This window comes from Chelonia mydas, chromosome 24 (assembly GCF_015237465.2).
Source record: "Chelonia mydas isolate rCheMyd1 chromosome 24, rCheMyd1.pri.v2, whole genome shotgun sequence".
In the NCBI taxonomy this organism is placed as follows: Eukaryota; Metazoa; Chordata; order Testudines; family Cheloniidae; genus Chelonia; species Chelonia mydas.
Window position 1 is genome coordinate 6,249,511 of NC_051264.2, and position 102,730 is coordinate 6,352,240.

A 102,730-nucleotide genomic window follows, 5' to 3' on the forward strand; every position below is an offset into this window, starting at 1 on the left:
AAGTCTGCGGGGGGGTCTCCCCTCCCAGATAAGCTATCGGGAGAAAAAATGGGGGTTTCTTGCCCAGAAAGAAATGTGACTTTGTTAACAGAGTTGTCCCAGGTACCACCTCCAAAATCACATGCTCTCACTACCTAACCTGGCCTACCCATGACCCAGAAAATGAGTGGGGCACGGGGATCGTTATTTTAAAATAAAAATTACTTGGAGAATGATTGACTGTAAGTCGACCGAGTGCTATCTCATCAGCATGCAGCTCCAGCGCTGTGCCGTGAAAGGTAGAACGGAGTGGTGAGGGGGGGGAGGTTGCAAAATTAAAACTCCACAGAAACAGGAGACTAAAAGGAGAGAGTGAAAGAAACTGACGGATTCTCAACCAAACCAGGGAGGACGGCGAAGGCATGGCGGCGACATAAAGCCGCTCGGCTCTTTGTCTGCCAGAGCTGAGAACCTCCTTCCTACAAACTCTGTCTGCCGTGGTGCCTCTCCTTAAATAGAGTTCCTACATTCCAGATCACCCTGTGGCAAAGGAATGAACGAGCAGGGTCGCATCCTGATCCCTTTGCCACAGGTGCTGAATTGGTGCCATTCTCTGTGCGGCCCACTGTCTTGCTTTCAATAGATTTCTCTTCCCTCCCGTAAGAAAAGGGACTGCCATGAATGGTGAATTTAACTGGGGCACATACAGCTAGCTATAGGTAGCAATGCCCTCTTGAGGATATAGCATTGATCATACTCATCTTTTACCTTGTGCCCTCTTTGTTGGAGCTGCTTGTTGTCTCTTGCTTTGTATTGTTATGGCAGGCATCACCAGGTGGTGCTGTTACAAAGAGTCTTTGTTTTAGCATGCAAGCAACATACAGTCTTACAAGAAATGCCCCGTTGTTGTTAGTGTTGTGATGTAAATCTTGGCGGGGGAGCTTTGGCAAGCAACAAGAGAGTTTGCTCTGTCTCTCTTTCTCTCTCTCCCCTAATGTATTTAACTGGGGTTAATTCTTGAGACAGAATTGCTGCCTGGGAGCCTGGAGCTGCTAGTTGGACTGAGATTCCTATAAGGGGCTTGCTTTCATGCCATTTGTGACCATCTCTGTTCCAGGACTGGTGTAAATAAAACAAATCACACCAAGAAAATACCCAGACTTTACATCGCTAATTTCTAGTAAGAAACCAACCTGCCAGGCCCCAACATCTGCTTCCCTTTGATAGAAGGGGAAAAATATTTTAGATCAGAGCAGGGATGGCAAAACTCCCATTGACTTCACTGGGGCAGGATTTCACCCATAGATTTTTAAGGGCAGAAGGGGTCATCTAGCTCAGTGATACTCAGACCTCAGTAGTTCAGGAGCCAAATTAGCAACCAACAGTACCCAACAGAGCCACAGGAGTGTGAATTCATTGTTTAATTTACTATAGTCCTATATATTCATATTTAGTTGAGGGAGAGAGAGAGAGAGAGAGAGATTATTCTCACAGCAAAATGACTGACCAAGTATTATTATCAACTACAATTGGTTAATAACATAGTAAATACATTCTGATTGGTTAATGACTTAGACTGGTTAATAATTAAATTACCCAGTGTTTTAATATCGTGTGCTTCAAAGAGCCGCAGGAGACGGATTAAAGAGCAACTTGCAACTTGTGAGCCACTTGCAACTCAGTCTGAGTACCACTGATCTAGCCTGACCTCCTGCCTCACCTACAGGCCATTTCTTGCACCTTGCTTTGCAGCAACTGGTACTTGAGCTAGACGGTCTGATGCAGTTTAATTTGTATAATACTGATACCAGATGCCATGGTGATAGGCACATTAGAGTTTTTTGTTCTTATGGTCCAAAATGCTACAGTCCTCAGTAGTGTTGCCACAGTGTAACTTGTCGTATTATTTGATACACACACCCAGCTGAGGCTGTCTTTCTTACCAGATTGCTGTTAGGTTAGGGAAGAAGATGCAAACAGTTTACACTCTTGTAAGGAGGTATCCACTCTCTGTCACACCTGTTCACTGGATTCTTCCAATTCCACGCTGACCTTCATGAGACATCCCTTCCCTTTCCTGCCTGTCAGCAGAGGCTACCTGCAGGCTCCTCACCACTCAGGTGTCTTGGATGAACTAGTCAAACCGGCGTAGCCTGTGACACTGGGGCTTGGAGAATGCACCTCTGGGCCCGTGCTACAGAATGCAACATGCAGCTCAGAAACCACTGGCTGCAAATCCCTTGTGGAGCAAACCTTTGGTCTGAGGAGCTCAAAGCACTTGCATTAATCAGTGAAGATCCCCACTGCCCTTTGGAGTTTTACAGACTGGAAAACAGGCCTAGAAATAAAGTGACTTTCCCAAGGCCGTGTAGCGTGTGTGAGACCTGGGAATATGCCCTAGGAATTTCAGCTGCCAGCCTCTCGCTCACAGCCCACCCTCCCTCCCTAGCGGCAGGAATAGAACCCAAGAGTCCAGTCACTAGACCCGTGCTCTGTGCCAGAAACAGGGATAGAACCCAGGAGTCCTGACTCCCTGTCCACCCCGAGCTGTAATCATTAGTCCACACTCCCTGACCCATTCAGCATGATATGTTCTTTGTATTTTTCACCCCCACTTGCATGAAAATAGGGTCTTTGTTGCTTGGAGATTCAGCCTGCCTCTGCCTATTCCCCGTCTGAGGTCATAATCCTCTGACATCATTTCTGTCTTCATGGCAACCAAGTGATGCATCAGAGGGGAGGGAGGAGTAGCAGGAATGAGTGAAATTCCTAAAGCAATGAAGAAGAGGCCCTGCTTTCGTGTGTCTGTTAGGAAAAGCGGAGGAAAGACAAACCATTAAAGGGTCTGGTTGTCCACCTTATGCTGTCATTTACACTAGTGCAAAGTGGGTGCAAAATATTATCATCCCTAGACTGCAGTGGTGCAAATTACTACACAAAGGCAATGGAGAGTCAGGTCAAACCTGGGAGCCAATGGAAGCTTTGCTAAACCCAATTGCTCAAAAACCATGAGTCAGGCTCCAAAAAAATCCAGAGATTGGCTTAAAAATCAAGAGATTTTACCAAAATAATAATAAATGTTGGGTTCTTTTTTTTTGCCCCCCCCCCCCCCTTTTTAAAATTTAGTAATTGGAGTCATGCTCGCTACATGTTTTCTGGCTTCCCTTCACAATTGCGAGTGCTAGAAACTCACTTTAAAAAAAATGATTCCCATGTAATCACATGAATCCGGGAGCTGGGGCTTTAAGAAAAGCACAAAATATTGCAAGGCTTGTGAAAAGATCTTGAGAGTTGGCAGCACTGCAGCAGGATGGATTCTCAAGAGCATCATCCAGAGTTCTCTGTCAGCTCTTTTGACTAGTCTGGCCTTACTGAACTGGAAATGCTGTCACTTTAACTTAGAGCTGGAATGGAGCTCGCTTCTCACCTTACAGTTTTTGACTGTAAATCACCATCTGGGGCTCTAATTTTGGTTGAGCACCAGGATGCAATGCGCTTGTGCTCCCAGGTCACAGGAAATCTAAAGGGCTCCCCTGTTAAACTAGCCACATTCCATGTGGTGGGAAAAGGAACTCTGGTTTTGCAGTCCAGCAAACATATCTATATATCATACACATGTGTCTAAATAGATATATTTAGCTTTGCTCAGGATTGCTTCAATGTCTTGATTGCATCGTTAAGTGGCCAATAATTATACTTGTTGTGTCCATAGTTACCAGAAACTCTTTAAATCAAGACACTGAGAGCCTGATTCATCATTGCCTGGCACCTCGTGCAGTCATCGACACCCGTCTGCAGTGAGGGCAAATCAGAAAGGCAGCATTTTACACTTGCCTGGCGCTGGTGTAAATAACTGGGCAAGGGGCAGGACATTGGAGGATCAGGCCCAGGGGACTCAGTAGTGAGGTGTGTAACTCTGAGCTTTGTCTGCACTGCACCAGCATGTACACAGCGCTGATGAAATTCCCAAAGTCTGCCGCAGTTCAGTGTAAAAATGGAAACAATGGATTCTCTATGTGTCTTTGTGGGGTGGGGGTTCTGATTGTTTCAATGGTTTGGTTTGAAATCAAGAGGCAATATCCCCCTGACATGAACTTAGAACAATTAAATTCACAAACTGGTCAATTTCTTTCTTTCTTTCTTTCTTTCTTTCTTTTTCTTTCTTTCTTTCTTTCTTTCTTTCTTTCTTTCTTTCTTTCTTTCTTTCTTTCTTTTTCTTTTTGCTTCTGGTCAGTTTCACTTTCTGGGTTTCCTCACATGCTATCAAGATTCTGTTGAGCTTGGATTCCCAGGAAGGCACAAATCCAAGCTATGGTCCCAATCCTGTGATCAGATCTACGCCTTCCTTCACTTAAGAGGGGCTGTCTGTATGAATCCAAATGCAGGGTCGGACTCAGAACTGTTTCCAATCCCATTTTTTATCTTTTCCAAGAAAATGCCAGGAAACCACTTTCATTCCCATTTGTTTCTTTCAAAACTTAAAAACGAACAAACCTTCCATCTGAGGCTTAATCTTCTCGGGCCAGATCCTCATCTGGTGTAGATCAGCAAGGTTCTCCACTGATGGAGTTACACTGATTTACACGAGCTGAGGATCTGGCCTTGGAGTGCCCCTTTAAGAACATAAGGGACTCGTTCGAACTCAGCAGTCAGTGATGTCTTTAAGATACACACACATCTCCAGGATCCTTTTAAGCTATGTGGTTGGTCAAAGGAGACTGTAAATAAGCTGTTTCCTATAATTGCTCATAAAACCGTTCACTTGAAATTTCATTATTCATTCTCTGCAGGGCCAGAGGGCCATCGGCTCCATAAATTTGCTTGGGGTTCCCTTTTAGGAAAAATTCATTACCTTTTACCTCAAGATGGAGTGAAATCCTTGTATTGAGGTCAGAACTTCCAAGGGCCGTTGGCTGATTTATAAAGTCGAGGGGGGAGGGTGGTCTCAGCTTTCAGGGTGATTCACTCCCTCAGGTGTGACTTCAGCTTTGAATTAGGTTGGAGGAGGAGGAACTTACTTCAAGATTTAAAAAACCTGATTTTTCCAGCCAGCCTTTTAACTTCACTTGGTTATTTGTATTTCCCCCAACCCCTCCTTTGTAAGAACCAGATTTTCCAAAGAGCCCCGGGCTACATTTTCAAGTGTCCAGCACCCACAATTGGAGCTAGATATTCCCAAGAGCTAAACACCCCATGAGTTGAAAATCCAGTCACTTATTCTGATGCCTGAGCTCTTTAGAAAATCAAACCCCAATTCTGAGTGCTGATCCTGGTGGTAAATCTGACCTCCTAATGCCTTGATTTAGGACAGTGCTTAAGCATGTACTTAAACCTATCCCTGTTTAGGACAACAGTTAGTAGGCTTCCTTCTGTCTCGAGAGACCATGGGTATGCACCCCTGAGAGGTAAAGATTTACTCAGTTGGTTTTATGGCAGCCACGGCCCTGGCTGAAGAGACTCACTCGACAGAGACAGTCTCTGCAGCATCTGTCATATTTAAAGGTGATGTCTCGACCCTTTGGGCTCTGCCTTCTGTGAGCTCTTTTCTCCTCTGCTAAACTGGCCAGCTTCCGCTCGTAACTCCGGAGACCTTTGTTAAGCTCTTGGTTCCAAAGGCTGCGCTCAAAATGGGAAATGACTGCCTAGGAAGGAGTACTGCTGAAAAGGAATCTGGGGGTCGTAGTGGACCATAAGGTAAATATGAGTCAACAGGGTAACCCTGTTGCAAAAAAAGCGAACACCATTCTGGAATGTATTAGCAGGAATGTTGTAAGCAAGAAACGAGAAGTAATTCTTCGCTGTACTCCGCTCTGATTAGGCCTCAGCTGGAGTATTGTGTTCAGTTCTGGGCACCACATTTCAGGAAGGATGCAGACAAATTGGAGAAAGTCCAGAGAAGAGCAACAAAAATGATTAAAGGTCTAGAAAACATGACTTGTGAGGGAATATTGAAAAAATTGGGTTTGTTTAGTCTGGAGAAGAGAAGACTGAAAGGGGACATGAGAACAGTTTTCAAGTACATAAAAGGATGTTATGAGGAGGGAGAAAAATTGTTCTTCTTAACCTCTGAGGATAGGACAAGAAGCAATGGGCTTAAATTGCAGCAAGGGAGGTTTAGGTTGGACATTAGGAGAAACTTCCTGTCAGGGTGGTGAAGCACTGGAATAAATTGACTAGGGAGGTTGTGGAATCTCCGTCATTGGAGATTTTTAAGAGCAGGTTAAACAAACACCTGTCAGGGATGGTCTAGATAATACTTAGTCCTGCCATGAGTGCAGGGACTGGACTAGACGACCTCTCACGGTCCCTTCCAGTGCTATGATTCGATGATCTTCCCAGTTGTCCACATCCAGGTCCATTTCTTTGAGATCTCGCTTGCACGCATCCTTGAAATGCAATTGTGGGCATCCTTTGTGTCTTTGTCCAGATGGCAAGTCACCACAGAGGATGTTCTTTTGAATGTGCCCATCACTCATTCAGCACACATGCCCAAGTCTCCGTTTGAGGAGTGTTTGCATGCTGGGTATGCTGGCCTGCTTGCAGTCAAGCAAATGACTTCAATGGGAGGTCAGAATATACTTAAAGTTCAGCATGCCCTTAAATTTGTCCCAAAGACGGAGACTGTCCAGAATCCTAAATAAGGGCTCTGTTCTCAAAGCTCCCAGCACTTCTCTCTGAGACAGCAATGGGCAGACTTCCTCAAGAACACCACTCTTTGGAAAACCTCCCCACTTATTTAGGTGCCTAAAAGGGAGATGGGCTCTTGCAAAGCCTGGGCCTAACTGTGGGGGCTGAGCTTGTTGGAAAAATTGGCCTGATATTTTTGGAGCGATTCCTCCCCCGCGCGCACATGCAATATAATTTGCCAGGAGGCGAAAAAATAGAACTAAGGATTCCCTTTTCATTAGGGTTAGAGAAGGTAACGCAGTGAGCTCATCCCAGACTGGTTTAAGTCTCCAATCCTGCAAACGCTTGCATGCATAAGGAACTTGATGCACTTCACAAGCAGCCTCGGGGCCTTCTGTTGGACAGCGTCTTTCACCCCCAGGTGTCACAGGGTTAAACAATGCAGAGAGAGAGAAATTAAGAAGCAGGCTCCAGAAACTGTCTGTCAGTGGAGAATCCTGGAGGTAGAGACACACAGGTGGGCAGCTCCAGACAGCAACGGCTGCAGAGGAGAAGGCTCTCATTCCCTCGATGGTGAGATGGTGAAGGAGAATAGTGTTGAATGAGAAGACTAGAAGGTGACAAAGGCTATGTAGTGATAATCCAAGCCAGAGCAACAGGCCCAGTTCCTCAACTGTCTTTAGGCTCCCAACTTCCATGGAACCCGTAGTGAGTCTGTCTGATGATTGTTTGCTCATGCTTTTATAACTGACAAGCACTTACGGGCAGGCTTAACTTCATACACATGAATCCTCCTGTGCAAGTCAACGTGTGTAAAGTTCAGTGCATGTTTGCAGGCTCTGAGCCCAGGTGTCGCATGGAAAGAATATCCGGAGTCCTGGTTTGGTGAATTTGCAATGAGCTGTTGCCATGCAATTAGTAGTATTATGAGCCTACAGGCTCCAAATGAGACTGAGGACTCCATTGTGCTAGGTGCTGTACAGACATAAAATAATCGTCATCATAATAAATATCTAGCTCTTATAGAGTGATGTCCATTAGTCGATGGCAAAGCGGTCCCTGTCCTGAAGAGTTAACAGTCTAAACAGCCACAACAAAGAAAGAATTGTTATCCCCCTTTAACAGATGGGGAACTTGTACGTAGCGAGATTAAGTGACTTCCCCATGGTCACACAGCTGGTCAGTGGCAGAGTAGGGACGAGCATGCAGAACTCCTGAGTCTCAGTCCAGTGCACTATAAACACTGCTGCCTCAGTTGGTCCCCTGAATTTTTTAATCAAAAGGAAATGCTTCCTCCTTGCAGGTGGAAATCTGTTGTTTTCTCTCTATCACTAAGGCATCTGTCACTATGGTTTTAGGTGCCAAGAATCTCTGTATCTTTACCAAGAAAAGAGGATTTTACATTCTGCCTTCCTAAATTTCCTCCCACAGAATTTTCAAATGGACATGGTATGTTTCACTCTTATCCTAAGCTATTACTGTGCGCTGTTATAATTCTTCAGCGATCCACCCCAGAGGTGGCTGCGTTTCAGCAGCAGGTGAAAAGATCCCATGGCCCTGTTGCTGTATGCCATTAAACAGCTGCAACACTCCACCCTGCAGGGGGCTGCATTTCAGCGGCAGGCAAAAGGAATCCAGCACAGCATTGCTGTGTACAGTTATGCAGCTGCTGCGTCCCACCCCAGAGGTGTCTGCACCTCAGCAGCAGGCAAAGGCATCACAGTACAGCATTGCTTTGCGCTGTTAATCAGCTTCTGCTCTTCATTCTAGGGGAGGCTGCGTTTCCATAGTGGGGAAAGAGATCCCTGTATGCCTATGAAGTTAAAGATGCAAGATGTATTTTTGTTTTTTCAATTTTTCAAAGGAATGCATGAGATTTTACAGCCGCTCTGCTCACGGATTATACACGCATTTATCAAGAAGCCTGTGTATTTGCCACTGAGGCGGCACACACTAATCTCTTACCGCTCCCTTGCCAAGCAGAGGGAAAGTGTAGCAGTGTACAGGGTCGCTCCCTTTAAAAAGCAATTGTACCACTAATCTTGATCCATTATTCCTGACAGGGAATCGTCACCGTATCATATCTTAGAGAAACAGAGAACTATTCGCACATCTCATTCCGATAATGGATGGGGTGAGAAAGCGATTGCAAGGGCTGATAGGCGCGACGCGGGGCAGCCAAATGGGAAAATAAAACCTATGTAGGGCGCGAGGAAGATGGGGCGTTCGCTGCCCACAGAGGCTGTAGCCGAGCTGGGGAGAATAAATATTGCAGGTAGGACAGACGGACGAAGCAGCAGGGATGTGGGACTGGGGGGCTAGTCTGGGGGGGATGGTGCTGGCAGGGCGCTGCTGGTGGATTCGGAAGCAGTCCATCACAGGCATTTGAAATTGCAGTACATTCGTCCCAGTATTTCCTAGGCACTCGTCCCGGTGTCATCTGAGTAACTAAAGAGTCCATTCTGTCTGACAACTGCCTGCACGTGCTTTTCTAGCCCGGCATCCCAGGTCCCATCCCTGCAGACAGCCCCACCAGGGGTTGTTACAAATGAGGCCTGGTCTATGCTTAAAACTTACACCGGCGTAGCTGTGTCAGTCAGGGTCTGAAAAAACCCCACACTCCTATTGACGTAGCATTGCTGACAAACCCCGCAGGGGAGATGCAGGTGCTGTTATTCGGGGAAGTGATGGTCCTATGCCAGCAGACTGTCGATGGAGGCTGTGTCTACACTAGGGGGCTCTGCTGGCATAGAATCTGGAGTGCAAACACAGCCTGATGGTCCAGATGGAGATTTGCACAGGACCAGCTTCTAGGGTGACCAGACAGCAAGTGTGAAAAATCGGGACTTGGGGTTGGGGGCTAATAGGCGCCTACAGAAGACAAAGCCCCGAATATGGGGACTGTCCCTATAAAATCGGGACATCTGGTCACCCTACCAGCTTCTCTGGCCGGTGGGAGCATGTAACCTGCCCTTATACCATATGCCTCGTTGTCTCTCCCTAGGGTTAGACCAAAGGTTTCTGAGTGTCACTGTCTGGAGTGTTCCCGGAGCTCAAGCAGTGGCCGCTCATGCTCTTAGCTCTAGAGGGATTGGGTCCAAGCCCGCTAGCTGACCACCACTCCCCCCGCAGGGGGGTTCTTTGTTACTCTGAGTGGTATGAAAAGTGCATCACTATTTGTATTACCTGAGCCCACTTAGGGGCTGCTGCTCAGATCAGGGGCTTGTCGTACTAGAAACTGCCCCACTGAATAGCAAGACAGAGTCCCTGCCTGGAAGCGCTCATGGTCTGAGTAGACAAAGATGGAAAAGAAAATATTATTATTCCCATCTATAGATGGGGAAACTGAGGCACGGAACAATTAAGCTTGTAACACAGCAGGAAGTGAACCCAGGTCTCCACAGCCAAGAGTAGCATCCTAATAATTGACCCCACTGAAGCAGGCTACTGGGGGGGGCAGGTTACTGGGGGAGACAGGCTACTGAACTGGATGGACCATGGGTCCGATCCAGTCTGACGAGGCCTGTGAAAAATATCGCCGAGCTTTGTAAAATGGCAAGAGATCCTTTTCCTCCCCACCCCTCTTTGAAATGAGGGACCCCCAAATCCCTGGGTTTAAAGCAACCAGCACCTTGTTCTTTATGCACTTGGCGTCGCTTGGTGGTTTTCTACCCGGGCCTCCGATAAGATGTGCCGGGCTGGCACCCTGGCCGTTGTTACATCCCGCTGACCAGGCAAGCCTGGTACAAAGACTGGCAGATGCTGACGGCAGGGAACGGCAGGGTAAGCTAAGAAGGAGCAAGCCTGTCTTCTCTGCAGAGTCCTGCATTGAAATACGGGACAACAGCCGGATCCTTTTATCTGCGGCAGTTCATGGCTGGCATGTCACAGGAGATCACGTGATGTTTCCTTTAGCCACGGCCCCGTTTTGATCCCTGTTTGGGCGACCTAGTCCTCGTCAAAGTGCAGAAGGGGGGAAAATGCATGTAGGTAGCAACAGGGCTGGGGCGGGGGGGGGGGGAGACGCGATCACAGTTATATGCAGGCTCATTTGGATACAGGATACTTGAGCCCCAGGTTCAGTAGCTCCTCCCCTTCAGATGTGGGTGGGCGCACTCCCGGAACTCAATAGGTGGAGTCAGGATTCTGCTTCACTTCCTGTCCTAAAATCTTGCCTAGCACAGCTGTTCAGTCTGCCGCATTTGAGCTCAGAGGTGACTGCATTGCTGTGGTGGGTGAAGTGATCTCTCTATGCAGGGAAGCACGTGTTCTGCCCGCCTGGACTGTTGTCCAAGTGTAAGCTGGTTGGCCGACTCTCCTAGCCCAGGCATTAAATAACACTCCCAACGGTAACAGAATTTCAGCCTCTTTTCTTTAGGGTTGCATTTTATTTCTCCAAATCAGATCACTAGATAGGTATGGAGACATTGTGATTGGTTGGTTGGTTGGTTGATTGATTGATTGATTGATAAAGAGATCAACCTCTCTCACTGTATCTGAACTCAGGCTGCCCGTTATAACTGTTGGCGGGCCTGGTTCTGAGTCACATGCTCCCATCACACGACCCCCAAACTCATTCCCATCGCCTAGGGAGGTGGGCTATACCTGGCACAGGTGAGACTGAGCCCCAACTCTCAAAAAGGACCTGCGCACCCGGTGACACTGAGTCTGCAGGCCACCTGGAACAATGGCTCAGAGAGGGGTGGGCCACCATGTTTGTCTTTGTTTGGGCTACAGCGTCTCACGCCAGCTGGGCATCGGGTCCAGAAGGGCTGATTGGAATGCACATAACAAGAAAACCAATCATCCTCTTGCACGGGGCCCTGTGCGCACGTGTGTGCGGCGAGAGAGAACCCCTGCTCCATGGAGCTCACAACCCAAAGAGGCCCAGCAGACACCACGTGGGGAGTTGGGGTACCTTGCCCAAGCGGAGGAGTGGCCGAGAAGCAATGTCTCTTGCGTCCCAGTCTAACCTCCTAGCTGCCACACCATGTGATGTGCTTGAAAAGCTGCCTCCCCATCTGCTCCCGCCAACCTCATCTGGAGTTGAGGGCTCCCAGCTCCCTCCCAGGATAGGGTCCTCTGTCGTTTTTACAGCCTGGGCCCTCTGTGTATCCACAGAACGACGAGCTAGCTTCACCCCCCGCTGCTGACATGCTAACGTGGGCAGGCCTGCTCACTGCAATGGGTGATACGGAGGCCTGTCTCCCTTGGAGCTGGGCTGGGACCTCCCAATTCATATCACCCGGGGCCGTCTGATAGGAGCAGCTTACAGCCCCAGACCAACGCGGGCCTAGGGGTGACGGTGTCTGTACACCCGGAACCCGTCCCGTCCTCCCTGATCCTCACTCCAATTCCTCCCCCGCTCTCCACCGCCGCCTGACCGCGGCGCCTTCAGACACAAGACGCTTCCCAGCCTCCTGGTCCCGAACGGGCCTCTAGGGATGGACCCCATCCTCCTCCGGAACCAGCCATAAATAGAAACCCACACACCACATTCCCACCTGAACCGGGCTGTCGGACGCACAGCGTGATGGATGGTGGATTTCGTGCTGTGTTTTTAAAGGCCGGAAGAGCGTTGGTGGGGGGATCGGGGGTGGGGGCAGACCCGGTTTTCAACCGACCGCCCCGGGTGACCCGCAGAATGACCAAGCCCCCGATGGAATGAAAACAATCCCTTGGCTCTCTCCCGATAAAGGGGGCTGGTACATGACAGCAACAACTGCCTCAGCCCTGAGCAATGGAAGACAGGGTTGGTGTCACGGCTGGGTCAGGCCCAGGCAGAAGAATGGGATCCAGCTGTAATTTATGACCCGGGCTGACACCTCGAGTTAACACTTGGCCGGAGCTGAGGGAGGGAAGGAAAGTTTTCAGGGATCCCAAGGAGCCAGCTGAACTCAGAGGCACAGGGAGGGGGGGTTAAAGAGACAGGATCGTCTTCAATAGCGCCTGTTTAAGGAGCCCCCCAAAACTAAGATCCAGCCCCCCTAGGAGTTCAGGATGGTTCTGATTTGGGATTGTCGAGTCAGCCTGTTATAAGGAGCTGCAAGGTTTAGATGGAGGAAACTGAGGCACAGAGAGAAGTGGCATGCCCTGGACATCTGGTGAGTCAGTGGCAGAACTAAGAAGGAAACGCAGATCACTTCACTGCCAATCCTGTGTCATATCTACTCAACCATGTTGCCAATGGTAAAGCCCTTTAAAACACACTGTAGCAGTGTCTTAATGAGCGAGGATCGTCACAATCAGACAGGGTGGGGGACAGTCCACGGATGCTGCCTGTCCTGGGAACTGGAATGACGGTCCGCCTGGGACAGGAGCTGGTTAGTTAAAAAAAAAAAATCAACCACAAACAGGTTTCCACGCAGTTCAAGTCCCACCTTGGGTCTCTGTTGTTAACCAGGGACCACACCCGGCCTGGAACCCTGAACAGCCCACAGAGACATCTAGAGGCAGAAGAGCATCCTGCACATGATCAGGAAGCCAAGGAGCAGTTTGGGCTGGTGGTTTGCCCCATCAGTGGGGCTGTCCCTATGGAAAGGGAGTGGGTGGGATCCATACACCAAAGTTCCCCATGGGACAGGGAAAGGTTGTCATGGTAGCTGCTTCACAGCTGGTCCTGAGGAGCCCCTCACTGAGTCTGATTCCTTGGGCTGGCCTGGAAGACCAAGCATTTTGGAGAGGATGAGTGAGCCCGTACTGGTGGAGCAGTAGGGGAAGGTGGTGGAGAAGGTGCCCTGGCAGCCAGCCGGCCACGCTGCTCTATTTAGCACACAAGTGTGAGCCCAGCTAGTGCCAGCCTGTCTCCAGGCAGGTGGAAGCCTCGCTCCCAGCTGCAGTGTAGAATTACCCTCTGGGGACGTCCATGTTGCAAAAAAGACGCGTTGAAGGGCATCTCAGAGCCCGAGTCAGCTGACTTGGACTCCTGCTATGGGGCGAAAGGGGCGTGGACCTTTGGGCTCAGGCTGGAGCCCGGACTCTGAGACCCACCCAGACTCTGAGCTTCACTGATGCGGGGTGGGTTTTTTTGCAGTGTAGATATATCCTGTGCGTCTTGGTTCCTCACCTGTGAAATGGGGGGCGGGGAATGGAAATTCTTCGGGTATGTCTACACTGCAAGCCTGGGTGATGTAGCACAGGTGTGTGCTTTAATCCAGCTAGCATGGGTTCCAGGAGCAATGTAGACGTGGAAGCGCCGGCTAGTAGCCTGTGTGTGTACCCAAGATCCCTGGACTTGTTCTCCGGTGGCCAGCCCGTGCCGCCACGTCTACACTGCTCTTGTAACCTGCGCTAACTAGATTTAAAGCTACCCCCCAGGTACGCCTGCCCCTGCTACAATCACACCTTTTCTTGCAGAGCAGACAGACCCCGGGGGGAGCCACTGTCTCCTGCTCTGTGTCTGTGCAGCCCCTGGCACAAAGGGGCCCTGATCTCAGCCACTCTCATGCCAATGGTAGTATTTAGTGCTGTCCCTGGGACCCTGATGTTTAGGTAGATTCAAGCCCTGTTTAGCCTTAACTTCACCCCCACCCCGGTGGCCTCTCCCACTCTAGAGCCATCTGCCAAAGAGGCTGGCGCCCGGAGCAGGGCTGTGACTCAGACTTCCCAGGGCTCGGAGTCCCCGCTGGGCTAACCTTTCCAGACCCCTCTCCGCGGGAGCAGCAGGAGGGAGGGGCTGTTGATCCCAGAAAAGTGCCAAAACAAACAAGAGACGGAGAGGGGACTCTGGTGGCCGGGGAGCCAGGACGCAAGGTCAGCGCAGGAACAGATCAATCCCGCCCGGTGACGCCGGCCCTGGCAATATTTTTAAGCTCATAATTAACTCCCTGGCTGACAAGGAAACAGGAGGGTCGTGTGTCAGCGCCGGCTTAGCAAGCGGCGTTCACCCTTTCACGCTGCTGATGTGGTGACGGCGACGAGAAACTGTCCTTTCTCCCAGCCCCGGCCTTCCGGGCTCATTAGCAACAAGCCGTGCGGCGGGCAGGCAGAGTTGCAGGAAAGAGATCTTTGCTCAGCAAGCAGAGAGGCCGGTGTTACGGGCATAGAGGCCTGGGATGTTTGCCCGAGAGCAGTCCGGCCACTGGCTTCCATTCCTTACCACCCAACTAGACCCCCACTTCCTGGAGCTTTCATACTACACCCCGTGTATCCCCCAGTCCACAGGACCACGGCCGCATCAGACCCCTGCTCAGCTCTGCCATCTGCTTAGGACGCGGAGCACGTGGCCTGGGGGCTAATCCCAGCCTTTCCCGTTTCTCTCTCGAGGTGTGTCTACACTGCAAGCAGGAGGGTCCTGGGTGGGGCTGTACTAAGCCATGGAGGGTAGCCCATGCTGCCGTGGCTTCGCGGCTATCGTCGCTCGAGCTAGCTTTGATCTGAATCACACCTTTGAATCACACCTCCTGCTTGTGGCTATGGCACATCCTCACTTATTGCGGTGGCTAGTCCTGGCCTCTTCTCCGCCCTCAGGGGGCCTCTCTAATTCCCGGCCTGGCTACCCCCGTCGTGGAAGGGGCTGTTGGCTACCACACAGCTTGAACTGATTGGCTAGTGGAGTGGGCCAGGAACCAGATTTTCCATTTCACAGGATACGCCGCAATTTCGAACTGTTTCCAATTAAGAAATGGAACGGTTCAGGGATTAGGGAGCTAGTCATAGGTTAGATCTCAGGAAGCAGTTTCTAAGGATAGTTAAGCACTTGACGTCCTAGGGAGGTTGTGGCATGGGTGATTTTAAGGACCAAGTTAGACAAACACCTGTTAGGGATGGTCTAGGTATTCTTGGTCCGGCCTCAGCACAAGGAGGCGGAGTAAACATCCTGTTGAGGTTTCTTCGTGTCCATTTCTATGAAAATAACAAAATGTCAGAATTATCCATGACATGCACTTCCAAGAGAAAGTGGGTTTTGGTTCCAATTCTGGCCTTTGAAAACTTTCTAAAATGGGCGGTGGTTTTCTTTGTTTTTGTTTTTTTTTAGAATGGATGAATTTCATTTCAAAGGGAAAATCGAAAGGGTCCTTTCAGGCAAATGTCGAAACAGGAAGGTGGGATGTTATCAAAATGTTTCATTTCGGTGGGGTTTCAAGATGCAACTTTGCCGCCACCGACGCGTTTTCCAACAGTTTCAGTTTCTACAAAAACTGCGTTTGCCACTGAAAAAAATATCAACGAAAAATTTCTGACCAGCCGGGCAGTTTCTCAGATACTCTGGAAAGGGAGTGGGCCATCATCTGCCCAAATTATCCATCTAACCTCACAGCCCCTTTGTGCTATTGGAAACCACTGAATGGTCTCTAGACCCCTGCCCCTCCCCAGAACAGGTGAAGCCAGAGCCATGCTGAGCGACTGGACCTCAGGGTTGAGTTATTCAGCAACAGGTGGTTTGGTAATTGGCAGAGCTTGGGAAAATTCCCAGGGCCTCTCCCTGACCCCACCCCAGCCCCGTCGCTTAGATTTCTGTGCTGAGGGGACAAGGGAAGAGTGCCTGGCTGCAGCCCATTACCCACAAGGGGACAACAAAGGGTTAAGGATTGAATGAATGACAGGAAAATAGACCCTCAATGTTGGGCAAAACTTGCTGGTGGTGAGATGTGGGATCGACCCACATGCAGGCAGGGGTAGGATTTTTAAAACGGATCCCTGTGGACTGGACTGTAGGGAAACTGACTAGAGAGGTCTCAGTCCTCTGTGATGCTGTTATTTCCCTTTTAACTCAATGGGCCCTGACCCCATCTGGCGTCAATCAGTGTCACTGGGGGGTCCCCTCTTTCCTGTGCTCCAGACTGGATGCTTTTCCACGGGGGACGGAAGCTCCTGAAGGTTAATCTCCTCCAAGCTAGCAACCACCCCAACGGTGACCCAGCCTGACTGCTGCATGCACGTGTCCTGGGTTCGAGTCACTCCAACTCCCTGCTTCTCCGTTCGGATGGGATTTCTCAGCCCTGCAGCTAGGGAGGGCCTCCCAGCCCGAGTAGACAGACGTGCGCTAGTGCACTAAATACAGCCGTGTGGACGCGGGTCCAGACCCAGACCCAAGTACAGGCCTGTGCCACAACCTAAGGTGTGTCTACTCTGTAGTGTGTGTGGATACGGGCTCTGACACATGTCCCACAATCCACACACAAAGCCCTCTGAGACATGCCTGCACCCCGTCTGCCCATGGGCTGGCTGCTCGTCCAGGGGTACAGGTACGAGCCCAGCCAGCTCACTTTGCAGTGAGGACGTAGCTAAAGCTCATGTTTGGATAGTCCTCCAGTGCTGTCCCACAATTCCCGGGGCCTGTGTCTTCTGGCCCTTCTGCCTCCCAATGTCCCATTTGCCTCCCTGAATGCATCGGGTTCACAGCCGCCGGCGTGGGCGATTACTCCTGGTAGCTGCGCGTGCCGGGCTTCCTTGTGGCTCAGCCCCCCTTCCCCCTCCCCGGCCCGGCACATGATCCTGTCCTCCCACAGAATAACCCGCCTTGTTGTCAGAAACGAAACAAGGGGCTCCCTTGTCTTCCCCGCTCGCCTCCACTCCCTCCTCCCCCCGGTCCCGGCAAAGGTCGCAACCCCCGGTGCCCTTTGCATGACATGCTCGGTCATGCCTTCTGTGCATTCCACAGCCCTGCATTCCAGCTGCCCCAGGGAGGCAGAGCCCCCACGGCCTGCTCACCTCCCCCCTCGGCTGAGGGGTTTGTTTTTTTTCTCTGAGCTCAGCAACACCTGAAGATACCAGAGAAGGAGAAATACCGGCTCTGCCTCCCACATGGCAGCACATCCCGGCAGCATCAGTGTCCAGCCCCGTGAGCAGCCCTACCCACGCTGCACCAGGCTGCCAGAGCCTGATGGCTAGACAGGCTGTATAGAAAAAAAAACCCAGCTAAATTGAGAGGCAGTGTTGCCTAATGGGTAGTGCAGTCGCTTAGGAATTGGGACATTTGGGTTCCAGTCCCGTCTGTGCTGTGTCACCCAAGCAAGTTGCTTCTCCTCTTCTCCGTACATCTGTTTCTTCTCCCAATCTGCAGTGTGCAGGTTCGGGATGGCCTCTCTTCACATAGTTTGTGAGCCATCTAGTGGCACTTGCTGTGTTCTTGGCTTGGAGAAGCAGCCAGAAACCAGCCAGAGCAGCAGTACACATGTAGTTAAGGACCGCTCTGTTCACGTGTGTTTCGTAAGCACCCAACGCGTGGGTGTCTTTGTATTGTTTTGCTTGCATAAAGGGCAAAAGGCACAATGCATTCCTTGTCTGTTTTAGGCTGGCGATGCTCAAAGGAAACCCAAGGAGTTGGTTGCTGAAGGCTCTTTGAAAAGCCATGCATTAGATGGCAAGGGACTGTCTCTGACGATGCATGTGCAGCTCCGAGCGCGATGGGCTGTGGCCTCTCGGAATGACAGGAATAGAAATCAGGAATGATGGATTGCTGTGGATCTGCACGGTGCTAGCAGGACACCTTTCCCCAGCCAAGGCTGATTCTCGCTACATACAGAATTGGTGCTCACCAAAAAATAGGAACCACAAGAGATAAGGCGTAGAGCCTTAAATCAGTGGGATAAAGGAGATGGTGAAAGTGAGAGCAGCTTTCAAGAACACTGCACATGCTCTCCAGAATAATATTAAAAAAAAAGCGGGGGGACCACAAGTTTCTGCTCTCGGCCCCACTGGTGTAAATTTGGATTCTGCTCTCAGCCCCAGTAATGTAGTTATTTACCACTGGGGATGGGGTGTAAACTGAGGCACAAGTGCAGCGCAATGGAGAATCTGTATAATTTGGAGGGCAAGGAAAGAGACAGCAGAAAGAGGCAATGCTGCCAGGAGGAATGAAATAAACGACAGCAGCGTAAAAGGGATGATCGATTTCAGACTGGTTTTGCGGTTGTGGTGTATTGAGGACCACATTGGCATTACAAGCTACTGCTTTAATACCGGGAGGGCTTTGCTGCTTGGCTTGCAGGCTAGGGGGCTCCGTAGCAAAGTGTGAGAGCAGAGTCGGTTTGGAAAGAGCCAGCCTTAAATCAAGATGGGGTGAGATGAGTCTCTCTGTGTTAGAGAGCAGCCTGTTTTCTCTCTCTGTGTTTTGGGGTTCTTGTGTATTATCATTCTGAATTCGAAGAAATAATATTGTGTTATTCATTCCAGCAACAGAATCTGTGTTTTTATCCAACTTCTTTGTGTGTACGGCATGAACTTTACAGTAGTTTTGTCCTCTGTCATGATGTTATCACAGGTATTGAGATTTTGAAGGCCCCCAACTGCTGGAATCATGTTATTATGTGAGAATTTCAGCTTTCTTTCTTTTCTTTTCTTTTCTTTTCTTTTCTTTTCTAAGTATATTTCTAGCCCTTGTGGCTGCAGAGACATTAGAAAATGTGACCCATAAAACCTCTAGGAGCTGAAGACAAATATACAGGACCCTACATTTGCTCAATTTTAATGAGTTTTGGGGCAGCTTGTGACAGTTTTGAAAATATCCTGCAATATCCTGGACAAACCTTACTGAATTAAATTAAATCTTGTTGAATTACGTTCATTACCTTTGGAGTCCACTGTATTGATGATTTTGGAACATGTGGGGTTGGCAGATCAAGGCGCTGAGTCCATTTTGTCGTGAGTCGCAGGGTCGTATTCCGGCGGCTGCCAGGCACCTGTGAGAATGTCGAGGGCTCCTGAAGCCTTCATGAATATTAGCCACCTTGATGGCTTGTAGCACAGAAAGTGTCATTTGCTGCTCATTATTCCCCAATTTTAAAATACTTCAATTGTCCAATGAGGGAGCAGAAACAGCGCCATGTGATTTTGGTGACCAATTGCACATCAGGAATGAGCAAATAATGACTAGTCGGGGGAATGCTTTGGGAGCATCTGATAGGTTGAGAAAGATTGATTCAACCCAATCAGAAATACTTATGGATAACAAAATATCCTTTCTTTCTATTTATCTATCTATCTATCCATCCTCATATACCTTATCTCTCTCCTCTCTCTCTCTCTCTCTCTCCACCTCAGGGCTGCTCTATTTTACCCTCAGTGCCCATGGTCCCACATGGGCCCCTAGAAGCAGAGAGTAACCGCATTAGTGCGGCATATTCTGGCCCGCCCGACGCCCCTGATCCACCCCTTCTGCTGGTGGGAGCAAGGCCCTTATGCCGGCTCCACTCCAGCTAAGAAGGCATCTGCGTGGGGAGGTCGTTTCTGACCACTTTAAGGCCCCGTGGCGCTGCCAGAATGGCCTGGCAGGGCCCAAGTGTGACTGAGAACCGGGGCCAGGATTTTTAAGATTTTTAGTAGGGAAAGTTTGAGCAGCTGTTCTGGGCGGAGAGGTAACCAGGGGACAGCCTGTTGCAAAGGGCATGTGAGTATACGCAAATGACTGTGTGTGCATACGAGGTGTGTGTGTGTATATGTCTGTGCACACGTAGTGGGTATGTGTGTGCATACAAGTATGTGTATGTACATGCCTGTGTGCTTGTGTGTGTGTATATGCATGTATGTGTATGTACATACAAGCGTGTGTGTGCGTGCGCATGCACCTATATACTTGTATGTGTGTGTGTGTGTGTATACACCCATGTGTGTGTGTTCATGTTGTGACAAAGTTCCTCCTCTACCTTGGTGGGTCCTGCGCTTATTGGTGGATTTTGCTCACCTCAGAGATTCAGGGCAGCCCTCAGTTTGGCCACTTTCGTGAACAATCCCCGCAGTTTCTGCTGATCCACCATGTGGGTTGGGGACCAGCTCAGAGACCTTCACCTCTGGTGGAAGCTCCTGTGTTGGGTCAGGAGTTGGGAGGTTTGGGGGGAACCCGGGCCCGCCCGCTACCCCGGGTTCCAGCCCAGGGCCATGTGGAATGCAGCTGCGTAGAGTGCCTCCTGGAACAGCTGTGCGACAGCTACAACTCCCTGGGCTACTTCCCCTTGGCCTCCTTCCAACACCTTCTTTATCCTCACCACAGGACCTTCCTCCTGGTGTCTGCTAACGCTTGTACTCCTCAGTCCTCCAACAGCATGTCCTCTCACTCCCAGCTCCTTACGCACACACCTCACTAACTGGAGTGACAGCCTTTTTAAACCAGGTGTCCTGATTAGCCTTAATTAATTCTAGCAGCTTCCCAATTGGCTACAGGTGTCCTAATTAGCCTGCCTGCCTTAATTAGTTCTAGAAAGTTCCTGAGCACTCTGGAATAGTCTCTGTTATCTTACCCAGGGAAAAGGGACCTGCTTAACCTGGAACTAATGTATCTACCTTTGACCACTCTCTTGTAGCCATCTGGCCTGACCCTGTCACAACGTGTATGTGTGTGTCTATACAACCATGTGGGTATGTGCATATGCGTGTGAACACAAGTGTGTTGTGTGTACGTATGCATGCATAGGAGTGTATGTGTATGTGTATACAAGCCTGTGTGCGCACAGAGTATGTTATGTGTGTGCGCATACATGTGCGTGCAAAGTGTGTATGTGTGTGCATGCGTGTTTGTGCATGTCCTCACATATGTGTATGTGTGTGCACACGTGATCTCCCATCTGTCTCCCTGGCAATCCTGGCATCACGGGCTGGTGACCTATCCAGGACTTTTACTAAAAATATCCCTAACTAAATCTTAGGTGCTGGATCGGGGGCGCTTCTGGGGACGGTGCTGATCCTGGGGGGGGCACTCTGGGACCCGCCACGGCTTGGGGCAGGGGGTGGCTCGGGGCCCCGCCGCTGCTGCTGCGGGGGGCACAGCCTGGGGCACCCCTGCTGCTTCCGCACCGCTGCTCCAGGGCAGCACCCAGGTCCAGCTGCCTGGAGTCGCCCGAGCAGTGGCCAGTGTCGCTGGCCCCGGGGCTGCCGCAGCTGCTCCGGTGGCCCTGGGGTCAGCCGCACCAGCCGCTGCAGAAGTCACAGAGGTCCCAGAAAGTCACGGAATCCGTGACCTGTGTGAAAGGCTCGCAGCCTTATTTATCAATCATCCTGGTCAGGCAGCACTACAAAAATCCAGTCAAGCAGGTCAAGCATTAGGGGCCGGCTGGCGGGCGGATTCCTGGCTAATAGCCCATAGGTGCATTGCAAGGCGTGAGAGGTTGGGACCTGTTTGCTTGACACTCTCTACTCGGAGCAGGGATTGCTTCGCCACGGCCACCTGGCCGATCATCCCCAGGCCCTGCTAATTGCTGCCGGCATGTGCACTGACTGGAAACCTAACCCTCTCATCCCCCAGCCTGCATGAGGCTCAAACCTGCAGACACTAACCCGGATGGGGCTGTGGCGGGAGGGGAGAGCAACAGGGACCGGCCCTTCTCTATCACATCAGTGGTAGGGCACTGGATGGGACTGCAGGAGACCAGGGTTCTAATCCTAGCTTTGCCATTGGCCTGCTGGATGACCTCGTGCAAGTCACTTCCCCGCCCTGGGCCTCAGTTTCCCCATCCATACAATGGAGATAATGATAGTGCCCGTCTGGGTAAAGTGCTTGGAGATCTGCTGATGAACAGCACTAGATAAGAGCTAGGGATTATTCTTGTCTCCACTTTCAAGGCCCTCCCTGGCCTGTCCTCCCAGCTACCTCTCGTCTCCCACCGAGCCGGCGACGCCAGCCTCCATCGCCCACTTGTTACACTGCCAAAGAAAGCCCCTCTGCGCATTCTCCTGCGCTGCCCCTCACGCGTGGGAGGCACTCCCCATAAACCTCCACCAACCGAGAGCACCGCCTTTGCCGCAGTGCCTGCAAATACATTGACAAGGGTTAGCCGGTGTGCCGTGGCCACTGCCCGTCAGTATAATCTCCTAGTTTCCTGGCACTTCCCCATCTGTCTCCGCCTCCCCTGGCTGTCCTAGTTGTCTGCTCGTTGGGGCACGGTCTGTCACTGCCACTGTACAGCACCTAACACCATGGGCTCCTAGTCCGTGACGAAGGCTCCTAGGTGCGACGGTCATTAATATCGTAAGAAGAATTGACAAACAATTAACGAACGCAGTCTAGGTGAGTCAGTAGGGGGCGCTCTCCCCTCTGAGTCAGCGCTGCCCCAGTGCAGCACAACGGGGCGCTGGATTGCAGGGAGCGGGGTGGGTGGCCCAATGGGGGCACTTGCTCCTCTGAGTCACCCCCCCCTCCCAAAAACCAAAGTCCTGACAACTTGTGAGATCGCAAAAGATCCCTCGACTGATTTCACAGCAGCACCCCAGAGTCAATGGGACCCAGGGGTGCACGGCCCCTCTGCCAAGTCGGCCCTGGGTGTCTCAAGTTGGCTCTTCCCTCCCCCCCTCCAGCAAAAAAATGGAGACACTCTCTAAAAATCAGAAGCCTCTTTGGAAAAGTTTAGCCTTGAAGGATCAATTGGGGCTGGATCAGATACCTGGCTCCAACCCCCCGCCATGCTCTGGATGCTGTGACGTGGCTCAGGGCAGCCACTAACTGCTCTCACTACCCCTTGCCCCCAAGTACCACTGATGGGGGGGCGCTGGAAGATAATCTGCCCATTACTGGCTTTGGGATCAGGGGCGGGACAGGGAGAGGATTCAGGGCCAGAGCGCGTCACAGCCCCGCAGTGGCTGTTTGATGGGGATGCAAAAGGGGCGTGAGGGGTTCCTTTAACCCTCACACTTTGCCCCCCTCCCACTCCTCTGGAGACCCTATTCACTGGCGGATCAGCCAGCTAATGTGAGGCGGTGACTAAGTGCCCGACCTGATCCCTGCTTGAGAAAGGAACCTGCGTCTCCTCCAGTTGTTTAAGCACTTAATGAACATTTGTAGCCCATATGGCAAGACTATATTAACCCCGCGCAACCCGCCCCCGCCTCAGGAGAGCAAACACTGCCGCCATTCAGCAGCCCCGTGCCCCCCCACCCTGTCCCGCTCCCGGGGTCGCCCCGTCCCTGTCGCTTTGATACTTTCTGGCAGGCGAAAGGATTTCGGAGGACCGTTTTAGCAGCAGCTTCAGCCCTCTGACCTCTAGCTGTTCTCTCCTCCGCTGGCGGGAGGGGTTTCAAAAGAAGGGGTCAGCGAGTGGTCAGATGGTTCCTAAAAACCAGGCCGGGTTCTCCGGCCCTTGAAGAATTGAGGCAGCGGGGTCGGGAGGGGGAGATGGAAGAGGTGCCAGAAGAGGATTTGGAAGTATAAGAAGGGAATGGGCTTAGCTCAGCATTTGCCTCTCTTTGGAGGGTGTTAGCTGGGACTTGTGAACAATTAATGGACCAGGGAATTCTGCAATAATTGCTTCCCCCCACCCCCAAAGGAGAAGAGCATTGGTCGTTACAGGTTAAAGCCCCGGTATTGCATTCCACCCCAAGCCGCTGGGAGATGAAGCACCCGCTCCTATGCAAGGGTGCTTGTCCCAGGCAATGCCGCTCGCCAACATAACCAACGCTGGCTCTGGCAAGGAACAGACCCCGTCACCGCCCCCTGCCCTGCCAACACCTGACGCTACAACCCGCGACAAGTTAATGCACTTTCCAGAGCTGGGGTCTGTGAGGTCAGGCCACAGGGTCATCGGAAGCCCATCTCCCACACACGCACAAAGCCTGCCCTGGGTGGAGGTGGGGAAGAGACAGGGGGTGGGGAGAGCGACCATCACAGGGGGAGAGAGACCCAAAGGAGATTTAATCAGCAAATGAGGAGCTAGGGCCGGATTTTCAGACAGGCTCAACACCCGCTCTCAGGGGCTGCATTCGCAGAGAAGCCCAGCACTCTTTAGATTCCTAAATAAAGATTTTCCAATGGGCTCAGACACCCCGATGGGCAACATGTTCTGAATTTTTACCTGTGTGCTGAGCGCGTGTGAAAATCCGGGGGTCAATGGTTAAAGGTTTCGTGGCTGGAGCCTGGACAGAGGGGGATTAAACTGTCTAAGTAGCTTTCAACTCAAACCAGCCAACACACATGTACGTGTAGACGGGTGTGCACACAGTCATATGTACACAGGCACCCGCTCCTGCACATGTGCACATGCGGAGGCAGGCACATGTATGCAAACGTACGTTCACAGATCGGGGCACACACAGCTGCCCATGCGCGCACGCTTTTACCTGTGTGCACACGCATCACAGGACAGGCACATCTGTGCAAACGTACATGTATGCCCACACGTGTGCACGGCACAAATATATGTACATGCTCGTACCTGCATATACACCTACACACGAGCATATGCTCATATACAGAAACTCCCCGCCATGCACACGTGCACGGCTGAGACCACACATCACCCACTGGGGTAAAGGAGCTTCCTGTGCTCTGGGTGCGTTTGTTTAGATTTCATTTAGGGCTCTTTGAAGGCACGGCTGTCACTCCTCCCCCGGGATACAAGTCAGCTGTGCAAGGCCACAATACAAGCAGAAAGGGGGAGCGACAGGCCGGCGGAGGAGGAGAGAAATATTTGCTGCTTCCCTGGTTTCCTACCCGCGATGGATCCGGTTTCAGGACACGCATTGGCGAACGCAGACACCCAACTCCCGAGCTGCTTTGCCCCTTGCCGGAGGAGACAGATTTACTGCTCCGGGAAGGAAATGAGATGAGTTTCCCCCCACCAGCCCGAGTACAGTTACCGCCGTCATGGTCACAGCTGTACCTTGGCATCCCCTTGCCCAGCCGCGATGCTTTTAGCCGTGGTACCCCACGGGTGACTGCGCATGACAGCCCCGGCGCACACATGATCCGAGTCGGTTACAGCCCCAGCTAGGGTCCGCCGCGTTAATAACACGCTCAGGGCAGTGATGCGTTTACGGCAGAGACGAGCTAACGGGACATTTTCCGGGGCGGACTCTCATTTATAGCAGGGGAAGGGGCGTTCAAACAGGCGTCTACCTCCTCCAGCCCCTATCCTTCCCCTGACGCCTCCAGGATGGCCATGGCTGGGGGGTGGGAGATCGGACAGGGCTCTGCGGTGGTACTGTGCAGTCCCTCCCTCTCTCTCTGGTGCCTGGCTGAGTGGCTCTTGCTCACGGGCTCAGCACAGTTGCCAATTTTCACACGGTAAACAAGCACCCCGACTTTCACAATCAGCCAAAAAAACAGGCTAATCCCATTTCAAAACAAGGCCAAAACAAGCCAATCCCTAAGAACCCCAACACTCTGTGTGACTAGATCCCCCCGGCGTGCAGTCTCGGACTGTGGTGGGCCCGCTGTGCACCCCGACTCTGTCCCCCCCTTGCCCCTGCTTGCTGGGAGCTGATCAAAAAAAAGAAGCAACAAGCTACAACAAGCAACAAGCCAAAAAATCTACAAGCCAAAAACTAGCCAATGAGCCACTCACAAGCCAATTAAGCCAAAACCAAGCCCAGTTGCTGCGTTTTTGGCATGTCTGATGCTCAGGGTCTCACTGATCACCGTAGCTGGGATCAGGAAGGAATTTCTCCCAGGTCAGATTGGCAGGGACCTTGAGGGCGGGGGTTTACCTCCTTTACAGCGTAGGGTGCAAGTTTATCTGGGTGTATCTCACATAATTATTTCCTGGCCACTGCCGGGGCCTCGGGCCCTGGTGCGCCTCAGTCCCTCCTGTTCTCTGCCCATGGCACATAGAGGGCTAGTCTCCTGTGGTCTAATTTCAGCAGTTGGGTTTAGTGTGGAGATGCCGGAGGTCAGAATACACAATCTCGTGGCCGTAAGCGCCGTGACTCCCTTTTACAGGGCAGGGAGGTGATCCGCAGAGAGGCCACATAGTCAAGGCCACAGAGGGTGTCTGGAGCAGAGCCAGGAATTGAACCAGATCCCCTGTGTCCCACGTACGGGCTTGCCCCCACCGCAGCACCTAGTGGTTGCATGTCTGTGACACGCACTTTAAGGCAGGGTCAAGGCCAAAGCGGTGTGAAGGGGCCCTAGTGTGAATGAGCGTCAGCCCCACTGTCTCTGGGGAATAAGGGGACAGTGCTCTCTCCCTCCAGCGAGGGACGTGGGCCAGGACCCTGTGGTGCTAGGGGCTGGACAAACACAAAACCAAGAGACAGCTCAGGTCTTGGCTTCTCTCCTCCTTTCTTGGGCAGGAAGTTAAATGGGAAGGAAAACAGAGGCGAGAGGAGAAAACTGAGGAGGAATGAACTTCGTACAGCTCCAGGGTTCCCTGCAGAGAAGCACCTGAGAGCAGAGATGCTGATCCCAGTTATGTGCAGTGCTCTGGGTTGGGAGGGGGGCTCATTGGTTTGATCCAGTGCCATGGGTTGCGGGAGGGGTTCATTGGGCTGATCCAGTGCAGTGGGTTGGGGGGGGGAGGGACTCATTGGTCCGATCCAGTGCAGTGGGTTGGGAGAGGGGCTCATTGGGCTGATCCAGTGCAGTGGGTTGGGAGAGGGGCTCATTGGGCTGATCCAGTGCAGTGGGTTGGGAGAGGGGCTCATTGGGCTGATCCAGTGCAGTGGGTTGGGAGAGGGGCTCATTGGGCTGATCCAGTGCAGTGGGTTGGGAGAGGGGCTCATTGGGCTGATCCAGTGCAGTGGGTTGGGAGAGGGGCTCATTGGGCTGATCCAGTGCAGTGGGTTGGGGGAGGGGCTCATTGGGCTGATCCAGTGCAGTGGGTTGGGAGAGGGGCTCATTGGGCTGATCCAGTGCAGTGGGTTGGGGGGGGAGGGACTCATTGGTCCGATCCAGTGCAGTGGGTTGGGAGAGGGGCTCATTGGGCTGATCCAGTGCAGTGGGTTGAGGGGCATTCATTGGTCCACTCCAATACAGTGGGTGGGTGGGGGGACTCATTGCTATGATCCAATGCAGTGGATTGGGAGAGGTGTTCATGGGTCTGACCCCGTGCAGTGTGCTGGGGGAGGGGCTCATTAGCCTGATGAAGTGCAGTGGATTGCAGGGGCTGGTTGGTCCAATTCACTGCAGTGCGGGGGGGGGGGGGGGCTCTTTGGTCTGATCCAATGCAATAGATTGGGGGTGGGGGGTGCATTGGTCCAGTCCAGTGCAGTGAGTTGTGTGCAACAGGTTGGGGAGGGCTCAGGGGTCCAACATGGAGCATAGGGTTGAGGGCGGGGGAGGTGAGGCTCAGCGGTTCCATCAGTCACAGCAGGGAGAGAGGAGACCTGACTGGCCTGGTCCATGCCCCGATCCAGTGCGGGAAGCCCCCTGCCCTGCCAGACGCTCCCCGGGGCCCGTTGTTTGCCCACAGGGCAGCCTGGGCGGCTTTCTCCCTAAAGGGCCTTTTAACTCACCCCTTAATCCCAAAGTCACTTAGTAAAAGACCCGGCCCCTGCCCTGCTGGGGCTTTGTGCTCCCAGCCCGTGGCCACGCAGCCCAAACAAGAGCGGGGCGGGACGGGCTCACACGCCGCTGGCTGCTAATACTGGCCCTTAATCCAGGGGAAGAATGGGCCTGTTTGAGGCTGCCTGGACCCCTCCGGGGCTTTGAATGGCAGGTGCAGTAGGGAGCCCGGGCTACAATGCGAGTGTGGGAAAAGGCCTCTCCATTTAGGGGCCCGGATGAAAAGGCCCCGTTCCCAGCAGAGGTCGAGGGGCTTTCAAAGGTCCTGCTCCCCGCCCCCATCCCTGAGCTGGTCAGCCTGCTGCAAAGGCAACGGGGCTAGGGGGGGAAGCGGTGCCTGACTTACACACTCAGCGCACCCCCCTACCCCTCCCAAGCATGCTTGTGCAGATACCTACGTAGTCACCTCTGCTGTAACCTGCCCAGCCAGAGGGCCAACATGTACATGCTGACAAGCATGCCCAGTGCTTAGACACGTGCAAATACACAGGCATGTGCAAAGGGCACATTCACACACCCGGCGAGCTCAAGGATGGCCATGCTGTGTGCACACCCAGGTACACTCGCACACTCGCACATGCCTATGTACACTTATGCACACACTCATCCGGTACAGAAGACAGAGGTGGGCACACACGTGTGTGCATATGCGCTCATACACACACACCCTTTGTGCCAGGACCTGCCAAGTGACACTCATGCACAGACGCTGGCAACCCCACGCGCGCACATCCTCCCTTCCCTCTTCCTTTGCTCATCTTCTGTCACCTTGTCTTGACTCACTTGACCAGAACGTGCCCAACATCTGCTGACTGCAAGGCTGAGCTCTGGCTGTCAGGTGGACACATTCCTTCATGCAGGGGCTTCCAAGCCAACAGCCGTGAACACTCCCTGGACCCTCCTGCAGGAGTGGGGAGGCCAAAGCCTGCTGATCAGCCCATTCTCCCCTGCCCAACTCCATTGGTCAGCCCTCCTGGGGATCATTCACCCCTTGCTGAATGAGGCTGCTCCTGATGCCCACCGGAGTTCACTCTGTGCGGGAAGGACTGAAGAATCCACCCTGCCACCTGCTCAGACCTGGCCTAGGCGATAGCGCACTGGCCTGCGAGCCAGGAGACCCAGGGGCTCTTCCTGGCTCCGACACTGGCCTGCTGCGCGACCTTGGGCAAGTCACGTCACCGCCCTGTGCCTCAGTTTCCCAATTTGTAAAACAGAGATAACGACATGGCCCACCTTGGAAAAGCCCTTTGAGCTCTCCAGCTGGAAAGTCCTGTTAAAGAGGTGCTGTTATTATTTTGCTGCCCCACCAGGAGTGGGCCCCACAGAGGGGGTGAGAGAGTGGGAAGGAATTAAAATCAGACTGAAAAATGCACTGGAATACAGTATAGGGAAGGCTCCTGGGCTGGTACCTGATAGGGATGAGCTAGATTTGATCACAGGGAACATCCAACCCTAACCCAGCCGATTCCAGGAGCACGCCCGATTTCCCACTAATCTGTCAGTGCACCGTGGCCCAGTGACAGCCGCCTGTTTCTTCCTTGCCGGACAAGGCCCTTTTAGCCACGTGGGTGGGACGCGGGGGTTGGGGGGGAAAGCAGGGGAATGGCAGGGAGCAGCAGGCAATGAAAGAGGCCAGGCATCGCAAGGCTGCCAGCAAGCCAGCAACAGGCACGGCTCTCCCATTCGCTACGGGTCTGCACCTTGTCTCGTCTCTGCCGTGGCATAGCAGGGACTGAACTAGGGATCCCCAAAGCTAAAAGGACAAACGGCCAGAGTGCCCTAGCAGCGGCTGTAACAGGCTCACTTCAGCTGCCGGTTAGGCCCAGCGTGGGACCTGTAACATGCACTCGCCGGGGGTGAGAGAGGGTGAGTTGATTAATTCATCACAAGTAATGAAGAACAAGGGGAGGGAGAGGGAGCTCCGATGGGACCGGTCCTCGCCCCTCTGGCACACACCTGGTATCAGGCTCATGTTCCTTTCCCCTCCTGCCCCTGGGTCAAGGGACTGACCTGCCCACAAGGCCCTGTGAGGTATGCTAGAGGATGCCGACTGCCCTGGACCTGAGCTAGCTCATAATTAAAGGTGATTAGAGTCTTTCGCTGAGAGGCAGGGGAGGGAGGGTGTTGCATGCCTGGTCTTTGCTTCCCATCAATCAGTTCCCCTAGGACTGAGTCCAAAGGGGCCTGGCCAAGAACCATCAGGAGGGCCCGATCCAGGAGGCAGATGTCCCTCGTCAATTGCCACCCGGCCTGTGAGTTGTCAAGGGCTGGAGGTGGTGGTGGTTGGGGGTTGGTAGACAGGTGTGCGCAGAGAACTCTGTGTTAGGGAGGGCTCATTGCAAACGAGCACCCTCCCCAAATCTGGCCCCCATGCACCCGGCGCTGACGGTTCAATGCAGTTTGCATTCGCTTGCCTTGCTCTGAAATGAGCCTACGAGGCAGAGCTCGGATCCAGATTACAGGGAAACTGAGCCGTTTGCTTCACCCTCTTATCAAGATCGAGCTGCAGAAGTGGGAGCCGAACTGTAAGTTCCCTGGACTTTGTGGGTCGCTGGATCTGGATTGCCTGGGCTCAAGCCTCAGCTGGTGTAAACAGACACAGCATCATCTTCAGTTACACGTAGGCCCTTTCCCTTTGCGTTCGCCGAGAAGTCTAAAGAGGCCTGAGGCCCATTGATTTCAATGGGAGCGAGGCGCTTAAATACCTTTGAGGGACTGGACGGTAAATGAGAATCAGGCCCATTGGCTTTGATGCCTTCAGTGGAGCTAGTCGGAACTTTGCAGAAACCCGGCAGATCCTTTAGCAGCAAAAACTAAAATAGCCTTTAATTTCAGACAGATGCATCACCCAGTTTCTCCCGGGAGCAGGGTTGCAAAGCAGGAACGTGTCGCCTGATTCCGATCCATTTAGCTCAACCCTCCCTCGCTCTTAGGTGGGCCCGTGTCCTGCAGAGCACCTCTAAAGCTTGGGCGAGTTGTGACTTGAGGTAAAACGTGTGGGCTATGGCTCCTCCCAGTGGGGACATGTTAGACTACAGCTCAGACAAGAGAGCAGGACACGGGCACCTCTTAGGAACTCTTTGGCCATCGTCCCTCATGGGTATTTTTTATGCCCATGCAAAGTGTGTGTAATCTGCTACCAGATCGGAATGGCAGCATTCTTCCCCCAGCATCAGAGGGAGAGCTGTGCCCACCATGCATTGTTCAGGTCACTGGCAATTTCCGGAAAATCAGAGGCAAAAGAAAAGAAAAGAAAAGAAAAGAAAAGAAAAGAAAAGAAAAGAAATCAAATTTTTTGAAATTTTTCAGTGAATCAGAAAGTTTAAAAAAAAATCATTTGGGGTCAAAGAAAACGTTTCCTTTGACCCAAAACGAAAAATTTCAATTTTGAGCATTTTTAAATGTTTCTGATTGTTTCAAAAATACAGTTAAAGGAAAGTTCGAGACAAAAAGTTAAAAAACAAAACAAAAACCACAACGCTTTGTTCAGAAAACACCAAAATGAAACATTTTGATTTTTTTCAGGATTTTTTTAGGGCCCCCCAGCATCATAAACAATTCGGCAAAGCTGGCACTAATGCACGAAATGTTCCGGCGTTGACTAATCTGCATTTTTTTGCCCCCCGAAGTTTTATCGGAAAAATGTAACCCAACTCTAGACAGAGGGTGCAATTCATCCTGACACGGTGCCCTGGGGGAGGCTGAGGCCAAGGGGGGGAATCACTTGATGATCATCTGTTCTGTTCATTCCCTCTGGGGCACCTGGCGTTGGCCACTGTCGCAGATACTGGGCCCGATGGACCTTTGGTCTGACCCAGTATGGCTGTTCTTATGGGTCAGCAGCCAGGCCTGGCTCCATCCTTTCCCCAGGGACACCCAGGGTGCAGGGGGGTGAGCCAGGGCAGCCTGGGATGGATTGTAGGGCCAGCTTTGCTGCCTCACTGGGGTCAATGGAGCAGGGGGTGCCCTGGGCGGGTTGGGGAGAGAACTACAATTCCCAGCGTGCACCTGGGGAATAGATGGGGGGAGATATGCAGGCGGGCCGGTGAAAGGCCTCCTGGGAGCTGTAGTTCTCGCTCGCTCTCCCGCCCATGTTCTGGAGGGGAGGGAACTACATTTCCCAGGATGCAAAGTCCTGCCCGCAAGTGCACGGAGGCTGGGGCCGCGGGAAGGTGGCTGGAGGCCTGCGCACGGGAGCGGCTGCGGGTCCCTGCGGAGAAGCCCAGGTAGGGGCAGGCGGGGGCTGCTGAGGATGAGCCAAGCCTGGGAGCTGGGGTAGCCCCGCCCCATTACAACCCCCTCCCCCACCCCCACCAACCCAGGATCTCCCTACCATGTGGACTCAGGGTCATCTCCTCCAGCATGCAAATCACGCCCCCCAGTTGCAAACCCAGGCTCCCTCTCCCTCCAGGCAAACCGGGGATCTCCCCCGCCCTGCATGCAGGCTCCCCTTCTAGGTTCTCCCCCTGCCCTGCATGAAATATCCCCCTGCTCCCCCAAATCCAAATCCCAGGCTGTCGTCATGCTCGCCCTTCATGCCCCCCTGTGCTCCCCCTCCTGATAGCAGGCTCTGCCCTCCCCATGCACAGCTGCCCCTACCCTCCAAACCAGCAGGCAGCTGATGCTGTACCAGGGGATGTTGTCTCAGTCTGTCCCTCCCCCCCCCACACACTGTGTTGCAGCCTTGGGGCGCTGTCCCCCACTCCGGATGCTCCCCGCCCGCCTCCTTCGCCAAGCCCTCCCTCGGCCAGCCCCCAGCTTTGGGTACTCGACAGCTGGTCCCACCATGGAGGAGAAGCCAGTGGAGTCGTCCATTCGCGCCAAGCTCCTGCAGGCCCTGCAGCCGGTGCACCTGGAGGTGCTCAACGAGAGCTCCATGCACGCTGTGCCCCGGGGCTCCGAGACCCACTTCAAGGTGGTGATCGCCAGCCCGTGCTTCGCCGGCCTGCCCCTGCTCCAGCGCCACCGGCTGGTGAATGAGATCCTCCAGGCGGAACTGGCCGGGCCCGTCCATGCCCTCTCCATCCAAGCCAAGACCCCCCAGCAGTGGGAAGAGAACCAGAGCATGAGCCAGAGTCCAGGGTGCCTCGGGGGATCCAAGCACGACCCGCAGATGGCAACCAAACTGGGCAGTCAGGGGTGACCCTGAGGGACAGTGCTGGGGGGGGGGGGGGGGCGGGGTTGGGTTGGGTTGGGTTGGGTTGGCTCAGTCCCCGGGGTGACCCTGATGCTCACATTGTGACCACGTCCAGAGCCTTGCAAAGCTGCCTAGTGCTGGAAGTGGAGACATTCACAGTCTGGGCTTGCACCACCAAGAGTCCACCAGGGTCAGCCCCAGACTCTGCCTGCCCCTTGCTCTTGGCCGCGGGTTATCGGTTTCTCGGTTGGTCGTGTGAAATATCCCTGGCTCCTCTGCTTTCATGGTAGCAGGAGGGTCGGGCTGGCAGACCGGGCTCCCGACGGGCGCGAACGCATGTGTTCGTGGTAATTGTGTCTGGAAAGCTGGGGGAGATTTGGGAAGCCTTATTTTTAATGGAGACTGGGTGCCCGAAATCTCTCCAGTGGCTTTAAAAAGCTCAGTGTCGTGCATTTAAAGTGCGGGGGGGGGGGGTGTCCCTGTGTTGTTAATAAAGCTCTTGACTGAGCAAAGAACGGTTTCACACTGGAAAGCAATGACGTCGTGTCTCTGGATTTGGTTGACCCAGGTTGAGTTTGCAGCTGCAAAATCTTTATTTCACTCGGGAAACTGCGACATGCTGGTTTGGTTTTTTTTTCCCCGTGCGCATCGTCTGCAGCGACAGGAATTCTGCCGAGCAGACCCTGCCCCTCGTGACCGGGAATGCAGTTTGGGACGGTCATTGGAACACAGTTAATAGTTCTGTGGAGGATGTTGGAGCCAGAATAAACTCTCGCCTCCCCCCTCCTGTCTCCAGGCTGGCCCTGCAAGTCTCGTAGAAGCCCTTTGGCTTGGGCTGGCTCTGCTGGGCTACTGAAATATATGTAAAGCCAATGAGAGGGAAGTCGTTTCTGCCATCAGCTATGAACTCTGCATCCACACAGACAGCAGGTGAATAATGGTAATAATTAATCCCTAGCTGGGGTATAGCAGCTGCACAGAGGAAAACAGAAATTAGGGGTTGAAAGAATCTTCATCATTTCTGCTTCGTTTCAATGTTACTTTTCATCATTTCTGCTTTGTTTTGCAATGTGTTCAGCTTGGGGCAATGGAAAATAGACTGGTTGGTTTTGTGACCATGAGTGTGTCCATCCCCCCGCCAGTTGGAGGGTGTCACTTTTGCCCTCTACTTCTCCTGTGCTAGCATAAGGCTGGGATGTTGGGGTTAAAAACAACACAGGGAAACATTCAAAACACTGTTGGGGCCGGAAACTCCCCCACCCCACCCCAGACTTCATAGGGATGTTTGTTTGATCTCAAAGTTATCCTGATCTTTAGTCTTTTTGTTTTGTATTTTTTACACCCTCCCCACTAAAAACTCAGTTTGGAGCTAAAATCCAGGCAGAAAGCAGATCTGTAGCAGCCCACTTGGGTTTTCCCCATAACTCTTAGGGCAAGGCTTAGCGTAAGCAGGCACGCTGGTGACAAAATGAGCGAGGTCTGGACTGTGTGTTTGCGGTTTGGAATGTTCGCTCTTCGTCAATTGGCTCAGATACATGGCTGGAAGGCTCCCGGACGTTACAGGGCCTGGGAAGTTTTGAAGCTCTCGTTATCTTTCTCCTTTGGGACCATTGGAGGATGTTTTTCTTGGCCGGGTCGCTAGCTGAATCCGATTAGGAAATAAAAATGATTTGTCCATGACTGTGCAACTCTGAAGAACTGGGGAGATTCTGCTCTCAGTCCCACGAGTGGAAACACAGGCGGGGTGAATCATCTTGCATTATATTCCCTGCTGGCCATTGTCATAAGATCTGTCCCGCTCCCCCCAGTTCCGTACACCCCCTGTGTGCAAATGAAAAGGGGCACAAACCCGTTTATTTCCCAGCACCCCTAAAACCACCCCTCAGCCCAAACCAGACTCTGAGGCAGCTGGGGTTTTTTTAATCTTTTAATCTTTTTACATTGATTTTTGTAGAATAGTCGTTCATAGCGCTGGAAAAAATGGTCACTGAGCCAGCAGGGGGCACAATGGCCTTTACCAGCCAAACAAACCCGACACACGGCCTTCCCCCTCCCCATTCCCAGCACCTTATATATTTGTAGTTGATTTTTTTCCCAGCATGACATTTAAAATAACTGTCATATCTAATCACTCTGTTTTATACAAAATGGACAAACCAAAGACCACAGCTGAATTATTAGTTTGCTTGATTTTTGGAGGGGAGGGGGTTTTTTTTGTACATTTTTGTGGTTCTTTACAAACATCTACAAACTACACCACAGCACAGGGTTGCATACGGACAGTACTACGCATGTTCTCTTAGAAAGACCAGCTACACCGAAGAATGGAAAGAGCGAGAGAGACGGGTACGTAGAAAAACAGGATGGGTTGTGCTGTTTGATTGCTTCGGGCTGGCGCAGGTCGCGTGGAACCAGCTCTGGATCTGCTTGCTATCAGTGAAGGATCCTTTCTGCACGGGATTAGTTACGAGAGCCCAGGGTGTAAAGCTGATGGGGGAGGTTTTATTTTGGGGTGTAGGATTTTTTTTGGGGGGGGGGGGGAAGAGTTGCTGAATTCAAACCAGCACTGATGCACGTTGTGCGGACCCATTGCACTGGCTCGCACGCTCTTTACTGCCAAAAACAAGTAATTTGTTGCATCTCAATGCAAAACCCAAGAGGGGATGAGGCAGTTAGCAGGGAAATCCCCCAGGTGGAGGGTGTAGCACTGATCTTGATTAGCGACATCAGGGTAAAACAAACTACCTGTGGCTTCATCCACCAGGACTTCCCCCGGAGATGAGAAACCAGAGCAGTTTTTGCAGCGAAGGCAGCCTGTCCAACAGGGCAGATTGGGTGTCAAAACGCTACCCCATCCGAATGCTCTTGTGCGAGGGGCAATGTAAGACCTAGAATGCTCCCTTGCATGCTCTCTGCAGGCAGATCTTCCCCGTGGGCATTTTGCCTTAAAAATCGAGACAGGGCTATGGCAGAATACATCAGCACTGGATGTCTCGCCAAAAGATCTGACTCAGCTCAGCCGCAAGTCCTGGCGAATCCTTGACTGAGGGGTTTCTCTGCCCCATGCTTTGCAGGAAGTCAGATGAGACGATCAAATCTAGGATCACTCCGAGTGCTTGGTTTGGAACGGGTTTCCTGTGCGGCATCCTCCGTGTGAGGGCACTTCCGAAGACTGTGCACACGAAATGCTCGCCACAGCCTGGAGGCCAGAGGATTTGGAGCCTCCCAGCCTGTGGGGAGCATGGTGTAACTGCGTGGGGTAGGGGAGGATGCCTTGGCCAACTGCTGCGGCCTTAATCTGGCCTGTACCTGGGCACAGTCATGCACGTTAAGATGTGAGACCGCAGGGCTTTGCAGCGCCCTCTGCGGGGAATTTTGCGATGAATCATTTTTCGTCACTGCCCGCCGATTTGTCGAAGCTGAAAGGGGGTTGGGTTTGCCGACTCGCTCGACTCGGAACAGGGTGGAGGGAAATGTTTAAACACCATCGAAGCCCTTCGCTCGATGCTTGTAAGCCACACGTTCCCATTTGCCCTGCCTCTTGGGTTGGACATTTCAGCTCGTTAAACCGAAAACAAGGTTTGAAAAAGAAAAAGGAAAAAAAGGCCGAGGAGAAAGGACACGGACAGAAAGTAGCGCGACAAAAACATTTCAGTTGGCGAACGGCGTCAGGGCTTGGCTGTGCGAATCTGCCATTTTGACTTTTCGTCCCCACATGAGATGGAGTGGCAAAAACTTTAAACACTCGACCACATTCACGGGGCGGGAAGACCGTTTTCCATGCAGCTAAACGTCTGAATCGGTGGACGCCCAAGAATGGCAGGAGAGCCCCTAAACTAAGGGACTGTGGGAGGGAAGAAATGCTGTGTCTGCCCTTGTGACTGATCATTGCTGGGGGCAACAAGCCAGGCGGGGACACGCAGTCCCATCATGGGGCAGACCTCGGGCTGAAAGTCTGGCCTTCCCGCTACAGGAGTGCACATTGTGACTGCAGCTCTTTGCTTCCCACATGCTTTTGTCCTTCTAAGAAGCCCCCTGGGTGCTAGCCCAGCCACTGGGCTAGGCTGCATCCAAGCAGGGTTAAGAGGTGACGTATGATCATGGGCTTAAATTGCAGCAAGGGAAGTTTAGGTTGGACATTAGGAAAAACTTCCTAACTGTCTGGGTGGTGAAGCACTGGAATAAATTGCCCGGGGAAGTTGTGGAATCTCTGTCATTGGAGATTTTTGAGAGCAGGTTGGACAAACACCGGTCAGGGATGGTCTAGATAAATACTTAGGCCTGCCACGAGTGCAGGGGACTGGACTAGACGACCTCTCGAGGTCCCTTCCAGTCCCACGATTCTATGATTGTGCTTTTACCCAGTTCTAGCTCGGCTCTCATTATACAGAGCCCCCCCTCAAAAAACTGTCTTGTCCCTCTGCCAAGATGCATCAGTCTGGCCGAAGTGAGGATGCTGGTTGGCGTGGGGGTGGAGGCGTGTGGTTGAGACTCAGCAGCTGTTTCTTTCCAGGCATTCCCAAAGGCATATGAGGGGGGGATTTGGGCTCCAGTGTAAGGGGAAGCCTGGCTGGTTTGGGGTTAGTCTTGTCCCAGGTTGGTGCAGGTACCTTTGTGCTTTCCCAACAGCTGCTGGTTTTAAGACTTTAGCTGCTCGTTTAAAATGTGCTCTGGGAACCCCACGATCCGCTCCGCAGAGGGAAAGAGGGAAATCCAATTGTGGGCTCTGAAAAAACCCACCTTCCCTTCCCCCAAAGCACCGCTTGCAAACCCCTCCACCTGGACCAAACGCCTCCCCTCCCAAACACACCTGTGCTGCCCTAACCCTCCCACGTCCCGTCAGCTGGGACTGCTGCTTCGGTTTAGTTGACTGAGAAGAAATGAACAAATTTTTTAAAAAAAAGTGGAAAAATATTTGGCGGTTGGGGGTGTGTGCATCTGACCCGCCGAACGGTGTCATCGAACCGGATGTAAGGGTCAAGTAAGGGTTGCCCTGGGCGATCGGTACATTTCAGAGCTTTCTGTCGGCCCTGTTTGGCCTGTTCTATGTACCCACCCCTTCCCTCCGCCTTTCAAAACACACCATCAGTGACTGGACCAGCGTGGCTCGCATGGAGCAGGCACCAGCAGGGTCCACCCATTGCTGTTCCTCCAAGGGAGGAGCGTGGCTGCTGTTGCAATGAGCTACCTCCCAGAGCACGTCTGCTGGAGTTGTCACATTTCCATTGGCATAAGCGAGATCAGACTCCAGGCCTGGGTGATGCAGCTGCTGTTCCTGATACAGGCCTGATGCTCAGTTGAGCTAAGGCTCCTTTATGGTGCAAAGGTAACCTCAGTGGAAAGGAGAATCAGGCTCCTAATCTGTATCTTCTGGCTTCCTAGGGGCCCAGTTCTGCCCTGGGTTACTTCAGCTTTGCCTCGGTGTAGCTCTGGGGGTTAGCTGGGAACGAGGAACCGGGGGTCGGGGCCGAGGGGCAGCGTTGGCGGGTGAGAGGCGGAAGCGGCAGCTCTGAGTGGCAGCAGGGTGCAGGGGAGAATGTGTCCGGAGTTGTGCTTTTTCCTACATCATGTGTGGCTTGCGCTGTGCTCACCCAGGGGTGCCGCCGCTCCTGCTCCCAAACGCCGGCGAGGCGCCCGGCAGGCGGGCTTGTGCATGAGCCATCGCAGCAGGGTTTGTGGGGACGGCAGGGAGTTTCTGTTGACCTCAGAAGACTGGGGTGCTGGTGACTTATAGGGAGCCCAGGGCCAGCAGGCTGACCCTGCAGAAGAGCTGGGGCCAAGCTGGGGAGGGACCTAAGTTTGGTCCAGTTTTGGGGCGGGGGGAAGTGACCATTTTCAAAATGTTTGTGACATTTATCCCCTCCCCTCCCCTCTTTTCTTTTCAAGCAGCCAATTAACATTTTCCAAAATGATCCCTATTTTAAATCTTTTACGTTTCAAAATAATGTTTTTTAAAAGGGGGCAGGGGTGGGGCTGGCCTTCCCCAGCCTGGGACCAGTTTGCTCCAGTAAGATAAAAATCCCTCTTGCCTAGAACGTCACTCTCCTACTGACCTCTCGTCTTTGGCTCCAGTTTGCAACTAGATTTTTAAACTAAAAGCGTGATACGAGGAGGATTGTTTTTTTTAAAAGGAGACTCGGGGTAATATTTTCATAAGTGCCTAAGTTCCATTTCCAGAAGTGACTTAAACCCTTGGGAGCCTAAATCCTCTTGACTTTCAAAGAGATTTAGGAGACGTATTGTCAAAAGTGACGAGTAATTTTGGTCCCCGCCCCCCTTATGTTTTGCATACCCAAGTCGAGCCATCTTAGCGCGGCTCAGAAGGTGGGCGTGCAACGCTTTGTGCAAATCCGCTCGCTTACCCACGCCCAGCTGTGTGCACAGACCTCAGATGCTCTGACTCATGAGTCTCTTCTGACAATGGGACTTTGGAGCTGAGGGGGTAAAATTTTCAAAAGCAGCTGAGTGACTTAGGAGCCCAAATCCTATTGAAAGGCCATAAAACTCAGGCTCCAAAGTCACATTTGAAAATGCTCCCAAGTGACGCAGGTGCTTTTGAAAATTCCGGCCGGCGTTCAGTTAGTCTGGTGTAAATTACGGTACAAGACCAGCCACAACAGCTGTGCTATTCCCTCTGATCGCGGCCTCACGCTTTGGGCCCAGAGTGGTTTGTCTATACGGTGAGACACGTGTAACCCAGAATAGGAACAAGCTCAGCCCAGGGTCTCGAGTTAAATCTTTCTAAAAATCAGTCCCCTTCGTTGCTAAGGCAGCCATGAGTCAAGCGCGCCTGCCGATCCGCTGGAGGGAGGCAAACGCAGCCTGGCTAGGATAGGGAAACACTGATGATCAGCGGGGCCTTGCAGCCCTTCCTCACTGGAGCAGGTTGCATTGGTGGTCCTGATGCTGCAGCCTAACTGACAAGTTTTCTAATCTCCCATCTACACCAGCCCTTTAAAATGAGCTTGTGTGGGCAACACTCATGCTCCCTTCTGACTCAGGTTACAATGTGGTCATAATCCAGTCTGGCCCCATTCACAGCGGGGTGGAAAAGCCAACGTAATTGGGACCAGTAGATTGATCTGAGCCTCCTCCTAGGTGGGGCCTTTGTCCTACTATAGTGCTTGGCCTTTTGGTACCTTTATTAAAGGGACTGGCTACCCAGCAGTCACCTTGTGGTTAGCTGCTAAAATAACATCTATCAACTGTCATGCTTCAGAACTGGAGCTATGATTGCTGCATGGGTCAGGAAGGAAATTCTCTGTCCCATTACATGCAGGTGCTTGATGCATGTCCTTTCTCTGATCCCCCAGATAGCAGCCACCATGGGAGGCCTAGGGGCTGATTCACTCTTTCCTTTCACCTTGTGGAGCCACTTAGTGCAAATCACCACTTTTCTCACTAGGGAGTGGTACATACCCACTGCGCAAGTGACGAAATGGGCGTGCGGTGCCACCACATCAGAGCAGTGGCCCTATGCGTTCCTTTTACCCAGCTGTATATGATGATGCAAGGCACGAGGCACTGAAGAATTGGGCCCAGAGGCTCCTGGCCTTGTCTACACCCAGGATAATAACAATACCCAGCTCTTACATAGCAGCTGCACGGGTTTAACGTAAGTTCGTTCTTAAAGTGCTACAAACCCTTGTGTGGATACTGCTGGTTCAGTTTACGTTAACCCTGTTCTCAGTCAGCCTAAGCTAAACCCAAATAAGCCTAGTTTAAACTGAACTGTGTCCACGTAGCATTTTGCACGAAACAAAAAATCACTCTCAAACTGATGCCACCCTCCACCTGGCCAGCGGCCCTGATTCTCCAGGGCAAATCCTTAGCTTGTCATAAATGATGACACCTTTGTTTAATTAAGCTTTGTTAATGGAAGAAACATTGTGCCCTTTCATGCTGCCAGAGAAGCAGAGGAAGGATAGCTCAGTGGTTAGAGTACTAGCTGGGCTAGGGAGCCTGAGCTAGGTTCAATTCCTACCTCTGCCACAGATTCCCTGTGTGACCATGGGCAAGTCACTTAGTGGATGTCTACATTCCCTGCGGTGGTATGACTGCAGCGTGGATAGACAGGCCCAATCCAGCTAACTGGAGCACTGATAGCAGTGAAGGCTAGAGCACAGTCCGGGGGCTGAGTGCATTTGTACAGCCCCTGGTGCTGCAGCTTTAGTGCTATTGTTATTCAAGCGAGCGAGATCACAGCTAGGTTGGCTATGTCGACACATGCCGCACTCACTCCTCTGATCACAGGATAGACAGACTCTTTGTCTCTGTGTGCCTCAGTTTCCCTACCTGTAACTTGCCGCACAGTAGGGCTGTGAGCATTAGACATTGTGATGTGCTCAGATAGCCCAGCTGGGGAGCTAGGTAGCTAAGAGAGACACAAAAAACGCTTCCTTTCAGGTATGCTTGGTCCCAAGCTTGCGCGAGGAGGGGAAACTGAGATCTGGTATAAAATTATAAATAATGAAAAATATACTACTCTTAAATATCTCCTAAAATGTAAAAAAATACAACTCTCGCTTAAAATGATACAGCAGGACGTTTCCCCCCTTGGTGTACACCACGCTTCTCTACGCATCTGAATAGAACTGGCGACCTGGCTCTAATGTCTAATGCAGACCGAAGTGACCTTAAACTGACAGCCCCCTCCCCACGTACAGTGTGTTTCCCTGTTTAGCTCTGCAGCAAAGGCAAGATATTTAATTCCCCGTTTTGGACCTCGGCTGGTATGCCTTACACTAAAGAACCCCAGCAAAACCGACACAGGTGCTGGTCAACTTCATCCCTTGTTTAAAATAAAAATTTTGGCTGTGTGTGTGTCCAGCTGCTATAATTAGATTAATGGGCACTGGGGACCACACGCCATTCAGATCTTCAGATGATGACACAAAGAGACACATCTAGCTATTAAAGCATGGAACCTGCATGGGCCCATTGAGCGATTAACCTACAATGTGACAATTAGTGGGCTTTGCTATGCAAATGGGTTATAAAATACAACCAGAGAACCTGGACATTTCCCCCCCCCCTTTCCTCCAATCAAAGTTGCCCTGAAGTCCAGATTCTGCTCTGTTAGACTGGTATGATGGGGATTTGCTCCCAGATTTACCCCAGGGTAACAGAGAGCAGCATAAAGACTTAGCCCAGGGCATTATTATGATGTTTTGAAATTAAGAATTGCACTGTCGCCCTGCAAGGTAGAGATCTGGTTTTAAAAAGCTTATTTCCTTCCACACCACCATTGGGGGTCCTGCTGCTTGTTCGAGTTCAGTGGTGGGGCGGTGGGGGGTTAGGTTAATTGAAGATCTGGGTTGGAACTCACTCACCACCCGGATTTTAGGCCTGCACTCTAGCACGCGCTTAAATCTTCTTGACCTCAGTGGGTGAATGTGCATAAAACGCTCTCCTGCCTTCTGGGCTCAAGCCTCCCTCTTGGGCAAGGCAACGGGCTTGTGTCTCTTCCAGCACCAGGTCAGAACAGACTCAAGTGCCTCCACCCCCTTGCTGACAGCAGAAAGGACATGGCAGGGATCCTCCCCTCATTGTTTCCAAGCCACAAGATGGGGCAGATGCTGAGACATCTGCCTCAGGTCAGCTGGGGTTTTAAAGAACATTTAAATTCTCAGCTACAACCAGCACGTGCGCGAAAGGAGAGCCCCCCCGCCCCCCCCCCAAGAAAGCTTCTTAGCCTCCTGGTTCCTGGACAGTGCTGGCTTTATAGTGCAGAGAATTAAAGGGCCAGCATGTGACACCCAGCTGACTCCATGGGCTTGGAATAAAAACCGTACATTGGCCCTAAGGGGAGAAGGAGGCCAGGGTGTGCTTCCACTCTGTGCCCATAGATGGCGCTAGATGGCTGCTATAACGAGGTTGCTGTTCTCACCCAACACCCACTGCTGCTGATCAGTGTGGGGCCTTTGCAACCCACAATAGGGTGTCTTTAAAAGAGCCCCCTGCGGCCCCTAACTACCTCTGACCTCCCTGCTCCTTCAGCCGAGCAATACCTTCGCTCAGAGGGTCCTGGACACACGCGCTGAGCAAAAATCTTCGAGGCATCTTACGCCAAGCCCTGGGCAGCCGCACTGCCCCTCCCGCCCTAGCTCTGCCTTCATCTGCAGCAGGAAAGAGGAAAGCAAGAAAAGCCAGCCGGAGCTGGGGCAAGGGCTCTGGGTGCCTTCGGGGCTCGGGTTTGGCCCGTCTCTAATGAGCAAGGCGCGGTGCTTTGGGTTTTGCAAAAGTAGAGCCCGCTTGCGTGGAGCCATTGCACCTTAAGTGCTACGTTCTGATCCTCCCCTGGCTTTAGCTGCCCTCAGACTCTGGGGGGTTCCCTCTGGCAACCATCCAAGGCAATAGATTTTCAAGGATCTTACTCTCCCTGTGGCCCTGATGGTTAAGATTGCTCCATTTTCCCTGGTAGACCTGTCTGAAGGGGTGGAACTGCCCCACCCTTCAATGAGCAGGCCCCCCCCCCAACAAATAACCCCCTCTGCTCCGAGCTCAATGCATAGTTTGCACCCTTGCAAAGCTGTTCCTGAGTAGGAATGAGAAGAGGGACAATTGTCCTGGGGACCCGAGCACAGCGGGCTCCCAAAATGTCTGTAGCTGGGGTGAAATTAGAGGAGGCGGGCCCCAGTGAACCTGACGTATCAGGGCCCCTTCTCTGGGCAGGCCTGGGTGCAAGTTAATTAAATCTGGAGGCGGAGGGTGAATTCATAGGCAAACGTTCCTGAAAAGGACGGGAGGTGGGGGGGGGGTGTAGCAAAACACAATCATGGGCCTGCTGAGACATTGGACAGAGCCCTAGGCACTCATGGTCTTTCCTCTCTTTTCCCACATCTACAACCCAACGCCCCTGCTGGGTGACGCTAAATGCAACCCCTCCCCAGGCCAGCTGCATCAGTCGAGGACGTGAAAAATCGGCAGCCCTGCGTGCCGTGCGGAAGACTGCGTGGGAGGACTGCTTCCATCGACGTCGCTACCGGCGTGCGAGGAGGTGGCGTTCTTACATGGATGGGAAAACCCCTTCCGGTGCCAACAGGCTGCATCTGCACCAGGGCGTTCCATTACGTTCCATCAATGGGGTCAATCCACCTCCCTGAGAGGCCGGGGCTAAGTTGATGGAAGAATTCTTCCTAGGAGCAGCTACCTCTGGGGTTAGGTCAACCTAAGGAAGGCACGCAGGGTACGAGATTTTTCTTGGCCCTGAGCGACATAGCTGGGTCGATCTAATTTCTTTTAAGTGTAGACCAGACCTTGGTGTCGACCAAGGAACGGGGGGAGGGCAGCGAGACAGATGGCTACAGAATTAAATACATGAAACGCCTAATCGGAATGAGCAGCAACCCACAGACAAGACAGAGGTTAGCGTCACTCTCAGGCCAGCTGGGCTGCTGGCCTAGCACGGTGGAGCCTTGATCTCATTTTGGGGAATCACAGGTGCTACTATCACACCCCTTCCCACCCCCCCGACCCCCAGCCCCAGCTGTGTTTCTGGATGGCCACTGTGGGGAGGGGCTTGGGGAGAATTAAAAAAAACAACCACCACAATCCCTAAGCTTCAAAGTCAAATTTTCTCCCCCCACACAGAAAAAACAACATTTAAAATCCCTGAATAAACGATAATAAAAGAAACCGAGCATTGCTGTCTTGTTCATCTGCAATGGATAACTGGAAGAGGGGAATCGTCCTGGATTAGCACGTTAAATTCGGTCCAGTTACAGAGGGATGTCTGAGCTGATGTGGGTCCAAAGGAGAAAAAAGAATGCTACTTTGCCCTCACATACAGCACCTTTCCTCTAAAGCACTCAACAGAAGGATGCAAGTATCATGATCCCTGTTTTACAGATGGGGAAACTGAGGCACAGCACATTGGGACAATCCACCCACCAGAGCCAAGGATGGAACCGCTGCTCTGACACAGCCTCTGCCATGCCGATGAGAGCCTAGACCTGCTGCCTGCAAAATGTATGAATGCCCAATACCACTAGAGCCGACAAGGGTGTATGCCTGCCGCGCCTGGGGTGGATTGACCAGACATTTGTGACACCAGCGAGACATGATGCAAGGGCGCGTGCCGCTCAGGATTTCAAATTCGGTTCACGTGACACAGAAGAACCACTTAGCTCTGCCGATTTGCTCCTGCAAACCTGGCTTAGAAGCTTGAAATGGATGCTTTGTTAACACCTGAAATCGATGCTACTTTACATATGACTCAAAGGGCCCCGAAAAAGCAGGGGGGAGGGAAGTGGGGGGGGGGGTTGCGTTGCTCTCCACACACCACAGGTGCCTGATGAAAAAAATAAATGAGGATTCGGAGAATATTACACAGCCAAGATCCATGAGCACACATTGCACGTACTACTAGTTTACACCCACGTGTGTAAAATTAAATGGATCGCGTGTTCACCAGCACACACCCTGGAGCCAGCACCACAGAGGGGTTCTGGGTTACTGCCCCATGGCAGGGTGCCTAGACATTAGATGTCCCCTTGAGGAGCTGGCCCTAGCCCCTAGCATCCAGCTCTGATCAGGAGCTAGGTCAATTGGCGCCTGCCCAGTTAATCCGTTCACACTGCTGGGGCTGGGCCATTTCCAGCCTGAATTTAGTGCAAAGAGGTTATTCCCCCGCCTCCTTCTCAGTCAAGTTTTATTCCCTCCCCCCCCAACTCCCTCAACGAATGAGCCGATTCTCACACACGTAATGACACCGAAAAAAGAGGGAAGAGGAGCCGGGGGGAGCGAAAAAATAAAATAATCAAAATCAGAAAATCAGACATTTCACAGTGTCTAACAACTCTAATCTCCCTGGAGCGGGGGAGAATCGGGGTACGCCCCACTCACTGCAACACCTGCCCCCGCGTCTCCGGCAGCCTCAACGCTAGCGAACTGCCCACGGCCAGCGCGGTCGAGGCCAGCAAGATTGGCACGGCTTTCGTGATGCCGACGAAGGAGGTGAAGCTGCTGATGCCCAGGACGGCCGCCAGCTTGCAGAGGGCATTGAGGAAGCCGAAGGCTGTCGTCCTGGAGAAGCGGGGAGAGAGGCTGAGGTTATGGGCGAGCTAAAGGGTTTGGGCGGGGGGAGAAGGCTGCTGTGTGCTCGGGGGGTTAATGGCCCCTTTCTCCCTAAAAGGTGGAGAACAAGCAGGGTCACAGCACCAGCCACCCAGAGTAATCTGACTGCATGTCAGCCTCGTGGCCTGGGAACCTAGACCCCTGCGTTCTATTCCTGGCTCTGCCACTGATCTACTGCAGGACATCAGCCAAGTCCCTTCCCCTCGCACCCTTTCGCCATTTCAACTGTCAGCGCTTTGTGGCAAGGCCTGCCTCTCTCTCGATATATGTACAGCACCCAGCACAATGGGGCCCTGAACGCAGCTGGGGCGCAGATGCTACCCATAACAGACACACACACACACACACACTGTTTAAAGCTCTGCTGTTCGCATGTATTTTTCTATCAGGAAATCAGTCGCCCCGGTGTATTTAACACCGATTACGACAAAGCTCCGGTGTCTGGTGTAAGCTACCGTAAAACGCTTCAACGACAGTCCCTGCGTTCTAACTTTAGCTGCAAACTCTGCAGCCCGCCTCTAGTCAGCACAAGGGCCCAGCTTCCATTCCCGCCCGACCTGCTGGGTGTGGGGGCTCCTCCTTCCAGGAGCCCCCAAACCCCTGCTAAAGCAAAGTCTGGTCCATTTAATGCCTTAATGCCTGGAGCAGCTCCCCAGTCTCTTACTCAGCCACCTGCCCTCCTCTCCCTTCCTACTGTCTACTTCCAGCCTTCGGCAAGCTGCAGTCAAAGATCCCCTTTTCCTACGGGTCTGCAAAAAGCCGAGCACAAATGGATCAGGCACAAGGGCAGCCCAGACCACCACCTGCCGCCCATGAATCAGTGCCCTTCGCTCTCAGTGACGGGCCCTCCAGGCAGCCAAGGCCCAACCTGGCAGCTCTGGGCATCAGTTGTGCCTGCGCGATTTCTCCCCTGCCATCAGCGGTGTCAGCAGGGGGCAGCTGCAGTAACTCACAGCCCCAGGTGAAAGGGATGTGCGTCATGGCTTGGCCTGGAGGTGGCGCCCTTGAGCCCCTCTAGTTGCCTGCATTGACAATACCTTGTCCATGTTCAGTCTCAAAGCAGCAGCCTCCCCCCGCATGCAAATATTGATGTGCTCCCAGAATCCTTTCTGGGCCTTCCCTAAGCACAAAGGTTTATGGGGAACCCCTGGCATCTCGGGGGGGGGGGCAGGACAAATTGGCAGGCCAGGGAGAGGGGTTGGGAGCCGATTGCAAATGCAGGGGATGCCAGCTGGCAGCCTTATTGGGATTGGCATAAAATCTCCTCAGTGATCCATTCTCGGAGTCAAATGCACCCATGCCATCTACAGTCAGTGCCCAATTCACAGAGGAGAAAACTGGGGTACAGCAAGAGGACGTGACAAGTCTGTGCAGCCAGGCAGAGGCAGAGGTGGGAAGAGGACTCCCCAGGAGTCCTGTGCCCCAGTGCTCTACGCTGCCCAGTAGACACCGCTCCCCACCCAGAACTGGGACTAGAACTGGCTGAAAAAGAGGGGAAGGGGGGCTTCCTTTCTGTGAAAATGTGTCCAGTTTTAAGAACATAAGGACAGCCATACTGGGTCAGACCAAAGGTCCATCTAGCCCAGTGTCCTGTCTTTCAACAGTGGCCAATGCCAGGTGCCCCAGAGGGAATGAACAGAACAGGGGATCATCAAGTGATCCATCCCCTGTCGCCCGTTCCCAGCTTCTGGCAAACAGAGGCTAGGGACACCCTCCCTGCCCATCCTGGCTAATAGCCCTTGATGGACCTGTCCTCCATGAATTTATCTAGTTCTTTTTTGAACTGTTATAGTCTTGGCCTTCACAACATCCTCTGGCAAAGTGCTCCAAAGGTTGACTGTGCGTTGAGTGAAGAAATACTGCCTTTTGTTTGTTTCAAACCTGCTGCCCATTAATGTCGTTGGGTGATCCCCAGTTCTTGTGTTACGAGAAGGAGTAAATAACACTTCCTGATTCACTTTCTCCACATCCGAGATGATTTTATAGACCTCAATCATATCCCCCCCCTTAGTTGTCTCTTTTCCAAGCTGAAAAGTCTGAATCTTATTAATCAAAATGTGCACTCCCAAAGCAGGGTGAAATGTCAAAACTGTGGGAATTTTCATGGAAACGGGCTTAAGGAAAAATTCCATTTGTTAAAAACTGAAATGGAACTTTTTGGCTTTCCAGCTGCCCTCAGGGAAGGCTCTAGTTAATTTCGTGTGAAATTGGCAAGTACCTTCCCACCCCACTGCTGGAAGTGCAAAGAGCCCTGCCACACTGCCTCCCTGTGAATCGCCCTCAGCTCTAGGCACCCGAGAGGGTGACCAGACAGCAAGTGTGGAAAATCAGGAGAGGGGCTGGGGGTAAGAGGCGCCTATAGAAGACAAAGCCCCAAATATCAGGACTGTCCCTATAAAATAGGGACATCTGGTCACCCTAGTGCCAGAGCATTGCTGCTCATCCCACAGAGCCGGGGTGGGGGGGGAGCCAGGGAAACCCTGGTCTTTGTGTCTCTATCCCCTAGAGCTGGTGTTCAACAAAGGTATGGTCAAATCTGTGCCTGATTTGGCTCAAGATTTCACTCTGCCACATTGGCATTTTCCAGCAAAATTAAGTTTAGTGGCTTCTGCTCTAACCACTAGACACTCCTCCTGGGGCTGGGAATAGAACCCAGGAGTCTTGACTCCCAGTCATTCTGCTTTAGCCATTGGGCCACCTTCCCTCCTCCCAACATGCAGGGTCCTTCGAGCCCTAACAAATATTTATCGTTACTGCATTGTGTCCCCAAAGCTACCAGATTGCGGCGGTGACCCAGGATTCCTCCTTCTCAGCCACCCCGAGGTGGCTTCATGGGACCAGCCCATGTCTGGACTGGGTGTCCCGGGATCAGGACTTGCTCTGCCTTGGGTGGATAACGGAGGCGGGGACTTGTACCTTTTGTCTGAGGGGTAAAGCTCCACCGTCAGCACATCCAAGGCGTTCCAGGAGGCGATGCTGACCCCCCCGAAAAGGCAGAGCAGGGCAATCATGGCTGACTCGCTGTTCCCGAACGACAGGAAGAAGCAGCTGATGCACGACATCACGCTCGAGCCGGCTGCAGCAGGACGAGGAGAGGCGTGTTAGGCGCAGGTACAGGCCTCGCTGGAACCATACCTGGTCAGAGCCAGCATCACTCGCCTGGTGCACGAGCCTTCCCCTATGCATCAGCCTCCATCGGTCCTGCAAGGCCTCCTGACCATCCCCTCTGCACAACCCTGTGCAAGGCCCTTCTCTTCTGCAGCCTCCCTGCCCTACCCACCATCTCTCACCAGCTTCCTCTTTGCTCCTTCGTTCTGCTGGTGCAAAAACCACTGACTCTGCAATTCTGCCAGGCCCTCTGGCTACAAGAGGCAGCTGGGGCAGCTGGCCTGAATGGTGCAGGGTTGAAAATCCTAGCTGTGCCCCTGCTCTGCATGGAGAAGTTTCCCCTGGGAAAGTTTCAGTGGGAACGGCTGATGCCTGTGGACCAAGAGGGTCCAGTTCAAGCATCAGCCAAGGAATAGAGCCAGTTGGGAATTTTTCAACTCAACTTTTTTTTTTTTTTTTCGGTAGGAGAATGGATTCATTGAACCTGTTCTTGGGAAAGGGTCAGATCTGATGAATTTCCCATTTCAAACAGTTTGTGGAGCTCTGTCTTTCAGCTTAAAAGGACTTTTCATTTTGAAACATTGTTCGTTGATGATAAACACCCATATTTTCAGAAGAGAAGAGGTGGAAATAGAAACCGAACATTTTGAAACGATTGAAACATAATGTGTCACTGACCGGCTTCGGAAAGAAAATATTCCGATTTTCAGTGCGGGACAATTTTTAAGATTTCAAATTTTCGTCCCTAATCTGGATGGGGGGAAATTTTTGAAATCTCAAAAATTCTCACGGACTGGGGAAACCTTTCCTTCTCAGCTCTCCCAAGGAGGCATGCAGCCAGCCTGGGGATTCTGTTAAGGGGTGAGACCCTCTCTAGCCAGCAGGGGGCAGCTGCAACTTCAAGCCACAGGGAAGCTGGATTAAAGGAGCGGGGGTCAATTTTTGCTCCTGCAGCCAGGGTCTACAGGGGGATCAGTGCAGAAGGAACAGACTATCCATACCCCCATGCTGCCGCCACCACTCCCCCCGCCAGTCCCCAGGCAGCATCCCCGCCCCTCACCCAGCATCCGGAGGCGCCCGATCTTGTCCATGAGCAGGGCCGAGACAATGTTCCCCGGCAGCACGGCCAGGGTGCCCAGGAAGCTGACAAAGTAGATCATGTAGGCGTTGTTGTCGTCGCTGAAGTCCAGCTGGCAGCCTTCTTTGTTGTGCAGGAAGGTGCTGTTGATGATTTTGGTGTTGATGAATTTGTACTCAAACAGGTCTGTGGAGAGGGAGAAGACGACACTGGGCATGGCCTTGCACTGAGCTACAGAGCGATTGGCAGGCTGTTTGCCCCTCCCACCAAGCACTGGGGGATGGGGGAAGATGGGCTGAGATGCAGCTGCCTCTGAGGTGGAGCGCAGCTGCTATTTAACGACCACACATCAGCATTGCGCAAGGATGCTCTCCCAGCTTTGCAATGCAGCCACGCCACCTCTGGGTTGGACCACAGCTGCTGCTTAATGGATGGACCCAGCACCAAAAAGCAAACCACTTCTGATATGCAACATGGCTGCTGTTTAGTGGCCTCACCGCAATGCTGCACACTGACACTCACCCACCACTGAAAAGCAGCCACCTCTGGGACAGAACATGGCTGCTGTTTAGGGACTACACAGCAACGCTTCACAGGGATTGCTCACCCCCCACTGAAATGCAGCCCCCTCTGAAGTGGAACACAGAGGCTTTTCAACAGCATACAGCCGTGCTGGAAGTGGAGATAGAAATGCAGGGGAACTGTAAGCCACCAGGGTGTCATTAATCAAGGGGAACTTGACCAGGACTAACACTTTTGTGTTTTGCAGACCAGCCCAGGGATTCTTAATCAATATGAACAGCGGGGCGCCTGGGTTTTAATGGCTAGGTCCAACCCACCAGAGGGCAGAATCAATCAGTGCGACATTGCAATACACGGAGGGTTGGACACAGAAGTCACGAATGGTCATTTGTTCGCGCACACAGGGCCAGCCTTGGAGCAGCGTCTGTCCCAGGTGAAGATGGCTTTTTTGGGGTGGGGGGATAAATTTACCAGCTGTTTGCTCCCCCTTCAACAGCGTTTGTTGATGCCTTTCAGAAAATACGTGGGTTAGCAGCTCCAGCTGCCTGATCTCTCGTTGTCTAGGGCTCCCCTCGCAAAGCCCATCAGAGTCTATTCAGTGCTGAGTCACCGCGAAGCAGCTAATTAGCACGGCCCAGAGGATACTGAGCAGCAGCCTCACAGCAAGTGCAGCAATCTCTAGCCCCACAGAGGGCCGGGTGGAGAATTAAGGCCCTAAAACAAAACAGCCCTGGCCCAATCCTTCTCCGCCCTGAACCTTGCCCAGCCATTTCCATCAGTGCAACGTGGTTCCCAGATGCTGCCTGGTAGCATTTTACACCCCCTTTGCATCAGTGTGTGTAAATGGCTGCAGATGGGGGCAGGGCAGTGGAGAATCAGGCCCCCTGTTTGTTCCCCCATCACATTCATGTCGCTTGCCCTCCCCTTCAAGGGACCCCAAATGCAGCATCTGCGCTGGTTAGGCTAGTGAACACAAGGGCTATTAATCCTCATGCTCCATGGCACAAGCTGACCTCCAGCTGGACGGTCAGGAAGGAACCTCCCCTATGAGGTATACTATTAGCCAGCAAGGTCCAGTGTTGGAGATTTCTGTCTCCAAGGGCATGTCTACACTGCAAAATACGGTGTGTCCTTAACATGGGTTAACTAACCCACATTAGCTAACTCGGATTCAAATAGAAGTGAAGACACGGCAACTTGGCTTTTAACTGCGCTTCGTGTCTCAAGTTCAGTCCCCTGGCTGCCCTGTAAACTTGAATTTGAGCTGCTGACCCAAACTGCCAGGGCTGTACTGCTATGTTACCCTGAGTCAGTGAACCCAAGTTCAGAACAGACCTTTGCAGTGAAGACATAACCTAAAAGCCAGCGAGTCAATGTGGCCCAGTGGGTCTGGTACTGTCTCAGTGGGTCTCAACCTATTTACCATTGTGGGCCGCATCCTATACTATCTGTATGGCCCTGAGGATGTCACATGGGCCGCAGCTCTGTGCTGATTGGGCCAGGTTGAGAACCACTGGTCTAGATGGCCCATCGACTTGTTACGGGGCAGCAGGAAGTTACCTGTGTTGTAGAAGACAGTGGAGATGAAGGAGCAGTTCTTGAAGAAGGTGTTGCTGGAGGTGATGTCTTCGAAGTAGCACTCCTCAAACAGGGAGTCCTCAAAGGAGACGGATTTCAGCTTGAGGCCGATGAACCTACCAGGGATGAACCCGGGGAGTGAGCGACCCAAGAACGACTGGGATAAGGGGTGTGGGATGTGTGGGTCTCCCTCCATCACGGGGGAACAAAAATGGTTTCTGGACCTGCTAAGCCAGACACTGGATGTTCGGCGACCCTTCTGTGCAATGAGTTTGGTGGGTCTCAGTTCAGTCCCTATTGGATGAGTAGCCACAACTGGGAGTTAATTAAGTATTTGCAATTGGCACAGCAGATAACTCAAGGCTTTCATGGACTCTGGGGGTCCATAAAGGTAGGGGTTGGTGTGTGGTAGGGTGGGGGTTCAAGCTTGCCCTGTTGATGCCCATGTTCTGGATACACAAAGGATCCCAACCTCTAGGGCTGCACTCCTGGTGAGGTTCTGGCTGCATTTCCCTCAGCACCTATTTATTTATGCACCCCCCTCCTCTCGAGCCCAGAGACCTCCTCCCAGCACTGGCCAGGCTCGCTATCCCCCAGCGCAGGCACATGCTGCCCATTCTCTGCAACCACGGGGCCATGTTAGACCCCACCAACCTCCCAGTGTCTTTGCAGGCTCTGCCCAGTATAGGGATGCCTGGTTGTTTTCCGTGAGCACGACCCCCCCGCTTTCTGCCCCAGCGCCTCGGCCCATCTCACAAGGGTCAAAGAGGGCCCTGGCTAAGTGCCCTGGGGGTGAGGAGGGACGACCCACTACTCACTTGTCATTGAAGTATTCACCGTTGCGGTGGATCTGGTTCTCCAGGGTAAAGTTGAAGGTGAAGTGTTCCACCTTCTCGCGGGTGAAGAGCTTGGTGCGGGAGGCATATTCGATGTTCTGTAAATGCTTGATCATGTCTGGGAACCAGACGGTCAAGCCATAGTAACTATCAGAGAGAGAGAGAGAGAGAGAGAGAAATAGATATCAGTACTGATTGTCTGTAGTGGCTAGGAGCCTGAGTCATGTACTAGGACCCCATTGTGCTAGGAGCTGTACATTGTTATTGCTATTAGGTGCATTATGGTAGCACTAGCACCCTAAGTCATGGAGCAGGTGCCCCGTGTGCTTCGTGCTGTACACTGCTATTAGGTGCATTATGGTAGCACGAGGACCCTCAGTCATGGGACAGGAGCCCAGGGTGCTAGGAGCTGTACAAAGAAGGAACAAAACTCAGGCTCTGCCCCAAGGCACTCACAGTTAGCGCTGGGCGGGAAATGGTTTCCTGGGAGATTTTTGAAAAATGTTCCGGTCTCAACTCAGGATGAAAAGATGAAATCTCAATTTTTTTTCACACACTGAAAAAAAACCCCAAAACCCCTGCGGTTCAGGTCACTCAGACTGCTTCATTTTGATCCTTTTGAAATGCTTCATTTCCATTTTGACCTGTTTGTTTTTCTTTTTTAAAAACTTTTTTAAAAGTATAAATTAAGTTAAATTTCCAAACAAAAAGTCGTTTCCAACTGGAAACTAAACTTTTGGTTTCAAAAAGGTTAAAACATCCCATTTTGATCCTTCTGAGGGTTTTTTCCCAGCTGGGCAATTCGTCAGCTCGCCCCTTTCCTGCAGAACGATTCGGTTTCCATGAATCTGCAATTTTTTTTTTTTTGCATAAAAACATTTCTCAGAAAAATTCCCAACCAGCTTGACTTACAATCTAAGTATCAGATAAGGGACCCAGGTCTCTCGAGTCCCAGTCCTGGGCTCTATCTCCAATGCGTGCTGGATCTGGTTCTTAAATCTCAGCTAATAACAGGGCAACCTATCCCAGCATGCTGCCCTGACAGCATGCCTCTGCGGGCATCCATTCTCCATGGACCATTCTGTCTTTGGCCTCTGTCCTGAGGCTGCCCACAAGGGGCTGGCTGTGACTGGGGAGCTCCACCCCTAAATCTGGGCTCAAACCCACCAAGCCTTTTCCCCAAACACTTGTTGCTCTCTGCCATCCAAGGCTGGATTTGAACCAGCCGCCTGAAGGCCCCATAGTTGCCCCATAGAATGGGGTGCACCTGGCTCTCCCTGCACTGGGGGATGGCCAGTGCTGGGAGGAGGTCTCTGGGCTCGGTGGGGTGTGCATAAATAAATAGGTGCTGGGTTGTGGGGGCGGAGGGGCGGGCATGCTCATCAAGAGTGCAGCCCTGTAGATTGGGATCTTTTGTGTACCCAGAGCACAGGGACCAGCCGGGCACGCTTGGCCCCCCGCCCCCTCCACCCACTGACCCCTGAACCAGTCAGATGAGCACCCAGCTGATTGTAATGTTGGCTTAAAGACAGCAGGAAAATGTACTGACCCCTGCATAGCTGGGGGCCCTTGGGGTGTTCAGAGAAAAATGGGGGAGGGAAGGGGAGAAAGAAATGGCCTTTCCTGCAGCGATTCTCATGGCAGATTCTCTGCACTGAGCTCCGTGCTTCAGCACCAAGGACAGCTACTAGAGTCCAGAGTCTTCCTGAAGTCCTTCCCAAGGTGCGGTCAATAACACTGCCGGGAATAGAACCCAGGAGTCCTGACTCCTAGCCCTACACTATAGTCACGGGAGCAAATTCTCTCCCAGACACAGAAGCCAGGAGTCCTGATCCATCTCCAGGCTCCAACTCCAGCCACTGGATCACGCTCCCGCCTTCTGCCAACATATGGGGAGTTAATAGGCTTTCTTCTTAATTTTCAAAAAGAGGATAGATAGGTAGATAGATAGATAGATAGATAGAGGGGGTGTATGGGGATAGATAGATAGATAGATAGATAGATAGATAGATAGATAGATAGATAGAGGGGGTGTATGCAGATAGATAGATAGATAGAGGGGGTGAATGGGGATAGATAGATAGATAGATAGATAGACAGACAGACAGACAGACCCTGGACAACCCGACTGACTTCTGTGGGGCTTTACGTGATGTGATCCAGCCCTGTAGGCTTTGTGCTGGGATACAAGCCCCCTCTGATACAAGACACCCTACCCCGGTTGCACGGCCCTGTTGCTGAGGTGGCCGAAAACAGAGAAGCCGGTTAACTACAGCAGCCACAGAGCCAAATTGTGGCCGCTAAACTCAGTGGGGCTGCTTGGGCGTGAATGGCGAATCCCCACGCGACGGGGAAGCCACCGCCTCTCCGCCAGAGACTATTCCACAGCCTAGCAAGTCCCGCGGCTGCAGAAAAGGCTTTTCATTGTTAGCACGGCTTTCCCAGTTTTCCCTGTGCACAGTTCCCTCCTGGGGGAGGCCCGTCCGGCTGTAGGTGGAGCATAAGAGCTTTGGCAGGGCTCGGGCTGCACCGGGCCTGTGCCGGGAAAGTCAAGGAGTGCGGCAAATAGCCCTGCCACCCCCTCCCCCATTCTGAAACATCCCCCCTCCCCACCCCTCAGCCTTTCTGACAGCAGCTAAACCTAGCGTGAAATCCTGTTCTGGGAATAGCAGCTGGCAGGGGAGGAGGAGGGCGGATTCTGTGAGCGAGATGGATCCCACACTGAGCGAATAGCGTCTGGCAAGGAAGCACAGCATTCGAGCCAGGGGTAGGGGGGAAGGCTCAGCAGTGCCCTGGGAGTGCGGGCGACGGGCTGGATGGGAGGCAGGGGGAACGTGGTTGGAGTCTGGACTTGTTAGCTGGGGGCTGGGGAGCACAGCGAGAGTGGCATGGCACCAGGGGGATCCTGGCTCATAGGGAGGGGGTCGGTTTATTTGTTTGAAGCCAACCAGAACGAGGGATGTTTGGAGCCAGAGCTTGCTGTGGGCCCAGGGGATGGGGGAGCTACCGTCACACAAAGCCATTGTACGTCGCCAAGGAGAATCGGGGCCAGCTGAGCGCCATCCCCCTTTGTTGGCAGCAATAGGGCGGGGAAATGTCTTGGTTTGGGTCAGCACGTGGCGTTCTGGAGGCGGATCTGAACTCTCCGACTGAGAGGAGACTGGAGGGTCATGGTGGGGAGGGTCTCTGACTCCCATCCTCTCTCCTCACCCTGCCCTCCTAGGGGTAGGCAATAGGCAGACGAGCCAAAGCCGGACTGCCAGATGCTTTTGAACAGGCACCAAAATCTTTTTATTTACTCATTACCACCAATTATGGTTAATATTTTTGTATAATTTCCTCTGGAGTCTGGACCTTGACCATACCTTGACCAAGAAATTTGGACCTTGACAAAAAATAATCGATTACCCCCCCATGTCTGCACTGGGAGCCTTTATGCTCGCTCATCCAATCGAAGAAAAGACGTGCTACCATGTGACCCAACTGACCAGTCGCATCAAAGCGACATGGCCCCCGCAGCAAACGCATGGGGACATCCCGCCAGCAGGAATAGGACAGCCTGTGGCCCCGTTTGCAGAGATGCCCAGCGGGTGGATTTCATGGGAGCTGCAAGCACTCAGCACCCAATTCCTTGGCGTGTTGCTCACCGCGAACACGGCCTCAGCAATTATCCAACCATCTCAATAACGGACCCACGCTTGTCCTGTAACACGCTTTAGCAGAGTAGTCCAGAGATCAGTTTGCTAAAGTTAATTGGCAATCAGTTAACTTGAATTAGAACAGGAGTAAGACACTCAATCCTTTGAGCCCGCAAGCAAGACCCTGATTGCACAAGAGGAACGCCATGACAATCACCTCTCTGCCAGCTCCAACTGACAGGACTTTGTAGAGATCAATTACAGAGACATGGTTCCTGACTGGAGCCATCACCGGCTCCCCGCGGCCTCGGCCAATATCGGCAGCTGAGCTCATTTGTCCCAAAAAAGCCAAGGAGGAAGATTTGTCCTCGCAGGGCTGCTGTGCAAATTGGTGGCCTTTGATTCTCCTTATGATGCTGGTAATTGCTCCATGTACACTAAAGTCAATGAAATATTTAATCACAGCGCTGACAAGACTGAAATCAAGGGGAGCTAGGCGCCTAAATACTTTTAAGGATCTGGACTCAATTGGTCAATTGTAAATTGGCCACCGCTCCAGAGGAGTTGCTGGGCCAGAACCCCAGCCAGGGTGTATCGGCCTCGTTCCACTATGTCCGCACCGATGTACACCAGCTGAGGATCTGGCCCGAGGAGTTTAGGCCCTGAAAATGTTACCTCAGCCTGAGCGGTGCTGGAATCTTCATCAGCCCCTTCCTCCCCTTGACTATCACAGCTCCTTTCTCAGCCCCCGCCCAGCTCCCCAGACCCCAGCAAGGACAGAATGCTGCTGCCCCAATCTCAGCCCCCACCCCCCAGCCCAGCTGCTCCCTCCCCGATGCTCACACTCCTCCACCTCCCCGCGTTCAAGGCAGGAGCCAACCCAGATTGAAATGCTCTGTTGGGGTTTTTTCCCCAAGTTTTCAATTTGCCGAAAAGTTAGAAAAGTTTCATTTTCGGTTCTACCCCAAACAGTTCCCCTCCCCCTCCCCCGGACACACTTTTTCCGGAGCTGCCGGAGAACTGAAAAAGCCGCTCTCCTGCTGGCCCTAACCAGAGCCGCGGCTGACGCCAGCCCATTGGGCATGACCCACTGCCGACCACAGCGCGGCGCCGACTGGCTGCTGCAGAAGGAGCTCGGGAGAAGGGATGCGCACGGAGGACCTCATGCGAAGCCAGGCAGCACGAGCAGGGGGCGTGTGCCCCCTCTGGATTGCAGAGCTGTCCTCTGACCCTGGGCACCAACCCTACAGCAGCTAGAGCGGGGGTCTGATAAGGCACCAAAGTGGCTCAGGGGAACGTCGATACCCAGCTGCTGGAAAATCCCCATCAACCACATTGTATTAATCCCTTCCCTGGGCATGCCCCATTCCCCTTCCCAGCGGCGACATCTTATGTTCCCCTCCTTCAGGCTGCATGGATTATACTCGCATCCCTCACAAGATCTACACCAGGGCGTGACCATCTCTCCCTAACAGAGACAGTATGTGTAGTGGTCAGAGCAGGGGACAGGGACTAGGGACTCCAGGGTTTTGTTCCCAGCTCTGTGTGGGGAGCGGGGTCTAGGGGTTAGAGTGTGGGAGGGGAGCTGGAAGCCAGGACTCCAGGGTTTTGGTCCCAGCTCTGTGTGGGGAGCGGGGTCTAGGGGTTAGAGTGTGGGAGGGGAGCTGGAAGCCAGGACTCCAGGGTTTTGGTCCCAGCTCTGTGTGGAGTGGGGCCAAGAGGTTAGAGCAGGGTTGGGGCTGGGAGGCAGGACTCCTGGGATGCGCTCTTGTCTCTACCACTGACACCCTGCCTGACCTTTGGGGAGTCACTTCCCCCTCACTTCCATGCCTCAGTTTCCCTGGCCATAGCATGGGCATAACGGGATTCCTCCACCTTTTGCAAAGCACTTTGTGGCCTTCGCGCCATGCAAAGGGGAAGCATCACTGAGCCCAGGATAATTTGTGGCTCAGAGGAGACCCTGGCCAATCCCCTCCCCCACTGGGAGCAGAGCCAGGAAGAAACAGACCCAGCAAGTCACACAGAGCAAACAACACTGGGGCCGAAATCATCTTTCCGGCCCTTCCCCCGCCCCTCCCCTGGGGTCCCCGCGCCCATCGCACCTGAAGGACATGGTGAACCACACAGCCATCATCATGAGAGTGACGCGCCGGTACTCGGGAGCAAAGCACTGCAGGAAGTTGCTCCAGACCTGAAGGAGGGAGAGACGGGGCGCGTGAAGGGACCACTCACCGCCACGCCAGCTCTGCTGGGGGATGGGCACAGACGGGGACATGCCCAGCTCCCAGCAGGGGCAGCTGGAGATGGGGGGGCAGGATGGAGGAAGAAGACAGAGATGGAGAGAAATACAGCAGCAGATGGGGAGAGCTGATGCATGTGCATTGACAGGGGCCAACGGGGGGGCTGGGATGGGCACAGAGAGGGCTGGGGTGCAGACCCCACCCCCCAGGAGTCCCCATTGATTTTGGCAGAGCAGGGCCGGGGGGGGTGGGGGGGCGCACTAGGACACTGGTAAGGGACTCCCTACCCCATGAGCCAGGTGCCCAGCCCTGGAGACCCGGCTGGGCACGTCCGCGTCCCCCTCCCTGCTCGGGCACGGCAAAGCTGCCCGGCTGGAGCCCATTGGAGCGGATCGTTCCAGCTCGGGGTGGGTGCCGGGGAAAGGCCGCAGGCAGGGAGCAGGGGGAGATCCCGGATATTGCCGTGCTGGTCTGTGTGTTACAGGAGCCCCCAGCTGCAGTGCCACCAAAGACGCTCCCCCCAATACCCCCCTCGCCCAGGGAGCCAACGCCTGCCACACAGGGGCGGGGATGACCCCCCTCTTCTGGCTTGGAGAACGCTCGGCTGCGGGTTCAAATCCAGCCCGAATCACCCCCTGAGGGGACGGGGACCACATCCAGGTCGCCGTGGGACCAGTGCTCTCGGATCTCTGGGCACAGGAGCCGAGGGGCATCGGGGTCGTGACACACACCCGGCCCCGCGCTGGGCAAATCCCCTTCACTTTGCAAGGTGTCACTCAGCTTTGACCTCTGACCCCCGAAGAGTTGCCCTACAAGGCCTGCCAGGCTGTGAGCTTGCCTGGCACGTCCTGATAAAGCTGGTCATCTTGGGGGAGGGAGGACCCCGCTTCCCCCCAGGCCCCAGCACATAGGGCCAAGTGCCTCACATGGCTCTTGGCCGTGCTGGGGGAGTATTCTGGCTGGGTGGAGCCGTCCTCTGGCCTGAATCCAGCCCCGGTGTAGCTCAGACCAGGGGTGGAATTGGCCCCTGAGTTCCTGGGTTTATGACAAGGTCCTGGTCACCCAGGGGCCGGCCCTACCTGCTGCAAGAGGTTCAGGATCCGAACCATCCAGCGCCGGTACCAGGTGCTGGTGTCCAGCTGGATTTCAATCAGCTCGTCCTCCTGCTTGATGGTTTTGATGTGGGTGACCTGCGAGGCGGGAGGGAAGACGAGGTTACCGGCGGCGTGGGGCAGAATGGGGACGTTCCCCTGGCACAGGGTGGGGCCCGACGCCAGGCATGGCAGGACAAGGATAAAGCACAGGCCATAGGAAGCTCAGAAGGTGGAGACGTCAGCCGGTCCAGCCCCTCCAGCATGGGGCCTCGGACCAGCCGAAGACCCATCGCCCCGTGCCAGGGGAACTGGTGCCAGGTTGCACCCCAATCTCTGCCCCTGCCACTGCAGCAATGCAGACTGGAGAGTCGGGGCCTCACCTTACTGTCTCTGCAGTACTTCTCCTGCCCCCAAACACCCCGTCTCAACCCCCCGCCCCCTCTTCTGCTGCCCCGACAGTCCCCACGGCTCCCCACCCACCTTTCGCTGGCTCACTGGAAACACTAATCACACCAAATCCAAGCGGAGCACCTTGGGTCTTCTCCCCCACAGCCCCGCTCCTTTCCCTCCACCCCGCACGGCTTTGTGCCTCGCATTGGGAATGAATCTCCCCCTCTCACATCCTCCCTTGGTTCCCTCTCACCACCCCGCTCTGCCTTGATGCCGCAGACTCTTCACAGTCCAGCGCCCCCCCTACCTGAGCTGCCATGCCTTGCTTTGCCCCATCTACCGCAGCCGGGCAGCTCCTAGCAGCGGCAAACGCACCTCATCCTAGGGCTCAGATTCTCCCCGTCCGAGCCAATCCCGGCCTAGATGTTGGACGCTGGCCCGGCATGCCACGTCACGCTCTAGCAACTGGCCCATATAGAGAATAATGGCCTATTACTGCTACCAGCTAACGGAGTTACTCCTTTAGCTCAGGGGGGTGGGGTCCGGATCTGTGCTTTGGTGTGGAAGATGCCAGGTTCCAACCCTGCTGCGGGCCCATGGTGCAGGGCCTGTTATATTTATGGGGCGATAGAAATAATTTCAAACCAAAATAGCGTTAACAACCTCTGCACAGGGGGTGCCTATGCCACCAATGGCCCCATAGAGGCAGCTGGCACCATACTACCCTCACAATCCATGAGCGGGTTTTAGACTCTCAACCCCCCCAAGAGTTAGGGAAATGGCCTAGCGGATAGAGCACTGGGCTGGGACTCAGGAGACTCACGTTCTATTCCTGGCTTGCTGGGTGATTTGGGGCAAGTCGCTTCCCCGCTCTGTGCCTCAGTTTCCCCAGCTGTGAAATGGAGATAATGATACTGCTCTGCTGATGGAAAGAGCTAGGGATCATCGTCATTATTTACAGGTGGGGAACCCAGGCTCAGGGAGGGAGCGATTTGTCCAAACTCAGCAGCAGAGCCGGGAATAAAACCCAGGTCTCCTGACTCCCAGCCCAGAGCCTACTCACGACACCCTCCTCTGTCACCACCGACAAGCATTTTCCCTTGGCTCACCCCTCTTTCCTCTAGCCTAAAGGTCTCTCCTCTGCCCCAGGGGACCAGAGCAGCCAAGGGGAGCGACTGAGCGGCGCTTACCGAAAACACCCTCTCGGGGTGGCCCTTGGCTCGCATGTTGGTGTCGTGAACCTGCTTCAGCACCATCCAGGCCTCGTCGTGCTTCCCGTTCTGCAAGACAAAAGCCAAGGCCACTACTGACCCAGCTGCCAAGCAGCCCTGCAGGGGGCAGGCACCTGGGCTACTGCAACTCAGCCTTCAAGGGGCACCCCACTGCCCAATGCTTCCTGGCTGGAAGGGAGGTCAGCCATGCAGGAGATGCCCCTAAGAATTAGGGTCACCTAGGCCAGCTGTTCTCAACCAGGGGTCTGAAGCCCCCTGGGGGGCCCCCAAGCAGATTTCGGGGGGTCCGCCAAGCAGGGCTGGCATTAGACTCACTACAGCCCGGGTCAGAAAGCTGAAGCCCCCCCGGCTCCGAGCCCTGCCACCTGGGGCTGAAGCCGAAGCCTGAGCAACTTCGCTTCGTGGGGGCCCCCTGTGGCGTGTGGCCCCAGGCCACTGCCCTGCTTGCTACCCCCTAATGCCGGCCCTGGCTTTTATACAGGGGCGCTGGAACAGTGTGTACAGTGGGGGTGCTGAGAGCCACTGAACCAAACCGTAAACCCTGTCTATGATGGAAACCACTTCAAGCCAGGGGGTGCAGCTGCACCCCCAGCTCCCCTCGCTCCAGCGCCTGTGCTTTTATACGCAGTTGTGGCACGGGGGGGCCGTGGAGTTTTTATAGCATGTTGGGGGGGGCCTCAGAAAGAAAAAGGTAGAGAACCCCTGACCTAGGCACCCCACACCTCGTGACAGTGCTGGCCCACCTCTCAGACCAGGCCCTGAGCCAGATGTCGCCGCCCTCCAGGTATCATGCCCCACCGCTGCAGCCAGAATGGCCCTTCCTTCCCTGCACCCCCCGCTCCAGCCCTGCCCCACCTGTGCACGGGGGCATCGCCAAGAGTCGCCCAAGCAAACAGTATAGCCATGGGACACCCCCTGCTGCCAGCGGGCTCTAAGCACCATCCCTGCCCCAGGCTGCTGATTTGGTAACAAGTGCTGCGGGACTGACAGGTCCTGGATACAGGAGCCATCTCTTCATCCCCAGAGCTCATATGGAAGCACCAGCTTTCTGCATCGCCCCCATTCGGGGCAAAGGCGGGGGATTCAGTCCTGGGGCACCTGTTCAGGGCTGAGGCTGATGGATTCATTGCTAGGCCCAGGGCTGTGACCCCAAAGCCCCGTCTCAGATAGTCTCATCTGATGGCTGCTCCTGGCCCGTCTCTAGTTTCTACTGCAGGAGGTTGGAGCAGACCTGGAGGCCAGTTCAGCACCTGGTCCCCATACTCCAGAGCCAGCCTGTGCCCCCTTTCTGCCTTAGATCCGGCTGCATCCTAGCCCAGGGCCCCAAACGCGGACATGCACAGATGAGTCCTTTCTGACTCCCCCCCCCACCCCCCCCCGGCCAATCGAGCTGCACAGACTTTACCTCCAGGAAGAAGCGTGGGCTCTCGGGCATGGTGGTGAGAGCGCCGATGGCGAAGACGGAGGGGAAGGCGCAGACCAGGACAAAGACCCTCCAGCTGTGGAACTGGTAAGCGGAGCCCATCTGGAAACTCCAGCCTGGGGAACAGGATGGAGGCATGAGAGAAGAGGAGCGAAAAACAGGAGAGGAGGAGCGAGAAGTGGTAGAACTCAAGATAGCTACATCCAAAGCTGATTGCCGAGAGTCACAAAGGGATCTCCTTAAACGGGGTGACTGAGCAACAAAAGGGCAGATGAAATTCAGTGCGGATACATGCAAAATAAAGCACATTGGACAAACTAATCCCAACTATACAAACAAAATGATGGGGTCCAAATTAGCCGTTACCACTCACGGGAGAGATCTTGGAGTCATTGTGGATAGTTCTCTGAAAACCTCCGCTCAATGTGCAGCGGCCGTCAATAAAGCGAACAGAATATTAGGAACCGTCAGGAAAGGGATAGATAATAAGACAGAAACTATCATCGGGCTGCTATATAATTCCATGGTGCGCCCAACACCTTGAATACTGCGGGCAGTTCTGGTCACCCCATCTCAAAAAGACAGATTAGAATTGGAAAAGGTGCAGAGAAAGGCAACAAAAACGATTAGGGGAATAGAATGATTTCCATACGAGGAGAGACTATAAAGCCTGGGTCTGTTCAGCATAGAAAAGAGAGGACTAAGGGGGGATATGAGGGAGGTCTATAAAATCATGAATGGGAGAAAGTGACTAGGGAAGTGTTATTTACCCCTTCACCTGACGCAAGAACTAGGGGTCATCAGGTGAAATGAATAGGCAGCAGGTTTAAAACCAACATAAGGAAGTGCTACTTCACACAACACACAGTCAGCCCGTGGAACTCGTTGCCAGGGCATGTTGTGAAGGCCAAAACCACAGCCAGGTTCAAACAAGAATGAGATCAGTTCCCGGAGGATAAGTCCAGCAATGGCTGTTAGCCACGATGGTCAGGGACCAACCCCATGCTCAGGGTGTCCCTAAACCTCCGATTGCCAGAAGCATCTGGCACTGGCCATCGTCAGAGACAGGACACTGGGCTAGATGGACCACTGGTCTGGGCCAGTGTGACCATTCTTCAGTTCTTAGGTTCTTAAGTGGAGGAGCGTGGGGGGAGATTTCCACCCCGTCAGCAGCAGCTGCATCTTCATCTCCACTCCTGCCCCCTTCCTCCCTCCTCTACCTCCTTAGGGCTTCCCTGCCTACCCCCATTAAGCATCAGCACCCCCCCTTCCTGCACAGTGCCCTCGCCAACATGATCCCGATTCCCCCACCCAAGCCGTGGGCGTGGTCAGGAACTGGAAGAGTGTGGGAGGAGGAGAGGAGCTTGGGTCCCAGTGGCCGGCAGGCAGTGACTGACACCCCTAGAGCAGTCCAGACCCTGGCACTCAGGGGGTTAAATGCCACCCCAGACCGCCTGCTGCCCCAACACGCCCCCTTGGCAAGGGAATTTCTTTCCCAACTCTGTATCTTGCAATCAGTTCAGCCTAGTGCACATAACAAAGCCCCTGGTCCCACGCACAGGAGCCCTGGATGCTGTTAGCATCCACATCCCAGCCAGGGTACATCTCAGAGTCAGCTTTGGGGCCAGCGCCCCCTACACACATGCCCTCTGCTCCTGTATGACCAGTGTGGCCTGGCCCAGAGCAGGTGCAAGAGGGGAGTTCAGCCCCACCAGATGTCTCTGCTGAGGTTGCCAGCCTGAGGGTGTGAATGGCTGGGATGGCAAAACACAACCCATGCAGACAGCTAGACGGTGACAACTGGTGTGAACCAGAGTGGCAGGGGCTACAGAGCTAAAGCTGGTCCAAAAAATGTGGGGTTCCCCCCCTGGAAAATTTTGATTTTTCAGCAGAAATTTGAATACCAAAAGATTTTGATTCGGAAATGCCACTCTGGTGCCTCATGGGAGCTGTAGTTCGGGTGCCTTGTTCTCAATAGGCCAGGCTCCCTGACTGGACTACCTGTCCCATGATGCACCACAGTATCCCCCCGACTTGGAAAGGGGAGGTGGTGCATCTTCAGAAGCCCTAGCCATGGTGCATCATGGGAGATGGAGTCCAGCTCAGGAGTCCAGCACATAAAGGAAAATGGGGGACAGGAGGCACCCAAACTACAACTCCCATGATGCACCATGGTGCATTTCTAAATCAAAATGTTTCCACTTTGAGGCACTACAGGATTTTCTGAGGGAAGCAGACACTTCTTGCAAAAAAAAAATCATTTAGTAAAAAATCAATTTTTTTGGCAGAAAACAGTTTGGATGGAAAATTTTCAGCCATTCCTATCCATTGCCCATTACTACCATCCCCCGACCCACCCATTCTTTAACACAGTCTTTGCTGGAGCAAGAGGAGAGAAACGATGGTGGCTTTCCGAGCACAAGGGGGACGGGAGCACCAGCTGGCCCCTTTTTCTCTTACCATAGTGAGGGATGATGGCCCAAGCCATGGCTGATGCGTAGATGCCCCCAATCATCCAGAACATGCAGAGCCAGCTCAGGTGCTCGCCTCGCTTCTCCTGAGCTAGGAACTCCGAGAAGTAGGAGAAGACAATGGGGATTGAGCCCCCGATGCTGGGAAAGGGAGGAAGAAGACATGGATCAGAACAGCTTCCAGTAGGAGAGAGCCTGCAAGGGCTGGCAATCGTCATGCTTCAGGGCATAAACTCATTGCCAAATGGGAGGAGGGGGTCAGGAAGGACTCGTCTGCACCCTACTGCGAGGTGCCGAGGTTTTAACACCATCCTCTGAAGCCAGGAAAGCAGACCTGATGCACAATCAGCCTGATCCAAAATAGCAGCAGGTACTGGAGGATACCAAGTTAGATAGGCAGCAGGTGGAGCAGGTCATATACTGGGCTAGAGGAATTATGTGTTTGCTTAGGGCGGGGCGGTGGGGGGAAAAGAGATCCCAGACTGGAGGGATTCCCCATTACAGGCTCTTGTATTACATCCATTGCAGAGACACCAGGCCGGCCGGATTCCGGCACTGGGTCTGGACATTCCATTCCACAGCATTGGTTTTCTCAGCCACGGGGAAGCCTGCTCTTAATTACCTTAATTACCAGCAGATTTTTGCTGGCAGATTCCAGGCGGTGCTCCCTGAGAAGGGGAATTCAGAGGTACACGCGGCATTCGCATCTCAATTCATTACGGCACCTGCTTTCCTGCCCAGATGTGGGAGCTAGCTTGATCAGCAAAGTGGCAACTTAGTTTATAAACCCACTGGGAGAAGAGAGTTTAGGGTTTAGAGGAGGGGGAAGGGAGACAGGCTTCCTGGGTCCTATTTCTGGACCTGCTACTGATTTGCTGGGTGACCTCGGACAAGACACTTCAAGTCGCACCTTCCATATCAGTGGCCACCTTTGATCTCCCAGCTAGGCTCCTCCATCACCGTGAGCAGCGGGAATTCAAAGTGGGATCCTAACAGGGGACAGAGCCCCCTGGCTGAGCTGGTAGTTGCTGTGCTAAGATTGTCAGACAAAGGAGAGGGAGTGAGAATCTGGGCAGGATGTCCAAGGTGGAGCAGATGGAAAAGTATTATAGAATTTCCAGGGACATTTCCATTCCAGATCAAACCATTGGTCCATACAGTCTGGTATCTGCACCTCCTACCATCTCAGATCAAACCACTCATCTATACAGTCTGGTATCCCCACCTCCTCCCACCTCAGCTCAAACCACTGGTCCACAGTCTGGTATCCCCACCTCCTACCACCTCAGCTCAAACCATTGGTCCACAGTCTGGTATCCCCACCTCCTACCACCTCAGATCAGACCTTACTGGCATCCCGCCAGCTTCCACCCATTTGACCACTGGTCCATCTCTGCCAGTTTCCCACCATCTGCCATAGCATATCCAGCCTCTGGCCCATCTGCTATGGCCTCCCGACTGCCTCTCCGGTAGCAGCTCCGACTGCAGGTCTACCTAGCTCCCTCTCTTCGGATACCACCACTCACCCAGCACCCCAGACTAGACCATCCAACTTCTGACCTGGCCCAGAGGAGACCTCAGTGGCTCTAAAAGCTCCGGGGAATGGGTTTTCTACCCCACCTACAAACATGGTGCACAGAGACTGGAAATGGCTCAGGATCAGTTTCGATCCACCAGCCATGACGCGGGCAGAGGTGGACCTTCCCCTTGGCCCCTCGGGGACCGGATCCCATCTGAGGGCGTGAACACGCCACCCTCCTGGCAGAGCATCCAGGACGAGAGGGCTGGCTCCTGGCAGGCCTCCCTTACCCCACTCCGGAGAGCAGCCTGCAGAAGAGGAAGGTGCCGTAACCTTGCACGAAAGAGGAGAAGAAGGCGAAGACGCTGTTGACCGAGAGGGAGATGAGGAGGCACTGCTTCCGGCCGATCCGATCTGCCAGGCCGCCCCACAGGAACGCTCCCACCATCATGCCCAGGTAGACGATGAGGCCTGCAGGGACACAGCAGAGTGGCACCTGTCAGCAGTAATGCACAGGCCTGGAGCGCCCCCCACCCATACCCCAGCTGCAGTGCTCCCTCAAGGCTCAGCAGAGCACGTCCAGGCAGGGGCTGTGCGGCCGCCAACACCAAGCAGCAGGCGCTGGGGTGGAGCGCGGCAGGCGGGTAGGGCAACAGCTTCTAGGAGGCAGGCAGTGACAACGAGGGGAAGAAGAGTCAGGACTCCTGGGTTCCACACTCAACCCCGTGCTCTAAGCATTAGACCCCACGCTTCTCCCAGAGCTGGGGAGAGAACCCAGGAGCCCGGAGGCCCAGCCTCCCTGCTCTAACCACGAGACCCCACTCCCCTCCCAGAGCAGGGGAGAGAACCCAGCAGTCCTGCCACCCATGCTGCGTCTGAACCCCAAACCCAAGAAATTAGGAGCTCATAGGAAATGAAGATCCCTCTTTCCCGTAGTGTCCAGCCCATCACTCTTCTGGATGGTGGCTCTGTGTGGTTCCCAGTGCCCCCACCCCCCACCCGCCCCTCCAGCAAGGGCTGTGATCTCCCAAGTTGTCCCAGCAACCCGTGGCTAATTTCTTGCTGCACTTCTCTGCCGCTGGGGGATGGGGGCGCGAGGGGAGCCCTGCTCTCTGCCCCGGCTAACGGGACTGGCATGAGGGGCAGCCCTGGGCCACACGGGGCTCCCTCCAACCCACCGTGGGGCCCTGAGAGCCAGGCAGTTAGGGGGCTGCTGTAGCTGGGAGCAGGGCAGGGCAGAAGATGGGAAGGGAGGAAAGGGGGAAATGGGGAGCGATGTGCTACGGGGTACAGCTGAGCTGGGGGAGGGCAGAGCCCGGGGGGAAATAGGGGCCGCAGCGGGGACTGTGTCATGCTGCAGAACTGAACAGGGGGGTCGGCACAAGGGGGCAATGGGGGAGCAGAGGACACAGTGTCACACTTCAGGGCTGAGATGAGTGGGGGGGCGGGGCGGGGTTGAGTGCAGATGGAGATGGCGGGGAGGTTCCTGTGATGCTGCCAGGCTGAGTTGGGGGGCAGAGCATGGGGCAAATAAGGGTGCCGGGGGGACCATGTCAGGCTGCAGGGCTGAGCTCAGGGGGAGCTTGGAGGGAGCAGGGGGGACAGTGTCACGCTGCAGGGTTGAGTTGGGGGGCAGAGCACATGGGTGCAAGGGGGTGTCCCTATAATGTTGCAGGGTAGGGGTGAGCACAGGGGAAGACGGGGGCATGGGGGGGGCAGTTGTGTCGCAGTGCGGCTCTGAGCCGCCGAAGTACAGAGGGGAAACGAATCCCTTCACCCCCAGCCTCTGATCCTGACATGGCGGGGGGGGGCGGGGACTCCGAAGCGGCACGTTCACACCCCAGCGACCAGCAGCTTTCGACCTGCGTGATTAGCACGATCCTGATCCCTCATCCCGGGGATTTCACGGCCCATCGGGCAGCTAAAGCCGAGAGGGCTAACTCGGCCCCCCGCAGCCACCCGGGCTTGTCGGCCTAGCCCGGGGGAGAGAAACATCCTCCCGCCTACGCAGGCCAGACCCTCATCGGCGTCATGCCCAGCTCCTCTCCCCGCGAGCGGCCTGAGGCGAGGACGAACCCGCCTCCCCCTACGCTGAGTCACTCCTCCCTGGAGGCTGGCGGGCTCTCCCGGACCCCCACCGCCGTGCCCTTCACGTCACTTTCAGGAGATGCCGCGGCTGCCCCACAGCAGGGGATCTCGCCAAATCCTGCACGGTCAATCCAGGGGACGCTGCCCAAGGCGGACACACGGCAAGCGCGGGCGGCTGCTGCTTGCCAGGTCACTGCCCGTGGCGAGCCAGAGCCCAGATTCTCCCTCCAGTGACGTGCCCCTCAGTTCTCCCGGCCTGGAATCACTCACACCCCCACCAGGCAGCTACTCCCAGGATTTAACTTCTAATGAAATTCAAGCAATTTTTTTTACGATCCTAACTGATGCAGCAAGCCCAAAGGCGCCGGGGCTATGAACTGCCAAGCCTAGAGGCACCAGCCCTGGCCCAAATTAAGCACTGGCTGCTCCTGCAATTTTTTTTACGTTCCTAACTGATGCAGCAGGCCCAGAGGCGCTGGGGCTATGAACTGCCAAGCCTAGAGGCACCAGCCCTGGCCCAAATTAAGCACTGGCTGCTCCTGTGGAACAAGCCACCTATCACCCAGGCGGCACCCAGACAGCGGGCTGAAGGCAACCTACGGAGTCTGCATGGGCTCCTGGGGAGGTCGCTGGCCTACGTCCTATTCCTGGTCTGCTGCTGACCTGCTGGGTGACTTTCGCCAAGTCAATTCCCCAATGCAAGGGCACAAGGGCAAAACCAATTTTCCAGCCACAAAATGCATTCTCCAAGCCCCACGGGACAGTCAGCGTTAATTGTCTTGTATCACGGCAGCGACTGGGAGCCCCAGTCATGGGCCAGGGCCCTATGGTGGTAGGTGCTGTACAAACCCAGAACAAAGAGACAGTCCCTGCCCCCAAGGAGCTTGCACTCTAAGTATAAGCAAGAGACACCAGATGGAGGCAAAACAATGAGGTAACTTTGAGCCTGTGACTATTAGCAATAAATCACTCAAGCTGGTGTAACAACTTTACCATGTCTGAATTCCAGGCTACAGACATAAAACCATCCACGAAACATGAAAAAACCAGAGAGCATCACCAAGGCTGGTGGCAGGCGGGGTCATCAGGACTGGGATGTAGTGGGTTGGGGACTGTATTGGGGAAAGATGGACTCAGAAAGAGACTTAAAGGCCATAGTGGAGAACCAGCTGCAAGATGGTGGTTACGAGAGAAAATGCAATCCTTGGATGGATAATCTGGAGAATACTCAGCAGATGCAGAGACGTGTTATCACCATTGTATACGGCATTAGTGAGACCATCAGCCAATACTAGTACTGGGGAAAATTTTCCGTCTGAAATTGTTTCAGGATCAAAAAAATCCGCATTTTTTCGTCAACCAAAACATTTTTGTGAATTTGTATCAAATTCATTGAATTGTTCCAATCAACCCTGCCCCCCCCAAAAAAATCCCCCCAAATTTTGAAATGTTTCATTTCCACATTTTTGAAGCAAAACTTTTCAATTTTTCAATTCAAAACGATTTTCCATTTCAAGTTTTACTTCAATTTTAGCTTTTTAAAAAAAAGGTTAAAGAACTCAAAACCCACCCAAAATGAGTTGAACGGATCATTTCATTCGAAAAAATAATCTGAAAAATTTTCATTCTGGGGCAACCTGACACTGTTCCCTGCCCCCTTCCCAAATTTTTCAGTTTCAGACACTGTAGATCAGTTCTTTGCACAGAGCTGCTGGATACTGGGGCCAGTCCTGGTGTCCGCACTTCAACAAGGATGTTGATAAATTGGAAAGGGTTTGGAAGAGAGCTACAAGAATGATCTGAGGCCTGGAAAACCTGCCTCACAGCAAGAGTGTCAAGACACTGTAGCTATACTGACCTAATCCCCAATGTAGACACATCTAGGGTGACGGATGAATGCTTCCATCAACCAAGCTACCATTGCTCATGGAGGTGGTGTTCCTACACCAGTGGAAAAACCCCTTCCATTGCTTCAGGTCTACACTATGGGGTTATGCCAACAGAGCCTGGCATCGTAGCTGTGCCAGGATAGTCCCCATAGTGTAGACACGGCCTGAAGCTAGATAAATGCAGACTAGAAATAAGGTGCAAATTTTTCAACAGTGAGGGGGATGAACCCCAGGAACACCACATGTAGGGACGTGGGGGATTTTCCATCACTTGGGTCTTTACATGCATAGATTCCAAGGCCAGAAGGGACCACTGTGATCATCTAGTCTGACCTCCTGGATAAAACCTGCCACAGAATTGCTCCAAAATAATTCCTAGAGCAGATCTTGTAGAAAAACATCTCATCCGGGTTTAAAAATGGCCTGTGATGGAGAATCCACCACAACCCTGGATGAGTTGTTCCAAGGGTTAATTACTCTGCCTGTTAAAAACATTCACCTTATTTCCAGTCTGAATTTGTCTAGCTTTAGCTTCCAGCCATTGGCTCATGTTAGACCTTCCTCTGCCAGACTGAAGAGCCCATTATCAAGTATTTGTTCCCCACTTAGGTGCCTATAGACTGTGATCAGCTCACCCCTTAACGGTCTCTTTGTTAAGCTAAATAGATTCAGCTCATTGAGCCTATCACTACAAGCCAGGTTTTCTAATCTTTTAAATCACTCTCGTGGCTCTTCTCTGAACCCTCTCTGAGCTACCAACATCCTTCCAGATTGGCCATCTCTTTCTCAGAGACACATTCTAGCTCAACCAGACGTTACGGGCTCCATGCAGGAATTGCTCGGGGAGGTTCTCCAGGCTGTGCTATTCAGGAGGGCAGACGAGATGATCAGAACGGACCCTTCTCGCCTGAAAATTGACACATTCAACAGAACTGACCCAGTCTGAACTCCCTGACCTTTCCAGAGGAGCTTTCATCTCAAAAGGAAACCCAAAGCTATGGCCCCAACCCGGCAATCAATCCACGCAGGCAGATCTGAGGATGGGTCTGTCCGGGCTCAAGGACTGGATTGCAGGACCAGTCACCCTTGCAACAGAGTGACAACGGAAAGACGCCTGCAACCCCAGGACTCCCCTTTTACACCAGTGTATTCATGGGGAGAATGAGGCTGCTGCTCTTTGGACCAAACCGGTGTCGGGACGTAGAGCAGGCGCTCTCGATGTCTGCAGACACCAGAGGGATCAGTACTAGCTCGAGCTGTCCACATCCCACATCCCTCCACCCTAATCCTGCTCCTGAGAATCAGTGGGAAACCTGTACAAAGCCTGCCAACTTCAGCACAGGCACCCATGCCCTACCCTAAAGATCACGCCTTAAAACAGCGTCTGTGATGCCTTGATCCTTCTCCAGCCCACGCAGCAGCTGGTGGCTCCAGCTGGAAGACTGGGTCCCCAAGGGGACTGCACTGGCCCAGAAGGTGAACCCTGTAGGGCAGGCTTAGAGCATGGCCATGACGGGCTGTATTCAGGGGACGCTCACCCCAATGCCTATCCTAGTTGCATGCATAGGAGGAGCTGGTCTCTGGGCTGGTCAATCCAGCCCTTTCCCCAGTGCTGAATCCACTTAAAACACGGAGAAAATTGCCCAACGAGAAATCATAACCCAGCCTTGACGAGGAGACAAAGTCCAGATGGGGTCCTGGGCTGGAAGAACTGGCTTATTGGCGGGGTGGGAAGCCAGCCACCACAGCAAAGTAGTGGAGTGCCGGGAGGCAGAGCGCACGCAGAGGAGAAGCAGCTATTTTTATCCTGCCTTTCATTTCAATTTGAGCTGCAGTCACAGGGCCATGCATCAGCATGATACAAGGTGACAGGCCCCATGGAAGAGCAAAGAGCCACAACGATTTTCTTCTGGACAGATTGGGGGGGATTCGGGGCAGGGGGCATATGGGGCAAGGGGGCATCTGCATTTCCAAATGGAGCCAGGAAGAACCGTATGCCTCCAGCGATCAAGCGTACAGCTGGCAGGAGCCAAGCAGCTTTGGGACCAGGGAGCCTGATTAATAGTCATGCCCTTCCCACACTTGGGACAGGGGGGTAAGAGAGCTCCTAAGCCCCCTTATGTCCCCCCCTCTATATTCTGGGTCATGCAAGCTTCTGTCCAACCCCTGGTGTAAATTACAGCAGCCTTGGGGCTGCTCTAACTCACATTCTGTTTCCCATAGGAATCAAAAGGATACCCATAATGCTGTGCTCTCTAGCCACACCACTAATCCACGCCCATGCCAGGGGCTGGGAACAGGGCAGGTGCAAGGCCCGTATGCCAGCTCTGCACCAGCTGGGGAGGCCTCTGCAAGGGGGTAGGATCCTCAGAGGGCTGTTTCCACCCCCTTTGTGCTGCCGGAGTGTGACTAGGGGTATGTCTATGCAGCAGAGGCGTGAGCTTTGATCTAGCTGGCTCGGGTACCAATAGCAGGGAAGCTGCAGAAACACAGGGTACGGCCTAGGCTAGCCATCCGAGCAAGGAGCCAGGGTACTGGAGTGGGCTTGAACCGAAGGCCAGGCTGCTGTGGTTGCACAGCTATTGGTACTCAGGCTGGCAAGATGGAAGCTAGCTCAGACCACACCCCATGACTGCAGCACAGACGTACAGTACCCTGAGAATCAGGGCCAGAGACATTAGAGATGGAACGACCTGGCAGAACCTCGAGGCTGGTGCAGGATTGTTCTGTAGAGGCATTTTCCAGCAGATTGTCCAGTCTGCTCCCACCCTCCCACTTGTTTCAGCCAGAAACTTTCCTCCACCTGGCGCCATCCCATTGAACTCAAGGCTGGGGGGTCACACAAGGAGAGCAGAGCTTGCCCTTCCATTCAACCCTAAAGGAAGAGGTTGTGCTTGTCTGCCCGGCCTTGGTTTGTTTCCTTCAGGAGCAGCCTTTGGTGCCCATGCTGCAGGGATGTCGATTCGCTGCGAGCTCTCAGCTCTGTGCCCCAGGAGCAAATCTCCCATCTTAGATTGTTAGCCCTTTGCGGTAGGGCTCAGCTCTTTGTTATGTGCCTGTACAGTGCCCCGCATGGGGGGGTGTGAAGTGTCCCAGGCCACAGCCCGTACAGCACCCCACACAATAGGGATCCATGACTGTGGCTCCTAGATACTACCACAATATAAACAGTAAATAATCAAACGGCTGGCACAGGGGATGGGACATGGGGACTGTCCCCTCTCAGCCACCCTTTTCCTCCAGCAGCAGGATCCAGAGATGGCGCAGCGGGGGGCCTTCTCTCCGCCCCCCCATTGCTGCATCCCACTCATGTCCCATCTGGTTCCTCCACCACTGGCCCTGGGGTCTGTCCTCCCCCCACCCCACTTGCTGCTTGGAAGCAGCGTATTGCTCCCAGCTGCCAGATCCACCTGGAAGTCTCCAGGCTGATGGGGCCCAGCTCCCACTGCAGAATACACACGCCGGCCAGAGCAGGACTCATGAGGCCCATCTCCCCCTTCATGCCAGGGAAACCCAGCTGCATTGCCCTGCATAGGATTCAAAGTGAACATGACCTGTGCTGATCCTCTACTGTATCCTCCAAGAAGCTTGCAATACGGCCCCATGCCCCGCCCAGTGTGCAAGGCTCCACCGACTACCCCCTTGCTTCACAGGTTCCCCCGGGGCTCAGTCCGTAGCAGCCCCTGTGCTCAGTAGTTTGACCTGCCGCGGGATCCCCATGGCCCTGCATGCTGCACTGAGCACTGGCACGGGAGGCACTCTGGTTTCCAACGGCTGCCTGGCGCCGCCACCACGATGGAGTCCTGGAGGATCCAAACCAGGAGCAGCCAAGGGCTGAATAGGCAGATTCTTCCTTCTCGCCCCCTGGCTCCTCCACCAATCCAGCTCCAAACTCCCGCACATCCTGGTTTACTGCTGAGAAGTGCAGGGGCTCCCCTCTCTCCAGCTCCATTTCCTCTAACCCGTCCATTCAAGCCCTTGGAGCCTTTAAGCGCAAGGCAGCTGTTCAGGGTCCTGGTTCCCCTACTTACACCGGGGCAAAGCCACGTGTGACGATAGTGCCCCTGGCACCGCCTTGCCCAGGCCATGGCGTCGAAGGGAAGGGCCCCGTGGTCAAGTGGCCCCGTTGGAAGTCTCCCAACCAGATTCCGATGCCACTTAAGCCTGCTGAGCTCACAACAGCTGCCAAGGGCGCGGCCCCAGGTGGGACCCGGGCGCAGAACCAGCCAGCTCTGCGGGGCTCACAAGAGAGATCGCCGGTCTGCAAGTGGCCAGTCCTCCGCGTCCCGTGAGCTCGGAGTAGTAACAAACCCACTGGCTTTATCGGTCATGCTTATGTTTGAATTCAGCACTGGCAAGCACCGCAGCGTGGCATCCCAACACCACTCTGCCCTGCAGCTGGCACGGAGGAGCTCTTCGACACTGACAGAGGTGCCCCCCAAACCCCACCAGAGTTGGGGGCTCAGAAATGGGGGAGGGGGAACAAACCACTCTTTTTTTTTATGCACAGCCTCCCTAAAGACAAACACTACGCTGGTCGCCAGTAACAGCCCCCAGCCACCTCAGCTGCGCTTGGGGCTACGGGGTAACCGTTCCTGCAGCATACTGGGGTACAGCAAGTAAAGCGAGGAGAGGAGGGAGACACGCAGGGAAAACGTGAGTTAGAAGCAGAACGGTTTCCAAGCAGTGTGTCTGCGGCTCCCCCCCCGCGCCCCCCTCCGAGCACATTCAGCCAGAGCTCCAAGATCCCCCAGCGCACAGGCTCCGAGAGCGATGGTGGAAGTGGAGTTGATCTGACGCTTTGCAGAAACAGCTCCCAGCCTTCCCCCCACCACGCTCAGAAGACAGACAGTGTCCTGACCGCGCCCCTGACTCAGGCCCTTTCATTGGAGAGGCGGCTGGACAGGGGGGGCATGAGAGATGGGCCTTTTCCGGGAAGCCGGAAGGATCAGTGAGGGAGGCAGAGAATAAAGCCAGACTCTCCTGTAACGAGATGTGCAGACCCAGTGCAAAGCTCAGGAAGGAAATGCTCAGGCTGCTGCTAAGGGTGCTGGGGGAAAGAGAGGAGCCGATGAGGGAAAATGCCAGTGACTGGCAGCCTCATGGTTACAGGCGGATGGCTTATCAAAGGGGGAGACCCTGAAGCCTAAGGAATTAGTCCTCAGGATGTGCAGACAGCCAGGCATGGGCCAGGATTGGGGCTGTTATCAGAACACGTGTCCTGGGAACCGTGGGCGGCGAGGGAACTGCAGTTATTAGACCTGGGGTGAGCCAGAGACTGGACTCCTGGGTTCTATTCCCAGCTCTGGGAGGGGAGTGGGACCAAGGAGAGAGGCCCAAGCAAATCGCACTGAATTAGCAGCTAGACATTCCTGGCAACTGCTGCCAGACAGGGTCCTTCCAGAGTTCACGCTGGGCACCGCCAGCGTGAGTTCAGCAAAAGGGCTGGAGTCCTGTGGGGATGGGGAGCGCAGGGCAGAGCGAGGAGCTTCCCTGACAAACCACTCTGCAGCCCAGATCCTGTCAGTGCAAGTGACTGTCCGCATAATGCCCTGGGAGGGGCAACATGAGGGGCCGGGCCGGCCAAACCCTAATGGGAATCAGCCTCCCGCACAGCTGGGCACGGCCTCGTGGTTCCACACAGACACAAGCATGTTCCCCTGGCCCCTGGCACGGGCACACACATGCCTCCCCACACTTATCCCTCCAAGTGTGCTCATCCTACACACCCTGCCCAGGTGCTCGTCTTGCACACACCCCCATGCACGCGCACTCCTGCCCTGCCCCACGCATGCACGGGGCCAGCAACAGCTCTCCCAGCTGGGGATCTCCAGAGGGGAAGCTGCAGAGGGCCACACCAAGCAGTGACCAAGCAGCTCCTGGGGTCGGGGCCGGGGGAATGGGGAGAAGGCGCTTTGCACACTCAGGCCCGGGATAGGCATGGTCAAGAGTCAGCCCTGCTGTCGTATGGCGATGCCTGCATGCGATGAGTTTGCTGGGGCTCGTTCTAGTTCCTAGCAGGACAGGGAGGTCCCCCACTCAGAGCCCTTGGGCAGACGGAGTACGCAGACAGGCCGAGGATTGAAAGGGCCATGGAGACTAAGCGCCCCGCAAGTGGGAGATGGGGGGGCTCCCTCCCCGGTCTTCATGGCTCTTTCAAGGGGGGGTAGCTCCCGCTCGGGGCTGTGACGGGCCATGCTCGAGGTGGGAGGGGGAGCGAGCTTTGCCGCAGTGCAGCCTGCACCTGCTCAAATCGCCACATGCCGGGGGTGTCGATCCTGTGCCTGCCTCTAGCACAAAACTTGCTTGAAATCCAGGCTCCTCTGGGCCTTCCCCGGGTTCCCAAACACCTGCTCTCCCCTCTCTCCCCAATTATAGCAGCCCCACCCCTTCACTTCTCTTCTCCGCAGCCGTTCAGGCAAGATTTTCTCCTGCTTGCTTTCATTTGGATTTAATTCCCACTAAGCTCTTTGCGGCAGTGCCGAAGCCTGGAGGGGCTGTCAGTGGTGCAGGGAGATAAGCTGGGGGCCCGTTCACATTGGCTAAATTATGCCGGTATTCGAGGACGGCAGGGGAAGGAGGACGACGACGCAGGGGGGAGTCACCGACTGTCACTGCCGGCCGGGAGCTCTTGCCCGCCGCAGCATCCAAAGGGATTTCAGAGCATGAGCCACCCCTAGCTACAAATCCAGCTCCCCACCCGCTATTTCCAGCTCGGTTCTACCAAGCAAGGCGCTTGCCTGAGCCCTTCGCTGTCATTAGCCTCACTATTATCCATCTGGGAGACAGAGTCAGGTTAGGAAAGCAGTGAGGTCTAGTGGAGAGATCATTCGCCAGCAATCCGGGTGCGAATCCCACCTGGGCTACAGGCCTGTTGGGTGACGCAAGAGGTCTGGTCTACATCCCAGCCGCTGAGCAAATCCTACAGGGCATCAGCCTCTTACATGGCTTCTTTGCGCCTCAGTTTCCCCCTCTAGTCTGATTTCCTGTATATCACAGGCCAGGGAGCGGCTCCAAAATAATTCTGAGAGCAGATCTTTTAGGAGAAACAGTAGCACAGCCAGGAATAGAACCCAGGAGTCCTGACTCCCCAAATAACCCTGCTCTCCCCACTAGATCCCATTCCCTCTCAGACTATAACCCTGCAGTCCTGACTTCCAGACCCAGGCTCTAACCGCAGTTTGACTTTCAAGAGTCCTCCTGACACTCCATGGAGCAGCACCTCATCTCACCAGCTACTTGCCTGGTCATTGGCCTTGCTCAACTACTGGAGACAAACAGAACTTAAAAAACAAAAATGAAACGGGGGGCAGCAGCTGACAGGTGCCATGGGTGAGGGCTGCAGCCTCCACAGACCTGGCTATGAATCCTAGCTACCAGCACCAGAAAAGAAAAACAAAAAAAGGGCCATAAAGACTGAAGTCCACTCTCATCCCTCGCAGGACAAGGCTAGGGCATCAGGGTATTGATCTGGCTGCACCTCACAGTCCACCGGGGATTTATCCTACATGGGGTTGGGATGGAAAGACATGGGCTGAGCTGGGGAGTCTGGGGGAAGCCTAGGGCTGGAACAGCAGGGGGCTGCAGGTTGGGATTGAGGGGCACCCAGGCCCCTGACTCTAACCACTAGACCCCACTGCCCTCCCAGAGCGGCGACTAGAACCCAGGAGTCCTGGGGTTCCTGGTCCCTTCCTGCTCTCCCCACTAGACCACTCTCCCTCTCACAGCCCGCCCTCGAAGGAAGCGAGGGGGATGAACCCTTCCCCAGTTACTGAACCTAGACTTAAAGGCACGAGAACTCCCTCGCCCCGGGCTCCCTGGGCTCCAGCCCATGCTCTGCTTCGCCAGCTGTAACACTCCCGGGGGGGGAGCAGTACTTCATTTAAAGCTCTGCTGTCTCCGGCCGTCACATCAACCCAACAGCGCTCGACCCTTCGGCCAGCGCTCTGCCCCTCACTAGGGAGAGGCAGCTACTGACCAGGCCTGTATGGAACAGGATCCCCCACCCCAGGCTGCCCCCTCCCTCCCAAGCCAGGAGCCTTCCTTATAGCCAGGGCCAGCATAAAGGAATCTGGGAGGCAGCAAAGGACAGCATATCAGGCAGCAGAGCTGCTCGAGAGGAAGGCCGGCCTATTGGTTAGGGCTCCAGCCCTAACCCTCAAGAGGCCCGCATTCAAGTCCCGGCTCTGCCAGCAACTTGCTGCGTGACTTTGGGCAAGTCACTTGCTGCTCTGTGCCTCAGTTTCCCCACCTGTAACTATGGCTCACAGGGGGTTGGGAGGACCAGTCCTTTCATGACTGAGGCACGGATACACTATGGTGGCGAGGGTCAGGCAGAGCCCTGCCCGCACAGGTTCCACTGCTCCTTCAACTCCTGTGCTGCAGACAGTTGGCCCTGGGGTTCTGGTCTAAGCTCTAGAAGGGGAGTAGGGGCAAGTGGTTTCCGCAGAGGACTGGGTGTCAGGATTCCTGGCTTCTACTCCCAGCTCCTTCACCAATTTGCTAGGTGACCTAGGGCAAGTTGCCACCTCAATATCTGCCTCAGTTTCCCCATGTGTAAAGCAGAGATAACGATACAGACCCATCTCCTGGGGAGGCTTATTCTGGAGGGACAGCGCAGCCTTAGTCCCCCAGGGACCTACCCAGAACCCTTCCCTAGGGGGCAAGGGGCTTCCTCTCCTGGCTCCTAGGTTACGGCAGCGCTACCTGCCTTGTATCCCTGCCTGCCTGCTCTGGGAAGGCAACACCGCATCCCCCAGAGGAGATGGCGACCGGGGTGCAGCTCTGACAGCAGCAAGGATGGCTGCACTAACCAGGGACGGAGCCCTCTCACCCCTCCAAAGGCACGGACATGGAGGGAGATCTGGGATCTCAGTCTGGGCTGAAGAGAAAATCAACAGCCCAAAAGAGCCGCTAGCCACCTCCGTACAACCCAAATGCAAAGGCCTGGTCCAGGCGGGGATGCTGTCATACCCAGCTCGGGGGTGGGGGGCGTCCCCTGAAACAGCCTCCCGGGGGGGGGGCTCAGGAGCTGCACCCCCTTCCCCCACACAGCTGGGGCATGCTGTCTCTACCTGCTAGGGGACACTGCCTCCAAGGGGAAGCCAGTGCATCCTCCCTGCCCGTGCCCTCTGGTCTTGGAGCCGGGGGCTGCTAGCCAAGAATCTTGCAGCGGATTCAGCTGTGGACCAAAAGCCCCTCCAGACTCCAATGCTCTAGTTAGCCAGAGATGCGGCAGCAGGACACAGGTAGCCCCCACCCCTCAGGGCTCCCCAGCCACACTGCCAGAGTCAGAGGGCCGGGGTGGGCTGTTGGCTCTGTCTGGGACGTTCACTCCTCAGGCTGCGTGGCGAGGAGGGCCTGTGGGCCACAGAGGAGGCTCTCCCACCTCAGGCAGCAGACACTCTAGGTGGTGGTGGTGGGGGGGTGCCGGTTCCTCCCAAGCTGGACCAAATCTACAAGTTATTGATATTGGTCCGTCCTCTCCCTCCCCCGCCGCCCCTCACAGCTTCCCTGGGCCTGCGTCTCCCAGCTGCACTGGCCTTTCCCACCGGGCTCCCGTCACGCGGGCACCAGCACTGACTCAGCAGGAAGCAAAGCCGCAGGGACCCACTCGGGAGAGAGCCAGGTGCCAGACAGCTAGTTCCCGAGAGCCCATCTTCATGGCCGTGCAGGGGTTGGGAGGAGAGCTGCCAGCCTTTAGCCACTGGGACGGACAGTCAGGGACACACAACGGACTCAGGACAGAGCGGGCATGTCTCAAAGCCGAGGGAGGGGCTGAGATTCAGGACTCCTGGGTTCCAATCCCAATTCTGGGAGGAGTGCGAGGTCTAGTGGTTAGAGCAGCACCCCTACGTCCTATTCCCAGCTCTCTAACTAACTGTGTGCGAGACCCAAGTCATTTCACTTTGCTGCTTCCCAGGGGAAGGATATTGACCAGCCTTAGGGGACGGATCACGGGGCCTGACCTGCAAGACACTTTGAGATTCTCCTGCAAAGAGGTGAAGAGCCGTGACAAACCAAATCCAGGACTACCAAGGACTTGGTGGATTTCAATAAGGCACAGGGCAGATAGAACTCAACCTCCCACCCCAAAAACCAAGTCCCTGCCTCTTTCGAACCCCCGTCAGCTGTTAGCAGTACAGGGGCTATGAGACAGAGCTTGGGAGATCCGATTCCATCTGCCAGAGAGCAGTGGCATGCCTCAGACACACACACACACAGCAGCTCATGAGCTGCTGCAGAAATCACATGAGCCAAAAATGAAAACCCCCATTGGAGGGGCGGGAGGAGGGTACAATGCACCTACTGGGAAAGCAATTTGCAGGACTCTTGTGGAGAAAGTCTACCCTGGGTTCACACAGCACAGCCAGGGCAGAAACCCCAGTTGCCATGTGCTAGGGGAGAGGCAGTGAAAGCTGCTTGAGCCTCTCCCAGCTTTCCAAGGTGGCCTGCAGCCATGGGCCAAAAGAAAAACACAAATTGCAGACTGATCGGGGCCCGGATCCCATTCTGGCCATGCCCTGTGTGCACGGTGGGTTCAATCTGTGTTATTAAACCAACAGGGGTCTGCCTGGGGCTGGGAGCCACTTTTACGACTTTTGCCCCCAACAGCATGGTACAGAGCTGCAGCACACCAGTTGAGAGCCCAGAAGGGAGAATAATCTGAACCCACACTCGGAGCCAGCGTCCTCCCCATTTTGGTGGAAGTGCAACTCGGGGCTTCTGCAAAACCCCATCCGCTATCCCACTGCACACACCAATTACTCTAATCTCATAGGAGCTTGGGACAGGGAGGGGGCTCTCTGCACACAAAATCCTGAGCCTTGCAGGTGGTGGTGGTGGTGGGCAGACCCAACTGAAAGGCTTTGTAGCCAGCAGGGCTCCCCAAAAAGTTGGCTTGAACCGGCAATGCGCTAACCGTGAGAGTGCTGTGCACTCAAAATGACTGCGTCACCCACAGCAGAGCACTCCCACGTGCATTTGGGAGCAGGACACCAAGAGGGGAGGGGGATGCCAAACTAACTTTCAGCTCACGAGGACCCCCCTCCACACCGAGCCAAAGGGAGTGCCTATATCTCCCTGCCTCCCTTCCCAACATGCACTGCTTCGGGCCTATGGTGGCTAGGCTCCCTCCGGGAACACGATCCCCCAGAATGCTTCTTTCCCCTTCGAGGGTCAGCATCCCCCCTCCCTCCTGGCATCCCAAGGACTTACCCAGCATGCCTTTGTTGGAGTCTGACAAGCACATGTCCTTCTCGGCGCTAGGGAGGACAAAGCCCACCACGAAGACCTCCACGCCATCGGCCATGAGGGCCAGCCCCAGCACAAAGTAGAGCGTCCACTGGAAGCGCCCGTGGCCGCACTCCTGCAGGATGAGCTCGTACTGCTGGGCCAGCTCCTCCTTGTCCTTCTTCTTGTCCCCTTCCAGGTCCTCGAAGTCTCTGAACTCGCTCACCACCTGCTGGTTGTCGGCCAGGTGGTCCCCGGCCTTCAGGGACTCATTGCGGGGGATGCCCTGGTACTCGCCCTCGTAGATCTCGTCGTCCTCGTCGTGCCCTTCGGTGGCATCGCTGGAGGCCCCTTCCTCATCATTGGCCGACTCGCCGCGGTAATAGCCATCCTGGGGCTGGTAATCCTCCTCATCATCATCCTCCTCGAAGCGGGAGTAGGAGCGCTTGGTGTATTCATCCTGCATGCGATCCACGCCCTTGCCCATCTTCTTGGTGGCATGCTTCTTCACCTCCTTGGCAATGTCCTTTGCCCCTCGGATGAAGGCCGTGCGGTCCCTGAACCCCTCATCCATGGCTCTGCCCTGGCCGACGCTCCGCCTTCAGATCTCACAGGCGTGAGGAAGAAGAGGATGGGAACCGCCTTTGACGAGGGGCGGGGGGTGGAGGGCAGGTCTTCCTGGATGAGCAAGCAGGGCCCCTCCCCGTATCCTCAGACCAGGGGGCAGCGGTGGGAATCTTCGGCGGGCAAGGAGGACGCGGCTTTCCAAAGGCGGCCGATCGAGGTCACTGAACCGCGACCCATTCGCTTAATCCAGGCTTGAGACACCGGAGCAGCCAGGCAGGTCGATTGGGCGATTCTCCCTTGGGCGGCACTAGATGGAGACGGTCCTGGGAGGGGGAACAAACACAGAGGGGGGCGTTATCAGGCAGGAAAGGGCATCCGTGCTCCCTCTCTCAAGAGTCAGTTCCCAGCGGAGGAGGCTGCTGGCTGTACCGCGTGGCTGGGGAACAATTCAATTCAATACCGCATGGCTGGGGAACAATTCAATACCTAGGCCCTAACGTCGAATGAAGGACCTCAAAAACGCAACAGGGAAAATTACAGACCAGGCTTTTCAGTGGTTTGCCAAGCAGGATGCGAGACGTTGGCAGAGGTCCCCTGAAAACCCACGTTTTAAACGATTAAAATACGCTGACAGGGCAGCTGCTCCGCTGTAGCGCTTTGAGGAAGACGCTCTAAGCCGAGGGGCGAGAGCTCTCCTGTTGGCACCACAGTGAGAAGCAGTAGCTAAAAAGCAAGGTGACAATGAATAATTGAGGATGACCCAGGCAGAGCGGAGGATGATACCAAAACATGAGGCCAATTGCTGAATGGTAAAGAAGGAGGAGGATGCGTTCGTTTGATATTGATGGAATGTCAGTGGTTTACTTTCGAATAACTAACAGGGTGCCTTGCCCAGAGGCTGGAGAGCTTGGGGCTAAACCAACCCTGATTACAAGATGGGGCCCACCTGAGGGGAACCAGGTGGTCCAATATAAAAGGCAGGAGGAAGGGGCAGAGGTGTATCTGGTTGAGAGAGAGAGAAAGGAAGGAACGCACGCACGCACGCACGCACGCACGCACGCACGCACAAACACTAACTTGGAAGCAGGGCCAAAGGGCAAGCTCCAGCCAGAGAGAGCTGGCAGAAGCAGGTGGAGCTCATGACTGGGGGCTTCCTTGATGACTGTTTTGGATTATTTTGCAGTTAAGGACTCTGAGGTTTGCATGAACTTTATTTGCCATTAAGCCAGCCTGAGTCAAGGGTGCTGTGAGTCACAAAATAGGCTATAGATTTCAGAGTAGCAGCCGTGTTAGTCTGTATCCGCAAAAAGAAAAGGAGGACTTGTGGCACCTTTAGAGACTAACAAATTTATTTGAGCATAAGCTTTTGTGAGCTACAGCTCACTTCATCGGATGCATGCAGTGGAAAATACAGTAGGGTGATTTTATATACACAGAGAACATGAAACAATGGGTGTTACTATACACACTGTAATGAGAGTTATCAGGTAAGGTGAGCTATTACTAGCAGGAGAGAAAAAAAACAACACCTTTTGTAGTGATAATCAAGGTGGACCATTTCCAGCAGTTGACAAGGCTATGTGGAGTACTTCTGGGGTCTGCCAGAGGGGGCTAACAAGGCTAAAACCCTTTCAAACACCCCCCGGGCACAATAAACAGCCACACTGCTACAGACAGCATAGAGGGGAGGATGGAAAAACAAATCATGAAAACGTGGGTCGATGGAGAACTGGGTATGTGTGATGTTAAATAACGGTGGCTGCAGGAAAGCTAACGACTCTAATGTGGAAATGTAGAAGAACCAAGTGAAAGAGGGCCCAAGTCAGAGAAATACCAGACCGGAAACGGAAAGAATGAGACTGAAGGAAAAGCCCAGAGGCCAGAGAGTGAGACAGCCATCAGGAAGGATAGGAAAGCGTCCCAGAACTTGGGTCCACACCTGTTCCATTTTCTCTCTCTATTGTCTGGCATAAACATATGATCAGAAACTATAAGTGACAATTGTCTGAAAATGTATAAATAAAGAGGAAAATTGATTAAGCCTAAATTAAGTGGACTCATGCCTCAGTTTCCCACCTTAAAGAGCCTAACACCATGGGCTCTGCGGTAGGTTGAATTTGTGTTAAAATCACAAGCTATCACTTGAATTTGCAAGCTAGAGGGCTCAGCCGGGAAGTGTCCAATCAGAGTCAGCTCTGCAGAGAGCCTGCTTAGAATAAGGTGGGCTGAGTTGTGCTGCTCCACTTTAGGGAGCAGCCTGCTTTGTCTCTCACTGGTTTTGGGTCACTGGGTGTTACCATTCTGGAGTTTAAGTAATAAAGTCATGTTCCAGGGCAACCTTCCACCAAGGGTATTCATGGTTTTTATCTAACTTTCCTGTGCGTATGACTAAACATAACAGGGACCTGATCCAGGACTGGGACTTTAGGTGCTACCATAATACACCTAATAGCAATGAACATGTACAGCGCCTAGCACCATGGGGTCCTGGCCCATGGCTGGGACTCCTAGGTGTTACTGTATTACAGATAAATAACTTTTAAAAGATCCCCATGTTCTCCAAGCCAGGATTCCAAGTCATTAGTAATTTTGGAGGTCCAATTTATGACACCATGGAAGAGACGGATTTTCAGAGAGTGCTGAGCCCCGTCCTCTGAAAACAAGGCCCCTCTTAGGTGTCAAGTCTTGCCAGTGTGTTTGGTGCTCCTTTTGAAAAGCCTGGCTTTTAACCAGCACCTTCTGTCCATGAAACAGAAGGAGCTTGGCCAATGCTAACTCAGCCCCATTGCTTCGCTATGAAATGGCCTTGGCCTCTAAACCATCTGCTGTGGAAATTCAGACATCCCTGGGGTGGGACGCAGGGGCTGTTTAACAGCCACATAGCACACGTTTGAGACAGGAATTGAAGAATGCTATGAGACCACAACTGCAAGTGGAGACGTAGGACAGCAGAATGTAAAAGGCCCTGGCATCCCGGTCCCAGAAGTCAGCTTCATAAACACTAACATATCACCAGGGCTTTAGCCACCCACAAGAGCTCAGGACCTTGGTCTCCCACTGCATCAAACAGGTGGCACCTCCAGCTGCACAGCTCCCTAGCACCATGCTGAGCCACTGACTCCATACCAAAGGGAAGAGCGCCCCTACGGCATCACCAGTGTCACTTCCTATGCCACCAGGGTCCTGCTTGGAGATCTACCATCCAAAGATCAATGTAGCCCAACCTTGCTTAGCTTGGAAAAGCCGAGTCATAGCTGGGGATGACCTGTGGCAGCATGGAAATTGATTATTAATATTGTCTATATAAGAATCCCCATATCTAGCTCTGGTCATCCCCAAGCTATCCAGAAACTCTCCCAAGCCAAGTACGGTTCAGATAGGTTGATATTGGGATGAGAGATCTCAGTATTTATATATAGTTATTCCCAAAGGTGCCATCAGCTGACAATCACAGACATAGTCCATGGCTGTTCCAAAAACTCCCTTTCAGAATCAATGGAAGGAGCAGTTAAGCCCCTTTATGTAGTTGAGACAGCTACAAACAATGGAAGGACTGCCCAAGGCAGGTCAGAGCTGAGCTTGGTGGGCTTGGGAGCAAGGGGGGGTGGGGGGGTATTCCCTAGCTGCAAGTGCAAGGGCTAAGATATCAGTTTTGAAGGCCTTGTGTGTTGGAGGCAGAGAGTCAGGAGAAGCAGTTGTGAGCATGATCCTGGGAGGAAGCAAAGAGAGAGAGATGCTTGGGCACAGTGCTCGCTGGAGTGGCAGACATGGGAATTTCTGAGCAAGGAAATTGCCTGCTGTTTGTTGCTCCCGGGTTCAGGCAACCAGGACTCTGAGGACATTTTTTTTTTTTTTTAGTGGTAAATAATCAAGGTTCCCCCCAAACAATATCCCTGGCTCGTATCAATATTTTACAGTGAAATTTCCCTTAAGCAGCCATTCCAGGGCTCAAGAGACAGAGCTTAACAGGGCTGAGCCTTCTAATTAAGGGGGAGGAAACTTTTCAAAGAGCAGTGGCGAAAGTTGGGCTCTTAGATCTCCAGTTAAGTCTCTAAATAAGGGGCCTGATTTTAAGAAGTGCTGAGGACCCAAGAGCCCCCATTCGGCCTCAGATAGGAGCTGCTGGGTGACTCCGTACTTGAAAAATCAGGAGACTTATTTAGCAGCTTCAATAAGGATTTAAGGATGGGATTTACAAAACCAGCCAGGGCCCGGATCCAGATTTAGACACCCCGTTCCCATTGATTTCCTTTGAAGATGTGACTTAGTCAGAGACCTGTGATCCTCTCAAGCTCACCCTACCTACTTGTGAGAATCTTGGCCAATACATTTGGGAGATGCTTTGGGACATTCTTCCGAGACAAGCCTCTTGAAGAAGATCCCCTGCATTGGAATAAGAAGTGGATTTCGCGTAAGCAAAAGGACGGTAACATCCCAGCAAGGCACAAGGACCCTGTTACACACAAATCACAGACCAATTGGCCATAATAGAGATGCCAACAACTCTGTGCCAGCCAAAGCTAGTGGGAAATAAACCTGCCACTGTATACTTTAATATGCCGATTATAAATGATACGGCAGGCAGACCAGAGAGAGCAAAGCTTAATCATTTCTAGGCTGGCCTGAAGACCCTCCTTTCCCAATAGCCATAGGGGAAGGGGGTTGGGATAGTTCATGAATGGCCAAGAGGTATATGAGAATCGATTTGCAACACACGCCCCCCAGCTCAGCCCCTGCAGGGAAGCCCTAGCAAGCTGACGCTGGAGCATTCTGAAATGCCTGCAGGGGAAAATGACCCAGTCGCTGTACCTTGCCCACGATGGAAATAGCGGGGTCCAGGGACTCCGGACTCCTGGGTTCTATTCTTCTGCCTCACACGCACAGGGCAGAGGAGGAATCGTACAGAGGGGGAACCGAGATGAAGAGACTTGCCCAGCATCACACAGGCAGTCGGGGGCAGAACCTTTTCTTGAACCCAGATGTCCCTCCTCTCAAGCCAGGGCGTTTGCCACCAGGCCGGCCTCGCTCCCTGCTGTCCTACGTCGGAGGGAAAACGGCAACAAGGGAGGCCGACGCGCGATTGGCATCGGGGACCTGGCCAGGGCGGGGAGATGAGCCCTGGTGACAGCCCGGAGAGCACCAGATAACACACAGATAACAAGGCTGTCAATGGCTTCTGGGCAAGAGCTCCCGTTTCCTGCTTGTAGACTCCAAGCAGGGGCTTGGCAACCGGCCCCCCGCTCCCCCGCAGCCTCATGCTGGCCCAGGGGCCTAGCGGAGTAGGGCTTGGTGCTGTCCAAACCAGTCTGGCGAGCCGTCACCTCAGAGCAGGATGTCTCCAGGAGGGGGAAAGCTGTTCCACAGGGAGCATCAACAGAGCACCCCAGCGAGAGGAGGGGACAGCGGGTGGGGGAAGGACCCGACTACGGACAGCAGGGATGGCTAATGGGGGAGGAAGGATTCCCTAGCGGGCAGCACGCTGGCCTGAGACTCAGCAGGGCCCTGCTGTTTGACCTTGGCCAAGCCACGTCCCTTCTCCAGGGGGCTGTTTTCCGCCCCACCCTGTGTCTATTTACACCGCTTGTCGCTGGCACCAGACCATGGCGGGCGAGGGAGCAGCGGCTCCTTGATCCCAGCCTGTTTGACAGGGGACACCTGCAGCGCCCTAAAGGATGGGCAGCCGCCCTCTCTCCTCACCAGGAAGGGGCTGCTGCTGGGAAGCGGGGCCGGCCAGTTCAGCCCCAGCAGGCACCAGAGAAAGTCCTGGAGGGCTGCATCCAATTCTGGTCATCGCTGTGTAGAAAGGATGTAGAGAAACTGGGAAGGAACCAGAAGCGAGCGACCAAGGTGGTCCAGGGGCTGGAATGCCAGCGCCGTAGGAGCAAAGGCTGAAGGGACTGGGTATGTTTAGTTTGGAAAAGAGGAGATGAAGGAGGGGGACATGGTAGCGGTCTTCAAATCCTTGCAGTCCCTACTAACCCTCTGGTACTATGAAAGCTCCCTGCCCAGGGGATCATCTCCCCAAGCCCTGGCCAGCCCACAGCCCACCCCACACATCTATACCAGCTCGACAAAAAGCCAGTAACACAGAGAGGGCCTCTCTCTCCGAGACAGGGCCAGCTGGAGCGCCAGGCCAGCCAGAACCAGCCCCTGCCCCCAAACTCCCCTGGGGGGCAGAAGCAGCACTCCTGGAGGAACATCTTTCATCCAAGCCGCAAGCGCCCTAGATACTGTTGAGAGAGGGAGAGGGAGAGGGAGAGGGAGGATTATCAGCAGTACCTGGAGGTCCCCACCACCTGAGACCAGGGCCCTGTTGGGTGCTGCGCAGACCTCTCGAGAAGCGCACGCTTCAGGGCTGGAGCCCACTGTTACCTATTCCAGATGAGGGTGAGACCCATGGGCTGGGAGGGTAGATTATCCCACCTCTGCTACGGTGGGGTTCTTACCCCTTCCTGTGTCGGCCACTGGGCTAGGCGGACCTGGGGTCGGAGCCAGTCTGGCAGTGCTTGTGTTCCCCAAGGAGTCATGCGCCTGGCAGCACGAATTCACAGCCAAACAGCTCTCCCTAGCAGGGAGCTTCCCCCAGGGCCAGTTGGCATTGCCCTCGGCTCAGTTCTGGTCCATTCCTCCGCCGGGGGCGGGGGGGGGCAGATCTGGACTCTGCAGGGGGAGAACGGCCCCGCCAGACCCACACACGGGCAGATGGTTGGTGGCAACCATCTTCGAGAAGCAGGACATCTGCAGCTCAGAGCGCTACTCTGGGCAGATGCTGATCTCGCGCATGCGGACATGACGCCGCCACTGATGCTCATGGGGGGATTGTCTTTTGTTCTCCCCACGTGCACCCAGCTGGGCCCGGCTTTGCAGCAGTTCCGGGCATGGCAGGAAGCGCTCAGCGGGGTCGCAGGCCCAGCTGCAGCCTGGCACGCGGCGGAGGCCGGGGGGAGAGAGAGAAGAGGCCGGCCTGGTTTTGTTTCCCAAGCTGAACCTCATTTAAAAGCACATTTCTGGGTATTCATTTCCTATGCTTCTTAAAGGATACTGGGAATCACAGGGGCCTCTCCCTAGCAGCAGAGCCCTGCAATGCTCCTCAGTCCCAACCTGCAGCCCCCTCTAATGTTCCACACCTGGGCTCCCCCCGTCAATCCCAACCCACAAGCCCTCAGCTAGGCCAGGTCTGGGCCCCCTCCTGCTCCCTAGCTCTGCTGCTGCCCCTCAATCCCAACCTGCAGGCCCATCCACCCACCCACCCAGCTGTGCCAGTGCACCCCAACCCTGCCCTGCAGGGCCCCGCTCCCTGCCATTCCACCACTTTCCCTAAAGGAAGCTGCCAGTCATGCTATAGGAAACAGAGACATCCACGAGGAGGGGCGCAAAGCCCAACAAACCCATAAGCCGATCCCCAGTTACAAACCCAAGTCTCCGGGAGAAGGGGGCCAGAGCAGGAGACCAGCCGGAGCAGAGGAAGCCTGGCATTTTGCCATCGCCGTCTAGCCCCTGGGGCAAACACAGATCAGAGACTCACCGGACCCTAACCCGGCTCACGACTTAATGGTGCTTTTGCCACCTTGGAGCCCTTGAGGCCCTGGGCTTACAAGAAGGGCTGCTTGTCACAGAGCTAATCCGAACCCTGCGGCTGCATTAACCCTTCCCATACTGGGGTTTTCCACATTGCGCGGCCAGTAGCTGCTTTAGGGGACTTGCCTAGTCCTACTGGCCAGTGAGTCTGTGGCCTTATGGGAGTGAGGGGGTCCATGTCCCCCTGAGTGATGCAGCCAGCTTGCGGCATCTCTCAGGTTGCCCAGAACCCAGCTTCCCATGGATTCGGTGGGGCAGCCAGTGAGTTGTCCCTCATGTTGTGTCAGACCTAGAGAGAACAGACCTGCCTGGGCTACCCAAGCCCCTGAGCCATGGGGCAGCTGTGAAGATGGCCCTGGGAGCCCTGGATCCACAGGCGCAGCTCCCTGCCCCTGCCCGGTCCTGTCCCGCATAGAACTCCCTGCCCTCATGACAGAGAAAGTCACCCCACCTTGCCCATCCCCCAGCACATGGTCTGATCACGCCAGCCCCTCCAGCCTGGGGAAGGGGCTGCCCCACAAGGCGCAGTAACATGAGGGCTGGCGGGAGGGCGAGGGGTTTTCTGTCAGAAACATGACAAAATGAACAAGCCCTCAGGACACACCTCCTGCCAGCAGTGACCCGCACGCATAGCAACTGAGCCCAGCTGTCCCATAACACACAGCCTGGCCTGGCACCATTTTGTGGCCACTGCGTGGTTCGCCCACCTGTCCCCTTCTGGTGGGTGCCTGGGCCACAAAGAGCCTGCTACAGCCTTGAGACACTGGAGAGGGGCCTTTGAGCTCAGGACGGAGAGGCCCGTGCCATTAAATCCAGAGGGCCTGGGTTCAACCCTGCTGCCACTGCGAGCCAGGTATGAGTAAGTTTACGGAGCCACACTGGGCTGCTGCCCTGCATCCATTTACACCAGTGCCGAGTGGGTGTCTGCCATTGCCAGGGCAGAGCGGCCGTGTTCCCACATCCAGCTTCCACTGGTGCCCGAGGTGCAGGGCAATGGAGGAAACAGTTAAATAAAGGTCCCCACGATACCCTGCTCCCTTCGCTGCTCAGGGATGAAACTAACTGGTCCGGACACAGCAGCTGGGCTGCTGAGGGCTCACCGTCCACTAAGGTTGCCAATTTTGATTGGACATATTCCTGGAGGTTTCATCACAGGACATAATCCTGGAGGGCTTGCAACCTTACTCCCCAGCTCTCAGCATCTACACCAACTCCGCCTTGGGAGACCTGGGTGTGTGGCACCCAGAGACCATGGTGGTGGGCATGGGATACGAACCTAGATCGGATCAGTTCTGCCTAAGCTGCACCCATGCTGACTAACACAGGGAAAAGGACATGGCCATTCCAGGTGCTTTATCCCAACCCCCCCAGTGAGGGGCAGTTACCATCAGAGATGGGTCGAGAGCGGCTCCCAGATCTGGGATCTCAGCAGCTTCAGAGCCGGATGCAGAAGACCAAACTGCGTAAGAGGATGGGTCTTTAAACCGCAGGCACTGCACACTCCACCTAACGCCGGGGGCAGGCGCGCTCTTATGCACAGAGCCCTGCAAATCTGCAGATATCCACAAACCATGTTTGGCATCCACATCCAATCCGCAATTTTGTATCCACGCAGGGCTCTGCTTAGGCAGCCAAAAGCATCCCAGCCCGGCTACTGGCCCTCCTGCCTTTCGCCCTCGTTGGCAATAAAGATTGTCCCTAGCCAAGCAAAAATATAGGCCATTTACCAGGTGGATAAGATAGGCAGTGGGGGAGCTGTGCTGGCAAAGAACCATTCCTAGAGGGGTCGCAGCGCCATCTCGTTCTTCTAGCAGAGCAGCCTGCCTGGTGACCCAGCCTCGCCCCTGACCCGGGCTCTGAAATGCATCTGGGCACCCACTGCATTGCCAGTCCCAAAAAACCCAGAGCAGGCTGGGAATTTTCCAGTTAATTTTTTGTCATTGTTGTTGTCAGCAAAATGCCAGTTTTTCCAGCAGAAACGTTTTTGTTTGGAAAGGGGCAGCGTGTGTGTGTGTGTGTGTTTGCGCGCAGGGGCGGGGGGGGGGGAGTTTCAACCTTTTCTACATGAAAAATTCCCGTTTTCTGGACAAATAACTTTTTTGTTTTGAAATGAACGCTAAAGCATAGGGGGGTTAACAATGGTCAAAACCAAAATGAAAATGTGGCAGTTGACCCAAGCCAGATTTTTTTTTTTTTTTTTTTGCAAGCTGTCAGTTTGCGCAAGTTTTCAAGATGGACTTTTCATCCTGATTTGGCAAGGGACATTTTTTTCGACCTCTCCAAAAATGTTTGCAGGACGGGAAGACCAGATCCCGCCCTGCTGTGCTGAGACCCCTGCGGAGATGACAGACAGGCCAGTGTGTGGCGGGGTACTAATTCACGGTCACTTTCAGGGAGATGTTTCCAGAAAGCGTTGAAGGAGCAATGAATATCGGCAGAATCCAGGCCGGCAGCTAGAGAGAGCGGAGCGTTTGTGCCTCGAATTGCTGGGGGGGGCGGGGGGGCAGGGCAGGTTGGAAGACGAGCAAATGCCCAGATCTTCACAAGCTTCAGCTCGTTCATTGCAAATGATGTTCCCCTTGGGGCAGTGCTGGCAGGTCAGGCTTGTGAGGGACTGCAGAGAACAGAGCTAAGCCGGGCTTTTCCCCCAGGTCTCACAGGCAGGCCTGCTTGTTTCCTACAGCTGAGCAGGCTGGTAACTGGATCTGCTGGCAGAGGCTACTGGAAAGCGAGGGGTGCAGAATGCCCCCTACAGAGGGTCACTAGGCAGGGATGTGTCTGACAGGGAGATGCATACAAATGGATTTCACCGACGATCCCCCCTGCAGCCAAGGAAACGCTTAGATCACCCCCAGTGACAAAGCTGGGACCAGAGTGATTGCAGGGACCCGGTGGCAGTGGGAGGAGACATGCTACAGAAACGGCCACAGCAGTTCTTTGCCCCGTCCAGCCACTTCCCTCTGAGGGGCTCATAACACTTTACAATCACCAACGAATTCAGGCCGCAATGCCCCTTGTGAGGGTGGGGTCACTGTCCACATTTTACAGAAGAGGAAACCGAGGCACAGAAAGGCGTGACTTGCCCAGCATCATGGCAAAGCTAGAGAGACTCCCAGGACTCTGTTCTAACCACTGCCCCACTCTCCTTTCCCTTCAGGGCCTGACCAAACCACTGCCAGAGCAGTGGTCAAACGCTCCAGCCCAATACACATGCCCACCTCTTGCTGACGCCAACGGGAGCCAAGCCAGGATGAAAAAACCAGCCTGGGCCACTTGGCATGAACGGGTACAGCTCCACTGACACGGGCTGTGTTTGAAGGTGAGATCTCAGGAGGGAATAGGGAAGATACATTCAGGAATGCATCCCTCAGCCAGCCAGCCAAGTCTCTCAGCCAGCCAGCCACTTCCCCCAGAAAGACTATTTTTATCTTCGGCAGCACAAACACACCTGAGAACAGTGTGTGTGTGTGTGTGTGTGTGTGTGTGTGTGTGTGTGTGTGTGTGTGTGTGTGTGTGAGTGAGAGAGAGAGAGAGAGATGGGGTGGGAGGAAAGGGGAGAGAAAAAAATGCACGGATAAAAGTGTAAGTCAAGCAGGATGAAACAGACCTGGCCATTTATGTACTGTGTGTCAGAGAGTGGGGGGGCATGATTTCAAGTTAAAAATAGCCCTTCTAAAATAATAATGGCTGCACCTCCCGTCACCCCTGGATGTGGGAGCAAGCAGCGCAGCCTGGCCACATCACCTACACGTCCAGCCATACAATCTACTTGCCCACCCTTCCAAGGAGGACGGAGAAACCAAGGGTAAGCAAGTTGCAGTGGGGGAGGTTTGGTTGGATATTAGGGAAAACTTTTTCACTAGGAGGGTGGTGAAACACTGGAAAGTGTTACCTAGGGAGGTGGTGGAATCTCCTTCCTTAGATATTTTTAAGGTCAGGCTTGACAAAGCCCTGGCTGGGATGATTTAGTTGGGGATTGGTCCTGCTTTGAGCAGGGGGTTGGATTAGATGACCTCCTGAGGTCCCTTCCAACCCTGATATTCTATGATTCTATGATTCTATGTAATTCACTCACCTAAAGGGCAGGGGAGGAATTGTTACTTGCCCTAGGCCAGTGGGATTTTGCAGAGTAGGGCCAGTGCGTGTGTGGATCAGGCACTTACGAAGCAGACAGCTGGGATAATGCATCTTCTGAGAGATTGTGTGTGCGTGAGTGTGAGTGTGAGAGAGAAGGCAGGATTTAAATGCAAACTGGGGAGTCAAAAATAGATAGTGCTGACTCTGCATTCTCTGTGTGCGAGCCACAGTCACATCCGTACACATTGTACGTATCCCTGCACTCCCCAGGTAGATCACGTTCACACACACCGACTCGAAAAGGCTATTAAAACTGTAAATCTGCAGAAGAGAAGAATGAGGGGGGATTTGACAGCAGCCTTCAACTACCTGAAGGGGGGTTGCAAAGGGGATGGAGCTCGGCTGTTCTCAGTGGTGGCAGATGACAGAACAAGGAGCAATGGTCTCAAGTTGCAGTGGGGGAGGTCTAGGTAGGATATTAGGAAAACTATTTCACTAGGAGGGTGGTGAAGCTCTGGAATGGGTTACCTAGGGAGGTGGTGGAATCTCCATCCTTAGAGGTTTTTAAGGCCCAGCTTGAGAAAGCCTTGGCTAGGATGTTTTAGCTGGGGATTGGTCCTGCTTTGAGCAGGGGGTTGGACTAGATGACCTCCTGAGGTTCCTTCCAACCAGGGGCAGCTCTACCAATTTTGCCGCCCCAAGCAGTCGCTGCCGAATTGCCCAAAAGCCGCGGCGGCCGGAAGAGCAGCGGGGCTGCCGCCGAATTGCCGCCCCATTTGAATGCCGCTCCAAGCACCTGCTTGGAAAGCTGATGCCTGGAGTCAGCCCTGCTTCCAACCCTGATATTCTACGATTCTAAGAGCTGGCGACAGCTCATTTCTGAATGAACGACGCAATGTACTTTTAACGAACACAAATTACCTCCTACGCCCATTCCCCCTCTCTGAACAACCCCATCCAAGTTCCTTTATGCGGGCTCAAATAATACGAGAAGGGACGAAAGGTGCTAAGTTTTAAATAAACAAATTAGCGTCCTTGAAGAAAACAATGTGACCCGCTTCTTTATGACAAGGTCATTCTCACCCGGCCAACACCATCTCCAGTCTCCTCACCAGTCCCTTTTTTCCTCTCGATATTCACTAAAGCCATGTCAAGGCAGTTATATTTACTGCGACGCAGCTGTAACTTAGGGACTCGACAAGGGAGAAGGGGAAATCTAGATGTAATTAGATCTATCGGAACAAGGTCATAGGCTCTTCTCCTCCCTGGTAGAAACGATGGTTTTTAAAGCCATAATCTTAGCAGCTGTGTCAAGGCAGCTTATGAAGGATTGAAGCTGTTTAAACCCAGAGCTAGTTTTGATTTTAAGAGAATCTACAAGCAGACATTTCATCGTCAAAGTTGGAATCCCCCAAAATACCCTCCTACGTATATAAATGCATTGCTGCTATTTAAAATCTGTACCAAGATTTAAGCTGAGCATCTCAGCAAATAAACACAATCAGCAGTTTCCAGACAAGGTTATTTATTTTTGAACCTATTTCCTTTTGCCATTTCTTTGATCAGAGCTGTTGATCAATACAGTACTTACTCCTGGGTTTAAAAGAGTGGTTTAGTTAAACACACACTTATAAATCCCAAATGTGCCAAAGACGATTTGTTTGGTTGGATTGGAAAGGGTTGGGACTTGAGTTAACAAGTGATTTCGCTTCATTTGAAACCCCCGTTCTTTTAGAGACCTCCTCATAGACCAACAAAAACCATGGCGACAATAGATAATGAGAGTTTTTAAATCTACAGTCCCCAAGGTCATTTTCCAACACATACACCCGCTCCCAAATCCGGTACAGATTTCTTCCCCTGTTCAAGACGTGTGGGTTTCATCGATATAAATAACCATCCCTCCAATGAGATGCCCATCACCCAACCTACCAAAGATCTATCTGCATAGATGCCAAGCTGTAGGATAGCTGGAATAATCGGGGCAAGTGAGATGACCGGACGCTATAAAAACTCATACACAAATAAAAAGACAGACAAAACCTAGAGGCAAGGTTTTTCAGGACAAAATGGCCACACCAAAGGGGAGGGGGGAAAAAAACCCAAAAAACCTTTCTACATCAACAACTATGTATCCAATTATACTAATTAAAGCATCTTGTTTTTACAAAGACATTTGTTTTCCTCCTTACCTGGTCTATACTCCGCTCTGCCACAGCCCTCCTTTAAGTATCTGTCTCGCGTGATATTATGAAGGATGCTCTGGCAGGGATACAGGAAGGAAATAGCTCATGGGTACCAGAACGAGCATTAGCATCGCAGCCTTCTACACACACACTGAACATTGGGAGAGTCCATTGTAACAGCCCAGGGAAGGGTGGTAGCAGGACCGGCTGCTATAGAAAATGAAACAGAGAAGGAGGAGGGGTTGTCTTTTTTTTTTAATGAACCAGGAAAAAAAAAGAGAATGCCTCCCCCAGCCGGTTACCCATCAGGGGGGAATCTTCTGCAAGATCAGGTTGCCTCCGTCAGGGACGAGATTTCAGTTTAACCTGCTTCACTGAAATGCACTGAAGGAGGTGAGACTGACTGATGGTGTATTATTAGTCAGTTTTAGCTGATAGCTGCCCCTGGACAGCTTTGCTGGGAGGAATGGCAGCAGCAGAAAGATACTTTGTGTTTGTGTTTGTTTTTGCTCGGAGATGCTCGCAGTCACCTATCGCAATTTTTCGCCCCCCCCCCCCCCCAACCATCACAACTGCAGAGACTCAGCACGCTGCATTTAAATGTGATTTTTCAAACAGGAATCAATGGCTTTTTTGTCGGGGGGGAGGAAAACCAAACAAACCCAAATCCTTGATGTTAGCCATTTGAATTACACATCTCAATACAGCAGAGTTAAACTATCTAGATTCTCTGGCCCCCGTTACTGGGGGTATTCGAGCGGCTCGGTCTTGGAGTTATTTTATCCTCACCACGCTCCCGTGAGGTAGGATGGGGAACTGAGGCACGGAAAGACTAATTGACTTGCACAAGGTCACTCAGAGAGTCTGTAGTGGAGCAGGGAATTGAAGCCAAGTCTTGTAGATCCTAGGTTAGCATCCTAACTGCGGGATTATCCTTCCTCTGTGCATGAGCTGCACACAGCCACCGCCTAAGGCCTGGCCCACACTAAACATTTTAGACTGACAGAGCTCCATCGCTCTGCGGTGCAAAAAAGGCAACCTGAGGGCTGCAGCTGTGCCAGCCTAACCTCTGGGGTAGAGGTGGCTGAGTCAGTGGAATAATCCTTCCGTTGACCTTGGTGCCACCGCTGGGGGAGGGGCAGTTCCTACAGAGCTGGAAAAAAAACCCTTCAGCCGCTGCAGGATAGTTGACACAATGGGGATCACGGCACCGCATCTCTGCCGCTGGAGTTCCTGCTGCGGAGACAAACCCTGAGTAATGCAGGGTGCACAGTGGGCTTGGAAGATCAACTGCGATCTGCAACAGTACGACAACCTTCCAACTTCCAGGGCATTAGTAGGGCTTACCTTTCAATCAGCCACCAAAGTTTCTTCGTTATGGTGTTTCATTTCCCTTGGAAAGGAGGAAGTGGGTTGGGTTTGGGGTTTTTTTTTTTTTTTTGGTTGGTTGGTTTTTTAAGTGGGGGAACGTTTACAGCAAAGAGTCCAGTGAATGCATCCGATGAAGTGGGCTGTAGCTCACGAAAGCTTATGCTCAAATAAATTGGTTAGTCTCTAAGGTGCCACTAGTACTCCTTTTCTTTTTGCGAATACAGACTAACACGGCTGCTCCTCTGAAACCTGAAATAATATTGTAACAAACCTGTGGTTACAGAGGACTTCACTGTTACTGCCATGATACCGTTCAGGACTTCACAGAAACAGCAAGGATAGAATTCAAATCCTCCTGTGCCAAATGTGTAGGGCCTTGCCACTTGAGCTAAAGGAGAATCACCATTAGTTGTATGCAGTATAGGGCCAATGACACACAGCTGAGCGGTTCCAATTATGTACAGGGGAGGGCAGTGGTGCAGGCAGTAGCCAGCTCCTTAAATTATCTTATTTGGATCCCAAGCCTCAGGTAACAAAGCATCAGAGGGAGATACACTTTCTTCCAACACTGAACAAGGAACTTTAATAACTAAAACGGTATCATCCCTGAAGTTCCCCCGTATCTCCCGCTCCACTCCTGCCTAGAACCTTCCCCAGCCCTCTGTCCAGGCTGACTCCTTTGTACAGGCTTAAAAGAAACAATCTTTACTCAAAATCCAAGAGCCATGAACTCAGAGGATCTTTCTAAGCAGTCACACCTTGTTTATGTAGATTTATAAAACAGTCATCAAGTCTCCTTCAAATACATATATTGTTTGTATTATGTTAGCACCCAAAGCATGCCCCTCCCACCCACCCACTCCCCAAGATCGGGGTCTCATTGACATAGACAAGAGGGGAAGGGGACTTGCCCATGGTCACCCAGCTGATCAGTGCCAGAGCTGGGACTAGCACCCAGGTCTGCTGAGCCACTGGGTGGTGTCCTACTCAGTGGGTCACATGCCTTTCCCGCCAAGATAATCAAACAACAAGCAACAGTTAACAACCAACGCCCCGAGCCAACGGCAGACAAAGGACACTTCCGCCAGCCTCAGTACAAACCTTCGCCAACCAAACTCCAACCAACCTCATCCAAAGGGCTGAGCACGGAGTGGGGCCTTTGAATAGCCATACGCATCGGGCCCAATTTTCCATTGCCCTGGCCTGACACAGTTATTCACCTCTGTGCAAAGTGCAACTGCATCAGAATGGGGATGTATCATATAGACTTCCCAAGAGGTGTTTGTTTATTTATTTAAAGTCCTTATCTGTCCCCCATTACCGTGGTATCTGAGCACCTCGCAATCTTTGATGAATTTATCCTTGCCACCCCCCTGTGAGTTACAGCTGTGCTGTTAGCCCCATTGTAAAGATGGGGGAAACTAAGGCACGGAGCGACTAAGTGACTTGCCCAAGGTCATACAGGGAGTTTGTGGCAGAGCAGAAAATTGAACCTAGCTCTCCTCGGTCCAGCTAGCGCCCTAACCACTATGTCATCCTACCTCTCAAAAACCCAAGACAATGAAGAATCTGACCCTGTGACTTGGGCCATTCCAGAGCAGAGGACACCTTGCCACTACGACTCCAGGGCTGATGGCTTATGTGCTTTGGCCAGCGGAGACCCAACTCACAAAAACATCTCTATTCTGGACAGCACTAAAGCATGTCCGAGTCCCATTGAAGCCAGGGGGACTTAAGCATATGCTTAAAGTTTAGCACACACTTAAGTGCTTTCCTGAGTCAGGGCCCCTCCCCAGGGTACAAAGCCAGGAGAGACATTGCGTCTGTTCCTGCTGCAAATGCCAGCTCAGCTAGTGCCCTCAGCAGAGAGGCCAAGGAGAATCAGCCACCCAGAGACCAGACTCCCCTCTGGTGCCTGCAGTTTGGGGCTGGGGGAGGGGGGAGGCACACATGGGGCAGTGCAAGAGGAAGCTTGCAGTGCAGCTAGGCATGAGCTGCAGGGAAAGGCGGGCCCATCAGTCCCCACAGAGGAGGAGTGTGACATCATCCAGGATCTATGCAGGCTGCGAAATCCACCTCTGGAAAAAAAAAAAGGCCTTGGTTCTCATGCAGGGCTGAAGTCAGAGACTGACTTCCTGTTGAACTGAAGGATCTTCCTGGGAGCCCAGGGAAATGGGGCAGGTGAAACTGACCAGCAAGGTCAGTTCACCGCAGCAGGTAACTATCCCAGCGCCTCTGCCCGGCCACTCACATCCACCCTGCTCAGACTGCAGCATCAAGGCCAGTTTGGAGGACTCCTGAACACATGGCTGCAGTCTCAGCAGGTCAGCTCTGCAGCGCCTGGCGAGTGATTCACAGTTCAACAACTGCCTCTGCAGAGACTCTGCTGCCCGTCAGCGTGACAGCCGTGCAGGTGACACGGCCTCCGGTGAAGCATAATTGTGCAAGCAGGTGGGAAGAGATAGGGTAGACGGCTGGTGCAATGGCTTCCCCAGCCCTGGGTTCAAATCCCAGCTTTGACCACAAGTGAAATGGATTTGAGGAGTCTCAGCTTAAGGCCGCATCGAGACGGGAACCTTTTCTCTGGTATAACCTATGGTTTGAATTTAAACGGACATTGTTACACTGGCATTAACCCACTCGCCCACGTGGGCACACTTAATCCAGTACCAGAAGTTCAGTGGATGTCACCGGGGAAGGGCTGTAGAATCTGTCTATCGGTATAACTAGGTAACATAGATCAGCCCCTGTCCTTAGGAGAGATTCACCCACAGCACAAAAATGTCCATATAGATTAGCACTGTGCCTCAGTACCGAGACACCATTCGTGCTATACAGCTTGGGGCTTATTTTTGCAGAAGATGGTTGACTTTCATGAGCACTTTCTATAGGCTTCTGTCAGACCATTGATTCAGGGCATCAAGCAAGCCTGCCGGATCTGAGGCAGCGACTTGGCAGATAGCTTTGTTGACAGAAGAGCTCGATAACAGAATGGAAAGCTGCAGCGAGATCTCGAACACGCTGATGACATGGTCTTGTTGGCTCACATTGGTGGGTCGCTGCAGCCAATGGCCCACCTGGTCAGGCAAGAAACAGCATGCATCAGTCTGGTTATTAATCCAGGTAAAAGTAAGTCCCCGGCCTTTACCATGGGACAACCTCCAGCTCTAGAGTATAAACAGCTCAGCATTAACCTGCCTGGATGGGACATGGAGCAGGTGACAACAGCTGTTAAGGAAAAGTTAGCACATGTGACTCCATTTTGGCTTGGGGCCCACCATTGTTTAAATGCCAGCACATCATACACCAGGAGGAGTGATCCTTAGATACTGAATCCCTGTGAAAATCCTCCTCCTTGTCTCCAGCCTGCCTTGACTCCCAGTATCTGGTTTTTGTTAGTCTCTAACTCCCTGTCTCTTGGCCTTGATGTGTGGCCTCCCATCCTGATAATAAAAGTTACTGATGCATGGCTTTAGGACCATGCTGTGTAATTAACATACTGGTGTAGCACGAGGAATGCACCAAGCAGGGATAGGTGGTAGATAAGACAAGGGTTTGTTTATTGGCTAAGGTTTCCGATGCACGAGGGCAACATGCTTTGCTAAAAAGTATATAACCTTTGTATAATCTGTATTCAGGGTCCCCTCCTGGCTAGCAGGGGGGCACCACGCTCGAGCGTAATAAACTTAGTGTCTTTTGGGAACTCTGCAGTTGTGGACTTTATTTCTGTGCCTCAGCCTAGATTCGAACTGTGCGTGACCTATCAGGTATAATTCGCAGCATTGGTGTGTGTGTCCTACCAGGTATAATTCGCAGCATTGGTGTGCGTGTCCTACCAGGTGTAATTCGCAGCATTAGTGTGCGTGTCCTACCAGGTGTAATTCGTAGCACTTGCGTGCGTGTCCTCCCAGGTATAATTCGCAGCATTGGCGTGCGTGTCCTACAAGGTGTAATTCGTAACACAGCCAAATACCGGGGCAATGTCATAGAGTGGGAGAGGATGCACAAAGGATGCGGATGTTCATATAGAACCAATTGCTGCCCCGTTCTGGGCTATTCATCAGCCTTTGTGGGGACGCCGTGACGTCAGGTTTGCTAGGAAGCTGTGGATCTACAGAGCCGCAGTTATAGCCACTCGATGGCACGGCACTGAAACGTGGGTGCTGAGCGAGGCTAAAGAACACCAGGTGGCTGTTTGCGATTCTTGCCATCTTCATCAGCCTCTCCTCGGTCAGTGGCAGGACAAGATCTGCAACAAGAACATCCAAAGCTGAACCCAGCAGCCGCCGCTGTAGTTCAGTTTCGGCAGCTTTCTCGGTATTGTCAGGATGGGAGACCAAACGCGTTACAAAGCATGTGTGCCCAGGGATGCCGCTACGCAGCTGGAGATCACAGGGACACTAAAAGCTTTGGAGGCATGATGAGATCGCCAGTGATGGACATACATTGACCATCCAGTCAGACCACCTGAAGGACCTAGCTGGAGATCGATCCGGATGGCATTTGATCTGCAAGAAGGCTACGTCCCTTTGCAATTTGTCTCGATGATGATGATACTTCTATTAGAAAGTTTTCCAAATTACACCAAGCTAGTTATACAGGATAGTTATACTGGTGTAACCTTGATGGAAACATTGTTTTCAGTTTA

General features: G+C 53.5%; 2 protein-coding genes across 2 annotated transcripts; one reads left to right on the top strand and one right to left on the bottom strand.

Annotated features, from left to right (window-relative positions):
* The first annotated feature begins 31,701 nt into the window (after positions 1-31,701).
* BOLA1 (bolA family member 1) lies at positions 31,702-34,568 on the top strand. The gene is made up of 2 exons (XM_037883085.2): positions 31,702-31,977; positions 32,434-34,568. Exon 2 carries the CDS (start codon positions 32,460-32,462, stop codon positions 32,892-32,894), a length of 435 nt encoding a protein of 144 aa, XP_037739013.1. The 5' UTR covers positions 31,702-31,977; positions 32,434-32,459; the 3' UTR covers positions 32,895-34,568.
* A 3,218-nt stretch (positions 34,569-37,786) lies between these two features.
* On the bottom strand, positions 37,787-96,916 carry SV2A (synaptic vesicle glycoprotein 2A). The gene is made up of 13 exons (XM_037883086.2): positions 96,718-96,916; positions 82,289-83,193; positions 67,385-67,565; positions 65,565-65,716; positions 63,087-63,220; positions 61,640-61,729; positions 60,045-60,155; positions 58,828-58,916; positions 53,070-53,234; positions 52,234-52,367; positions 50,134-50,337; positions 48,882-49,041; positions 37,787-45,914 (listed from the first exon to the last, which is right to left on the bottom strand). The coding sequence occupies exons 2-13, from the start codon at positions 82,875-82,877 to the stop codon at positions 45,731-45,733; spliced, it is 2,193 nt and encodes a 730-aa protein (XP_037739014.1). The 5' UTR covers positions 82,878-83,193; positions 96,718-96,916; the 3' UTR covers positions 37,787-45,730.
* Positions 96,917-102,730: the final 5,814 nt, after the last annotated feature.

Bases quoted from the DNA above. Each gene is read 5' to 3' on its own strand.
- BOLA1 (XM_037883085.2), top strand. From the start codon at position 32,460: ATGCTCCCCGCCCGCCTCCTTCGCCAAGCCCTCCCTCGGCCAGCCCCC.
- SV2A (XM_037883086.2), bottom strand. From the start codon at position 82,877: ATGGATGAGGGGTTCAGGGACCGCACGGCCTTCATCCGAGGGGCAAAG. The intron at 65,717-67,384 runs GTAAGGGAGGCC...TCCCTTTCCCAG, and splicing joins AGGCTGCTCTCCGGAGTGGG to CATCGGGGGCTCAATCCCCA. The intron at 52,368-53,069 runs GTGAGTAGTGGG...CATCCCTGGTAG, and splicing joins GGTGAATACTTCAATGACAA to GTTCATCGGCCTCAAGCTGA.